Source organism: Zophobas morio, unplaced genomic scaffold, assembly GCF_036711695.1.
Source record: "Zophobas morio isolate AGI-343-1 ecotype UQ-CSIRO unplaced genomic scaffold, CSIRO_AGI_Zmor_V1 ptg000014l, whole genome shotgun sequence".
Classification (NCBI taxonomy): Eukaryota; Metazoa; Arthropoda; class Insecta; order Coleoptera; family Tenebrionidae; genus Zophobas; species Zophobas morio.
The window spans coordinates 19,298,517-19,416,429 of NW_026972119.1; the positions used below are offsets into that span (position 1 = coordinate 19,298,517).

The 117,913-nt window shown below is 32.3% G+C and overlaps 8 protein-coding genes across 11 annotated transcripts in view; 1 reads left to right on the forward strand and 7 right to left on the reverse strand.

Annotated features, from left to right (window-relative positions):
* Positions 1 to 15,284, reverse strand: part of LOC135128587 (mitogen-activated protein kinase kinase kinase 4) — a 26,903-nt gene extending 11,619 nt beyond the window's left edge. Inside the window, exons 1-5 of one of the 3 annotated variants that reach the window (XM_064055485.1) lie at positions 15,071 to 15,284; positions 14,780 to 14,893; positions 14,263 to 14,731; positions 4,878 to 6,286; positions 4,194 to 4,329 (exon numbers count right to left, since the gene is read on the reverse strand). In XM_064055485.1, the coding sequence (XP_063911555.1) occupies positions 4,194 to 4,329; positions 4,878 to 6,286; positions 14,263 to 14,724 (2,007 nt within the window). In that variant the 5' untranslated portion in view covers positions 14,725 to 14,731; positions 14,780 to 14,893; positions 15,071 to 15,284. Of the gene's footprint in view, positions 1 to 4,193; positions 4,330 to 4,877; positions 6,287 to 14,262; positions 14,732 to 14,779; positions 14,915 to 15,070 lie in introns of all 3 variants that reach the window. The other 2 variants (XM_064055484.1, XM_064055483.1) reach the window with 2 other exon arrangements.
* A 28,730-nt stretch (positions 15,285 to 44,014) lies between these two features.
* Positions 44,015 to 51,084, reverse strand: LOC135128829 (odorant receptor 33b-like). The gene is made up of 5 exons (XM_064055909.1): positions 50,595 to 51,084; positions 50,294 to 50,534; positions 50,147 to 50,246; positions 49,788 to 49,943; positions 44,015 to 44,212 (listed from the first exon to the last, which is right to left on the reverse strand). Exons 1-5 carry the CDS (start codon positions 51,082 to 51,084, stop codon positions 44,015 to 44,017), a joined length of 1,185 nt encoding a protein of 394 aa, XP_063911979.1.
* Positions 51,085 to 68,764: 17,680 nt separating this feature from the next.
* LOC135128830 (odorant receptor Or1-like) lies at positions 68,765 to 69,547 on the forward strand. Its single transcript, XM_064055910.1, has 2 exons — positions 68,765 to 69,254; positions 69,303 to 69,547. Exons 1-2 carry the CDS (start codon positions 68,765 to 68,767, stop codon positions 69,545 to 69,547), a joined length of 735 nt encoding a protein of 244 aa, XP_063911980.1.
* Positions 69,548 to 72,705: 3,158 nt separating this feature from the next.
* Positions 72,706 to 73,844, reverse strand: LOC135128831 (serine protease snake-like). Its single transcript, XM_064055911.1, has 4 exons — positions 73,778 to 73,844; positions 73,410 to 73,629; positions 72,937 to 73,348; positions 72,706 to 72,882 (listed from the first exon to the last, which is right to left on the reverse strand). Exons 1-4 carry the CDS (start codon positions 73,842 to 73,844, stop codon positions 72,706 to 72,708), a joined length of 876 nt encoding a protein of 291 aa, XP_063911981.1.
* A 6,833-nt stretch (positions 73,845 to 80,677) lies between these two features.
* LOC135128832 (serine protease snake-like) lies at positions 80,678 to 81,780 on the reverse strand. The gene is made up of 4 exons (XM_064055912.1): positions 81,669 to 81,780; positions 81,389 to 81,611; positions 80,916 to 81,330; positions 80,678 to 80,857 (listed from the first exon to the last, which is right to left on the reverse strand). The coding sequence occupies exons 1-4, from the start codon at positions 81,778 to 81,780 to the stop codon at positions 80,678 to 80,680; spliced, it is 930 nt and encodes a 309-aa protein (XP_063911982.1).
* A 3,761-nt stretch (positions 81,781 to 85,541) lies between these two features.
* On the reverse strand, positions 85,542 to 99,145 carry LOC135128833 (uncharacterized). The gene is made up of 11 exons (XM_064055913.1): positions 99,019 to 99,145; positions 97,470 to 97,652; positions 97,182 to 97,407; positions 96,723 to 97,128; positions 96,462 to 96,637; positions 95,415 to 95,575; positions 95,066 to 95,278; positions 87,497 to 87,679; positions 87,224 to 87,449; positions 86,792 to 86,942; positions 85,542 to 86,717 (listed from the first exon to the last, which is right to left on the reverse strand). Exons 1-11 carry the CDS (start codon positions 99,083 to 99,085, stop codon positions 86,538 to 86,540), a joined length of 2,172 nt encoding a protein of 723 aa, XP_063911983.1. The 5' UTR covers positions 99,086 to 99,145; the 3' UTR covers positions 85,542 to 86,537.
* A 5,855-nt stretch (positions 99,146 to 105,000) lies between these two features.
* Positions 105,001 to 107,698, reverse strand: LOC135128591 (venom protease-like). 2 transcript variants are annotated; one of them, XM_064055502.1, is made up of 5 exons: positions 107,563 to 107,698; positions 106,465 to 106,647; positions 106,177 to 106,402; positions 105,718 to 106,123; positions 105,001 to 105,632 (listed from the first exon to the last, which is right to left on the reverse strand). In XM_064055502.1, exons 1-5 carry the CDS (start codon positions 107,627 to 107,629, stop codon positions 105,453 to 105,455), a joined length of 1,062 nt encoding a protein of 353 aa, XP_063911572.1. In that variant the 5' UTR covers positions 107,630 to 107,698; the 3' UTR covers positions 105,001 to 105,452. The 2 variants fall into 2 exon arrangements, with proteins under 2 accessions (XP_063911572.1, XP_063911571.1); XM_064055501.1 differs by lacking the exon at positions 107,563 to 107,698 and adding an exon at positions 107,010 to 107,120.
* A 6,749-nt stretch (positions 107,699 to 114,447) lies between these two features.
* Positions 114,448 to 116,163, reverse strand: LOC135129002 (serine protease snake-like). The gene is made up of 5 exons (XM_064056083.1): positions 115,983 to 116,163; positions 115,684 to 115,857; positions 115,397 to 115,622; positions 114,884 to 115,283; positions 114,448 to 114,739 (listed from the first exon to the last, which is right to left on the reverse strand). Exons 1-5 carry the CDS (start codon positions 116,047 to 116,049, stop codon positions 114,563 to 114,565), a joined length of 1,044 nt encoding a protein of 347 aa, XP_063912153.1. The 5' UTR covers positions 116,050 to 116,163; the 3' UTR covers positions 114,448 to 114,562.
* Between the last annotated feature and the right edge of the window lie 1,750 nt (positions 116,164 to 117,913).

Consider the following 117,913-nt stretch of genomic DNA (forward strand, 5'->3'; position numbering starts at 1 on the left):
ATTTTTTGATGTTTCCATTTCTCTATTTTTCAATTTGTCAATATTTCAATTTTTCAGTTCTTGGATGTTTCGATTTCCCGATCTTTCGACTTCGCAGTTTTAGGTTTTTCAATATTTCGGTTGTTCGATTTTCATTTTTTTTTACTTTTTCGATTTTTGGATTTTAGGTTTTTCAATTTTTTTCAATTTCGCGACTAATTAATTTTTGATTTTTTTATTTCTCGACTTTTCAATGTTTGGTTTTCTGAGTTTTTCGACTTCGATTTCTTCATTTTTCGATATATCAATTTTTAGCTGTTTCAGTTTTATCATTTTTTAAGTTTCCGACTCTTCAGTGTTTGGATTTCTAAATCATTCAATTTAGGTTTTTCAATTTTTTTCAATTTCGCGACTAATTAATTTTTGATTTTTTGATTTCTCGACTTTTCAATGTTTGGTTTTCTGAATTTTTCGACTTCGATTTCTTCCTTTTTCGATATCTCAATTTTTAGCTGTTTCAGTTTTATCATTTTTTAAGTTTCCGACTCTTCAGTGTTTAGATTTCTAAATTATTCAATTTCTGATGTTTCTAAATTTGCATTTTTTCTTTTCTCAATTTTTTGATTAATTGATTTTTTATTTCCCGATTTGTTTTTCAGTGCTTCGATTGTAAAATTTTTCGATTTTTCGACTCTCCGATTTCTTGATTTTTCTATTTTTCGATTCTTCAATTTATTTTCCATTTTTCAATTTTCGATTTCAAAATTTTAGAATGTCCAATTTTTCAATTTTTTGATGTTTCCATTTCTCTACTTTTTAGTTTGTCAATATTTCAATGTTTTACATTTAAAATTATATTTTTCGTTTTTTCGATTTTTCAGTTCTTGGATGTTTCGATTTCTCGATCTTTCGACTTCTCAGTTTTAGGTTTTTTAGTTTTTCCATTTTCCAATTTTTCCGTAATTCAGCTTTGGGATTTTTCAATATTTCGGTTCTTCGATTTTCAATTTTTTTTACTTTTTCGATTTTTGAATTTTTGGGTTTTTCAATTTTTTTCAATTTCGCGACTAATTAATTTTTGTTTTTTTCGATTTCTCGACTTTTCAATGTTTCGTTTTTTCAGTTTTTTGACTTCCATTTTTTCATTTTTCGATATATCAATTTTCAGATGTTTCAGTTTTACAAACATTTTTCAAGTTTCCGACTCTTCGTGTTTGGATTTCTAAATTTTTCATTTTTTGATGCTTCTAAATATGCATTTTTTCCTTTTATCAATTTCTTAATTAGTTGATTTTTTAATTTCCCGATTTCTCTGTTTTTCAGTGCTTCGATTTTTAAATTTTTCGATTTTTTGACTCCCCGATTTCTCGATTTTCCAATTTTTCGATTCTTCAATTTATTTTCCATTTTTCAATTTTCGATTTCAAAATTTCGGAATTTCCAATTTTTCGATTTTTTGATGTTTCCATTTTTCTATTTTTCAATTTGTCAATATGTATTTCAATGTTTCACATTTAAAATTATATTTTCCGTTTTTTCGATTTTTCAGTTCTTGAATGTTTCGAGTTCTCGATCTTTCGACTTCTCAGTTTTAGGTTTTCAGTTTTTTCATTTTCGAATTTTTCGGTAATTCAGCTTGGGATTTTTCAATATTTCGGTTCTTCGATTTTCATTTTTTTACTTTTTCGATTTTGAATTTTAGGTTTTTCAATTTTTTTCAATTTCGCGACTAATTAATTTTCGATTTTTTCCATTTTTCGATTTCTCGACTTTTCAATGTTTGGTTTTTCCGGTTTTTTGGTTTTTTCATTTTCCAATTTATCGGTAATTCACCTTGGAGATTTTTCAATATTTCGGTTATTCGATTTTCAACTTTTTTTTACTTTTTTGATTTTTGAATTTTAGGTTTTTCAATTTTTTTTTCCAATTTCGCGACTTATTAATTTTTGATTTTTTCCATTTCGCGATTTCTCTACTTTTCAATGTTTCGTTTTCTCAGTTTTTCGACTTCGATTTCTTCATTTTTCGACATCTCAATTTTCAGATGTTTCAGTTTTACCATTTCCAAGTTTCCGACTCTTCAGTGTTTGGATTTCTAAATTTTTCAATTTCCGATGTTTCTAAATTTGCTTTTTTTCTTTTCTCAATTTCTTGATTAGTTGATTTTTTCATTTCCCGATTTCTGTTTTTCAGTGCTTCGATTTTAAAATTTTTCCATTTTTTATTCTCCGATTTCTCGATTTTTCAGTTTTTCGATTCTTCAATTAATTTTCCATTTTTCTATTTTCGATGTCAACATTTTAGATTTTCCAATTTTTGGATGTTTCCATTTCTCTATTTTTCAATTTGTCAATATTTCAATTTTTCAGTTCTTGGATGTTTCGATTTCTCGATCTTTCGACTTCTCAGTTTTTCCATTTTCCAATTTTTCCGTAATTCAGCTTTTGGATTTTTCACTATTTCGGTTCTTCGATTTTTGAATTTTAGGTTTTCAATTTTTTTCAATTTCGCAACTAATTAATTTTTGATTTTTTCCATTTCTCGACTTTTCAATGTATCGTTTTCTCAGTTTTTCGACTTCGATTTCTTCATTTTTCGATATCCCAATTTTCAGATGTTTCAGTTTTACCATTTTCAAGTTTCCGACTCTTCAGTGTTTGGATTTCTAAATTTTTCAATTTCTGATGTTTCTAAATTTGCATTTTTTCGATTTTTTGATGTTTCCAATTCTCTATTTTTAAATTTGTCAATATTTCAATTTTTCACATTTAAAATTATATTTTTTCTTTTTTTCAGTTGTTGGATCTTTCGATTTCTCGACTTCTCTCTCATTTTAAAATTTCGGATTTTTCGATTTTTCATTAATAATAATAATCTTTATTCACGTAGAACTCCTTTTATAGATTTGAAAATTTCATTCTACCCTATAAATTTTTACTGACAATAACGAGACGGATAGTAGTACAATGGTAAGAAATATTTATGGTGAACACCAGTTTACCCGAATTTGTCGGAGAACATTTAGCAGGTAGTGAGTGACGATGGGCCCTGTCCGGACCTGGATTGTTCTGCTTTCTAACATCTGGGGATTACCGGCACGCGCCAACTTTAAGTTGTAAATATCTCTTGCTATTGTACTACTGCCCGTCTCGTTATTGCCCATAAAATTTTATCGGGTAGAATGAAATTTCCAAAACTATAATACATTATTATTTTGTAACAGGATGAGCAATAAGAACACATGTTGTTTTACTTTTTAGAAGTCAAAAATTATAATTTATAGAAGAAACTGGATGTTTTTGACTGTACTTCAGAGGCGAGGAAAGTGTCTAAATAACTTTAGACCAATTTTCATGTATTCCGACTGACCTTTTCTTAGACTGTATCACCGTAGTTTATTTCGGAAATTCCGATGCGACGTTGCCAAGTGATTCCAACTTTCCCGAATTTTTTGACAAAAAAAAATCGCACTAGGGTTATTTTTCAAATCTCTAAGAGTGGATTAAAAATCCATCATATTTAAAAATCGTTTATGTATTTCCGTACAAAAATACAACTATATAATAATAATGTGTGTGACGGATAAGCAATTACTATTTAGCAACACACCATCAAATATATTAATAAAAATATAATATACAATATCTAATCCATTTCTAAGCCAACCATATAAACTCCATTTATAAGATTTAAAGACAACCGTACGCAATTTTTTTAACAGAACTATACAATGATACATAAATCATCCAGTTACTATCTTGTCAGAAACATAAAATAAATAAGTCCACACTATTTTTTGGTATTCTGTAAAAAAATAACGAAATGATTGATATTTTTTGGAGAAGACGACATAAATTTTTTGTTGAGTCATTCATTTTAATAAGTATGTACACATTTTGTCATTTCAATCAATAAATTTACTAAAATCTGGTTCTTGTTTTTGAATGTCTATTTTCCTTCAGGGACGCAATCCCAAACATTTGTTTTTTTATGTCACAAATAAAATATCACAGCCAGAGTGAAAGTCCCGCATCACCTTTTTAAATTAAGTATGTGCTAAAAACCCTGACGCAGAGAAAATTATCGCGACTTTGATCGCACAAAGCCGAAATTTGCTTTTCAAATGTAGGTGTGAAAAACATTAGTGTTATCAGTTAAATTCAACATCCTACTTTAACAGGGGATTATTGAACTCTTATACACACACGACTCACCGTCAGTTCTATCCTCGATTCCTTGGGAAGGTCGTGCTTGAAAACCGTCTTACAAAAAGCGATGGTTTTGATGCACATCTCCCTTTCTTCGTTGAATATAGATTGCATCTCGCGGCAAATCACGAACACGGTTTGTCTAAAAAATGGAGAGAAAATGAAAATGGAGGTCCTACTTCAGAGTACAGAAAAAAATCATTATGTCACGTGTTTTTTTTTTTGTATCAAATTATATGAATACGATCACAAACAATGAAATTAGAGTATGTACAAATAAATTTGTCACTGTTGCTACGGCAGATGATATATGGCTGAAATAATGATAATGTAAGCTTATTAGATGAGTCATAAATTACTGTCAATTGTTTCCTATTTGTCTATAATTGCGACGAGTATAAAAAGTATTTTACGGTATTTCCATATCATTATTATTATTATTATTATTAGGTGATGCGATTAGAATAAACATCAGATCACGCCCTTGAAAAAAGTGTTTTATCAACAAATTAATTAATTCGGCAACAATTTTCTCATCCCTGGGGTAATGTATATTGCATCAGTCAGACATACATGTACACAGGCGGCTAGATAACTAATCGTGTTACTTTATCAGACAATTAAATTATTCGATTTTTGTGTATGATGTAATTAATTTTGACACTAAATTGTCGTTTCTTCCATACTCACTTCATCACGCTTTTATCCTCTCCGGGTACATTCCCCAACACATCTTCGATTCTATCCCGTAACCTCTCGGCCACAGTTTTCAAAATCGTGCACAAAATATAACAGAACTTCCTCCCCAGAAGCTCCGACCCTCCCGGTACATGCTTGATCACATGACACGAAAAATGCCACTCCTCCTCCAACAAATTCTTCTGGAAAGTCTCATGATGCAGCAGCGCCCACTGCTCCAAATAATCCAAATAATCACTAAACACCCTCAACATACACTCATCAAAGTCCCTGATTTTATCCGCGTAAACCTCGTTGTTTTCTTTGGTATCCGACAACGCGCCGTCTATATACTTGAGAATCTTGTCCTTCTGCTGAGTGGCCACCTTAAGCCCCTCTTTGAGCTCCCGCATCAGTTGCCGCACGCTAAGCGGCGACGGTTTCTCGGGTTTTTGTTCCAAGCGCATCTTCAAAAACTCGTGGATCATCTTCAGGGGAATAGCGGCCAAAAAGAGAAAAATTGATCGGTAGGACGGGAGGTTCAGGGCTTTGGCTTCCGGGCTGCAACAGCCGAAACGTTGCAGCTCCTCTTCTTCGTTATCGCAGCACACTTTAGCGTAGATTTCGACGTCGTCGGGTTTGATCAGAGTGAGTTGCGCTTTGCGCAAAACGAACATTTGTAGGTGGTCCAAGAAACCTAAACTTTTGTGCAAGGATCGGGTTTTGAGGATGTTTTCGATGTATTTTCGGTAGGGGGAGAACGACGATTCGGATTTATGGACGCTGAAAAAGGGGAACTGGGCGAAATTGAACGACGTGATTTCCCAGGTGGTTCTGGCTTCATATAAAGACTCGTTCATCGAAGACGACGAACTGTTGTTGCTATCAGAGGGACTAGTCGAGTCTGTACTATTTCGATCGTCTTCTCTTTCCCGACCAACTTTGTTCTCTAACAGTTTTACCATGATCATCAGCTTCAGTCGCTGTTGTCGGGTCATATTGTACCATAAACTTATCGCTTTCACGCGACATATAAACTCTGGACTGCTATACAGGGGGTAAAGTTCGGCAAAAGCGTGTCCCGAAGGGAATAGGGCTTCGGCTGCGGATAGTCTTTGCATCAGGTCTTCAATATCTCTGAGTGCTTCGTTTTGGGCTTCTAAACACGACATGCAATAAATTGACAAACAACCGGAACAATCGTCCTCAACGCCACTGTCACTGTTTTGGGTGGAGTAACACCTAGAATGGCGTTTGAAGCGATAAGTCATAATGTCTTTGAGGAGGGGTTCCACTTTCTCACGTTCTGTACACAGGTATGAGTCTTCTTCGACGGGGGTGCGGTCGGCGTGGAAGGCTTGCAGCTCAAGCCAGATTAGATCTTTGATTTCGTTCTGCCATAAGTGCTCTTCCCTGCTGAGCTGTAAATTTACATGGTTAATAATATTAATTTAATTAATTTCTGGACAATTATAGTTCCGGATTTGAAATGAGGACTAAAGCAATAAATATTTTACGTGTGACGTGTTTGGAAATTTTGTGTCGGGAATTACGGGTCTGTGAATGCAATTGTAAATTATTAATAGCTTAATTCTACGACGTTTACGAGAAATTCCAAATCACTTAAGCAATTTAGCCAATTCACTATTGAACTAGGGGAACTATAAGCGACAAAATCAATATTTTTTGTTTGTAATGTTTTTATTTGTTCACATATTGAGCATCAGGCAACATGTGAATTACACATGTGGCTCGGTAATTAAAATATTGTGTAATTTGGAAGTGGCTGCAGTTATTTTAAAACGTGATAGACATGTATTCTATAAAATAATAATGTGTCGGCAAATATTACGCTACTTTTATCTCTAATGACTCATTACAATTTATTGAAGCAAACTTAGGAACTTACCGATAGTAAAAATGCATCTAAAGATAATTTTAGACATTGTTAAAAAATAATTAATTAACAAAAAAGCAACGAGAAAATTTATCTATTTCTGGAATTTAAAAAATATATAATTCGAGGCAGAAGTTCCAAGGTTGAGAAGGCGTTTTGTCCTAGAAATGACAACGAAGCTGCAAAAGTATAATATAATAATAAATCATGATAATAAAGTCTGTTAACACTATCTAAAATGATTGTGTGGTTTCCTCACTTGCGACAAAACTTACATTACACAATTTATACTACATTAACAATTTTCTTTATTCATTACCATAAAACCTTAAACATCTTTTTTTTGTGAAAATAAATTCTGTTATTGAAATACAAGTAAAAACTCGCGAATGACGAAACGAAAAAGTGCGTCAAAAAAGGCCCCAAAAATAGAGACAAAAAGGCTTCCAAAAAATATACAAAATGTAAAAATAGCGACCCAAAACAAAGTAGCAAAATCTATGACAAAAAAATGGGATAAAAAGGTCAAAACAGGCATAAAATAGATAAAAATGTGCTAAAAAAAGAACAAAAAATGCGACAAAAAACACAAAAGGACGTTAAAATAAAAACGACAAAAAAGGTGCCAAAAAAGATAAAAAAATGCTCTAAAAAGCTGACAAACAAAATTGTTACAAAAAAAAATGTCATAAACAAAGACATTAAAAAGGGAAAATAAAGCTACCACTGGAAAAAACAAGGAAGGAAAAAAGCATAAGATAATACTATAAAAAATGTGAAAAAAAAAGCGACAAAGAATGATTAAAATGACGTCATAGAAAACGTTACTGTAGAAGTGATAAAAAAATGTTACAAATTTTAAAAGAAATTTAACAGCAATTCTGCTGTAAAATTTATTTATATACTTATAATTAACCATTGTAAAGTGCCATGACTGTAAATAAACTTCATTCCATTTTAAAAAGGCAGTAAAATGTAGACAAAAAGCTAAAAAGTGGACCTAAATAAAGTGGGAAAAAAATATAAAATGACACAAACATGTGGACAAGAAGCAGAACAAAAAAAAATGACGAAAAAGGCTGCAAACACTTGACGATGAGAACGTTACAAAAAAAAAAATGCAAAAAGGGCATTAAAAAGTGAGACAAAATAAAGCAACAAAAAAATACGACTGAAAAAAAGTAAAAAAAAAGACATAGAATAATACAAAAAGACGACAAAAGATGTGTACAAAAAATGTGATAAAATAAAACGCAACGAAAAGAGGCGATAAATGGACAAAAAGTTTAAAATAAAAATCTCAAAAATAATGTAGAAAGGCTACGAAAAACAAAAAATAAAAAAGGTGATAAACTGAAGACAAAAAAAAACATTAAAATTGTGACAAAAAATGGGCCAAATTAAATTAAGCCGCATAAATGGAAACAAATATCAAAAAAGGCATCAAAAGGCAAAAAATGTGGATAACAATCAAGTTGAAAAATCAATAAAAAGCGATGAAAAACAGCAAAAAAATATAGGTTAAGAAAAATGTCAAAAAAGGCACAATAAGCGGAATAAAAACACGTTGAAATAAAAGCAGAAACGCAACGAAAAACTGGATAAAAAAGTTATAACAAATAAAAAAAGGCGATAAAATAAAGACAAAAGAAAAACAAATTAAAAATATGAGAAAAAAGTTCACAAAAAAGCCAGGAAAAAATGGGAAAAACGGCAAAAAAGACGTTAAAATAAAAACGACTAAAAAGATGTCAAAATGATAAAAAAGGCTGCAACACCTTGACAAACAAAATTGTTACAAAAAAAGTAATAAAAAAGACATTAAAAAGGGGACAAAATAAAGCAACGACTGAAAAAAAAGGAGAAAAAGAGGTCAAAAAGGCATAAAATTATATAACAAAAAAAGTAACAAGCAACATTTTCACATTTGCACAAGAATATTCAATAAAGACGTCAAAAACGATGATTAAAGAAGGCTACGAAAAACTCTACAAATGAAAACGTAAAAGCGACCAGAAATGTTACAAATTTTAAAAGAAATTTAAAAGTAATTTTGCTGTAAAATTTATTTATATACATATAATTAACAATTGTAAAATGCCATGAGCGAAAATATATTGCATTTCATTTCAAAAAAGGCGGTAAAATGTGACCAAAAAGCTAAAAAGAAGGCCTAAAAAAAATGTCGGTAACCAAAAATTTAATTAAAAAAAAGGTCAAAAAATATATAAAAAGACACACAAATGTGGACAAGAAGCAGAAAAAAAGACGTGAAAAAAGTAAAAAAAAGATATAAAAACACAAAAAATACTACAAAAAAAAAAAGTTAGAAAGAAAGTGACAAAAAAGGCATTAAATTAACAAAAAAAGGCGACAAAAGATGTGCACCAAAAAGGTGATAAAAAAACGCGTCGAAAAAAGCGAAAAATAGACAAAAAAAAGCGACATAAAAGACGATGTCAAAAAATGTAGAAAGGCTACGAAAAACGGGACAAAAAAATGGTACAAAAAATTTAAAAAATGATAAACTGGAGGCAAAAAAGCTAATTAAAATGGTTAGAAAAAAAAGCGAAACACATAAAAGCATAAAATGACGTTGAAATAAAGGCGTCAAATAAAAGCAGAAATGCAAGGAAAAATTGGACAAAAATAAAATTATAAAAAACAAAAAAGGCAATAAAATGGAGGGAAAAAGAGAATTAAAACGGTGATATGGGGGCCAAAATAAAGTGGTAAAGAAATGACTTAAAAAAAATGTAACTCAAAAACCTCAAAAAACAACAAAAAAGTGAACAAGAAACCGGACGAAAAAGGAGAGATAAAGGTCACAAAAACGCGACGAGAAAAAACGGTTTTTCGATTTTACGATTTCCCGATTTTTCCGTTTTAGTTTTCCGTTTTTTAAATTTTAGATTTTTCAATTTTTTTTATGTCTATTTCTGGACCTTTCGATTTATCAATGTTTCAGATTTTAAATTTTTCGTTCTTTTAACTTTTATTTTCTTCGATTTTTTGGCGTTTCGATTGCTCGATCTCTCGATTTTCGGGTTTTCAAGTTTTCGATTTTTAAAATCTTTAAATTTTTCGATTTTAAAAATCTTTCATTTTTCGATTTTTCGGTGTTTTGGCTTATAAAATTTCTTCTTTTTGTAATTTTTGATTGTTCAATTCCAGATTTTTCGATATTTTTTTCGATTTATATGTATAATTTTCCGTTTTTTAAATTTTAGATTTCTCGATTTTTTTTTGTTTCGATTGTTGGATCTTTCGATTTTTAAATTTTTTGACATTTCCATTAATCGATTTTTTCATTTTTAAAACTTCAATTTTTCGAATTCTTGACATCTCGGTTTTTGTATTTTTAACATTCTTCAATGTTTCGATTTCTCGATTTTTTAAGTTTCCGAATTCTCAATTTTGGCAACTTTTCAAAATCTGCTTTGTTCAATTTTTCACGATTTTAATTATACGTTTTTTTAAATTTTATATTTTTCGATTTTTTGGAGTTTCAATTGCTCGATCTCTCGATTTTCGATTTTTCAACTTTTCAATTTTTGGATTTCTGGAGATTTCGATGTTCCGATTTTTGATGGTTCAATTTCCAGACTTTTCTATTTTTCGATTTATTTTCATATATTTTGATTTCGAATTTTGCGATTTTTCGATTTCTCGACATCTCGGTTTTTCGATTTTATATAATTTTCCGTTTTCTAAATATCAGATTTCTCGATTTTTTATTATGTTCCGATTCTTGGATCTTCCGATTTTTAATTTTTTTAATATTCCCTTTAATCGATTTTTTTATTTTTAAAATTTCAATTTTACGAATTCTTGACATCTCGGTTTTTGTATTTTTAACATTCTTCAATTTTTCGATTTCTCGATTTTTCAAGTTTCCGAATTCTCAATTTTGTGAACTTTCAAAATCTGCTTTGTTCAATTTTTCACGATTTTCATTATTCGTTTTTTTAAATTTTATATTTTTCGATTTTTTGGAGTTTCAATTACTCGATCTCTCGATTTTCGATTTTTTCAATTTTTCGATCTGTTAAAATCTCTGATTTTTCATTTTCTCATTTAAAAGAAAATTTTTTACTTTTCAATTTTTCAACTTTTCAATTTTTCGATTTCTAGATTTATGGAGATTTCGATGTTCCGATTTTTGATTGATCAATTTCAAGATTTTTCGATTCTTTTACGATTTGTTGCTGTTTCGATTTCCCTATTTTTCAATTTTATATACTTTAATTCTTAGATTTTAATTTTCCGTTTTTTAAATTTTAGATTTTTCAATTTTTAATGTGTCTATTTCTAGACCCTTTCGATTTTTAAAATCTTTGAATTTTGGTTTTTTCAATTTTTCGATTTATCAATGGTTCGAATTTTAAATTTTTTGTTCTTTAAAGTTCTATTTTATTCCATTTTTTGGTGTTTCGATTGCCCAATCTCTCGATTTTCGGGTTTTCAATTTTTCAATTTTTAAAATCTTTGATTTTTCGATTTTAAAAATTTTTGATTTTTCGGTGTTTCGGCTTTTTTGTAATTTTCGATTTTTCAACTTTTCAATTTTTGGATTTCTGGAGATTTCGATGTTCCGATTTTTGATGGTTCAATTTCCAGATTTTTCGATTTTTCGATTTATTTTCACATATTTTGATTTCGAATTTTGCGATTTTTCGATTTCTCGACATCTCGGTTTTTCGATTTTATATAATTTTCCGTTTTCTAAACTTCAGATTTCTCGATTTTTTTTTATGCTTCGATTGTTGAATCTTCCGATTTTTAATTTTTTTAATATCCCCTTTAATCGATTTTTTTATTTTTAAAATTTCAATTTTACGAATTCTTGACATCTCGGTTTTTGTATTTTTAACATTCTTCAATTTTTCGATTTCTCGATTTTTCAAGTTTCCGAATTCTCAATTTTGTGAACTTTTCAAAATCTGCTTTGTTCAATTTTTCACGATTTCAATTATCCGTTTTTTTAAATTTTATATTTTTCGATTTTTTGGAGTTTCTATTACTCGATCTCTCGATTTTCGATTTTTTCAATTTTTCGATCTGTTAAAATCTCTGGTTTTTCATTTTCTCATTTAAAAGAAAATTTTTTACTTTTCGATTTTTCAACTTTTCAATTTTTCGATTTCTGGATTTATGGAGATTTCGATGTTCCGATTTTTGATTGATCAATTTCAAGATTTTTCGATTCTATTACGATTTGTTGCTGTTTCGATTTCCCTATTTTTCAATTTTATATACTTTAATTTCTAGATTTTAATTTTCCGTTTTTTAAATTTTAGATTTTTCAATTTTTAATGTGTCTATTTCTAGACCCTTTCGATTTTTAAAATCTCTGAATTTTGGTTTTTTCAATTTTTCGATTTATCAATGGTTCGAATTTTAAATTTTTTGTTCTTTTAAGTTCTATTTTATTCCATTTTTTGGTGTTTCGATTGCTCAATCTCTCGATTTTCGGGTTTACAATTTTTCAATTTTTAAAATCTTTGATTTTTCGATTTTAAAAATTTTTGATTTTTCGGTGTTTCGGCTTTTTTGTAATTTTCGATTTTTCAACTTTTCAATTTTTGGATTTCTGGAGATTTCGATGTTCCGATTTTTGATGGTTCAATTTCCAGATTTTTCGATTTATTTTCACATATTTTGATTTCGAATTTTGCGATTTTTCGATTTCTCGACATCTCGGTTTTTCGATTTTACATAATTTTCCGTTTTCTAAATTTCAGATTTCTCGATTTTTTTTATGTTTCGATTGTTGGATCTTCCGATTTTTAATTTTTTTAATATTCCCTTTAATCGATTTTTTTATTTTTAAAATTTCAATTTTACGAATTCTTGACATCTCGGTTTTTGTATTTTTAACATTCTTCAATTTTTCGATTTCTCGATTTTTCAAGTTTCCGAATTCTCAATTTTGTGAACTTTTCAAAATCTGCTTTGTTCAATTTTTCACGATTTCAATTATTCGTTTTTTTAAATTTTATATTTTTCGATTTTTTGGAGTTTCAATTACTCGATCTCTCGATTTTCGATTTTTTCAATTTTTCGATCTGTTAAAATCTCTGATTTTTCATTTTCTCATTTAAAAGAAAATTTTTTACTTTTCGATTTTTCAACTTTTCAATTTTTCGATTTCTGGATTTATGGAGATTTCGATGTTTCGATTTTTGATTGATCAATTTCGAGATTTTTTAACGATTTTTTGCTGTTTCGATTTCCTCGTTTTTCAATTTTATATACTTCAATTTTTCGATTTCAATTTTCCGTGTTTTAAATTTTAGATTTTACGATTTTTCAATTTTTTTTAAGGCGACAAAAATGTGATAAAAAAAAGGGCAAAAAACGCTACGAACAATTTGACAAACAAAACGTTACAAAATGATAAAAAAGCAATAAAAATCAGGGATGACAAAATAAAGCAACAAAAATACGACTAAAAAATGGATTCAAAAAGGGTCTAGAAATCCATAAAAAAAAACACAACAAAGACAAAAAATGTGGACCAAAAGCGGGACAAAAAAATCGAGAAAAAGTCCACAAATAAGACGTTAAAATTACGGTGACAGAAAATTTTGTTTAAAAAAATTTGGAAGAAGAGTAATTCCATTTAAACAATAAAAGTTATGATCGATTAAAAAAATTAAAAATTCAGATGAAATATTTGCAATATTCGATTTAAATCGACCTAAATCTGACAATATTAACTAATATATTAACTGTAAAAACTGAACTACGTCGCCAGCTACAAAAACACGATCAAAGGCAGCCATGGACTTTTGAAAGTTTGTCTTTGATCGTCGCATTTTCGACTCAAACTCAAATTGATGCCAATCTGACGAGACAAAAATTCTATCAAAGACAAATGTTCAAAAAACCATGGCTGTCTTCGATCGCGTTTTTATTGCTCTTTCGGTACAAGTATCAAAGATGGAAAGATTACGTAATCAATTTTCTGGTAGGGATGAATACATTAATTTTAGTTAATATTTTTAGGAAATAAAAGTATATTTCTCAAACCCAAGCAGTTCCTGTATCTTGGAACGTCAGTAATGACGTAGTCGGATTTCTTAACGTACGATTTAATTACATTTTCGTTAGAGTCATAATCCCCCAATCTAAGTTAATGTTTTAACAACGCTTCATGGAAGTTATTACGTATCTCTCAGATAAACAATAAAATGTGATAGTCAGAACTTACTTTTTTAGGTTAACACAGAGATAATTTAAAGACTTTACTAATAACAATTCTAGACGATAACTAAGTAATCGATTCGGTAGTTTCCGAGAATTAAAAAAAAAATTTCAAACGATAAAAACACGTAAATGGGAAAGCCACTTTTAAAACCCTGTACGTTATAAAACGTCAAATTCCATAGTCGCCATTATCTCAAATTTTAAGTCAATTATGAAACTTCAAACTCCCACCTTTTTGTCAAACTGTTGACTACAACTAGAAAGTGTCCATCACTGCCACGAACTTACCACTCTTCGATGGCTCCTCTCCTGCGTCTTATCCCCGCACCCCATTCGAATCAACATCGAGAAAGTATTATAAAAGTCCACCCGACTCTCCGCACATTCCTCCGTCGTCACCTCCCTGCTATTCACCTCATTTTCCTTCTTCGTTTTCACTTGTTTGGGGCACGGCACCGTCCGGCACGACAAACTCATGAACCTTTTGCAGCTCTCGATCTGATAGCTCGGTTGGGGGGTTTTCGGGGGCTTGTAGTCCTGCGTCCTCTCCGAGGCCGCCTGAGCGCTCGCGATATCCAACTTCAAATCGCGCTCCGACCCCCGTAGCATTTTCATCTGGCGCTTGCTCGTTCTCTTCGAGCCCTGATCAGAGTCGTTTTCGGCCTTGGCTACTAGCTCCTCGAACATGCTGCTGATGGTGTTGCGCCTGCTGATGGGCTGCTTGGCCTTGACTACCTTAGGGGATGACATGCTGCTGCTACGGAGGGTGTTAGTACAAGGGATGGGAAAAGTGAGTCAGACTTACCCGGTGGTTTTGTTTCTTTGTCTTCGTTCGCGGTTCTTTCGCAAGATTTTCGTCCGTGGGGGGGTTTTCCCGTACTGGTCGTAGTCGCTCAGGTCATAGTCTTGGTCTATGGGGCTGTAATCAGCCATAGTCCTTCTGAAGATGCGTTATAACAAACAATCAAAGTTGCGTAATGTAACAACCCTTACTGCCATTTGTTAAAGCATTCATAGCTTATATCACTCACTCATCGTAATTATAATCTCTTATGGTAAACAAATTAACTTGATAACACTAATGACAAATACTCACACATTTTTATCATAGTTTACATAACCTATCGATGTCAATGGGCACAGCTTATTTCATATCTCCATAAATCACCATAAAATCTGATTAATACCGTGGTTATTGTTTTAGTTCAGCGGCCAATTAATTTCACGATTTCGTTTTTTGGTGTGCTATTCACAATTCGACTTGACGATCGTAAACGCACGTCAACCCATGTTTCGGCGTAGTGTTGATAACGATGACAAGTGACGGATGACGTAATGGCGGTGAGCCAATCAGAGAGTGGGTTGCGTAGTGTTTGTGATTGGCGAATTTTCGGTTGCGAATTTTGAATTTGAATCTTTTTGAGAGGTTTTTAATAAGACTTTAAAAAATTAGAAATATGTATTTTATATGATTGGTTACAATCTCTGAATTTACACATTAACTTTTAAATATTGATATCGCATTATTTAAACAGTGAATTGTGTTAACATTTAATGTTTGTTATTATTTCAACAAACAAGTTATGTAATAACGATTATTAGGAATACTGTTGTAAATAAAATAAGCGTTCCATTAAAACTTTATATTTACTTTACATTTTAAATTGTAATTAGGTGAAGTTATGAGCAGCTAAAATATAAGTAGACGGAGTGTCCCAAATTTATGACGCTAAAAATTCAAGATTTTATTACGAGATTAACCTTTTGGACGCTAAGTAAATTGTCTGATCAACCCTACCAATAGTTTGATGACGTCATTTCAAATTATCGAAACGTTATAAAGTGCCCTATTTTGTACATATTGGTTTATTAATTTTATCTTCGCCGTTTTCAGAAAAAATATAAATTGTGAACATAACCCAACATCCTGCCAAAATTTAGCAACCTGAACATAATTTTACCCGTAAGAAATTGAAAATTTGGTCTTGAACTGTGATCATCAGTTTAAGTATAACTTTACGTTGTCTGTTTTTTTTATGGCGGAATCCGTTCAAATACAGGTCGAAAAAGCGCCCCTAAATCAAACACAAATTATGGAGGTCAAAAATTGTTTATTTCTCTATTCTGGAGAGGTAAAAACAATTCACAAATAAGTCGACTTCAAGTGTTTAAATGAACAATTTCGTGACTACTGTGAATTTCCAAAGGATAACCAAAAATTGACACCACGTATTGATGTTGGCGAAACTTCACATTTCAGATTAGAAAACTATTAATAATAATAATTAATTACGCTTATGGGAGAAACTGTGGCATCGTCGTCAGTACGATTAATTTTCGTCAAACAATTGCTATTTTATGAAACTATAAACTAAATTTAATTTTTAAAACATTATTTCATTAACAGCGCAAACCACCAAGTTTTTACACTAGCTCTACCCCAGAAGTGATCGTCAAATTTTCAACCTGCTATTTCGTTGCCTATGTTGCTGACAACACCCTTATTAATTTATTTTTCTTATGGCAAAATGTCAATTCAAATTGGGACACCACAACAAGTTACTACAATTTAAGTTAAAAATTATCCAACCGGCTGCTTTGAAATATTGCAGAGATTTTAAGATTACTATAAAAAAATGGTAAACAGTCAATAAAAATTTCTTCAAAAACTTGATGATGTCGTCTCGAAATTTCATGTGGCTATATTTGTTGTTATTTGTGGCTTTTTTGTCGTTTGTTTGTGTCGTTTTTTTGTGGCCCTTTTTTGTTTCTTTTTCAACTTCATTTTTTAGTACAGTTTTCATTACTTTATTTTGTGGCTTCGTTTCTCGTTTTCTCTGCTCATTTTCAGCGCTTTTTTGTAGCTTTTATTTATCTCCTTTTTGGCGCATTTTTTACCTTTTTTGAGACTTTCTTTTGTAGACTTTCCTCTCCCTTTTGCAACACTTTTTTATAATAATAATAGTAATAATACTTATTTTTACTTTCCGAGCGTAAACAAGGGAAGTATTGTAATTGAGTCCGTCGGCCGACTCTCTACTTTTTTCCAACAGATAATACAGAATCCAGTTGCAGGACAAAAAGTAGTAAAAATTAAAATAATTTCTAATTCTAATACTACTAACCTATAATTTGCCCCGCAATAAACATATTTTTAGGTAAAAATCTCTTCCGACATAATGGTAAATGACTTTAATTAATTACAGTTTGTCCTGCCGATTTGTATTTGTATGTATTTTTGTATCTAACTTTTTGGGTTCCCATTTTTTTGCACCTTTTTTGTCACTTTTTTGAATTTTCTTCGTTGTATTTTGTCGCTTTTCTTGTCCTTTACTAAAAAAAACTTGATATCTCAAAATTTTACGCCTTCTTTTTGTCGCCATTTTTTGAATTTCTTGTCCCATGTTTTATTGTTGTTTATTTGTCACTTTTTCATTGTCTCTTTTTTGTCGCCGTTTCTTCGTCGCTTCTTTGTGATTTTTTTGTCGTTCTTTTTTTAATTCCCCTTTTTTATGCCCATTTTTCAGCATTTTATTTTGTGGTTCTTTTTCCGCTTTCTTGTTAGCTTTTTTTGTCGTTTTGTTTGTTGCTTTTACTTCCCGAGCGTAGCCGAAGGAAATATTGCAATCAAGTTCGTCGGCCGAGACTCTACTTTTTCGTTTTTTCAACCTTTTATGACCCCTAAAGTACGAAGAAATAGGTCTCCTGTTTCCGTTCTGTCTGTCCGTCTCTCTGTGCGCCTGTCTGTCCGTCTGTCTGTCTGCCGTCCCGTTTTTTACTTCCCGAGCGTAAGCAAAGGAAGTATTGTAATCGAGTCCGTCGGCCGACTCTCTACTTTTACGTTTTCTCGATCTTTGATGACCCCTAGAAGACGAAGAAATAGGTCTCCCCCTGTCCGTCTGTCCGTCTGTCCGTCTGTCCGTCTGTCTGCCGTCCCGGATTTTTATTAAACAGATAATCTCCGCAAGTACTGGACCGATTGTTGTGAAATTTTGTACTTATATCAGGAATATCATGTAGATGGTAAAACGCTAACGAAAATTTGTCTAATCATCCCCACCACTAATGCGATGACGTCACTTCAAAATTGTACATAGTAAATGGGTTTTAAATTGTATAAAATAACATAGTCCTACACATGTAGTTTACGACTCCGAATTGAGTTTTTACCTGAAACGTCCAGATTTTTGGCAAAAAAATCAAAATTATAAAACAACATTTTGCAATTTAATTTTGAATCTGCTAATCCGTACAAAAAAATAAAATGTACAAAATATAATGAGTCTGTGCTTGTGATATATCACTCCATTCATATTTTTTGGATTTGCATATACAGGGTGACTCAAAAAAATTAATGAATGCGTAAATGTATTTTACTGATTTACTCAGGAACTACAAAACCGAATGCTTTGAAATCTTGAAGATGTTTTAAAGTTATCCTAAGCATGGTAAGTTTTTGATCAAAATGTATTTGCTCATCCCCCCTAAAAAATTTATGACGTCACCACAAAATTTTGCTGAATAAATCCTATCTAAAATGTACAAAATATGATGAGTCTCTTCTTGTGATTTATCATTCCATTCATATTTTTTTGAATTTGCATATACCGGGTGACTCAAAAAAACAATGAATGCGTAAATTTATTTTATTGATTTACTCAGGAACTACATAACCGAATGTTTTGATATCTTGCAAATGTTTTAAGGTTGTAAAGAGCATAATAAATTTTTAGTTAAAATATATTTGGTTATCTTCTCCAAAAAACTGATAACGTCAGCTCAAAAGTTTGCCGAATAAATCCTATCTAGAATATACAAAATATGATGAGTCTGTACTTGAAATTTATCATTCCATTCATATTTTTTTGAATTTGCATATACCGGGTGACCAAAAAAACAATGAATGCGTACATTTATTTTATTGATAGATATAATAGACATGCAGTCGTCACGTTTCCGACAGCGAGGGAAGTACTGTCTAAACTCTTTAGACCAATTTTTTAGATTTTGTATTGTTCTTTTTTATCCTCCTTTTTATCATTTCTTTTTTGTGTTTTTTTTCGCCTTTTTTAGCTTTTCCATTTTTTCAATTTTCTTTTTTCAGGTGGCTTCTTGGTCTCCTCTTTTTGTCTTTTTTTCTGCGCTTTCTGCGCTTTTTATTGTTGTTTGTAATGGAATCCTTCGGCCGACTCTCTACTTTTACGTTTTTTAGATCTTTTATGAGCCCTACAGTACGAAGAAATAGGTCTCCAGTTTCCGTCTGTCTGTCTGTCTGTCTGTCTCTACCGAACGTACTGAGCCGATTGTTGTTCAATTTTGTATTTATATTAGGTATATCATGTAGATCGTAAAACGCTAATCAAAATTTGCCTAATCATCAGCACCAATAATGTGATGATGTCACTACAAAATTGTACATAGTAAATGGGTTTTAATTTGTATAAAATAACATAGGTCTATATATATAGTTTATGACTCCGTGTTGAGTTTCTATCTGTAACGTCCTGATTTTTGGAAAAAAATCAAAATTATAAAATAACATTTTGCAATTTAAAAAACAACAATTTGCAATTTAATTTTTAATCAGCCAAACTGAATGCTTTGAAGTCTTGCAGTTGTGTAAAATTTATGTTAAGCATAATAATTTTTTAATCAAAATATATTCGCTTATCCCCTCCAAAAAATTGATGACGACATCTCAAGATTTTGCCGGATAAATACTACCTAAAATATGCAAAATATGATCAGTCTATACTTGTGATTTATCACTGCAATCATATTTTTTAGATTTGATTAAACATGGTGACTGAGTTGTTAAAAAATAAACATCCAATCACATTTGGGAATTTAACTCGTTACTATAGAAACTTATAATTTAACACCTTTTAAATTTAACAAGTTTTTACAAGTTTAATAGGGGCAAAATCAGTGTTATTTTAGCAAGTGCTCGCCTATCCGCCCTCTATTTTCTCAGAGGGTATGACGTTCGCCAAAATCAGTCTTATCTGAGCAAGTACTAGCCCCGCCCGCCCGCCCCTATTTTCTCAGAGGATATGTTATTTGCCAAAATAAGACTTATCTTAGTTAGTACTAGCAAGTACTACCCTCCGAGAACATAAAGGGCGGGTGGGCGGGGCTAGTACTTGCGAACATAAGTGTTATTTTGGTAAATGACACATCCTCTGAGAAAATAGGAGGTGGGTGGGTGGGGCTAGTACTTGGTAAGATAAGACTGATTTTGCCCCTATTAATCTTGCAAAGACTTGTGAAATTTAAAAGTGTTAAATTGTAAATTTCTATAGTAACGAGTTAAATTTCTAAATCTACCCCAAATGTGCAAAATATCATGAGTTTTTACTTGTGAGTTGCATTCATATTTTTTAGATTTGCTTATACAGGTGACTCAAAAATTAATAAATATAATGAATACAATACTGTTTTTTTAGCATTACAGTGCACCAATCCAAGCTGATATACATGTCCTTGCAAAAATGTTGATGACCTCATCACAAAATTGTGTAAAGTAAAAACTCAACTCAAAAATGCTGGATATGTTTCACTGTACTTTACGGGTGAGGGAAATTCTGTCGAAACAGGTTTCGACCAATTTTTTATACCCATTTTATTCTTCTTCTTATGGCTCTTTTTCGCGTTTTTTGAGTCTTTTATTGTTGTTTTATCCGCCATTTTTACAACAATTTTTGTAGCATTATTGACTCCTTTTTTGCTATTTTTTTTTTGTTTTTAATTTTTTTCGTTTTCTCTTGTCGTTTTCCTTGTCCTTTCTAAAAAATCTGATGACATCATCCCAAAATTTTACGCCTTTTTTGTCGCTATTTCTAGTTTGTTGTTCCAATTTTTTGTGTTTTTTCTTCGTTTTTTTTTGTGTCAATTTTTTTCGTTTATTTTAATTCCCTTTTCAGGCGTCTTTTTCGTTAGCTTTTTTGTATTGTATGTTGTTTCTCTGCGTTTTTGGCGCTTATTTTGTCTCTTTTTTTATCACATTTTATGTGACTGTTTTTTGTCGTTCTAAAAAAGTTTCAGTTTTTTTCTTTACAAAAAAGTGACTTGAAATTTTACATTTTTTTTGTTGCTACTTTTTAAGCCTTTTGATTCTATTGTTTTGTCGTTCATTTGTCGTTTTTCTGTCGTACTTTTTCCCACACTCTTTTTTAGGAGCCTTTTTCATTATCTTATTTTGTGCTTTCTTCTCACCTTTTTTGTCGATTTTTTTTGTCGCCTTGTTCGTCGTTTTTTCTGTTTTCCGATATTTTTTTGTTGCCTTTTTTATCCACCTTTTATAGCCTTTTTTTCCCATTGTTTTGCGCCCTTTGTTGTGGATTTTTTTGCTCCTTTTATGTCTCTTTCTTTGTTCTCCATTTTTGCGGCTTTTTGTTGTCGATTCTTTTAACTCTCATTTTTTTGGTGCCGTTTTTTGAAATTTTTTCTGACATTTTCGTCGTTTTTCTTGCTCTTGATAAAAAGTTGCTAACGTCATTATAAAATTTTATTAAGAAAAATTGACTTGAAATACCCAGTTATTTTGCAATATGTGATGAGTGATGAGTTCTATACCATGCTTATTATTATAATCTTTACTGTCTACAACTTTAGTAATCATTTAGTCCCTGTTCATTATTTCAGAACCAGAACTATAGCTATGGTGCAAACATTAAGAAAATTTATACCTTCCAGATTGTGGTCTTTTGTGATTTTAAAACTTTATTCAGTTTAATATTTCATGTTATTACATTTCGAGTGGGGTAATTTCAATTAATTGCCAGTTTCATTTTATTTTAAACTCTGCTGAATATGTAGTAGGTATATTTAAAAAAAAATCACTTCTAGAAATTCAAACTTAATCGACCAATATTTTTTGTTTCAAAATAATTAAAATTCACTATTAAACAATTTCTTCCTATAAACCCGAAAGCACGAAATGATAATTTTTCAACTACGTACGAAGCAAATTAAAAATGCATCACATTTAATCGCCTGTCTACGACTTTCATTTACTCATTTTTTCAAATTGAACTCTTCATGCATTAAATATCCTTCCTTGAAATTTAACCTAAGCCGAAGTACATTTTCTGATTAAAATTAATTACTATAAGACGTTGTTTTCTATCAATTGATAGCGTGTATAGTTTATTTTTGCTTTAAAGCGGCATCCATTTTTAATAAACAACTCCTTAAATTAGTGAAAGACTTGAATTTAATGAAACGTTACAAGCACTACCCTCACTTATTAAATAAATACTTCAATAACCAGTAATTATGTCTTTTGACTGCGAAAGCTTTGAACAAGGCAGTTAGACCAAAATAGTGCATGGCTCGAGATGGACGGTCCAGTGCAGAAAATCTTCAAGCTAAATTTAATCATAATGCGAATTTTAGGCTTCTATCCGACTCAGAAATTCAAGAAATTTTATAAATTGTACGCGTATGCCGTGTATGTGAGTTTTACAATTCCAGTTCCAACACTAGCAGCAGTGCATTTAATAGTTGGAGAAAATATAGATTTGGTTCAATTCGGTGACAGCTCTTTTATAATATTTCAAGTGGGATGTTTCATTTTTAAATTGGTACCGTTCATTTTTAACGCAGAAGAAGTCAGAAAGTCCATCTACATGCTAGAGTGGCCAATATTCAACAATTATTCTAAGAAACAAGAAGTCATAATTGAGAAATGTGTGAAAATTTGTAAGAGAAATACGTGGCTGTTTTTGGGGTTTTGTGTGTGTACCTTTCTCAGTTGGTCCGTGACGCCATTTTTTGGAAGTGTTCATAAATTTCCTATCGAAATTTGGCTACCTTTCAAGCCAACTTCAAACGAAAAGAGATACGTTTTCACGTTTATATTCATATTTTTGGGTATTCTTTTTCTCGTTTTTGTTTTATCTTTTTCATTACTTTTGTTTCATAGGTGTTGGTAATGGAGCTGTATCTAATGGTGTGATTGATCCTTTAGTTTCTGGAATGGCATGCTTTGCTGCCACTCAGCTTGAAGTGTTGAAAGATGATTTAGAAAATTTGGGGGCCGAAGCAGAACAGATATTTCGTTCTAAATGTGATGAAGAAAATCAAGAGTTGGAGGAAAAGTTCAAAAATAACATTATTTATGCAAAAATTGGAAAATGTATCAGTCATCACACCGCAATTATAAAGTGAAAAGTGGCCCAAATTTTTTTAAAAATTATAAATAATCGTATTTTTAGATTTATTCAACACTATGAAAAAATTTATTCTTCAGTGGTATTTACTCAATTTATGGCTGCAGCAGTTGTTATTTGTGTTTCCTGTTTACAGTTAAGTATGGTACGTACTCGTTTTGAATTTTCACTTTAATAATATTAATTGTTTCAATTTTAGGTTGAACCCTTCACTTTTACTTTTTTCGCCATGATTTCTTTTCTTCTTACGATGCTTTTGGAAATATTTCTTTATTGTTATTTCGGTTCCATTTTATACGAAGAGGTACGGACATATTTTTTCACGTTTTTGAAGTACAATTTCGAAATTTTTAGAGCAATAGTCTGACTTCTGCTATTTACATGGGTACTTGGTACGAATACGATTTAAAATCCAAAAAAGCGCTTATCATTTTAATGGAGCGTTCAAAAAAACCGATTACAGTGACTGCAGGAAAAATTTTAGATTTGTCACTTGTGACTTTTACTACGGTACGTATTTTGTTCAAAAAATTTGTATTTGTATTCTTTTTTAAACGAATTTTCAGATTTTAAGAAGAGCTTATTCGTTGTTGGCAGTGTTGCAAAACTACCAGATAGATATGTGAAAAAAAAAACTAGCATGGGGAACTAGTAGATTCAATTTTTTATCAGTTGACGTTAGCAAACTTATGTATATTACGAGTTAGATTCGCTTAATTTACTAATGATTTTTCTATTGTAGAAGGACTTATTAGTTAGTCATGACTTTTTCACGTTCTGTTCTAATTTTTTTTTTTTAGATTTACTAAAACATTTGTAATGTGAAAAGAATTCTTGTGCACCTAAATTTTTAAAACTTTTTCTGTGGAATTCAAACGTAATGTGAGAAATAAAAACTAGACCAATACTTTTCGTTAAGTCTTTGGTGAAAATAAATGAATAGTGTTGTGTATATTACTAACCAAAGCATTATTCCATCCTAAAATTTTAGGATTCTTAGGTAGCGTATGTATGTTAGAAATATCATATAGATGGTTCAATGCTAGCCAAAATTTGGCTAATCACCCCCACCAACAATTTTGTGACGTCACCTCAATAAACCGTATTTTCAAATGAGTTGAATGTTATACAAAAATACTCCTACACTTTTCGCAAAAACAATTGCACTGTATAATACCTTTATCTTTGTTCATTTTATTTAATATATAGAGTTTTCTTTCAACAACAGGAAAGTTAAACATGGTTTCAGTTTATTCTTGGGAAAAGAAGACTTCGTATATTAAGAAATAATGGACAAAATATAAGCCCTGCCCACCCCCCCCGTTCTCAATTGTGATGAATGCTTTATTCATCGTGAGCTAAAGGGCGGAGTTTAGTATGCTAAATTCTCATTTCTCTACAAGAAATTACCATATGAAATATGTTTTTAAAAGGGTAGAATTGTTTAGAGAAATATTGATGTATTACAGTCAAACTCAGCACTTCGGCTTCGGTCTGATTAGGAATGAAAAACTCATCTCAACTGAAATCGGGGCGGGTGGGTGGGGCTTAATCTTTGTTTTTTTTAATATATAGAGTTTTCTTTCAACAACAGGAAAGTTAAACATATTTTCAGTTTCTTGTTGGGAAAAGAAGACTTCGTATATTAAGAAATAATGGACAAAATATAAGCCCCGCCCACCCACCCGTTCTCAATTGTGATGAATGTTTTATTCATCATGAGCTAAAGGGCAGAGTTTAGTATGCTAAATCCTCATTTCTCTACAAGAAATTACCACATGAAATATGTTTTTAAAAGGGTAGAATTTTTTAGAGGAATATTGATGTATTACATTCAAACTCAGCTCTTCGATCTGATTACGAATGAAAAACTCATCACAATTGAGATGGGGGGCGGGGGGGGGGGCGGTAGGGGCTTAATCTGTTTTTTTTAATATATAGAGTATTCTTTTAAGAACAGAATAGTTAAACATATTTTCAGTTTCTTGTTGGAAAAAGAAGAATTCGTACATTAAGAAATAATGGACAAAATATAAGCCCCGCCCACCCACCCGTTCTCAATTGTGATGAATGTTTTATTCATCATGAGCTAAAGGGCGGAGTTTAGTATGCAAAATCCTCATTTCTCTACAAGAAATTACCATATGAAATATGTTTTTAAAAGGGTAGAATTGTTTAGAGAAATATTGATCTATTACAGTCAAACTTAGCCGTTCGGCTTCAGTCTGATTAGGAATGAAAAACTCATCTTAATTGAGATCGGGGCGGGTGGGTGGGGCTTAATCTTTGTTTTTTTTAATATATAGAGTTTTCTTTCATCAACAGGATAGTTAAACACATTTTCAGTTTCTTGTTGGGAAAAGAAAACTTCGTATATTAAGAAATAAAGGACACAATATAAGCCCCGCCCACCCACCCGTTCTCAATTGTGATGAATGTTTTATTCATCATGAGCTAAAGGGCGGAGTTTAGTATGCTAAATCCTCATTTCTCTAAAAGAAATTACCACATGGAATATGTTTTTAAAAGGGTAGAATTTTTTAGAGGAATATTGATGTATTACAATCAAACTCAGCTCTTCGATCTGATTAGGAATGAAAAACTCATCACAATTGAGATCGGGGAGGGTGGGTAGGGCTTAATCTGTTTTTTTTTAATATATAGAGTTTTCTTTCAACAACAGGAAAGTTAAACATATTTTCAGTTTCTTGTTGGGAAAAGAAGACTTCGTATATTAAGAAATAATGGACAAAATATAAGCCCCGCCCACCCACCCGTTCTCAATTGTGATGAATGTTTTATTCATCATGAGCTAAAGGGCGGAGTTTAGTATGCAAAATCCTCATTTCTCGACAAGAAATTACCATATGAAATATGTTTTTAAAAGGGTAGAATTGTTTAGAGAAATATTGATCTATTACAGTCAAACTTAGCCGTTCGGCTTCAGTCTGATTAGGAATGAAAAACTCATCTTAATTGAGATCGGGGCGGGTGGGTGGGGCTTAATCTTTGTTTTTTTTAATATATAGAGTTTTCTTTCATCAACAGGATAGTTAAACACATTTTCAGTTTCTTGTTGGGAAAAGAAAACTTCGTATATTAAGAAATAAAGGACACAATATAAGCCCCGCCCACCCACCCGTTCTCAATTGTGATGAATGTTTTATTCATCATGAGCTAAAGGGCGGAGTTTAGTATGCTAAATCCTCATTTCTCTAAAAGAAATTACCACATGGAATATGTTTTTAAAAGGGTAGAATTTTTTAGAGGAATATTGATGTATTACAATCAAACTCAGCTCTTCGATCTGATTAGGAATGAAAAACTCATCACAATTGAGATCGGGGAGGGTGGGTAAGGCTTAATCTGTTTTTTTTTTTAATATATAGAGTTTTCTTTCAACAACAGGAAAGTTAAACATATTTTCAGTTTCTTGTTGGGAAAAGAAGACTTCGTATATTAAGAAATAATGGACAAAATATAAGCCCCGCCCACCCACCCGTTCTCAATTGTGATGAATGTTTTATTCATCATGAGCTAAAGGGCGGAGTTTAGTATGCGAAATTCTCATTTCTCTACAAGAAATTACCACATGAAATATGTTTTTAAAAGGGTAGAAGTTTTTAGAGGAATATTGATGTATTACAATCAAACTCAGCTCTTCGATCTGATTAGGAATGAAAAACTCATCACAATTGAGATCGGGGAGGGTGGGTAGGGCTTAATCTGTTTTTTTTTAATATATAGAGTTTTCTTTCAACAACAGGAAAGTTAAACATATTTTCAGTTTCTTGTTGGGAAAAGAAGACTTCGTATATTAAGAAATAATGGACAAAATATAAGCCCCGCCCACCCACCCGTTCTCAATTGTGATGAATGTTTTATTCATCATGAGCTAAAGGGCGGAGTTTAGTAAGTAAAATCCTCATTTCTCTACAAGAAATTACCATATGAAATATGCTTTTAAAAAGGTAGAATTGTTTAGAGAAATATTGATCTATTACAGTCAAACTCAGCCCTTCGGCTTCAGTCTGATTAGGAATGAAAAACTCATCTTAATTGAGATCGGGGAGGGTGGGAGGGGCTTAATCTGTTTTTGCTTTTAATATATAGAGTTTTCTTTCAACAACAGGAAAGTTAAACATATTTTCAGTTTCTTGTTGGGAAAAGAAGACTTCGTATATTAAGAAATAATGGACAAAATATGAGCCCCGCCCACCCACCCGTTCTCAATTGTGATGAATGTTTTATTCATCATGAGCTAAAGGGCAGAGTTTAGTATGCTAAATCCTCATTTCTCTACAAGAAATTACCACATGAAATATGTTTTTAAAAGGGTAGAATTTTTTAGAGGAATATTGATGTATTACAATCAAACTCAGCTCTTCGATCTGATTAGGAATGAAAAACTCATCTTAATTGAGATCGGGGAGGGTGGGTAGGGCTTAATCTGTTTTTTTTAATATATAGAGTTTTCTTTCAATAACAGAATAGTTAAACATATTTTCAGTTTCTTGTTGGAAAAAGAAGAATTCGTATATTAAGAAATAATGGACAAAATATAAGCCCCGCCCACCCACCCGTTCTCAATTGTGATGAATGCTTTATTCATCGTGAGCTGAAGGGCGGAATTTGGTTGCAAAATCCTTATTTCTCTACAAGAAATTACCATGTGAAATATGTTTTTAGAAGGGTAGAATTTTCTAGAGAAATATTGATTGTACAATTAAACTCCGCCCCTCGTCTGATTACTCATCACAGTTGAAATCGGGGTGGGTGGGTGGGGCCAAATCCGTATTTTTTTTAATATATAGAGTTTTCTTTCAACAACAGGATATTTAAACATATTTTCAGTTTCTTGTTGGGAAAAGAAGACTTCGTATATTAAGAAATAATGGACAAAATATAAGCCCCGCCCACCCACCCGTTGTCAATTGTGACGAATGCTTTATTCATCGTGAGCTGAAGGGTGGAATTTGGTTACAAAATCCTTATTTCTCTACAAGAAATTACCATATGAAATATGTTTTTAGAAGGGTACAATTTTCTAGAGAAATATTGATCTTACAATTAAACTCCGCCCCTCGTCTGATTACTCATCACAATTGAAATCGGGGCGGGTGGGTGGGGCTTGATCTTTGTTTTTTTTAATAGATAGAGTTTTCTTTCAACAACAGGATAGTTAAACATATTTTCAGTTTCTTGTTGGGAAAAGAAGACTTCGTATATTAAGAAATAATGGACAAAATATAAGCCCCGCCCACCCACCCGTTCTCAATTGTGATGAATGCTTTATTCATCGTGAGCTGAAGGGCGGAATTTGGTTGCAAAATCCTTATTTCTCTACAAGAAATTACCATATGAAATATGTTTTTAGAAGGTTAGAATTTTCTAGAGAAATATTGATGTTACAATTAAACTCCGCCCCTCGTCTGATTACTCATCACTATTGAAATCGGGGCGGGTGGGTGGAGCTTAATCCTTATTTTTTTTTCTTTATGTACCTAGTTTTCTTTCAACCATTTTTTGGCGCAAAGATCAAGAAATATTATAATAAAAAACATAAAGTCAATCTATTATTCAGTAATTTTCGATTGTACTCCTAATGTTAGTCACGTAGAATAACTTGTACTTTCTCGATTTTCTCGAGAAACTGAAGAAAAATCTAAAAATTGAAAATTCGTGAAATTTTAAATCGAAAAACTCCAAAATATAAAAATTTAATGAGTTACATGTTACATATAAATTGAAGAAAGAAAAAAGAAAACTTGAAAAATTGCAAACCGAAAAATTAAAAAAAGTGAAATTGGAAAAACAAAAAATTATAAAATCGGAACATTCAACAATTGTAAAAATAAAGAAAATAAAAAACTGCAACGAAAAATTGAAATTGAAAACTGAATTGAAAAGATGAAGATCGAAAAATTTAAACTTGACAACTAGAAAAAATGCAAATCAAAAACATGAAGGAACAAAAAAAATGAAAAATTGCAGAAAAAATTCTCGTGAAATAAGCTGCGGGAGCGTTATTTACGCCACTGGTTTTTACTTTATAGAGGTTATCAGAAAGGAAAAATCGCAAAAAAAATAACATTCGACCGTTTTTTTTTTATCAAATTAAGAACGGGTGAGCCCATTTTGTCGAAAATTTGAGAATACAGACGTCTTTATATTATAATAATGATAAAATAAGGATTATAACATTCATAACATTTTGTTCGATTATGATTTACGATTTCTCCGTGACATTATTGTGACGTATAAACACAAATAAACATTTCAGATTATTACCTAGTGCTGAAAGACATTTTATTTTGTTAGTTAAGCGCTTTAAATATATTTTACATTGTCTGCAAATTTTATAATTTTTTTAAAGAGCTGGATTTATGGAATTACACTGCAAGAGCGAGGGAAGTTGTGTCGAAATAGCCTTTGACCAATTTTTTGTCGACTATTTTGTTAGAACCGGTAAAATTTCGGGATGCGTTTAGATACAAATGGTGGACCCCAAGGTTGGAAAAGTACCGCTAAATAAAACACAAAATTTATGGAAGACACAAAATTATTTGTTCCTCCACTGACAAAAAAAAAAATTGGTCTAAAGAGTTTAGACAGTACTTCCCTCGCTGTCGGAAACTTGATGACTGCATGCTTATTGTGTTTTTCTCTCATTACATTTTTGTAGTGGGAATTTAAAAAAAATTGCGATGACGTCATCAACATTTTTGCAAGGACACGTATATCAGTTGGGATAGATGTAGTGTAATACTAAGAATAAAATTATTGTATTCCCAAATTTTCGGGAAAATGAATTGGGTCGTTTTGAATATTGATTTTTTATAATCAATAAAATAACGAAACAATTTACTCAGGTATACGGCGCCGGTGTAATATCTAGAGAGCGGATTTCTGTCGGGCTAGGCAAGGCCAAACTCGGTACGGCTCGTACGGGATGCGAATTTATTGCAATTGCGGACTGCACTTCGTTTATTTGAGATTAGAATAAAGCTGTTTCGTTGCACTCTGCTGTTAATTCCCGTTCTCATTTACTTAGCCGTTTGATTAATAAATCGTTAATTATATTTATGGAATTAGCACCGATTAAACGTGACGTAGCCCGACAAAAATCCGCTGTCTGGTAATATGAAAGGCAACTGAAAATCGTTTATGTATAAACATTCTTAATTTAAGATGACAAGCGTAACAGCATACGTGCATGAGAGTCAAACAGAGAAACTGTAAACAAAACGACCATCGGTTTTATTGCTTCGACTTCCGCTTATTATATAAAACATTGGGTTTTATTTTAATTCTTGACGGTGAAATTCACAATTGGTTGATTATAAATATGTCTATTTCACATTCGCGGAACCAAGTGAACGAATAAAACAAATGCAGGTCTGTAATGTTAAAGTCGATGTAAATAAGCGTGCTACCCTTATGTTTCAACCGAGTTTTTCCTTTAACAAATTTTGTGTCTACCAAATTGGGTTGGTTGGGGTGTAATACTAATAATAAGTGTTGCCTTTAATTTAATCAATAAAATAAATTGACTTCATTAATTTTTTTGAACCACCTCTTAAGAAAATCTAAAAAATATGAATGGAATGATAAATCACAAGTACAAACTCATCATATTTTTTGCATTTTAGATAGGATTTATTCAGCAAAATTTAAGGGTGACGTCATCAATTTTTTTAGGAGGGCTGAACAAATACATTTTGAACAAAAGTTTACCATGCTTATAATAACTTTAAAATATTCCCAAGATTTCAAAGCATTCGGTTTTGTAATTCCTGATTAAATCGATAAAATAAATTCACGCTTTCATTAATTTTTTTGAGTCACCCTGCATATGCAAATCCAAAAATATGAATGGAATGATAAATCACAAGTACAGACTCATCATATTTTGTACATTTTAGATACGATTTATTCGGCAAACTTTTGAGCTGACGTCATCAGTTTTTTGTAGAAGATAACCAAATATATTTTGACTAAAAATTTATTATGCTCTTTATAACCTTAAAATCTGCAAGATTTCAAAGCATTCGGTTTTGTAGTTCCTGATTAAATCAATAAAATAAATTTACGCATTCATTAATTTTTTTGAGTCACCCTGTATATGCAAATCGAAAAAATTTGAATGGAATGATAAATCACAAGAAGAGACTCACCATATTTTGTACATTTTAGATAGGATTTATTCAGCAAAATTTTGTGGTGACGTCATAAATTCTTTAGGGGGGACGACCAAATACGTTTTGATCAAAAATTTACCATGCTTATGATAATTTTAAAATATCTTCAAGATTTCGAAGCATTCGGTTTTGTAGTTCCTGAGTAAATCAGTAAAATAAATTTACGCTTTCATTTATTTTCTTGAATCACTCTGTATATGCAAATCCAAAAAATATGAATGGAGTGATAAATGACAAGTACAGACTCATCATATTTTGTACATTTTAGATATGATTTATTCGGCAAACTTTCGAGCTGACGTCATCAAGTTTTTGGAGGGGATAAGCAAATATATTTTGACTAAACATTTATTATGCTCTTTATGACCTTAAAACATCAGCAAGATTTCAGAGCATTCGGTTTTGTAGTTCCTGATTAAATCAATAAAATATATTTACGCATTCATTAATTTTTTTGAGTCACCCTGTACATGCAAATCCAAAAAAATATGAATGGAGTGATAAATTACAAGTACAGACTCATCATATTTTTACAGTTTGGATAGGATTTATTCGGCCAACTTTTGAGCTGACGTCATCAATTTTTTGGAGGGGATAAGCAAATATATTTTGACTAAACATTTATTATGCTCTTTATAACCTTAAAACATCTGCAAGATTTCAAAGCATTCGGTTTTGCAGTTTCTGAGTAAATCAGTAAAATAAATTTACGCATTCATTAATTTTTTTGAGTCACACTGTATATGCAAATCCAAAAAATATGAATGGAGTGATAGATCACAAGTACAGACTCATCATATTTTGTACATTTTAGATATGATTTATTCCACAAACTTTTGAGCTGACGTCATCAAGTTTTTGGAGGGGATAAGCAAATATTTTTTGACTAAAGATTTATGATGCTCTTTATAGCCTTAAAACATTTGCAACATTTCAAAGCATTCTGGTTAGCAGATTAAAAATTAAATTTCAAAATGTTGTTTTATAATTTTGATTTTTTTTCCAAAAATCTGGACGTTTCGGGTGAAAAGTCGATTCAGAGTTGTAAACTACATGTGTAGGACTATGTTATTTTATACAATTGAAAACCCATTTACTATGTACAATTTTGAAGTGACGTCATCGCATTAGTGGTGGGGATGATTAGACAAATTTTGGTTAGCGTTTTACCATCTACATGATATTCTTAATATAAGTACAAAATTTCACAATAATCGGTCGAGTACTTTCGGAGATTATCTGTCTAATAAAAATCGGACAGACGGACAGACGGACAGACGGACAGACGGACAGACGGACAGACGGACAGACAGACGGAAATGGGAGACCTATTTCTTCGTCTTCTAGGGGTCATGAAAGATCGAGAAAACGTAAAAGTAGAGAGTCGACCGACGGACTCGATTACAATACTTCCTTTGCTTACGCTCGGGAAGTAAAAAGAAAAAAATCGCTTCTCAGCTCCAAAAAAAATGTATTGAACTTTGAATGAAGTTTAAATGAAATCAAATTAAACGTTCTGAATTAATGGAGATATTTGAAAATCACAAATTTAATAAAAATAAGAGCACAAAATTTTAATAAAAAACTATGCAGCGGCAGCGCCAGCAGAGAGTCATAAAAGTGTAGCGATCGACTATCTCAATTTCATTCTAGAGCACAACAAAAATACCCATAGGGGGCGTTATAGCACGAGCGGAGTTTGGGGCTCCTGGTCGTGGCTGTTCTCCTACCCCTTACGGTGATTCTATATATCGCAAGCACTCCGCACAGAAATTCTCTATTACAAAGAAGCCATATGAGCAAGCCGTTACTGTCGCAAACTCGCAGTTGAGTCTCGACTACTGGGCCAAGTCGACAGCGTTATGTCATTTCGACCGCCCCTGAATTCTATTCGAACCTGCATCTTTGTGCAGATGGCGCGATAAATTCCGCCAGCTCGACTAGGAACCGCGCACTCCATCACATGTTTATGTGTTTAAATGTTCAATTCTTATAACTATGATATTAAACTCCAACTGAACAAGTGTCAAAGTTTCAAAAAGAGCAATAAACAACACAACATTTAAATTCGCCATACTATCTTGTGAAATTTTAAACAACAAATAATTCTTATTTGAGATTAAGATTGGACATCAGATAATTTATATGATGGAAACATTCATCAATAGAATATTTACATAAAAAAACTAGCAAAGAATTATAAAAACAAAAGATCTGGTGTGGAAATAAAAATATTACGTTTCAAACTTATTCGTAACTTTGTTAAACAAAATACTGAATCCTGACTAAGTGAATTTCATCAAATCTCCTAGTGAGTGTTTATCTAAATAAATCTAATGTCTGTTAAATGCGTTAGCACCAGTTAACGATTAAAATCCTAACACGAACTGTGAATTTACAAACAATGAATTAAATTTACATGTGTTAACATTTTTCGTACCTTTCAATAACAGGCTGTATTATCCACACTTCATAAGTCACCCTCGAGATTTAGTTCATTTATGGCACTTAAACTAACTTTGAACGTTGATCCATTTTGAGAGAAAGGACCTTGGAAATTATCATCAGTTACATTATTATCATCATCGAATTATTTTCTTACAGTTTGAATTTGAACATTTATTCCTGAATTATAATTTTGATTTTGATTGTATTTAATATGTGTCTTCATGTGTGCATTCTTTGGGACTGTGAAGTAACCCTTGATGAGCTTGCTCTTGATTTAACCATTCACTTGAATGAAAACATAATCAACTTTCCGACATACCTATAATGTTATTAAATAAATTATAAATTAATTAAACATAAGTGACTTGACCTGACCTGACTTTATAGTTTTTGGAAGGTTAGCGTTCTGTCTTTAAATTAATTTTTAAGCGGTATGAATACTTACTATTGTAAATCTCTGCTTTTGATTATTTGATATCTTTTTCTTCTGTATTATGGACGATAATGGCACAATGACGAGTACATTGGTACTTATTTTGGTCCTTTATATGAGAATGTTGTTTAGTATTAATCACTTCTTTCGTTTAACCAATTTTTACTTCCCGAGCGTAAGCAAAGGAAGTATTGTAATCGAGTCCGTCGGCCGACTCTCTACTTTTACGTTTTCTCGATCTTTCATGACCCCTAGAAGACGAAGAAATAGGTCTCCCATTTCCGTCTGTCTGTCCGTCTGTCCGTCTGTCCGTCTGTCCGTCTGTCCGTCTGTCCGTCCGTCTGCCGTCCCGGATTTTTATTAGACAGATAATCTCCGAAAGTACTCGACCGATTGTTGTGAAATTTTGTACTTATATTAAGAATATCATGTAGATGGTAAAACGCTAACCAAAATTTGTCTAATCATCCCCACCACTAATGCGATGACGTCACTTCAAAATTGTACATAGTAAATGGGTTTTCAATTGTATAAAATAACATAGTCCTACACATGTAGTTTACAACTCTGAATCGACTTTTCACCCGAAACGTCCAGATTTTTGGAAAAAAAATCAAAATTATAAAACAACATTTTGAAATTTTATTTTTAATCTGCTAACCAGAATGCTTTGAAATGTTGCAGATGTTTTAAGGCTATAAAGAGCATCATAAATCTTTAGTCAAAAAATATTTGCTTATCCCCTCCAAAAACTTGATGACGTCAGCTCAAAAGTTTGTGGAATAAATCATATCTAAAATGTACAAAATATGATGAGTCTGTACTTGTGATCTATCACTCCATTCATATTTTTTGGATTTGCATATACAGGGTGACTCAAAAAAATTAATAAATGCGTAAATATATTTTATTGATTTAATCAGGAACTACAAAACCGAATGCTCTGACATCTTGCAGACGTTTTAAGGTTAAAAGAGTATAATAAATGTTTAGTCAAAATATATTTGCTTATCCCCTCCAAAAACTTGATGACGTCAGCTCGAAAATTTGCCGAATAAATCATATCTAAAACGCACAAAATATGATCAGTCTGTACTTGTGATCTATCACTCCATTCATATTTTTTGGATTTGCGTATACAGGGTGATTCAAGAAAATAAATGAAAGCGTAAATTTATTTTACTGATTTACTCAGGAACTACAAAACCGAATGCTTCGAAATCTTGAAGATATTTTAAAATTATCATAAGCATGGTAAATTTTTGATCAAAATGTATTTGGTCGTCCCCCCTAAAAAATTTATGACGTCACCCCAAAATTTTGCTGAAAAAATGCCATCTTCAATGTGTAAAGTATGATGAGTCCATACTTGTGATTTATCACTGCATTAAAATTTTTAATATTTGCTTATACAGGGTGTCTGAAAAAAATTAATGACGGAGTGAATTGATTTTGCAAAACTGAATACTTAGAAATCTTGACGTTTTGAAGTTATTGTAAGCATGGTAACTGTTTAATCAAAATGTATCTCTTTATCAACCCCAAAAAAAATTCATTACGTCTTCTCACAATTTTGCTGAATAAAGTATATGATCTGACTATACTTGTAACTAATCATTGCATTTCAAATTTTTTAACTTGCTTATACAGGGTGACTCAAAAAAAGAAATGAATCAGTCACTTTATTTTAGTGAATAAATCAAGAATTGCTAAACTGAATATTTTGAAATCTTGCAGATGGTTAAAATTGATTGTGAGCATGGTAAATTGTTAATGAAAATATATCTGTTTATTCCCCCGAAAAAATTCATGACGTCATCTACAATTTTTGCCAAAAAAGTTTAACTCAAAATGTCCAAAATATGATGAGTTTTAACATAAGCAACTGTGGCCGGTGGTTTAGTGGAGGTGGAGTGTGCAGTGCAATTAGAAGTTCCGGTAACAGATCCCGGTACTTCCAACTTTTTTCGCCCATCAAATAAAGAACAGCTCTTCCGATTTTCGCAACAATAATGTTATAATATTTATTTATTTGTTATTGTGTGTTCGTGAATAAGCATTATAAATAGCAAATGTTGAAATTTTTTTTTGTGATCGGAAGAATATCTCTTAATCATTTTATATATTATCAATACATGATTAACTTCGACTGTTTATGTTTATACATCGAGAGAAGCAGAGAAAAAGTACATATGCATTTGCTTCAGTTACGCCACTGACCGTGTCATTTCTTTATCGCACGTTGAGACATAGTTTATATAAACAAACTCCCAGCCATAGCAAAAAGCGGAAGTTGGAAACGACGAGCGGCGCGGGGGGAATCACTTGTTTGGGTGGCGAGACGAAACAGTTGCGATTGCGAAATGCGAAGCCAATTCGAAAAAAACTGTGGACGAGTGAGTGCTGAAAAATCATTGAGGATATATATCTCCAAATTTTAAAAATTGGACCAAGTTACAATAATTGTTGCCAGATAAGTGCAGATATTTTTTTCAATTCTTTCAATTAATTTGTTTGCCATTAGCACAATAATTTCATTTTCAATTTTTGTTGATTGGTTTCCACTTATAGATTTTGAAATTGGACATAAATGATTAATACACCCAACAATAGTTGGAAAATTTTAAATAAGAAGTGTTGCTCTTCCTCACAATTTAATTTTCACCGTCAAAACTTAAATGGTCACAAAAATTTCGGAAGTGGCCTCCATCTTTCAATACATATAACCAAATGTTTCAATCATTTCAAGACACTTCGTATAACCGCGATAGAAATATACGCCAGTGGACACTTTTTCATTTCTTTCATGTAAATTGCGCAATAATTTAATTTTCAGTGTCTTGCCACTGGTTTCTACTTATAAGTGGATTTCGAAATAACAGTGTTCATACATGATTTCATACATCCACCGCTCGTTGGAAAACTATAAATAAAGAACGATGTTCTTGCATTCGTACAAATTTATGTCCACAATCAAATTTTTTTATTCTTAGTATTACACTACATCTATCCCAACTGATATACGTGTCCTTGCAAAAATGTTGATGACGTCATCGCAATTTTTTTTTAAATTACCCAGTACAAAAATGTAATGAGAAAAAAAACACAATAGGCATGCAGTCGTCAAGTTTCCGACAGCGAGGGAAGTACTGTCTAAACTCTTTAGACCAATTTTTTACCTTATTGTCCTATGTTTCATCTGCCTTCTTGTTAAAAGAATCATAAAGATAGGTATACTTCCAGTTTTCAAACAGTGAATTTGGCTTCTATTGAAACTACTTAGATATTTTGATACAGTTTAGGATTTTGGTACCAATAGTTTACAACTCTGATCTATTCTTGGATAGTAAGTACGTCTGAAATTTTAAATCTCTGATGAATGTCCATGTTCATTATTTCACAACTAAAACTATATTTATGGCCTACTTATAGTGGTTATTTAAACTGTTTTAAAATAATACAAACAATAGTTTGGAACGTCTTAACTACACCACACGAGAAAATTTATGCGTCACCAATTCAGCTTTCTCATTTCATAAAAAAAACTTTAAGACCACCGTTGAATCTATAATTTGAATACATAATTTGATACTTCTTCAAATGCCTAAGAAACAAATTAAAAATGTATTACATCTGATCGTCTCTCAGCCCGTTTACTTATTTTTTTAAACGAATAATTCATGCATTAAATATTTTGTCTCGAAATTTAAGCCAGAAGTACATTGTCCTGACTAAAGTTAATTATAATAAGCCGTATTGTGTTTTTGTTTTAAATCCACATCAATTTTTAATAAACAACTCCTTAAATTCGTGGAATACTCGAATTTAATGAACCGTTACAACAACTACCCTCACTTATTAAGTAAATACTTCAACAACCAGTAATTATATCTTCTGAATTTAAGAGGTTTCAACGAGTCAGTTAGAGCAAAGTAGCGTAAGATGGAGGGTCCAGTGCAAAGAATTTTTAAGCTGAATTTAATCGTAATGCGATTGTTGGGGTTTTACCCGCCTCAAAAATTCAAGAAAATATACTTATTATATGCATGTGTCGTATACGTGACTTTGACCGTTCCGGTTCCAACTCTAGCAGCAGTGTATTTAATCGTTAGCGAGAACGTAGATCTAGCTCAAGTGGGAGAAGGATCATTCATGATGTTCCAAGTTGGATGCTTCATTTTTAAATTATTACCATTCATTTTTAACCCTTAACTTGGCAAAACCAGAAGAGGTCACAAAAAATTATCTTTCTACATTTTTGTACATATATGGAAGTTACAAAGTAAAAAAATCGTTCAGAATAATTTTCAACACAATCGTTCTTTGTTTACAACTATGTATCTCAGAAGATACACCGCCCGGTTTAGGGGGTACTGGAATGTATCTGTGTAGATACATTGCCAGATTTTAGGAACACAGCATAAATTCATCGAAAAGCTGGCAGTGTGAACTGTGGGATACAACCATGATTTTAAGCAATATTGGCAATGTATCTCCTAAGATACAACCAGATTTTTATGTTGGTCTGATATAAATGTACTAAAATTGTATCAAAATCTCAGTAAATATAGATAATTATTAATCAAACTCGGTCCATAACACCAGATTGAGACAACTCATGATTTTTTTACAAATATAATTATATTCATTATTTTACACAATTAAAACAGTATAAAATATAATATACTGAATTAATCCTTTTACATAATTATTGCGTACTATTTTGAAAATTAAAAACAACAACGTTAAAAATAAAACAAATCTTGCCGCCAGATTCGTTTGTGAACATTTGCTCAAAGAGAACGGTCCCATAATTTACAACACATTTTCCCGCGGAATTCAACTAACCAGATGGTCCGATTGTTAGTATAGGGACAGGGTCTTGTAAATTCTATTCTGACCATGGTAAAAAAACTTTAAAATGAAAGATGTAAAGAGCGAAAACGAATATTTGAGTTTGCACTTGTATTTTAACGTACAAATTGCGACTCATCAGTGGCTTGACGTATTCATACCTGCATATATTAATTGAAACATTGGCAAATTTTCTGTTAGCACTTGCATTAAATTAAACAGTGTAAATATCAAGAATATTATAAATTTAAATAGGTAACAGCAAAAAATAAACTTTTTCTGTTAAGAAAACTATCTACTGAAAATTAAAATATTAATTTACAGTTCATTCAAAATTTATACCACTATTATAGAAAACATAATTTAAAAAATATATACAAGTAACTCTATATATACATGATTTTTTTTTTTAGAAATTTGTTTTAAACTTTCTGTTTATTATTTTTATTATTTTTTTTTAACATAAGAAGCCTAAATTTATGTTTAAGAATAAATTGCAAAAGGCAAATCAGTTTGCTAAATATTGCAACCTTACAAAAATCTAATGTGGGAGGTAAAATTAAATAACTTTAGTTGCTCTTCAGTAGAAATAATTTATTGTAGTTTTGCTGTATGATTCATTACTTATTCAATAAATGTTTTAGTAAATTAATTAAAAAATGCTTGCACATGGGAATTTTGTTAGTATTACTAATGCTTTTGCATGAATATTTTGATAATAAATAATACAACCTATGTAACATTAGTGCACATTATAACACTAAACATATAAGAAAATTTATAATGTGCAAAGGTATGTTTTTTAATGGAAAATCTAAACATAGTTCACAAAAACATGCAGTTATAAAGAAGAATATAAATTTTGTCGACAGATTCGTTTATGAATAACATTTGCTCAAAGAAAACGGACCCATAATTTACAATACTCTTTCCCGCGTAAATCGTTCGACTACCTACCCAGATGGACGTTTAGATTGTTTGTATAGGGCTTTGTAAATCCCGTTCTGACCATGGTAATAAAAATTAAAGTGAAAGATGTAAACAGCGAAGGACACTTGAGTGTTGCAAGTGCATGTGCGAATTACGATGGGCACTCTGTGGCTTGGCCTGATCGAACGGAAATGAACGAAATTGTACTGTATTTATTCATTGAAATCTGATTAATTTTCCGCTGCCGTTTGCATTAAATTAAGTAGTGCAAAATAAAAGGAAATTCAAATGACAATAAAAAAAACTTTGCATTAAGGAAATTATCTAATGAAAATCAAAATACTAATTAACAGTTCATCCAAAATTTGTTCACTATTAGTACTAAAAATATAATTTACAAAAATACAAGTGTCGGTGTGTGTATAGTATTTAATTTATTCAAACAAATTTGCTTTGGATTTTCTGTTTTTTTTTTTTATTTTTTTAACACAATATGTTTAAATTTGTCTTATGAATTTAAAATTAGAACCAAAATTTCAAATTTGTTCAATATTTTCATTCAACACAACTTTCTGAAATATCTATACCTAAATAAACTGCAAAATTTATAACAATTTGTTAAATTATATTCCAACTATCTAGAAATTTAATGTGGAACGGTAAATTAATTTCATTTGCTCTTAACTGGAAATAATAACCAGAGTGCAAGGACAGAGCTGGATACACATTGCCGTAATTAGGTTATTTTGTATAGGTTATTTTGTATATGTTTCATCCAACAACAGAATAGAACCAAAATTTATGGTACGGTTTCCCGCTCAAATGTCAGGAAGTAAAGATACCTGACCAGATGTTGGGATTCTGAGAATTGCTTGGGTTACAACCTGTCCAGGGCTTTTAGTTAACGCAAAAACTAACAGTATTATCCTCGAAGTTTTTAAACTTAAAATTCAAGGAAGTAAGCAGACATTAATAAACAAGGTTTTGTGATCGACACGTTGATTACTTGCCTTCATTTTATAAATAAGCAGACTTGTGTACATATACATATTATAAAATTGTTGTTATATAAATATAATTTTGATATAGTCTTCTCAAATGAACGTTACATTAACTGATAAATGTATATACACGTTGCTTGTAACCTTGACTATAATCAATAAATTATGTTATTCACGTTTGAATAACTAGAAATTTTATTTTTCTATATATGGATATCAATTGGCAATGTATCCTAGAAGATACAACAATGATTTATTTACATCTTGGCGGTGTATCTCTACAGATACACCTATCGATGCTTGGAAACGAGGCAGTGTGTACCACAGGATACAACCATGATTCTGCCTAAACTTGGCAGTGTATCCCGTGAGATACACACAGTTTAAATCTTAATTAAATGCTATGTATAAAGTATTTTCAACAATGAGTTAACTATATGTTATTTATGATGCTTTTAGAAGGTTCCAAAATAAAAAACAAGCTTTGTTGGCCCAAAATACCAGTATAATTAACAATTTTGTAAGAGCATGTACTGAAAATTTCGGAAAGTTGAATAAGAACCATGCGCGCTGCAACAAAAACGTTGTTAATTTGCTTTAAACATTAAGTAAAATTCATAAAAAAAATACATGTTTTAAATGAAACATACAGCACAACATTGGTATGATTTTGAAAACGAAATGGTACAAATTACGAGCAAAAAAAATTTTCGATTTTATGTATCTCACAAGATACATTGCCAAGTTAAGGGTTAACGCAGAAGAAATCAGAAAATCGATCTACATGCTAGAATGGCCGGTGTTCAACAACTATTCTCAGAAACAAGAAGAAATAATCACGAAATGTGTGAAAACTTGTAAGAGAAACACTTGGCTATTTTTGGGTTTCTGTCTGATGGCTTTAGTGACCTGGGGCTCGACGCCATTTCTTGGAAGCGCTAACAAATTTCCTATAAAATTGTGGCTTCCTTACGACACAAGTTCGCATAAAATCTTATACATTTTTACGTATATTCTTATTGTTTCGGGTAAACGGATTTTTTAAATTTGTAATGTGTTAGTTAAAAAGTTAAGTTGAATTTGCAGGTGTTGGTAATGGCGCTGCTTCTAATGGTGTGATAGATCCTTTAATAGCTGGATTATCATGTTTTGCTGCCACTCAGCTCAAAGTGCTCAAAGACAATTTGGAAAATTTGGGGACTGACGCTGAAGAAATAGTGCGTTCTAACTATGATGAAAAAAATAAGGAGTTGAAGGAAAAATTAAAAAATGATATTATTTATAACAAAATTGGACAATGTATTACTCACCACACTGCAATTATAAAGTAAAAGTAACTACAATATTTTAACAACATTATAACAAGTACTTTTTTAGATTTATCGAGCACTATGAAAAAGTATACTCTCCTGTGCTATTTACTCAGTTTGTGGCAGCAGTTGTTGTTGTCTGTCTTTCCTGCTTGGAGATGAGTATGGTATCTATTTCACAATTTCACTTGAATCTTCAGTGACATTTTTTCATTTTTCACAAAATTTTCATTTTAATGGTTCCAATTTCAGGTTGAACCCACCAATTTTAAATTTGTCGTTATGGTTATATTCCTTCTTACTATGCTTTTGGAAATATTTCTGTACTGTTATTTCGGTTCTACTTTGTACGAGGAGGTGGGAATTCGTTTTTTTTTTTAATCGTTGTCATAAGAATTACAATTTTAGAGCAACACTTTGACGACTGCCATTTATATGGGTACGTGGTACGAATATGACTTAAAATCGAAAAAAGCACTTATTATTTTGATGGAACGTTCGAAGAGACCGATAATTGTTACTGCAGGAATAATATTAGAATCGTCGCTTGTGACTTTTACTACTGTACGTATTTTTTGACCAAAATACTGGTCTTAAATTCGTCTGATATTTGTTAACGAAGAGCTTTTAGATCTTGAGAAGAGCTTATTCGCTGTTGGCTGTGCTTCAGCATTACAAGATAGAAATGTAAAAAAAAAGTGGCAAATCTGGAGAACTAATTGATTTGGACTTTCATCAGTATCCTAGTTAACTTTAAAAACTTGTATTGTCTTCACCCACTAAAGAAAACACGTAGTATAATTTGTAAATAGGTTGAAACGCTTTTCATTATAGGTGATTTTGAACATTAATAACCCATTTCTGAAGAGCCACTTTGAACAATTTTCTTGGATACATCTTTTTGTGTTAACACAGTTTAAGAGTAAAGAAGTGGAGATTCAAGCTGTAGACATGTCAAAAAAAGTAATGTGTACAATTTTCGCAACAAACAATATTTGTTCGAAATAAGTCTGTTAAATTTCAAACAAAAAAGATTTCTTGATAAATTTATCTAGAGTGAATGGTTCCAGAGATAATGTAGACTAAAAAATGATGAATGTTTAGTCGTAAAAAATGTTTGATTATGCACTTCCCGAAAAAAGAAAGCCACATTCAGCAGTACTCAGAATTCAAAGATCAAGAAGGACATTTATCTGTTTTCCTCCTTTTTTTTAAAAAAAAGGGTAATAATTTTCAACAAAAGAAACTAAAATATATAAATGGAAAAGCGATACTTGGAATGTGTTTTTGTATTTAGATATTTAAGCAATAATACCTAATTAATAGTGATTTTTTGAAGGTAAAACAATGTTTTTAGATTTTATAAAAATTGTTATTTAGATGTGGTAGTTAGTTTTTTCCAACTTTCTTCGAGATAAGTAGTAATAAGCAAGCGTTCTTTAAGCACTCAGTATTTTAAATCAGTTTCCTTTTCTTTTGATCGGAAACTAGCTAACGTAAAGCCTATTTACAAAAAAGTGATCAACACTGCACAACTGATTATTATTGGCCTATAAGAATCACTTCTCTTGTCGTAAAAATGATGGGATCTATTACTTGTGACAGTTTTCGTGTGTTGTTCAAAAAATTCTACTAGTCTAACTTTATTTATTTTGACTTTGCAAAACAGTTTGACAGAGTTCTAGCTCTTTTAGTTTTGTTTAAATCCTTCCTTGCTGGGCGACTTTTTAGAGTAAAAGTTGGTGAGGCAGTGAGTGACTGTAGGCAGGTAATAAGGGAGTGTTCCGCAAGGGACTGTCTTAGGACCTCCACTGTTTCTTGTATATACAGCCGATTTAAGGGGGAACGCTAGACGAGAGACAGGTTTGAATTGGGCGCCATTTGTTGCCTTAAACGCAACCAGCAATTCTTCTTTAAATCTACCTGACCCGCAGGGATAGACTACCGGACGTGGGTCATAAAAACATCCTAAGCCGATAATGCCGAATAATGATAATTTATTCTTTTGACATATTAATTTTAATATTCCAGATAATTATTATATTATTCAAACACAATTTAGACACTGTAGAGCAAACAAGGCTTATCAAACCCGTCTATTAGTTTGTTCGCCTAACTGTATTATTAATACCGTTTTCAAATTACACCAAAATTGAAAAATCGAAAACTTAATAATTGAAAAATTGAAACATTTTAAATGAAAAAAATCCGTAAACCGAAAAATTGAAAAATCTATAAATCGAGAAATTGAACAATCTAAAAATTAAACAATTTAAAAATCGAAGAATTGAAAAACAAAAAATCTAAACCGAGAACTTGAAAGATCGAATAATCGAGAAATCAAAACATCAAGGAAAACAAAAAAATTAACGGAAAATCTAGAACTTAAAAATTGAAAAATTAAAATACCTATCAAAAATTTAAAAACCGAGAAATTCAAAAAAATGGAAAAATTGAAGAACCGAAACACTGCAAAATTTCAGAACTGAAATACTGAAAAACTGAAAAATGGAAGGAAAATTGAAAAATCGAAAAAGTGAAAAAATTCAAAACTGAAATCTTGAAAAACTGAAAAATGGAAAGAAAATTGAAGAATCGGAAAAGTGAAAAAATCCAACACTGAAACATTGAAAAATCCAGAAATCGAAAAATTGAAAAATCACGATTGAAGAAAGAATTGAAAAATCAAGAAATAGAGAAATGGGAAAATCAAAAAATCGGTTAATCGAAAAATTGAAAAATCAAAAAATTTAGAAACGTCAAAAGTTGAAAACTAAAAAATAAAAAAAATTTAAAACTCGTAAAACTGAAATATCGTAAAGTTAATAAATCGAAAAACTGAAAATTTAAAAAAAAAAATCTCATCAAAAACTAAAAATTCAAAAAATCGAGAAATTCAACAATCAAAAAATCAAAACATTGAAATCCCATTAAGTTGATAAATAGGAAAATTTAAAAAAGAAAAATTTTAAAAATCCAAGAATTGAAAAACAAAAAAAATCTAAGCCTGAAAACTCAGAAAATTGAATGATCGAGAACAAAGAATCTAAAATTTAAAAATTCGACAAATTGAAAAATCATGGAACTGAAAAATCGAAAAGTCGAGATAGTGAGAAATCTAAAAACCTAAAACTTTAAAAACTGAAAAATAAAAATATCGAAAAATTTAAAAACCGAGATAACACAATATCAAAAATTTGAAAAATTGAAGAAACGAAATATTGAAAAATTCCAAAGCTGAAATATTGAAAAACCTATAAATGGAAGGAAAATTAAAGAATCGAAACAGTGAAAAAATCCCAAACTGAAACATTGAAAAATTAAGAAATATAAAAATGGGAAAATAAAAAAAATTGGTCTAAAGAGTTTAGACAGTATTTTCCTCGCTATCGGAAACGTGACGACTGCATGCCTATTATGTTTTTTTTTTCACACTAGATTTCAAAGCATTCGGTTTTGTAGTTCCTGATTAAATCAATAAAATAAATTTGCGCATTCATTACATTTTTTGAGTCACCCTGTATATCCGAATACAAAAAATATGAACGGAATGATAAATTACAAGAAGAGACTCATCATATTTTATACAATTTAGATAGGATTTATTTAGCAAAATTTTGAGGTGAGTCACCAATTTTTTCGAGGGGATAAGTAAATATATTGTGATTTAAACGGTCCTGGTTTAATAACAAAAAAATATTGTTCGTCTATAAAACAAGCTCGTCTTAGACAAAGTATTCGTAAAAAAAATATGTCGTAAAAAAATGTACGTGTGCTGGTACCAACTGCGATTATGGTTTAAATATTTTTTAGAAAATCCTGTCATGAATGTAAAAACATTTGTGACAGCCAAAGAGGTTTTTTTGAGAAAATTATCTTTGAATTTAGACCAAATTGAAATAGACACTAGGCACATTTGGGCAAAAGAAAGAGAAATTAGGGTTACGGCTTCAAATTTTGGACGTATTTACAAACCTAGACTGACTACAGCAATAGCTAAAACTGTGGAGTCTCTGTTGTACAGTACATTTAGAGGTAATAGTCATACATACTATGGACAACAAAGTGAAGAAAAAGCTGTCGAGTGTTTTGAAATAAATAAAAATATAAAAACTGTGGCTTATTTATTTCAAAACAATTTGCTTACTTGGCTGCTAGTCCAGAGAGGGTTCTAAAGGATACGAGAGCATTAGTCGAAATTAAATGCCCTTCAAAATCGCAAGATTTGTCTCCCGAAGAAGCGGTTAGAAAAAAAATAATCAAATTTTGTACATTGACAGACAGAGAATTGAAACTAAAAAAAGAATCATGATTACTACTTTAAAGTCCAGGGACAAATGATTGTTACGGGTATTTCACAAGTTTATTTTGTTGTATGGACACCCAAAGGAATAAATATAGAAAAATAAAGTATAAAGACGAAGAAATATATGTAAAAAGATGGCAAATAAACTTGGCAGATTTTACTTTGGCGCATTATTGCCCGAAATAATTGATTCAAGAAGAAAGAGGAACCTGCCATTGCGAGAGATTTTTTTTTAATTAAATAAAATTTGTTTCTATTTTTTTATGTACTTTAATAATTTATTAGGAGTACATTTTTCCATCACCAAGACTTGCATATTTTTATTATAAATATATTTTGAAAATGAAAACATATACGAACACTTTTTTCGAGTAAACAATGAAGGGAGAAGTTACTGGGCGTAGGGCTTTTTTAAAACACCTCCTTTCTGGGATAAGTAGTAGATACACTTAGCTACTTATACGTGTTAAACAAAAGCTGTATTTTATATATTTTTTATTAAGACCCACCACTGACCCGGAAATGACCGGCATTCAGGCAAGACTTCTATCATTACGGGTACTAAGACCAAGTAATGATATGCATTGATTAGATTAACAGAACAACTTTCGAGATTCTAGAATTACAGAATACAAATTAGTCTGCTATTATTCTCTAATCTCACCCCATCCCCAAAAGTCCAGCGTAACTACCGACCATTTATCCGCGCATCACATGAAAAGTGACCTACACTACTCTGACCTACTGGTGCTAATCTAATCTGACTGACATGATCAGACTGTTCAAGAAACTTACGAACAATATGACATGTTCCTAACAAAACAGCTTTTTGAATTTTGACAATTATTGAATCATTCAAATGCAAAGACTTTAAATTCTCAACTAAGCTATTTGGAACTACACCTACATTAGAGATAACTAGGGGTAGAATTGAAATTTTTTTAAGATTCAACATGGATTTCATTTCTATTATTATATTTATAAATATGTTTATTAGTTTTATTAATTAACAAAGCAAAATATATATTAACAATAATATTACAATGAATTTTTAGTAATCATGTGTATTGGATTCAGGATCCTGAGTGGAGTAAAAATATTATAGTTCCCCAGTTTTAATTCGGTTTTATGATAGTACCTCATTGCGTAAAAGTTAATTTCCTTAACAATAGATTACTACGGCCCGTAGTCGCTTCCGTAAATTTTAGTGGCGCTCCTATCGGCAAAGTACTGAACTAACTGCTCAAATTCTGTCGAATTGATACCCATTTTTTTCAATAATTGTTAGTTTTTGTTAAAAACTCTGCTAACCAATAGATCATTAATTTTCCTCTGATATTCCTGTTAAAATTATTCGACGTATTTTGCATTAATTTGTGGTATATTTTGATTTTAATAAACACATTATTATTTAAACAAATTGTACCACTAACAAACATTTAATGACCCTCCGCCCTGTACAAAGTGATGTTTTATCCATGTGCGAATTTTCAAGCGATTCTATGATGGTTATGACTCAAAAAACTTGAAAAGAAAATATACAATGGTGCTTTTTTAACGATATTTCTCAGCCATATTTTTTTAGTTCATTGAACTGGTCTCTGTGCTCTAGAATATGAAAAAAGCTGCAGTTTGATGTATGATACATCTATATTAATATCATTTTTTCATTCAAAAACCCAAAAAAATGTTATACCTCGTCTAGCAAGTCCCCTTAACAAAGCATCTTCTGTCACCATGATGATTTTAATATTTAGAATTCGTCGTGCAAACAAAATATGTATAAATGTTATCAGAAAACAAAAATTCTTTATAATTTTTCAAAGAAGCGGACTGTACTTAAAGGGCGATGGAACTTCTGTCGAACTAACTTGGATCAATTTTTTAATACCACTTAACGAAAAATGTCTCAATTTTTAATTAGCGTAAGTTGGATTTTTGGAAAAATTTTTGAACGATGTGTGTTAGTTATTTCATAATAAATACTCTCCGGTAATATTATCAATATGTTTTCATCATTCATCATCATTATTATTGAAAGTATGAAATTTGTCAAAAGCCGTAGCTCATTTGGTGAAAAGAGGTTTCAATTGCCCTAAAGAAATCTCTAAATATCTCCAAATCTTACCACTAACATAATCAGTTCCAAATCAATGAGAAACCCTTATTTTTAGTAAACTCAGAGGTAAGTTTTTGATAGTTTTTCAAATCGGTTCAAATAATGACGTTTGTTTTAATCGTCATTATTTGAACCGATTATAGACATTCGATTGCTTTTTCTCCTTGATTCTCGCTGAGGTTTTATAAAAGCGTTGTAATATTTTCAGATTTTCGTGGTTTGTTGTTAAAATTGTTGTTAGTAAAATTTGATGAAGTTTTAAGCTAGTGATTACAGACTAGAAATAATATACATATAACAGAAATTTGGTGACATCATCTTAAAGTTGTGTTAAATAAATCCCACTTGATGTAATTAATTGTGTAATGTGGTGCTCTTCTATTTGTGAACTAGTCATCCATTTTTATTTTGCAACTTTAAGAAAATGGATTATTATTATAACCTGAAAAAATCAAAATTCTATTTATAAAAAAATAACCCGGCATGTCGTATAGATAAACTTGGATAAAGGTTTTTACTTAATTAGAAAAGACAGGAGTATACAGGGTAAGGAAAAGTACTGATTATGTCAAGTATTCCGAAAAAATTTATTGTACCTATTAAGTTTTGCTTAGACACTACATAATGTGTTCAACTTATTACGTTGAACACAAACTTTCAGTACGCTGGAAAATTGGCGTCGTTGGGAGACGTATTTTGTTCTAAATTCAGTATATGTCTATGTGTTTCTTACTTTTATTGAATAAAAAAATGTGTGCTGATCTTGCAATCTCGATGGTGTTGCTATGCGGCTAGATTGAATTTACAGTTCTGCAGTTGAATCACTTTTTTTTTTCATAAATCTATCCTATAATGCTGAAGCACTGCTAGCAACGAGTACGCTCTCCTCAAAATCTAAAATTATCTTTTTAACAAATTTTTGCAGCTGTAAGTCGATATAATACGATACAAATTTCATTAAAAATTTACACAAAAATACTGTAAGAGTTCTATCGTATCAAACGACTTTTCTTAGTCATAACAAGTAAAAATACGTACGGCAGTAAAAGTCACAAGAGACGATTCTAATATTTTTCCTGCAGTGATTATAATTGGTCTCTTCGAACGTTCCATTAAAATTATAAGTGCTTTTCTAGATTTTAAATCGAATTCATACCATGTACCCATATAAACAGCAGATGTTAAAGTGTTGCTCTGAAAATTGTAATTTGTATAACCAGAGTTTGAGAAAAAAATTATCAACACCTCTTCATATAAACTGGAACCGAAATAACAGTGTAGAAATATTTCCAAAAGCATAGTAAGAAGAAATAAAATCATAACGAAAAATGTGTAAGTGAATGGTTCAACCTGAAATCGAAACCTTTGAAAAGTTCAAAAAGTTCAAAAATACATACCATACTCAACTGCAAACAGGAAACGCAAATAACAAGTACTGCTGCCATAAACTGAGTAAATACCACGGCTGAATATATTCTTTCATAATGTTGAATAAATCTGAAAAGTATATGTTATGATGTTAAAAGTATTGCCTTTACATTTACGTTATAATTGTAATGTGATGATTAATGCATGCCCCAATTTTACTGTAAATAATATTATTTTTCAAAATTTGATACAGCGCCTTATTTTCTTCATCACAGTTAGAACCAATTGCTTGTTCTGCTTCTGTTCCTAAATTTTCTAAATCATCTTTTAATATTTCAAGTTGAGAGGCAGCAAAACACGCCAATCCAGAAACTAGAGGATCTATCACACCATTGGATATCGCACCATTACCAACACCTACAAATTAATTATAACTGTCTTTAACGGAAACTAAATACAACTTTTGGACATACGTACCCGAAATAATGAAAATATAAGTCAAAACATACATCTTGTCGTCCGAAGTTGGTTCGAAAGGGAGCCAAATTTTTATAGGAAATTTATGCACGCTCCCAAAAAATGGCATTACGGACCAAGCCACAAAAGATATCATACAAAAACCCAAAAATAACCAAGTGTTTCTCTTACAAATTTTCACACACTTCTCTATGATTTCTCCTTGTTTCTGAGAGTAGTTGTTGAACACCGGCCATTCTAGCATGTAGATGGACTTTCTAATATCTTCTGAGTTAAAAATAAATGGTATTAATTTAGATATGAAACATCCTCCTTGAAACATTATAAACGAGCTCTCTCCAACTTGAACTAGATCTATATTTTCGCCAACTATTAAATGAACTGCTGCTAGTATTGGAACAGGAATGGTGAAACTCACGTATACGGCATAGGCGTAAAATCTGTAAAATTTCTTGAATTTTTGAGGCGGATAGAAGCCTAGTAATCGCATTATGATCAAATTTAATTTGAAGATTCTATGCACTTGACCGTCCATCTCGAGCGATGCACTGTTTTAGTCTAATTACTAGCTCGTTGGAACCGTTCAAACTCAAAAGATATAATTACTGGTTATTAAAGTATTTATTTAATAAGTAAGGGTAGTATTTGTAACGTTTCATTAAATTCAACTCTCACTAATTTAAGGAGTTATTTATTATGGATGGACGCAGCTTTAAAACAAAAATACATACGGCTTATTATAATTAATTTTAATCAAGAAATTGTATTTCAGCTTAGACTAAATTTCAACGAATATATTTAATGCATGAAATACTCACTTTGAAAAGATAAGTAAAGGGAACTGGAACAAACCCGCGATCTAGTGTAATATACTTAAACATAAATTATTGATTTTTCTTTTAAGTTCTTGAACAATTAGTTAGAGAAAAATTATTAACAGTGACTTTTACATAAAGCGTCGCTAGAATGTATAGAAACCGCTAAATATCTAGAGAACCAATTATACAAATCAACTGAAATTAGATGTAGGAGTACAAGAATGCTTAATTTGTTTTCGCGATGCAAGATCAACTTGATTTTTTTTTAAATGAGATGACCATATAATTAATGCATTTTTGAACAGAGCCTTTTTTCTGAACTGATATAGCACAACCATACTTTCTTTCTAATTGAAATGGCAAAATAAATTATTTTAAACAAGAATACGTAAAAAAGAAAGACGACAATCATAGTTACCTTTGAAAATAATTTTAATTTGATATCTAATGGTGCATCTAATAAAGACAGTCCACATTTGATTGCTTAACTTCATTTCTAACAACAAGTTAAAATTGGCAACTATCTTTCCGATCCACTTAAAGTTACATCTGGTGTACCGCGGGGTTCCCACTGTGGCCCAATTTTATTTGTTTTGTATATAAATGACTTAAGTCATTGTGGGCATTTATTTGGCGGCACTGTAAAGATATGGGTTCCTATGCATTGAAGATGATATATTCTTCGTTGGTGTAGTACTACTAGAGTACTGCTCTCCTATTTGGTACCCAATATATATATAAGAACGATATTACCCTTCTGGAACGCGTTCAAAGGAAGTTTCCTTCCCATTAATGTCCGAATTGGGTTATATTTTTAATTTTGTAAAATGGAGATTTTCCGTAAAATAAATTATTAATAATAATAATTAAATAATTATTATTATCATTATAAAATACAAAATTATTAAATCTGAACAAACTTTTAAAATCACACGAATATAGGTACTCCTAGTAGTCCTAGTTGTAAAAAAGTGAACACTATTTTGAAGATTTCTGAGATATCAATGAAGATACTTAAAATGACATGAGTTGACGTGATTTTATCTTGGACTCTTCAAAACTCATCTAGTTAATGTTCACTGTTTCAAAATTGGAAGTAGATCTTTATTTGTAGTAAGAAGTTTCTCGCAAAAGTTGGACAAAGACAAAAATGATAGCATATTAAAATAAAAATGGGACTGATTATCCACTCTTGATTATCTGGAGAATATTAGCTAACAAACTAAAAAACTACGGAATTTAAAAGAAATTATTATAAGTTCATTCTAAGAACCAGCTCTTCTCCTAGTGATGTTTGTGCAACTTGGCAAAATGTGATTGATCAAGTTCCGGCTGTGCATTGGAATAATTACGTTAGACATTCTGATAAAATAATAAATTGTGCTTGGAAAAATAAAAAATTTTCAGATATTTCAGAACAGAATGAAATTATTATTAATTTGAAGTAGCCTTGAAGATTTAGATGTCGATATGTTATAATTTGAAACTTTTTCTTATTAAAACTTCCGTTTAATTATTCGCTTTATAAAAAAGAAAAGTCACAGTTTACCATTTTTTTAGTTGAGGGGAAATATAACAATTGGAACATATTCGTACGATATAAGAAATGATCTACGAAAAGTTACTAAAAAATGTCACATCTAAGTGTTTTAGACTAGGGGTATTTCCACGACTATGTTTAATGTACTACGAACAACAACGTTAACCAGGATACAACAGACTATGAAAATATGAATGTCAAAGATACAAATAGGAATATTACAACGCTTTTATACATAATACAATGGCTAGTATATTCTTACCTTTTTGTTTCTTTCTTTCTAAGCCTTTTTCTACCACTTGACGTTAAGAGTCACACAGGTATACTTCCAGTTTTCAAATTGTAAATATTGTTTCAATAACTTGTTGCGTTTACTTGGAGTTGATCAATTATACAGTTCAGGATTTTGTTACCAGTAGTTAAAAAAACCTCGCTTGAAAAAAATTTATCACAAGGTCGGTGTTCGTTATTTCACAACCGAATGTATGTAAATTATAGAAATAGAATCACAATTTAATCATCGGGAGAAAATTTACGCGACATCAGTGCAGCTTTTTTAAAAAATGTCTAAGACCACTGTTTGTCTATAATATGGAACGTTCGAAGAGACCGATAATGATTACTGCAGGAATCATTTTAGAATCGTCGCTTGTGACTTTTACTACCGTACGTATTTTTGCTTGCTATGACCAAGATCATACGCGTCAAAGTCGTCTGAATTTTGTTAAAGAAGAGCTTTCAGATTCTAAGAAGAGCTTATTCGTTGTTGGCAGTGCTTCAGAATTACAAGATCGATATGTAAAAAGAAAATGGCAAGAACTAATTGAACGAAAAAAAGTGGTTTGGAGTAGTCTATGGGAATCGTACAATCGTAATTGAGTGATGGCATTCTTTAGGGTTCTCAAAATGTTCAAGCAATGTTTCCATGTTCTAATCCAACTAATTTTTTTTTCGATAGAATGTATTATTGAAGAAAACACGTTGTCTAATTTGTACATATTTTTTTTTAAATTTGGTGGATGTCGTGTGATTTAGAATATGTCGCATTTTTGAATTCTTTAATTCATAAGGATCATATCATTCTAAAAGTTAAGAAGTGGATATTCAAGTCGTAGACACATCACCAAATTAAGGTTATGAAATTAATATATGTGACTGTATATAAATTGTTTTTATATGTATGTCTTTATTCATGTTAATACACAATAGTGTTTACACAAGTCAGTACCTAATAGGGAAAAAAAATAATATGTAACATTTATAACAATAAGACTAATATATTTGATAATAGAAATCAATAAGACTATATTTTATATTTCAAACAAATTGTTATGCAGATATTCCTCAAAGGAATAATATGCGTGGTCAAGGAGGTGCTGTTTAATTTTCATTAAGAAAAGTTTAGGAGTCATTTTTTTAAAGGAATTCGGTAATTTATTAAAAAACTTGATGGCATAATATGAAGTGCCAGACTTAGATTTGCTCAGTCTTAATAATTTAAAGGCGATTTCACCCGTTCTAGTTTCATATTGATGAAACGACTTTAGTGGAAAATAGTTCCCAAAATTTTTAATTAAATGCTCAAGGCAACGAAATATAAACAAACAGGGTAAGGTAACAATTTTTAGTTTAGTAAAATGTGGTTTGCATTCGTCTCGGTAACCAACACCAGCCACAATTCTAACAGCTCTTCTTTGGAGTTTAAAAAGTCTTTGTAATGAAGTTGAATGACCCCAATTTAGAATACCATGGTCAAAATGACAATGTAACAATGAGAAATAAGCGATTCTGATATATTTGGATGAAAGATTGTTACTTAAGTTACGAAGTAGATATATGCCTTTAGATATTTTGGTGGCTACGTAGTCACCATGTTTGGTCCAGCGTAACTCTGAGTCTATAAACAGGCCTAGATATTTTGTAGTTACAGGTGGACAATACTTATCACGTTTTAAGCTAAACTGCATGGTAACCGTTTTATCATTGTTCAAGCACAGACGATTAGCGCAGAACCAGTCTCCTGCCTGAACTTTTAGACTATTATTTACATGCAAGGAAAGATCAGCCGATGGCGCTGCATTACCCAAGGAGGTATCATCGGCATATAGCGTAATATCCGCAGACGGTATGAATTGAGGGAGATCATTAATGTATAGGAGAAATAAGATAGGGCCAAGAATGGATCCCTGAGGCACCCCATAAACAATTCGGCATTCATCCGACATTGACTCTTTAAAATAAACATTTTGCGTCCGATTACTTAAGTAACTCATAATAAGATTAATACTACTAGGATGGAAGTTATAAAAGTACAATTTGCGCATTAGTATATCAGGTGAAACGCAGTCAAACGCTTTGCTTAGATCTAAAAAAGCTGTAGTGTAAATTTCCTTCATTTCAAAACATTGTGTAATTTTGTCCAGTAAGGTAGAAATAGCAGAAGTAATAGAATGACCTTTTCGAAATCCAAATTGCTTAGATGATAACAATTTATCTTGCTCTACATAAAGAATTAACTGGTTTAGTAAAATTTTCTCAAAAATTTTCGAGATTATTGGCAGTATTGAAATCGGCCTATAATTATTAGGATCGTCTGGATCTCCTTTTTTTAAAATAGGAATTATTTTTGCTTTTTTTAATGCATTAGGAAATATATTTGATTCAATACAATGATTGATCAATTTTGTTAACGGTGCTATGATATTATTCTTTATACCTTTAATAAGACTGACGTTAAATCCATATATATCCCTCGTATTACTATTACGTAGACTTTCTAAAACTGCACGTACTTCTGTTTGAGACACTGGCTGGAATAAGAAGTATTGAGTACTGACTTTCAAGTGAGTCAATACCGACATAGGATCAAATTTTGGTTTAGGTAGAGATGTTATTATGGTATTGGGAATTGTACTAAAGAAGTGATTAAAATGGTCAGGGGTTATCCTACAATTCTTTATTATTTTTGTTTCTTTAGAATTATTAATAATTTTCCACAAAGCCTTGGGATTATTTTTATTACGTATTATGTACCTTTCATTGTATTGAACTTTTGCTCGTTTTATAGCTAAATTATATTTCTTTTTAAAATTTATTAATAGCTTTTTTGATTCAGATGAACAATTCAACTTGTAACACTCAGCTAATAAACCTAAAGTTTCTCTCATGGATTTTAATTCTGTAGTAAACCAGCCATTGTGAGGACTATTTGATTTAAGATTGTATGCAATTTTTTTTTCAGGAAAAGCAATATAGTACATATAAAGCATGTTGTTTAAAAACATTGAGAATTTGTTGTCAACATCTATGTCTCCATCAATAAAATCCCAGTTGATGGTGCTAATGAATTCAAAAAACATTAGCTTTCCATAAGCAGTTAAAGGTCTACATAGTTTAAGTTTCGTTACCTTGTCTGTTTCATCACAAATTATGGATAAATCTACTAGTATACTTACATGATCAGAAAGATTCAAATCTAAGCGTGAGACTTCAATGTTTGTGCATAGGTTGTTTGCAAATACATTATCTAAGCGATTGTTGTTGCGGGTTGGAAAGTCGACAAAGGGACGAAATCCATAACTTAGGAGTAGTTCACAAAAGGAAGTTGCTTTTACGTCATATTCTCGATTAAAGAGTAAATTGAAGTCGCCTCCTATTATCACACGCTTTTGTCTATAATATCAATGATATTCATTAGAGCTGTAGTTTTATCGAGAAATATCTGCATGTCACCAGTAGGGGCTCTATATATTAATACCAGTATCAAATTTAGATGTGGGATGAAGATGCCTGTCATTTCACAGTGTATTTCAATAGATATTTTTTTTAAGTAAGGAAGATTTTTATAGGGAATATTGGAGTTAATGAGTTGGACGACTCCTCCGTGAATATGTTGTACTCTGGCAAAATAGTCAGCAGGTTTAAGATCACCGATGCGAACAAGTTCCACCTCAGGAGCATCTAGCCAGTGTTCACTGAGGCACAGAACACTAACACCAGATGCTACTAGTTGAGCATCTATTAAATTAATCTTATTACGTAAGCACTGAACATTGGCGTATAGTATTTTTAGGTTCATTTTTTGGGACTCTACTTTTCCTCTATTGTCTTGGATCTTCTGTGAAAAAAACGCGATATGTAGGTACCCTGAGACCACCTATTCGCGTCCATGGCTTTCTCGTTGTTGAGTAAATCCACGATTATTTTAAACGAACTGTAGTATTCCGGATACTTGGCGACAAGAGGCTGAACTTTCACTTCCGGAAAATCATTTTTTAAGAAATTTACAATTTGGTCCTCAGTGGTTCCTGGACGAAGTCTTGATACGTATAAAAAAGCTTTTTTAGGGGCAGCTTTCAGCATATTACTTTGGTCTGACTGGCTCGTACCAATTACATACATTTTTTTCTTGTTGCGAGTCATCTTCTTGTGAAGGTTTTTTGATTTAATCTGTACAAAACCGTCATCTTTAAGAATTGAGAGGGAGTGGGCATCATCCATCTTTATTTGTGACTTTTTATAAGTTTCAAATTGGGATTCCTCATCGGATTGAGATGATTCCTCCGGTTGCTCCACGATTTGTACTTCGGGAAATAAATGCAAATCCGAACGTCGGCAGGGATTACCTTGGCGATGACTCTTCATATTTAACAAATCAGCTGGCTGAACAGTAAAAACATTATCTTTTATTGTCGATAATGAATTCCTATCATTATTTTTTACATTATACGGCTGTTGAGGTGCCGATATTCTGCGATTTTCGATGGTATGGTTAGGTTCATTAGAGATCCTTGTTGCAGCTGACTTTAACTGTAGAATTTCGGATTGTAGAGTACTTACGACGCTTTGGAGTTGTTGAATTAGGGCCGTTTGGGCCACAATAAGTGTCTTGCAGCTGCCAATTTCTTCGTGCAAAACCGCATAATCAGCAGCACAACCACAGTCCACTGTAGATTGATTAAAAAAATCAACTAAACATTGGTTAATGATACTTTGGATGTTACTTTGAGCATTTGGCACTGCTTTTTTAGGCTTTGGGCCCATTTTGGGCCAATTCAAACGGTAATAGTTAATAAAATCACGGTCAATAAATGTGCGTCTATACTGTGTCACAATAGATTTTGAAAAAAATCTAGCAATCGGTATTTATTAAATGAGCACTGTCCAAAATAATTTGTATGTCTGTTACATTCCAAACAAAGAAGGTTCCCTGATAAACTTATTTGGAGTATGTGGTTCCAGATACCTTTATATCTTCCCCGTATGAGCTAGTAATTATATTTATAATATAATTTAGAATCGAAGAGTTTTTACTCAAGAAATACTCTTCTGGAATTTCTTGTAGTTTAGTTTTTCCGTTTCATTCTCACGTGCACAGCTCGACAAGCGTTATCGCTATTTGCCTTAAATTACGAGTACTAATAAATGTTTTTAATAAATTGTTTCCTTATTTTATTGATTAAATCGAGATTCAAGAACGACCCACTATATTTTTCCAACAATTTGACAATACAGTAAGACTGTTATTATTCTGTTTTCAGAAATGAGCTACGGTTTTTGACAAATTTCGTATTTTCAATAATAATAGTGAATAATAATAATGAATGATGAACACATATTGATAATATTACTGGAGAGTATATTATTACGAAATAATAATCAACTAATACACACCGTTCAAAATTTTTTCCAAAAATCCAACTTACGCTATTCAAAAATTCAAACATTTTTCGTTAAATGGTAATAAAAAATTGGTGCAAAGTTACTTCGACAGAACTTCCTTCGCTGTTGAAGGATAGTCCAACAATTTCCGCTTCTTTCAAAAATTGAAAAAAAAAAATGTTTTACTAATGTTTTCTGATAATGGCGGATTAACTCTTGAGTACGTTATGTTACGGGGGTTTCGGAAGTACCAAAACAATAATAAAAACATTCTTTGTGATGTAGATTACGAAAAAAAACCGTAATTTTATAAAAGTAAAACGGTGACTGAAATCCACCTTTTATGTTTTTTAGGACAGTAACCCTAACAACCATCATTAATCATTAATCGTCGTTTGTAAAAGTTAGTCATCAATACTTGCTAAGATAAAACTGATTTCGGTAAATGACTCTCTAAGAAAAAAGAGGGTGGGTGGGCGGGGCTAGCAGTTGCTAAGATAAGACTGATTTTGGCAAATGACATACCCGCTAAGAAAATAGAGGGTGGGTGGGCGGGGCTAGTACTTGCTAAGATAAGATTGATTTTAGCAAAAGACGCGTCATCTAAGAAATTTAATTAAATTATTATAAGTAAAGACACTAGAAGCTCCAAAGCCCTTTCAAATTCTTTTCTAACAGCAATAAATACCTAAAACCTCAAGATTGTTGTAAATTTTCCAAAAATAGAACACCAAAAAATCTCCATGAGCTTCCAAAATAATACGCCATAGGTACCCAAGGGTCTCCCGAATTAAAAAAAAACACTGCGGCACTCAAGACCTTTTCAGATTCATAGAAAATAAAACACTGAAAAAATTTTTATCAAATTAAGTATTACAAGAACAACACAACCATATCTTTGTACATTATTACTGAGATGGTAATTAAAGATGGTCATGGGTGAGAGAAAAATTAACTAAAAGTTTTATTACTAGTTATTGTCATAATGAATTTGTTTACTTGTTAAACGAAGCAAAAGAACCAATTTTAAAATCCTTATAACTCCACCAAAATGTGAAAAAGATTTTTTTTACTATTTTTCCCAGACTCACCAGATGATTGTTAAGAGCGTAGCGGAAAGTTAATTCGCCATTTTCCAGACACCCGGTATAGTAGAAACGCGGGGTACAAATTCCAAGGAGGTACCGTCCGCAGACATACGGACATTATGAAAAGATTGTATCATTATCACTGTACACGCTTAACTTCGATTTTTATATTTATACATCGAAAGAATGTCACGTAGAAAGTTGTTTAATTTGGATGAGTTGTCTCCTCAAAACAGAAGACTAAAATTATTAATTAAGCCACAATGAAACAAAATGTTTTGAAAATGATTAATATTATTCTTATTTGGTCATAATTAAATAAAGACGTGGGTATTCTCATATTTTCTAGAAAATGAGGTTCTTAATTTGATTAATAAAAAATTGGTCGATGGCTATAACTGAAATCCGACAAATCTAGCTCTTTAAAAAATTACAAAATTTGATTTGACTATTTTGGTTTTTGATAACCACTGTACGGACAATCTTTATATATAAAAGGCAATGTCTCGACTGACCTATCAACGCCCAGCTCAAACCGCTAACGCTAGAAAGTTGAAATTTGGGGCCAACGTTTATTTTATACTGGAGGCATCGTTTAAGAAGGGATTTCTCGAAATTCATCCCCTAAGGGAGTTAAAATGGGGTGATAAAATTTGAACAGAACCGATATATCTACTACTATATATCTACTACTATATCTATTTACATCCTTACGTGAAACCTGGTACATTTTAAATCTCTTCAGTACAAATAAGGAAATACGTATTTAAGCATTTTCGGGGATTCGACCCCAAAGGGGGTGAAAAGTGGTATCTAAATTTGGGCGGCTAAGGTTGTATAGGAACAATATTTCTACTATAAATAGAAATTTTTACGTGAAACTTGGTATTAATGTTCTTCAACACAAATAATGAAACCGTTGTTTAAGCATTTTCTAAAATTCAACCCCTAAGGGGGTAAAAAGTGGTGGCTAATTTTGTATGCGAAAAATATTTCTATTGTAAATTTTGAGGTGATGTTAATTTAAAACTTGGTATTAATGCTCTTCAACGAAAATAACAAAACCTGTATTTAAGCATTTTCGGAAATTCGACCCCAAAGGGGGTGAAAAGTGTTGTTTAAGTTTGGGCGGCTAAGTTTGTATAGGAACAATATTTCTAATATACATTGAAATTTTTACGTGAAACTTGGTATTAATGTTTTTCAACACAAATAATGTAACCCGTGTTTAAGCATTTTCTAAAATTCAACACCTAAGGGGGTGAAATGTGGTGGCAAAGTTTGTATGGGAAAATATTTCTATTGTATATTTACATTTTTACGTGAAACTTGGTACTAATGCTTTTCAACCCAAGTAATGAAACACGTATTTGAACATTTTTCTAGATTCAACCCCTAAGGGGGTGAAAAGTGGTGGCTAACTTTATATAGGAAAATTATTTCTTTTGTAAATTTTAACATGGAATTTAGTATTAATGCATAGTGAAATAGGTATTTAAGCATTTTCCGAGATTCAACCCCTAAGGGGTGAAAAATACTGGTTAAATTTGTATGGGAAAAGTACTTTCGTTGTAAATTTAAATTTTTGCGGGAAACTTGATATTAAATTAATGCTCTTCAATACACAGAATGAAACCCGAATTTAAGCATTTTCCAAGATTCAACTCCTAAGGGAGTGAAATGTGGAGGCTAAATTTGTATGGCAAAATATTTCTATTGTATATTTACATTTTTACGTGAAACTTGGTAGTAATGCTCTTCAGCACAAGTAATGAAACACGTATTTAAACATTTTCCGAGATTCAACCCCTAAGGGGGTGAAAAGTACTGGTGAAGTTTGTATAGGAAAAGTATTTCTATTGTAAATTTAAATTTTTGCTTGAAACTTGATTTTAAATTAATGCTCTTCAGCACAAATAATAAAACACGTATTTAAGCATTTTTCCAGATTCCATCCCTAAAGGGGTGAAATATGGTGGCTAGATTTGTGTGGGAATATTTCTATTGTAAATTTAAATTTCTACCTGAAACTTGGCATTAATTGTCTCCAACGCAAATAATGAAACACGTAGTCAAGCATTTTCCGAAATTCAACCCCTAAGGCGGTGAAAAGTGGTGGCTAAAATTGAATGGGAAAAATATTTGTAAATTTAAATTTCTACGTGAAACTTGGTATGAATGGTTTTCAATACAAATAATGAAGCACGTATTTAATTATTTTCCGAGATTCAACCTCTAAGGGGGTAAAAAGTGGTGGCTAATTTTGTATGCGAAATATATTTCTATTGTAAATTTTGAGGTGATGTTAATTTAAAACTTGGTATTAATGCTCTTCAACGAAAATAACAAAACCCGTATTTAAGCATTTTCGGAGATTGGACCCCAAAGGGGGTGAAAAGTGGTGTTTAAGTTTGGGCGGCTAAGTTTGTATAGGAACAATATTTCTACTATACATTGAAATTTTTACGTGAAACTTGGTATGAATGTTTTTCAACACAAATAATGTAACCCGTGTTTAAGCATTTTCTAAAATTCAACACCTAAGGGGGTGAAATGTGGAGGCAAAGTTTGTATGAGAAAATATTTCTATTGTATATTTACATTTTTACGTGAAACTTGGACTAATACTTTTCAACCCAAGTAATGAAACTCGTATTTGAACATTTTTCTAGATTCAACGCCTAAGGGGGTGAAAAGTGGTGGCTAACTTTATATAGGAAAATTATTTCTTTTGTAAATTTTTAACATGGAATTTAGTATTAATGCATAGTGAAATACGTATTTAAGCATTTTCCGAGATTCAACCCCTAAGGGGTGGAAAATACTGGTTAAATTTGTATGGGAAAAGTACTTTTATTGTAAATTTAAGTTTTTGCGGGAAACTTGATATTAAATTAATGCTCTTCAATACACAGAATGAAACCCGAATTTAAGCATTTTCCAAGATTCAACTCCTAAGGGAGTGAAATGTGGAGGCTAAATTTGTATGGCAAAATATTTCTATTGCATATTTAAATTTTTACGTGAAACTTGATATTAATGTTTTTCAGATACAAATTATGAAACACGTATTTAAACATTTTTCGAGATTCAACCTCTAAGGGGGTAAAAAGTGGTGGCGAAGTTTGTATGGGAAAAATATTTCTCCTTTAAATTTTTACGGGGAACTTGGTAGGGTATTATTACTCTTCAACCCCAATAATGAAACACGTGTTTCAGATTTGTTTCGAGATTCCACCCTTAAGAAGATGAAAGGGGGTGACAAAGTTTTTATGAGCAAACGTTTTTTATGTCGATTTTTACTGGAAATTATATTAATGTCCTTCAACACATTTTTTACTTGAAGGTTGATAATAATGCTCTTCAACACAACGAATCGTCTACGCGAGCGAAGCCGCGGGCGAAAAGCTAGTGTAAAATATATTTAAAGCACATAACTAACGGGATAAAATGTCCTTCAGCATTAGGTAATGAATGACAATCTGAAGCTCAAGTGTTTATTTATCTTTATACATCGAAAGAATATCACCTAGAAATTAGTTTGATTTGGATGAGTTTGTTTTCTCAAAACAGAGGACTAACATTATTAATTAAACCACAATCGAACAAAAGGTTCTCAATGCTACAAATGCTATGATATCAAAAGCATCAAAGTAAAAGTTTTGGAATTACCCCAAGTCAAACTTTTCCTCTTTCTATCTTATGCACTTTGTGTGAGACAAAAAAATCACCAAATTTTGACTAGATCGTAGGATTTTATGTCAAATTTTGAAATTTGTCATTTGTCCCAGTCAAAAATCAAGCGATTTAACGACCAAGCAAAGCAAATAATTTTAAATGTGTTTTGACTATCTTGATAGAAACCAAGATGTTTCGGAATTTAAGAAAAAAAGGAAGACAGAACTGGCCGCAGAAATCTTGAAAATTTCTGAAAGAACTGTCTGCAACTTACAAAAAAGTCCAGGTTTAAGTGACTTTGAATACAAGAAAAATATGTCTTCTAGAATTAGTCACATAAAGACAAAAATGAATCCTGTAGATTCAATGTCAATCCTGGATATTATCTATAAAATGGGTGTTTCTAAAGAATACATTACTATTAAGTTGCGGCAGTTGGTCCTAGATCGTTAACCAACTGGATAAGGAAAATTGGTTTCAAATTTAAGAAAAATAGTAACAGATTATTTTTGATGAAACAGCCTTCAATTAAATTACGAGTAAAATGAACAAAAATTGTTAGGTGAATATCACCAACACAAAGGAAAAAATAATATGAACCTCTTTTTCTTGCCCAAACGTGGGTATTTAATAAGGGTGGATACATTATGGTTCACGCTGGAAATAAAAACGGTTTTATTGAAGGAGCCTCTTTAATTTTTAAAGCTAATAGCAAAGCTGGAGATTTTCATGATGACATGAACCAGAAAAATTTTGAAAAATGGTTCAAGGAACAGTTGATACCAAGTTTGCGGGAACCTTTTCTTATTTATTATGATGGATAGCGCAAGTTACCATAGCAGATTTGAGGTGTCAATTTAGTCTTCATAGGTATTCATATATTGTAATAAAACTTTACTTAATTTGTAGGAAGAAAATCCTCGAAAAAGTTGGGCAAAGACAAAAATGGTAGCATATTTAAATAAAAATGGAATTTATTGTCCATCCAACGCCATGAAAAACCAAATCTGAGGAATATTGGCTAACAAATAACTCCAAAAACGTTGTCATTTAGATTTAAATGCCCAACATCGTGGGCATTGGGTATTGAGCCTGCCACCTTACCACTGTTATTTCAACGCAATTGAAATGGCATGGTCGGAAGTTAAAAGGAATTATGATAAGATAATTCCAAAAACCAGCTCTTCCTTTAATAATATTTGCGCAACTTGGCAAAATATAATTGTAGTCCAGTCATTTTAGGATAAATAAGGGTTCAACCTCGGAATGAGAGATAATAAGCTGAATTTTTGTATATACCTTAATTTTGGCGTTTTAAAGGTTGTCTCAAAAGTCTCATAAAATCTCGCGTCTGCGTCGTCAGTTATTCAAGGTCAAAGGTCAAAAAAAAACAGTTTTTTGCGATTATCTCGGTTTCTATTGCTCCAATGATGTTAACATTTATTATCATAATTGTAGAACACAAAATTTGGGACAAATTTTATTTGAAATATTTTTTCATGCGCTCAATCGGTTTTGAGATAGAGGGCAGTGAGCGCGCTCATCCATACGTACTGTAATGCAATCAACCGTGAATATTTGTGAATACTACCTTGAATTTTGAATAATTCGTATTATTTATCAATTGATACATTGTATTTAAACATTTTACTTATTTTCAATATATTCATTGAATAACACTTCCCTACATTGTGTAATTAAAAACTTAATGAAATACTTATTGTATTTCTCAATTTATTTATATCGTTAAAATGTGTAAGGTTTTAAATACTTAGTTTTTTATCATGATTATAACTGGAAGGTCTGGAAACAACGATTTCGGGCACCAAAGATGATGACGATGAATAAGAAGAAAATTAACAATTTTGTTTTTTGAATTATTAAAGATTTATAGATTTTCACTGCAATTCAATTTCAATCGTAAGAAATGTACAACTGCTGAACAAAGATAAAATTAAAATATATTAACTCGTTTTACTTCCTTAAAATTTACTTTGAAGAAATTAATATAACTTTAAGATATATAATAATATAACAAGTATAATATATTATCTAATATCTAAAAACTTTCACATTTGAAAGATAAAGTACTTAATTATTTTTCTACTTAAAATCTACTTTCAATAAATTAAGAAATACCTACAATAAGTATTTCATTTAAAGAGTTTTTAATTCCACAAAGTAGGTAAGTATCATTAAATGAATGTATTGAAAGTATGTAAAATGTTATTAAATGCAATGTATTAACTGATAAATAATACAAACTATTCAAAATTCAAGGTAGTATTCGCAGATATTCATTACAGTACTTATGGATGAGCGCTGCGCGCTCACTGCCCTCTATCTCAAAAACGATTGAGTGCATGAGAAAATGTTTCAAATAAAATTTGTCCCAAATTTTGTGCTCTACAATTACGGTAATAAATGTTAACCTCATTGGAGCAATAGAAACCGAGATAATCGCAAAAAACTGTTTTTCTTGACCTTTGACCTTGAATAACTTCCGACGCAGACACGAGATTTTATGAGACTTTTGAGACAACTTTTAGAACGCTAAGATGAAGGTATATACAAAAATTCAGCTTATTATCTCTCATTCCGAGGTTGATCGCTAATTTGACTGGACTATTGATCAAGTTCCGGCTTTGCATGGGAACAATTACTTTAAACATACTGATAAAATAATAAATTGTGCGTGAGAAAATGAAAGTTTTTAGATATTTCAGAACAGAATGAAATTATCATTAATGTTAATAATTTGGGTGATAGTGAGAGTGATAGTGAGGATGATAAGTCAGTGTTGGGCAGTATCTAGATACTTGTATCTAAGTAAAAGTATCTAGATACATTTTTGGGTATGTAGTATCTGTATCTAGATAAAATCGACTTTAAGCGCAAAATATCTGTATCTAGATACAAAATTAATGGCACAGATACAGATCCTTTTTTTTATTTCACTTTTTTTTCAGTAGTTATTAGTTGAGTTATACTAGTAGTAATTTTTGATACTTCATGTTGGTGATTTTGGTGACAAAAATAGAGGTAAGAGGTCCACTAATAGTGTTCTGTCACGGAAATTTTCATATTTTAAATACCATCATTTCCTACATTGTAGCCTTCAGTACTTATACATCTGTATATACAATCCTGAGGGGTAATAAATCTAAGCCATGGTAAGATGGTATTTTAAAAACAATAAACCACAATTTCCCATTCACTGCGTTTTACGCTTATAGGGGCAATGCATTTTATCTGTGTACCTGAGCAACCCGGGTCCGGTAGGCTCGCTGGTTGTATTTGTGTTATTACATAAGAGTAATTTTAATAGTAAAAATATTTGTTTAAGGTATGCTATTATTTTTAGAAAATAATAATTGCGTGTTACATAATGATTAATTTTTTCAATTAGCACAAATTAGTTCTGTAATCGACTAATCGAATGTTCAATACATACATGTCTCTCGCATAAATGGCATATTTGTTACTGTTTTATACATTTATTTTTCAGACAAACGTAGCATCTTTTCCTGTTGCCACATGTGTCATTTCTTCACTTTTTCATTGTTGGACCTAACGCGAGGGCTTGGCAGGTCCGTTTTGCCCTAGAATGTGCCGACTATGTTTAAGTGTAAATCTTGGGTAATAAAATTAATATTTTTACAACCCTCGGTAAAATAATTTATCGTGATATATTCTCAGAAATCGTGAAACGAGATTATAATAAAATGAGTTTCAACAAAAATCTGAAAATTTAAAGTTGCACTCTGGTGATTCCGGTCTGCCAGGCAGCCTTTGATCCTATAAGGGGTTTAAATACCTTTCTAAGAAATTGTACTTATTTTGCCTTAAACGGAGCCAGCAATTCTTCCTAAAATGTATATACCTGCCGCACCGGGATAGACGATTACCGGACATGGTCATAAAAACATCATAAGCCGACATTGAAGAATAATAATTTATGACAGGTTGCCGACACCAGATCTTCAGCACAGAATAATCATTTCCCGTATTCTTTTGAAATATTAATTTTAATGCTGGAGATAATTATTAGATATACTCAAACACAATTTGGACACTGTAGTATGGGAATAAAAACAAAAAAACATTCTTTTTAAGCGTACGTAATAAATATTGCATAATTTGCGACACATCAAACAGCGACGCGATGGCCTATTTGCAGGGAAAAAGAAAAAAAAATTCAGTCTTGAATAACTGTACTACAGTAAAATGTTTATTTTTTAAATTTAATACCACAATCCCTTCTTCTGCACCTGTGGAACGGGTGTTTAGTAGCGGAAACCAAATTCTGACACCAAGAAGAAATAATTTAGGTGACAATACGTTCGAAATGTTGTTAATTTAAAAAAAATCATTAAACAATACATAAAAAATACATAAACATGTTTTCAGTTATTTTATTCGCCAAAGCTTCAAAAAGTATCTGTTTTCTTGTATCTGTATCTAGATACATTTTGAAAAAATCGAAAACAATCTGTATCTAGATACTTTTGTCTTCCATATATCTATATCTGTATTTAGATACTTTTAAAAGTATCTGTCCCCAACACTGCAAACAGGAATATTATAACGCTTGTATAATATAAAGGCTAGTATATTCTTACCTTTTTGTTTCTTTTTCTACCACTTGACTTTAAAAGTCACACAGGTATATTTCCAGTTTTCAAATAGTAAATATTGTTTAAATAACTTGTTGCATTTACTTGGAGTTCATCAATTATACAGTTCAAGATTTTGTTATCAGTAGTTCAAAAAAGCTCGCTTGAGAAAAATCTATCACAAGGTCGGTGTTCGTTATTTCACAACATATATAAATTGTAGAAATAGAATTGGTAATATACAACGTGTTCTAAAGCCGCCCTTGATTCCACAATTTAATCATCGTGAGAAAATGTATGCGTCATCAGCGCAGCTTTAAAAAAATAAGTTTAAGACCACTGTTTGTCTATAATTTGAATACACGATTTGATACTTTTTCAAATACCTAAGAAATATATTAAAAATGTATTATATCGTATCTGATCGACTATCAGCCCCAATCCCATTTATTTTTTTTTTTATAAATATTTTATTCATTTATCCTCGAAATTTAAGTTAGACCGAAGAACATTTTCCTAATTAATGTTAATTATAATAAGTCGTATTGTATTTTTGTCTTAACGCCACATCAATTTTTAATAAATAAAAGTTGGTAGAATACTTGAATTTAATGAAACGTTACAAATACTACCCCTACTTATTATGTAGATAACCAGTAATTATATCTTTCGAATTTAAAAGCTTTCAACGAGCCAGTGATACCACAGTAGCGCACCGCCCAAGATGGAGGGTCCAGTGCAAAGAATCTTTAAACTGAATTTAATCGTAATGCGACTGTTGGGCTTTTACCCGCCTCAAAAATTCAAAAAAATCTACCAATTATACGCATATGCGGTATACGTTACTTTTACCATTCCAGTTCCAACACTAGCAGCAGTGCATTTATTAGTTAGCGACAACGTAGATCTAGCCCAAGTGGGCGATGGCTCATTCATGATGTTTCAAGTTGGATGCTTCATCGCTAAATTAGTACCATTCATTTTTCACTCAGAGGTAATCAGAAAATCCATCTACATGCTAGAATGGCCGGTATTCAACAACTACTCTCGGAAACAAGAAGTCATAATCGAGAAAGGTGTGAAAACTTGCAAGAGAATCACTTGGTTGTTTTTGGGGTTCTGTGTGACGGCTGCAACGAGCTGGGCCGTAACGCCACTATTTGGAAGCGGGCACACATTTCCTATCGAAATTTGGCTACCTTTTGACGCAACTTCAAACAAAAAGATTTACGTTTTCACGTATATTTTCATTGCGTCGGGTAATTTTTTTTTATTTTGTTGTATTTTAGTTTAAATTTAATTTGTAGGTGTTTTTAATGGAGGTACATCTAACGGTGTGATAGATCCTCTAGTTGCTGGGATGGCATGTTTTGCTGCCACTCAGCTTAGAGTGCTAAAAGATAATTTACAAAATTTGGGGGCCGATGCAGAGGAAATAGTTCGTGCTAGCTATGACGAAGAAAATAAGCAGTTGAAGGAAAAATTAAGAAATGATATTATTTACAACAAAATCGGAGAATGTATTACGCATCACGCTGCAATTATAAAGTAAAAATAACTGCAACATTTTTAACTTTATCACATACAATTTTTTAGATTTATTAAACACTATGAAAAAGTATATTCACCTGTGCTCTTCACTCAGTTAATGGCAGCAGTAGTTGTTGTCTGTCTTTGCTGTTTGGAGCTAAGTTTGGTACGTATTTCTGAATCATTTAAAATTATTTTGTTACTTAAACAATTTCAGCTTGAACCCACATCTTTTAAATTTCACGTTATGATTATATTCCTTCTTACCATGCTTTTGGAAATATTTCTTCACTGTTATTTCGGTTCTAGCTTATATGATGAGGTGCGGTTATATTTTTCTAAAATTTTTGTCATTTGGATTACAATTTTTAGAGCAACAGTTTGACGACTGCCATTTACATGGGCACGTGGTACGAATACGATTTAAAATGTAAAAAATCACTCATTATTTTAATGGAACGTTCGAAGAAACCGATAATGATTACTGCAGGGATAATTTTAGAATCGTCGCTTGTGACTTTTACTACCGTACGTATTTTTTATTTTTTAGAATTATTTGTGACCAAACTTTTTACGAAATTTATGTCGTATTAGGCGACTTAGAGCTTCAAATTTTGTTAAATAAGAGCTTTTAGATTTTGAGAAGAGCTTACTCGTTGCTAGCGGTGCTTCAGAACTACAAGATCGATATGTAAAAAGAAAATGGCAAATTTGGATAATTGATTGGTTTGGAGTTTTATTAGTGTGTTAATTAACGCTGAATACCTGTAGTATCTAAGTATAATATAGTGCAAACAAAAAAAAAAGTGAATTGGAATAACTATTTTCTTTTCCATCGAAGGGTATTATTGTTCACTCAAGTGAAGAAAACACGTAGTCAAATTTGTAAATAGGTTGAAACGCATTCCATCATAGGTTTTAAGTTTTTTTAAATTTGGAGGATGTTTTTACAGCAATCAGTATTTATTAAATGAGCACTGTTCAAAATAGGTTCCTTGATAAATTTATTTGGAGTGTGTGGGTCCACAGATACCTTTATACCTTCTCCGTATGTTCATTAATTATTTAGATCATAGTATGTTGTGCGATTTTAGATGACCGAACCAGCAGTAATCCGGAGGGGTTAAATCTGGTAACCTTGGGGGCTATTCAGGAACTGAATGTCAACTTATCACTCTATGATCAAAGAATTCACGTAAAAATTCAAATTGTCTACTGTTGTATGTGCCGTGGCACCGTCATGTTGAAAAAAATCCGTCTTAGAGTTCATTATCCTGTAATTAGGCGAGACTTACATTTTGACCTTCGTTCTTAATATGTGTAGTCTTCTTTTCATAACATGTAAGGTAAAACATATTTGAAAAGATAAATTTTTGTAGGAAAGTATCGATTTTGCTATTAATCTCCGCCCTTCGGTCCGACAACGAATGAAAAATTCATTACGATTGAGATCGAGATGAATGGGTGGGGCTTCTCTTTTGGTTTTCTTTTTTAATTAATACATTTACTTCTCTTTGTATAACACAATTATTTAGAAACATACATAATTCACATGGTAATTTTTCGTAGAAAGATAAGGATTTTACAATTAAACTCCGCCCCTCGGCTTACGACGAATAAAAAAATCATCAGAATTGAGATAGGGCGGCTGGGCGGGGCTTATATTTCGCCTTTTTTTTTCTTAATATATATAGCCATTTTTTCACAACAAGAAACTAAAAACATCGTTGAAATGGCACATTTTTGCAGGGAAATATGGATTTTGCAATTATGCATGCATTTTAAACATGGCTGTTGGCCTTTGTTTTTATTTCATGTTGTGAAAAGAAGTCTACACATATTAAAACAATAAGGCAAAATGTAACCCCGCCCACCCGCCCTATCTCAATTGTGATGAATTTTTTTTATTCGCCGTGAACCTTGGGGGCGGAGCTTAACTGCAAAATACTTATTTGTTTACAAGAAATTGAAAACATATTTTTGAATATCGTGTTCTTCACAGAACACTATGTACCTACATTAAGAATAAAAGGCAAAATATTAACCCCACCCACCCAGCCCAATTCAATTGTGATGATTTTCTTATTCTTAGAAAGTTGAAACACGTTTAAAATGGTAAATTTTTGTAAAGAAATATGGATTTTGCAATTAGGCTCCCCCCCTAAGTCTGCCAACGAATGAAAACTTTATTTGTATTTAGATCAGGGCAGGTATGGGTGGGGCTTAATCTTTGGCTTTAATTTTTTCTTAATATACTGTGGTGACGGAATTTGAATCAAAGTTTTCGCTCTGAAATTAATTAACAGCGGCACGAAATCACACTTCAATAAATTGAATTCGAAAAAAAAAGTCAATCACAAGAAAAAAAAAACGTTAAACATAGGCAACCTGGTGCACGGAAACGCTTGCTTGGTAGTCGGATAATTAATAGCGCTTAGGGGTAGTTTTGCATGATGATTGAGTTAGATGGCGGCTTGGTATCGCTAGGAAGTTTTTAGTTAGAGGGTTGATTAGTTGGTAGAGACGGAAGCAGCATGGCGTAGCGTTACACGATACTCAAAAACGTGTCTTACATGGTAATTTCGTGTAGAGAAATTAGGATTTTGCAGTTAAATTCCGCCTCTTGTCTTTCGACGATTAAAAAAAAATCGTCACCATTGAGATAGGCCGGATGGGCGGTGCTTGTATTTTGCCTTTTTCTTAATACACGTAGTCGAAGTTTCAGAGCAAGAAACTTAAAACATGTTTAAAATGGTTAATTCTTCTAGTCAAATATGGATCTTGTAATTACCTTAGCCTCGCCCCTCGATTTGGCAACGAATGAAAAATTGGTCACAATTCAGAATTGAGATCGGGGTGGGCTTAATCTTTGGCTTTATTTTTCTTAATATACTTAGTATTCTTTGACCAATACGACACTCAAAAACATGTATTTAATTTCTCGTAGAGAAGTGAGGATTTTACTGTTACTGGTATCACCAACTAAAACCTTCACCAACTAAAAAAAATTGAGGAAAATATATCTATAACACTTGTTAACGTAATGCATTAAAATTTTTATTTGTAGTTAAGTAAATAGAATTACATTGATTGAACAGCCTACCCCAGAAATCCATTTTTATTTATTCTAAATATTGTTGAATTAAAAGAATTGCTTGAAATACAAATTTTAAACATCAATTAAGAGCTCTCCGGCCAAACGATATCCTCAATCCACTTAAGGTAATACGACACTCGTGTATACACTGATGCCTCACCAAAACATCCGTTTAAAAACGACGCCACCCCTATGACATCATACATGCACAAAATATCGTCCTCTGAATGATATATCTGCAATGGACCACCAGTATCACCCTAAAAATAAACGATTGTTAAACTAATGCAACAACTACAATTTTTTTTTATTACCACACAGATATCCCTGCCCCTTGTGTCCCTTCCCGTACAAATTTGTGTATCATTTCTAATACCATTTGGTATTTTTAGGCGCCGAAATGATTTATTACATAAATTGTTATCGATAATGTCTAGTGTGACTTTGAGCAAACCGTCGCTTAATCCATCTGCAAAAATGTCTGTTTTGCCCCATCCTGTCGCAATAGCTTTTTCCACCTTGATCTGGGAGTTTGAATACAGACAAGCGGGGCGAATGTGAGAATCTAATTCTACAGGCCTCTCCAATTTTATAAGCGCGATGTCGTGATATTGAAAACGCTTTTGGTATTCAGGGTGAATTATTTTCTCAGCGATTTTAATTTCTTGCTTGTGGTTAGTGTCGTTAAGATTTGTCACTCCTAAAGCCACAACTTCTGCATCGTTACTAAAACAATGTACAATTGTTTTAATATAATAAACTATAATAAAAAATGCTTTTTACTTACTTCAGGACGGATAAACAGTGTGCTGCTGTCAAAACATACTGTTCGCTAATGAGCGATCCCCCACATAACCACCTTGTGTTTACGATTTTTGAAGCATAACCTATTCTTACCATGTGTGGGAATTCTATTCTTGCAGCACGTTCTCCTCCGGCAATGCGTTTTACTATCTTATGACCACAGTCATTATTTTCCTGAACATATGAAGAATATTCTCTGCATTCTGAAAAGTGTTGTTAAGTAAATTGTATCGTATTTTGCTACTTTTGGTATACTTTTTTGGCTTATGTCCCCTGGTTGTCGAAACTGGTCATCTACAGTAGAAACGAGTAAAAATTAGAGTAGATGTGGTTTTAAGTGGAATAACTCACCAGTTACTCGTTGACTGTACACATTATCTGCCAAAATTACGCCGACAATAAGTAGCAGTTTTAACATTGTGTAACACACGACTCTAAACAAATACGGAAAGATTTTTTTTTTCGAAGATTTAAATACAAATTCAGTATCGTCATCATTAAAGACCAATTAGGAGCTTGATAATTTCGAGTTTGACTAATTTGGTTCTATAAATAATTCATATATCTTAAAAACATACACTATTTAATGGTTTATTTATGATATACCTAAGTGTCAAAAATAATGCATTTTTAACACGTACGCCATGCAACATATTTTCTACGAGTCCGTACCTGAAAAAGAAAAAATCATTTGTGATAACCTAAACATCCCGGCTTAAAATGACATGTGAAAAAAAAATTGAAAGCCCCCGAAAATAAACAAAAAATTAAAAAATTTGCCCTTGGGTGCGAGCGTCTAGCAAACTGGAACCCTAAATTGTGTTTGTTAAAAAAAAATAATTGGTTTGGTAGTTAATAAAAGGGAGGAAGCCTTGACGCAATGCCGTCACAGTTTTCCCCAATACGTACAGCTAATTCTTGTGTTTTTTTTAATCGGAAAAAGTGCTAATTTTCGACCGACGCTATACGTGCTGTAGATTTGTTTTATTGTTTGTCAAATCACAGTTCATGTTAGGATCTTTAATCGTTAACTGGTTGTAACACAATTTAACAGACATTAGATTTGCTTAGACATACACTTACTAGGAGATTTCATGAAATTCACTTAGTCAGGATAACAACTTTTGTTTACAAGTTACATTATAACACTTTTTAATTCAGTTCATTAACGGCAATTAATTCAACAAAATTCATAATTTCGTGAACTGGAGGGTGTTAAATTAATTTCTTCCATTAGACAGTTATCATCGTTATTGTCATCATTACATCACCGAGGCATTTCCTCACAACGTTAAAGATTGATTACATCACCGCGGCATTTCCTCGCAACGTTAAAAATTACATCACCGAGACCATTGTCTCGCAACGCTAAAATTTACATTACCAAGACGTTCTTTCCTCGCAACCATGACCGCATATTTTTGTGTTTATTTATTATGTGTTTTGTTGGGGTAACCAGTTCACGATAAACTCTCAAAATTAATTATTTTAAGTAACCAATCACTTGAATCATGGCATAATGTAACGTAAAATAAATTCTTTGTTTGAATTTTTGGTAAAGTGTGGCAAATATTAATTTCATGTAAATTTGTTAGCTTTGCAAATTTTCACCTCATACGATATTTCTCTATCTCACAATTTTAACTTCAGTAATTTTCTTGGTTGTGTAATTTAAATTGAACGTAAACTTTCATGCTCTACAGTTTCTTGTTTATTGTCTTTCGGACGAAAATTACAGTAAGATCATGGGGAAAAAACGCAGCAGAGAAAGAGATGAGGAGAGCAATTGCGAGAAGCGGATTAAGAGGTTAGAAAGAGTGGTGCAGTGTCTGACGGACACATTTATAAAATCACTCGATAAAGGATGAGACCTTGACGGGCGTCTAGGCTGGTGAATTTTGCACGTAGGAGGCAATAACAACCAGTGCATAAAATTTTCATCTGGCATTAGGGGAAAAATTAAGTAATTATTTTTCCTTGCAGATGGAAATCAGGTTGACCCTGGTAAAGAAAATGAATCCGTCAATCCTCTAGTTGGGGATCCCGGGTTCAAAGAGTCAGTCAGGTGTACCTCGGACTCAGACAAGATCCTCGAGGAGATCGCGCAGATGCAGGCTGAGGAAGAGGGCCTAGTAGTAAAGGATGATGCCCAGTCTACTGAGGCAGCTGAGTCTAAAAAGCTAGATAACGAGGTGGAACTGCTTCTAGGAGATGATCCAGGGGCTAAGAAAAAAGATCAAGTAGAGCTGCATGAGAGCTTGGCGTCGCGTTGGGCATCTTAGCTGTCTGACGGATTGCCGAAAGAGATTAAAGTCCAAGTAGTGGACAAATATCCTCGAAAGGGGAATATTTCTCTCGAGGCCCCAGAATTAAATGAAGAAATAGCAGCTACTCTGAACGAAACGGGTGTCAAGAGGGATCAGCTATTTACCCAATAACAGAACTTAGCTGGTTCAGCCTTATCAGCATTAGGACAAGGCATCACGATGATTTTAAAAGATGAGGAAGAACCCCTAGATCGTCTGGAGTTACTAGAAAAATTAGCGGATGCAGGAAAACTAATTACGCAGCTACATTTCCAGGTCTCTTCAGCTAGAATAGCGTTTATCTCTCCAATGTTGGCCAAGTCAATGAAAAATCTGTTACAGACGACCAAGCCTGGGACTCTGTTGTTTGGAGAGAAGCTAACGGAAAAGATAAAAACTGCAAAGTCAATGGAGAAGATCGGCAAAGAGATTAAAGCCTCTCCTCTTCCATCGACCTCTGGTACTAGCAAGAAACCAAGCAGGCCAGCCCCTAGACGCACTTTAAACTGGCGGGGCCCGTATGCGAGACAGGGGAACTCGTATCAGGGCCCAAAACAGTATCACACGAAATTCCCCCCATCTCAGCCGGTCAGCAAGAGTACATACAGCAATGTCTCGAAGTCAACCAGCAAGCCGCGGCCACTGAGGGATGCAAAGAAATAAATAATAAGGTGAGATTAGTAGCAGGATGACTCAGTCAGTTCCTTTCGCAATGGGAAAAAATCACCAGGGATCCCTTTGTCCTGAATTGTGTGAAGGGGTATGAAATTCCCCTTCTTGAAGGACCACCACGGTCCCTGAGCTTTAATAATACTTTTATAAAGAATTGCATTTTTCGGCAGAAGACGAAAAACTGTTAGAATACGAAATAACAAAACTGGTAGCTATGGGGGCAATAATCAGATGCGAAGCTGTAGAAGACCAATTTTTATCACCGTTTTTTCTAGTGCCAAAGCCAGATGGCTCTAAGAGATTCATACTAAACCTTAAATGTTTAAATCAATTTATAAAGACCAGTCATTTTAAGATCGAGGATATGAGAGTAGCCTTGAAATTAATTCATAAAAATTATTTTCTATGTAGTTTAGACTTGAAAGATGCATATTTCTTGGTTAAAATTGGTCCGGGTAGTCGAAAATTTTTAAGATTTAAATTCAGGGGTCAAATATTTGAATTTCAATGCTTGCCCTTTGGACTTTGTACAAGTCCGTATGTATTTACAAAGTTACTAAAGCCAGTCCTGAACTTTCTTAGAGAAAGGGGATGGTTATCGACAGCGTACATAGATGATACGCTTTGCATCGGCAAATCTCGGGCCGTGTGCAAGAAAACTGAGCTTGGGTTCATTATAAATGAAGAGAAAAGTAAAGACGAGCCAGATTACAAATGTAAGTATTTGGGTTTTATTGTAAACTCTAAGGACATGACTCTGTCCTTACCCGAGGAGAAAAAGTATAGGTTAATTAAAACAATTCAAGAAATTTTAAGCAGAGACTCTTGTCTTATTCGCGAAATGGCGGGTCTAATTGGTGGATTGGTTGCAGCATGCCCAGGCGTACCGTATGGGATGCTGTATACAAAAATGTTGGAAAGAGAAAAAATGAAGGCGCTAATCCTAAACGATCAAAATTTTGATCGAAGGATGATCATTCATTCATATGTAAAGAAAGATCTGGAGTGGTGGCTGAAGAATATTCCAGTAGCAAAGAATCCGATTAGGTCATTAAATTATAGGTTAGAGATTTTCTCGGATGCATCGCTCACAGGATGGGGTGCGCACTGCAACGGAGAAAATACTCACGGATTTTGGTCTCAGGAGGAGAAGAAGTTACATATAAACCAGCTGGAGATTATAGCAGCGTTTTTGGCGCTTAAGTGCTTTGCTAGGGAAGTCCAAAATTGCGAAATCTCACTAGAATTGACAATACCACGGCGATTTCGTATATCAATCGTATGGGGGGTGTACAATACGTAGAACTTAATCAAAGGGCTAAAGATATTTGGACTTGGTGTGAGAAAAGAAGAATCTGGATCTTTGCTTCCTACATTCCCTAGCGGGAAAACACAGACGCAGACAGGGAATCTAGAAGAGTCAATGTAGATACTGAATGGGAGTTAGGAGCCCCCTTCTTTCAGACCATAGTAGAAAGGTGGGGGTTTCCAGAAATAGACTTGTTCGTATCAAGGAGTAATGCTAAGACCGAGGTGTTCTGCTCCTGGAAACGAGACCCAGAAGCTCGTTACATTGACGCTTTTACAGTTAATTGGAGTAAATACCTTTTTTATGCATTCCCTCCCTTCGCGATGGTTGCTAAGGTGCTACAAAAAATCAATTCAGATAAGGCTCAGGGAATAGTGGTGGTCCCTCACTGGCCTACCCAGCCTTGGTTTCCCTTATTTAAATCAATGCTATTAGAAGAATCGTTGTATTTTTCGCCCTCACCTAAGCTTCTGTTATCTCCTTGCAGGTCTCTAATTCACCCGTTAGCGGATCATCTTTCCCTGGTTGCAGGGAGGCTCTTCGGCGATCGTATCAACAGAAACTAGTGCCAGCAGAAGCAGTAGAGATTCTAATCTCTTCACTAACGGATTCTACTCTGAAACAATACAACACAGCCCTTAAAAACTGGTGGAGTTACTGCCAGAGTGAAAAGAGAGACCCCCTACAACCAGATATTTACCTAGTTTTAAAATACTTAACATTTCGATTCAATCAGGAGGCACCATACGGCACACTTAATTCAGAGAGATCAGCGATTAATCTGATAAGCACGATAGACTTGGGTAGTGATCCTGCAATTAGTCGTTTTTTTAAAGGAGTCTTTAAAAACAGACCACCGAAGCCTAAATATGACACCACCTGGAACACAGAGGCAGTTCTAAACTGGGCAGAAGCACTGGGACCGTTGAAAGTCCTGGACCTAAAATCTCTCACCTTTAAGTTGGTATCTTTATTAGCCTTAGCTACAGCCCATAGGGTTCAGACATTGTCCCTAATCAAAATAAGTGACATGACAATTTCGAAGAGCAATGTTATCATAAAGATATCGGAGCAAATTAAAACATTGAGGGCCAGTTTATAGAACAGCGAGTTAAATATTTAATCCTCGATTAGGTTAACAGAGAATTAAAATGTGGAATATGAGCCCGTGATTGGTTAAAATATGCGCGTTGCCTCGCAACGGACCTCGGTTAAAAGTTAATCGCGAATTAACTTTAACTTCGCTTTCTATAAATCGGGTCCTAGAGTCGGAGTTGCACAACCCTCGTTCAGTCTACCATTTTTTAAAAAGCGAAGGGGCGCTTGCATCGCCACGGTGTTGGTGAAATACATAAAAAACCAAAGTTCTAAGAGGGAATGAAGACTACCTGTTTATTACATTTAAGAGGCCCTACCATAGGGCAACTGCGCAATCAATAAGCCGCTGGATAAGGTGCTGTCTCGTGGAAGCCGGAATAGATCCCAAATACACTGCTCACAGCACGAGACACGCAGCCACGTCTGCTGCAGAAGCGAGAGGTTTAGATGTAATCATCGTAAAGAGTACAGCTGGATGGTCAGCCAGCTCACAGGTGTTCGCAAAGTTCTACAAACGCCTGATAGAACCAAGAAAAGAATCGTTTGTAGAGGTGTTATTCAATCAACAGGGTGAATAAGTCTAAAATAAGTTTAAGTAAATCTTAAATTAAGTTTAGCTTGAATAATGTTATTATGGCATTAAGCTCTGTAACAGGTATTAAGGAATAAAGACTAAGTTGGTTTGCTCTAAACATCTACGATGTAATCTCGAAGAACGAGACTCGTAATATAATTAAAAATCAAATGAACTTACCTTAAGTGATGTTCGATTATAATTATATAAGAGTCTCGTTCAAGATGATTACATCCCTTCCAAAATTTTTATCCTAAAAAATTTTTTTCCCACCCCTAAAGTTGAGAGTTTGGTTACAGCTTCATTCCATAATTTTGGAATGAGCTTTAAACTGTATGACGATTAGCCGCTAGGGTGCGGCGTAGGAGCAGGCGGCGGGAAGCCGAAATTTTAAATTTATTCTCTAAAGCTTGTGGTTGGATCTAGTCAAAGTAGCGGTACTACGATGTAATCATCTCGAACGAGACTCTTATATAATTATAATCGAACATCACTTAAGGTAAGTTCGTTTGATTTTTAATTGAACGTAAACTTTCATGTTCTACAGTTTCTAACTTCACGTAATATTTTATCTTTGCAAGTTTATTTCACACCAGATCTTAGGTTTTTATAAATCTTTGTTAGTTTTTGTTTTGTAAATATTTTGTTGATGAATGGCACGATCATATAAATTAGCTGATGTCCAATCTTAATCTCAAATAAGAATTATTTGTTGTTTAAAATTTCACAAGATTGTATGGCGAATTTAAGTGTTGTTTATTACTCTTTTTAAACTTTAACACTTGATCAGCTGTCGTTAATATCAGAGTTATAAAAATTGAACACATAAATGGAATTGAGGTTAAACAACACCGAAACACGTGGCAGGAGCGGAGTGTGCGGTTCCTAGTCGAGCTGGTGAGATTTATACCGCCACCTGCACAAAAGATGCAGTTAAGAATAGAATTCAGGGGCGGTCGACATAACGTAACACTGAGTGAGATGCTGTACGGTAGGGTTGCGATAGATAAAATCACCGTCGTGGAGGAGAACAGCGACGACCGGAGCCCCAATCTCCGTTTGTGCCAGTAATAACTTGTGTATTTGCATCCAGTTACTTTAATTCAGATTTTTATGTGTTTATTGATTCAGAACGTTTAATTTGTTTTCATTTAAATTTCATCCAAAGTTCAATAAGTTTTTTTTTGGAGCTAAAAAGCGATTGCATTTTTATTTATCACCATAACCTTAAAACAATTTCTAAACATTGTTGAATTAAAACAATTGCTTGAAATACAAGTTTTGAGCATCAATTAAGAGCTTTCGGGCCAAACGATATCTTCAATCCACTTAAGGTAATACGACACCCGTGTATACACTGATGCTTCACCACGACATGTTGTTCTTCCAAAAGACGTCACCCCTATGACATCATACACGCACAAAATGTCTCCCTCTGAATGGTATATCTGCAATGGACCACCAGCGTCACCCTAAAAATAAATCCTTGTTAAACTAATGCAACAACTACAAGTTTTTTTTATTTATTACCGTGCAGGTATCCCTGCCCTCTGTGTCCCCTCCGGTACAAACTTGTGTATCATTTCTAATACCATCTGGTAGGTTCTTGTTCATTAGTGATTTAGTACAAAAATCGTTATCGATGATGTCTAGTGTGACTTTATGCAAATCGTCGCTTAATACATGTGTAAGATTATCATCTGTTTTGCCCCATCCAGTCGCAATAGCTTTTTCCACTCTGATTTGGGAGTTTGAATAAAGACAAGCTGGACGAATGTAAGAATCAATTTCTATGGGTCTCTCCAGTTTTATTAGGCCGATGTCGTCATAAAATGAACGTCTTTTAAATTTAGGGTGAATTATTTTCTCAGCGATTTTAATTTCTTGTTTGTGGTCAGTGTCATTAAGATTTGTCACTCCTAAAACCACAACTTCTGCGTCCTTACTAAAACAATGTAGAACTCTTAATTGTAAGTACGTAATAAGAAAAACATTTCACTTACTTAACTGTGGATAAACAGCTTGCTGTTGTTAGAATGTATTGTTCGCTAATGAGCGATCCTCCACATAACCACACCCTAGTGTTCGCGCGTTTTGAAGAATAACCTATTCGTACCATGTGTGGGAATTCTGTTCTTCCAGCACGTTCACCTCCGACAATGCGTTTTACTATTTTATGACCACAGTCATTCTTTTCCTGGACATATGAAGAATATTCTCTGCATTCTGAAAATAAGCTTGTTAAGTAAAAAATTGTGGCGGATTTTACGATGTTTGGCATACTTTTTTGGCTTATCTCCCCTGGTTGTCGAAACTGCTCATCTGCACTAGAAACTCGCTGACTGTAAACATTATCTGCCAAAATTACGCCGAAAATAAGTAGTAGTTTTAACATTGTGTAATACGCGACTCTAAACAAACACGGAAAGATTTTTTTTTTCGAAGATTTAAATACAAATTCAGTATCGTCATCATTAAAAACCAATCACGAGCTTGATAATTTGAGTTTGACTAATTTGGTTCTATAAATAGTTCATCTATCTTAAAAACATACACTATTTAATAGTTATTTATGATTAAGTGTCAAAAACATAAAATTATTTTTCGAGTAAGAAATTTTCCGGAACGAGGGCGCCATTCTGATACAACATTTTTTGTACGACTCCGCCTCTGAAAAAGAAAAAAATCATTTGTGATAACCCAAACATCCTGCCTTAAAATGACATGTAAAAAAATTTGGCCTTGGCTGTGACCGTCTGACAAAATAGAATCCTAAATTGTGTTTGTTTCTTTTTGTGGCAGAATGCGTTCATATGCCAGTGGTGGACCCCAAAGTTGGAAAAGTACCGCTAAATAAAACACAAAATATATGGAGGTCAAAGAAAGTTTATTCTTTCACTGACAAAAAAAAAAAAAGAAAAAAAAAGCTGTGACCAAGTTGTGCAGACTGAAGACCTTTTAGTGCTCAGCTACAAAAAAAACTTACCTAACTTGATGAAATCAAATTATAATAAACATTATGAATCAATGCAAATATTTGAAAATAACAAATTTAATAAAAACAAAGAAAAATCTGAAAATAAAGTAACTGGATGAAAATACACAAGTTATTACGGAATTTTAATAAAACTCTATAGAGCACAGCAAAATTACCTATAGAGAGCGTCGTAGCACGAGCGAAGTTTGGGGCTCCTGGTTGTGGCTGTTCTCCCGCCACGACGGTGATTCTACTCTATCGGCAAACACATCCGTCCAACACCCCTCTATGTAACTAAGACACGTACAGCGCTAAGACGCCGTTACGGTCGCAAAATCGTGGTTGCAAATCCCGGCTAGTGGTAAACCGTGAGCGTCAGGACGCCTCGACCGCTCCCTTGACTTCTATCCAAGATCTGCGTCTTTTGTGCAAATGGCGCGACAAGGAACCGCGCACTCCGCTTCCGCTACGTGTTTTCGTGTTATTTACCTCAATTCCATTTAAATGTTCAATTTCTATGACACTTACATTAAACTACAACCAGATAAGTGTTATAGTTTCAAGAAGTACAATAAACAACATCTAAGTTCGTCAAACACTCTGTGAAATTTTAAACAGCAAAGAATTCTTATTTGAGATTAAGATCGGATATCAAACAATTTATAGGATGGAAACATCAATCAACAAAATATTTACTGGTCAAAAAAAACTTGCAAAGATTTATAAAAACAAAAAAAGATCTGGTGCTGAAATAAACCTTGTGCAGACAAAAAAATTACGTGAGGTTGGGAACTACAGAGCATGAAAATTTACGTTTAATTTAAATTATGCAGCAAAGAAAATTACTGAGGCTAAAATTGTGAGGAAAGGTGAAAAATTGCAAAGCTAACAAAATTACATGAGGTTAATATTTGCCACACTTTATCAATGATCCAAACAAAGAATTTACATGATGTTAAATTATGCCACACTTTATCAAAGATCAAACAAAGAATTTACATGATGTTAAATTATGCCTTGATCCAAGTGACTGGTTACTTAAAACAGTTAGCTTTGGGAGTTTATAGCGTGAACTGTCCCAAACAAACACATGATAAATACTTAACCACAAAATGTATCCCTCGTTGCGAGAATTATGTCTCGATGATGTAATTTCCTACGTTGCGAGAAAGCGTCTCGGTGATGTAATTTCCCACCTCGATATTATGAATTCTACCACACTTTCCTCGGTCATTTTCCCAGAGTGGGACAACGTTAGGTTAATTAAACTGCCGTAAATGAACTATTAGCAATCTTGTGTGAGGAATTAAGAAGTATAAGCATCCAGAAACCTTATTTATGACTTGATAAATAAAGGATGATGATCTGAATTTGGTTAGTAAACTTTGACTACATGTTAGAAAATATTGTATTAAATCGGACTGACAAAACAAAAGATCTAGGGGTTGTGTTTGAAGGCAAAGCGTCTTTTAGTTATGATTATGACCACACTAAGTCTCAGGGTTTCATAATTTGTAATTCCAAACATTTTAACAATTCTGATATTTGAATTTCAAGAAAAATGGGTTTTATTCAGAAAGAGGTTTTCTTCAAGAACAACTATTGAAGATTTTTGAGTTAATTAAATTACTCTTTGGTATACTTTTTTGGCTTATCTCCTCTGGTGGTCGAAAATACTCATGTAAAAATAATTAAAAATCAGACTGGATGTGTTCAAGTACAGTAGCTCACCAGTTATTCGTTGACTGTAAACATTATCTACCAAAATTACGCTGACAATAACCAGTAGTTTTAACATTGTATAATACCTAAGACTAAATACGGAAAGATTTTTTTTTCGAAGATTTAAATACGACTTTAGTATCGTTATCATTAAGGAGGAATTACGAGTTTCATAATGTCACAATTCTTAATGTGGTTCTATGTATAATTCAAGTATATTAAAATCAGTATTTATTCATATTTAATTTGTTTTTAATATAGATCACTGAGGTTGTCTGCTTTGTATGCTCCCTCAGCGACACATTGTCTAAGTAAAAATTTTATATATGTATATGTATATCGAGTATACAGGGTTGCTAAAAAGTATGGAGGCAGTTGAATATCTGGGGAACGATTGGTTGGATCTTTTAGAAATTTGGACTACACTTAAAAATACTTAAGCACTATTTCTGTATTTTTTTTTAAACTTTCAACTTCATTATGGCAGACAGACTAGATCAGGATGTAGGATTCATTTGTTGTAAAATTATTGTTTTTTAAATATTAATTTGATTTTTTTTTCAATAATGTACTTTTTTATTTAAATTTTTCAAAAAGCTTTCATAACAATGTATTCACTATTTATAATCGTTAAATTGAAGTATTGTGATTTCAAGAATATTTTGTAAATTATATTCAATTTGCATTTAAATCAAACTGTTACGCTGGTACTTTTAGTTCAGTTTATGTACCCTATATTCTATAAATTTTACAATGATTGCGCACTAATATATGTTTGGAATAAAGTGTCTTACGCTAGGACTAAGATAAGCGATATTATTGTCAACTCTTGCTAGGATTTTCTGATTTTGGGAATTCTTATTTTGACAATTTGTTTTACTATGAATTTAGAAAAACTGCAGAAAATAGAACTTGAGTATTCTTAGGGGCAGCCCAAATTTCAAAAAGATTCAATAAACCGTTCTCGGGATATTCAACTGCTTTCATAGTTTTCAGCGACCCTGTATACATTTTTGCAATAAAAGAAAGTTACTGTAAGATTTATTTATTTATTGTTTCCTGGCAGAGTACTGGTAGTAGTAATTTTACTGAGTGGTCTCTGGCCATATTATCCACTTAATGTAGTGGGAAACTCGAGTGTTTATAGAGGGATTTTTAGCACATCCCATTCCAAACGAAATCACCCCCACTATATCATACACACACAACTTAGGATTATTATTATGATGTATTTGCACCGGACCACCAGAATCGCCCTAAAACATCAGTAATATAGAAGAGTTCTATAAACCACACAAAAATAATCCATTAACTCACACTACAAGTATCCCTCTCTTTAGTTTCGCTTCCTGTGCAAATATGTTTGTCATGTGTCGGGGTTGCTCTCAAGCCGGAGACACGTATTTCAGGTGGTGAGCGCCCGCGAAAACAAGATAATCAAATAAAACGGCAAGGAATATTTTAAATAATAACAGGGGTTTATTCCCTGCCACCAGCTACACGGCTAAGATAATAAAACTTACGGCTAGGATTAATTAAAATACAACAAATTAAATACACAGAAGAATTACACGTTCAGCATGGTCGTTCCTCCTGGGCGGCGACTTTCTCCAGGACGGGCTCCTCCTGGACCTGGAGGAGGTGACCTTGTATCTGGAAATCGCGCGAAAACGGCAAAATGCCAAAAGGTCCAATGGTGGTTCGGAGGCCACCAACTGTAGGGCCGCTGTCATTTTTAATAATGACTTCCTCTGCACACTTAAAAGCTTATCTCTCTATTTCCTGACCCTACATACATTGAACCACACAGGAGATGCGTTCCTAGCCCTTATTTCTAGGCCTCTTATCCGGGGCATAAGTTTCCCAAATACAAATGTATGGAATAGTCTAAGTTTTACATATTTCAGTTTACAAAATCATTATCTAATTAACTGAGTAATTAAATGTGAAGTGTTCTTGATATTATTCTAACGCGGTTTTCTTATTTTTATAAATTTTCTGTGTTGTGCCCATTTCTTCTTACTTATTACGACTTTGTAATATCAGACATACTTGGTGAGAGTTTTAATGAATTAATTAAAGAAAAAGGAGAAAAACAAGAAAATTTCTCAAACAATTACGGTATTAAAAACCGATTTAAATTTTTCTTCACCAAGGATCAAAATTAACGGTTTGGTCAAGTTTTAGGCCTCGACTTTAAGTTAAATCAAGCAGTTTGTACGGTGCTGCCTGGAAGTAACAATTTTTTGCTAGGAGGGAAAGACCAATTTTTGTTCCGGGTCTGTAATAACTGTTTCTTATTTTATCAGAAGTTAACTACGTCACTGATTTCTCTTATGAAACTTTCGTATTTAATAAAGATGACTGAAAATTACAATCAAGGAGCGTTACTATAAGACTATTATTTATTGATTGATGCTTGTTGTCAAAGTAGTGTAGTAGTAGTAGTACTTTTACTGGGTGTTCTCTGGCCATACTATGTCTTCAATCCATTTAATGTAATATGAAACTCTAGTATTTACAGAAGGACCTTGAGCACATCCTTTTCCAAACGAAATCACCCCCACTATATCATACATACACAACTTAGGGTCGTTATTATGATGTATTTGCACCGGACCACCAGAATCGCCCTAAAACATCAATAATATTTCATCATTAATCTAGAAAATTGCTAGAAATAACACTAAAATAATCTATTACTGACCTGACAAGTATCACTATCTTCACTTTCGCTTCCTGTGCAAATATGTTTGTCATTTGAAATTCCTTTGTTTAGTGGCCTTATGTTTCTGTAATTGCTATTACACATTTGATGGTCTGTAATATCTAGTGTTACTTTCTGTAAATCTTCACTTCTGCTTCCAGAAAATTACATACGAATTAATTTCTACTGGTTTGTCCAGTTTTAGGAGTGCTATGTCGTTATAAAAAGCGTCTGCGCGGTATTCTGGATGTACCACTTTTTCTATAATTTTTCTTTCTTGTCTGTGGTTTGTGTCCTTCAGATTGGTGACCCCTAACAGGACTAAATCTGGTTCACTACTAAAATAATTAAAGATAGCTATAAAAAGTGTTTACTTTGGTTTTTAGTCAGTTCAAAAATTAAAGCAATCAAATTATTCCTTTGGGAACTCACACTGTCAATGGAGTAGTACATGTAGCTGCTGTTAAAACGTATTGTTTGCTGATAAGCGATCCTCCACATATCCACAGTCTATTCTCAGAATCTCTCTGCTTATATCCTAGTATCGCCATGTGCGGGAACTCGGTTCTTCCAGCCGGTTTTCCCCCAACGATGCGTTTTGCAATATTGTGTCCACATAGTTGTTTCTCTTTTGTAAACGAAGAATATTCGCTACATTCTAAAACGCAATTTGATGATGATGGCAAATTTTGCTTTTGGACTTACTTTTTTTGCTAATATCTCCTGGTTGGCGAGATTTCGGGCAACAAACTACGGTTTGTGTCCCTTCGAAATCACAAGTTTGAGGTGGTTTGTGACCTAGTACTGCTTCATCTCGAATTTCTTTACATTCGGTTAAGAGTTTGCATTGTCCTGGGGTGTTAGATGACTGGAGAGTGCAAGGGCTTCCTGTAAAAAAAATGAATAACTGAAGAAGAAACATTAAATTGAGTTTTTTAATAAAAGTGTGCTCACAGAAGCGTATCATATGAAAGTACTTTATGGTGTCGGATGACGTAACCTACATAGTTAAAGCTGGACAACAACTTAGTTTGATTTATCCTAATTTAGTGCATAACTTGTTTTGCACAGAGATTTAATTCATATATATGAGAAAATTGCTTAAATAACACCTTGGCCGCCTGAACACAGCTGGAAATATCAATAAATTGTATTAACCATAAAAAATCTGAAGAAATAGATTTCACCCACTCGAGGAAACATTTCCAAAAATGAATGCAAATTTTGCATTACTGAATTTCTTCGAGAGATTTTATTATTAATTAATAGTTTTCGTAAAAGAAAACAATGTAATAGGAATAAAAAAAGAAAACTTACCAATAATGTCTTTTGTGTAAACACTTTGAAGCCAGATTCCAGTAACAATAAAAACAAATTTAAACATTTTAGAAGCACGCTCGAGCACTCTTTCTCTCGACTAGTGTCACTTTTATTATACAAAATGGGTATTTACAACTGATATTTAAAGTTTTCCTTGGCCTTGTGGGTCAACTTAAGATAATTATTCGTGAGCAATGATAAAAATGAGACGAGCAAACCACCTGTGACGTTTCACTCAGTTACTTATTATTAGAGAGCGGAAAATATGCAGCAAAATTTTGGGAAATATGATCATAAGATATGCATCAAATTTATGCAAATATGCAGTAAATTTCTTAATATATGCAGAGATATGCAGTTGCATATGCTCAAAAAATTTAAAAAAAGCGTAATAACCGAACTAAATTTATTTACAAATTACAAAAACAAATACATAATTCAAATTTTTAAAGATAATATTCTTATATTAAAAAATAAATATAAACAGAACAAATAAAAAAATGGCAGTGCGGGGGCTGGCAAGTCCCACAAAATTGTATAGCATTTGTATATTTGTATCCAATCTGTATTTAATTACTTCCCAGTATCACCCCGAAACTTTCTCTTCGTCCACCTGCATGACGTAAAACCTATCTTTTGTTCATCCTTCTCAGAATACTTATCATTTCCCAGATTTCGAATACCTTCCAAGAACCCTTTAGACACAACTGTTTCCACCGCTTTCTACCGACCTTTCTTTTCATTTCAATTTCACAAACTCTTTCTTCATCTGCCGTACCGACAACATCAAAATAAATACCCCAAAACGCAAGTACTGTTTCAATCATCTGATCACCCCACAGTAGTAATCATTTAATTACTGTTTTGGTAACAACTTTATTTTTTTTATATTTTTCGAAATACTCTAACAAAAAGTTTTTCCGGTGATTCTAAGGTACTTATGTATTTTTGTAAATAGAATAACTGCGTACTACGTCCACAGAATACTTGGTTTAGAGCAAGCGCAAAACACAGTGCCTTCTTGAAGAATGAGTTCAAGAAAAGGTTTAATCCATAAATTAATTTGAGCTATCTTCGACATATTGACACACCTATATCGCTTTAAATGCTTTCAATGCAAACTCACGCTGAAAAATAACAGGATAACGTCCCTTCGTCCACCATAAAACATGTAGTATTAATACACTTAAGTAACGAACGAAAATATTGGGAATGAACGGTATTTCCAAAAGTAATTAGGGTCGGAATTTACCTGGAGGAATGGCTTAACACCCAGTGGTTTCTCCAAACTACCATAACACCCAAACCTCTCTTAGTTATTTGAACCTCAGGACAATATTTGCAACACGATTCATGAAATTTCGTCTTTCTAGATAAACGCCGATAGAATGACAATTATTTTTTTTAATTATCACAAAAATTGATAAAAATGCAAAATATGCACCCGTTACGTGAAATATGCAGCAGAAGGCAAATATATGCAAATATGAAATTTTTTTATTGTTATATTCATTTCTAATTAGCATGATTCGTGCACATATTAAATATCAAGACTTATATGCAAAAAATAACGGATATGCAAGTTTCATAAAATCCGCTCTCTACTTATTATTACAAGAGTTAAAAGTGTGTTGTGACAATTTTAATAAAACTTCACACTAGTTTGTAAACTACTGAAACGTAATGTTTTTTGTAATATTTTTGTGTTTTTCTTTTCTCGCTTTTTTCAACTCTCTTTTCTAGGCGTCTTTTTCATCACCTTATTTTATGACCTTTTTATGTGCTGTTTGTTGTTTTCTCTCATTTTATCGTACTCTTGTGGTCTTTTTTGATCTTTTTAAAATACCTTCTCTTCAGCTTCTTTGTTCCTTCTTTGTTACAAATTTTTACTTCCCGAGCGTAAACAAAGGAAGTATTGTAATCGAGTCCGTCGGCCAACTCTCTACTTTTGCATTTTTTCGACCTATCATGACTAGGGAGCGGATTTCTGTCGGGCTAGACAAGGCCAAACTCGGTACGGCTCGTACGGGATGGGAATTCATTGCAGTTACCGGCTGCACTTCGTTTATTTGAGATTAGAATAACGCTGCTTCGTTGCACTCTGCTGTTAATTCCAGTTCTCATTTACTTAGCCGTTTGATTAATAAATCGTTAATTGTATTTATGGAATCAAGTGACAATTAAATTCAGTGATTACCTATCACCCGCTACTGAGTACCGGCGATGCAGCGCGTCCCCACCTATATTGTGACGTAGCCCGACAGAAATCCGCTGTCTAATCATGACCCCTAGAGGACGAAGAAATAGGTCTCCCGTTTCCGTCTGTCTGTCCGTCTGTCTGTCTGTCTGTCTGTCCGTCTATCTGTCCGTCTGCCGTCCCGATTTTTTTATGCATACCAAACTATTGAGAGAAATAAAACGAAAACCAGAGCGAGATACAGTAAAAAATACAGGGTGTTCTGTTTGGGAATTTGGAGATTTGAATATCCGAAGATTACACACATAGATTAATAGATCCTTTTTTCCTTTTCGAGTGAAAACTAAGGAAGTATTGTAATCCGAGGAATGGCTAAACTACGAAAAACTAGGTCTCGCGTTTCCGTCTGTCTTTCGTCTGTCCGTCTGTTTGAAATTTGTGTCGATTTAAGGGTCCAATTATAGAATCAAAAGGTTAACTTTCAACTAATAACCGTTTTCAAATTACACCAAAATTGAAAAATCGAAAACTTAATAATTGAAAAATTGAAACATTTTAAATGAAAAAAATCGGTAAACCGAAAAATTGAAAAATCTATAAATTGAGAAATTGAACAATCTAAAAATTAAACAATTTAAAAATTGAAGAATTGGAAAACCAAAAAATCTAAACCGAGAACTTGAAAAATCGAATAATCGAGAAATCAAAACATCAAGGAAAACAATAAAATTAACGGAAAATCTAGAACTTACAAATTGAAAAATTAAAATACCTATCGAAAGATTGAAAAACCGAGAAATCGAAACATCAAAAAATGGAAAAATTGAAGAACCGAAACATTGCAAAATCTCAGAACTGAAACAATGAAATACTGAAAAATGGAAGGAAAATTGAAAAATCGAAAAATTGAAAAAATTCAAAACTGAAAAATGGAAAGAAAATTGAAGAATCGAAAAAGTGAAAAAATCCAAAACTGAAATATTGAAAAATCCAGAAATCGAAAAATTGAAAAATCACAATTGAAGAAAGAATTGAAAAATCAAGAAATAGAGAAATGGGAAAATCAAAAAATCAGTTAATCGAAAAATTGAAAAATCGCAAAAATTTAGAAACGTCAAAAATTGAAAACTGAAAAATAAAAAAATTTTAAAATCGTAAAACTGAGATATCGTAAAGTTGATAAATTGAAAAACTGAAAATTTTTGAAAAAAAAATCGTATCAAAAACTAAAAATTCAAAAAATCGAGAAATTGAACAATTAAAAAATCAAAACATTGAAATCCCATTAAGTTGATAAATAGGAACATTTAAAAGACAAAAATTTTAAAAATCCAAGAATTGAACAACAAACAAATCTAAGCCTGAAAACTCAGAAAATTGAATGATCGAGAACAAAGAATCTAAAATTGAAAAATTCGACAAATTGAAAAATCATAGAACTGAAAAATGGAAAAGTCGAGATAGTGAGAAATCTAAAAACCTAAAACTTTAAAAACTGAAAAATTAAAATATCGAAAAATTTAAAAACTGAGAAAACACAATATCAAAAATTTGAAAAATTGAAGAAACGAAATATTGCAAAATTCCAAAGCTGAAATATTGAAAAACCTATAAATGGAAGGAAAATTAAAGAATCGAAACAGTAAAAAAATCCCAAACTGAAACATTGAAAAATTGAGAAATGGAAAAATGGGAAAATCAAAAAAATTGATCTAAAGAGTTTTTTTCACATTAGATTTCAAAGCATTCGGTTTTGTAGTTGCTGATTAAATCAATAAAATAAATTTGCGCATTCATTAAATTTTTTGAGTCACCCGGTATATGCAAATTCAAAAAATATGAATGGGATGATAAATTACAAGAAGAGACTCATCATATTTTGTAAACTTTAAATAGGATTATACGGCAAACTTTTGAGCTGACGTCATCAATTTTTTGGAGGGGATAAGCAAATATATTTTGACTAAAAATTTATTATGCTCTTTATAACCTTAAAACATTTGCAAGACTTCAAAGCATTGGGTTCTGTAGTTCCTGATTAAATCAATAAAATAAATTTACGCATTCATTAATTTTTGGGGTCATCCTGTATATGTAAATCCAAAAAACATGAATGGAATGATAAATCACAAGAAGAGACTCATCATATTTTGTACATTTTAGATAGGATTTATTCAGCAAAATTTTGAGGTGACGTCATCAATATTTTAGAGGGAATAAGTAAATATATTGTGATTAAAACGGTCTTGGTTTAATAACAAAAAAATATTGTTCGTCTATAAAACAAGCTCGTCTCAGACAAAGTATTCGTAAAAAAGTATGTCGTAAAAAAATTTACGTATGCTGGTTCCGACTGCGATAATGGTTTAAATATTTTTTAGAAAATCCTGTCATGGATGTAGAAACATTTGTGACAGCCAAAGAGGTTTTTTTTGAGAAAATTATCTTTGAATTTAGACCAAATTGAAATAGACACTAGGCAACAGGCACATTTGGGCAAAAGAAAGAGAAATTAGGGTTACGGCTTCAAATTTTGGACGTATTTACAAACTTAGACCGACTACAGCAATAGCTAAAACTGTGGAGTCTCTGTTGTACAGTACATTTAGAGGTAACAGTCATACATACTATGGACAGCAAAGTGAGAAAAAAGCTGTCAAGTGTTTTGAAATAAATAAAAATATAAAAACTGAACGGCGTGGCTCGTTTGTTTCAAAACAATTTCCTTACTTGGCTGCTAGTCCAGACAGGGTTCTAGAGGATAGGAGTGCATTAGTCGAAATTAAATGCCCTTCAAAATCGCAAGATTTGTCTCCCGAAGAAACGGTTAAAAAAATAATCAAATTTTGTACATTGACAGACAGAGAATTGAAACTAAAAAAAGAATCATGATTACTACTTTCAAGTCCAGGGACAAATGCTTGTTACGGGTATTTCACAAGTTTATTTTGTTGTATGGACACCCAAAGGAATAAATATAGAAAAAATTTATAAAGACGAAGAAATATATGTAAAAAGATGGCAGATAAACTTGGCAGATTTTGCTTGGGCGCTTTATTGCCCGAAATAATTGATTCAAGAAGAAAGAGGAACCTGCCTTTGCGAGAGATTTTTTTATGTAAATGTAAAAAATTTGTTTCTATTTTTTCATGTACTTTAATAATTTATTAGGAGTACATTTTTCATCACCAAGACTTGCATATTTTTATTATAAATAAATTTTGAAAATGATCTCTCGGCAAATGAAAACATATACGAGCACTTTTTTCGAGTAAACAATGAAGGGAGAAGTTACTGGGCGTAGGGCTTTTTTAAAACACCTCCTTTCTGGGATAAGTAGTAGACACACTTAGCTACTTATATGTGTTAAACAAAAGCTGTATTTTATATACTTTTTATTATTATTATAAATATGTTTATTAGTTTTATTAATTAAGAAAGCAAAATATATATTAACAATAATATTACAATGAATATTTAGTAATCATGTGTATTGAATTCAGGATCCTGAGTGGAGTAAAAATATTATAGTTACCCAGTTTTAATTCGGTTTTATGATAGTACCTCATTGCGTAAAAGTTAATTTCCTTAACAATAGATTACTACGGCCGGTCCTGGTGGCTTGTTATAAAACTGAGTTTCTTGTCATAAATTAGAAAAATCAGCCGAGAACCCTAACAATCAGCTTATGGTAGAGCAGGCGATAAGGGTTTTACCTGGAAAGTCGCTTCCGTAAATTTTAGTGGCGCTCCTATCGGCAAAGTACTGAACTAACTGCTGAAATTCTGTAGAATTGATACCCATTTTTTTCAATAATTGTTAGTTTTTTTAAAAACTCTGCTAACCAATAGATTATTATTAATTTTCCTCTGACATTCCTGTTAAAATTATTCGACGTATTTTGCATTAATTTGTGGTATATTTTGATTTTAATAAACACATTATTATTTAAACAAATTGTACCACTAACAAACATTTAATGACTCTGGGCCCTGTAAAAAGTGATGTTTTATCCATGTGCGAATTTTCAAGCGATTCTATGATGGTTATGACTCAAAAAACTTGAAAAGAAAACAGTTTGATGTATGATACATCTATATTAGTATCATTTTTTCATACAAAAAACCAAAAAAATGTTATACCTCGTCTAGCGAGTCCCCTTAAGTTCTATCATTCCTGGTAGTGAGAGGACTTTTACCGGCTAAAACCTTTTTCTATAACAGCTGTTTTGACCTGATCTGACCTTTTTTTATATTTTTGAGAAGGTCGGAAATTTTCTAAGGACACTTGGGCCACTGGTCAATCAACTAAAACCTTTCCTCCTATTCTATTTTACCTCGGTACCGTTTGCACATAACTTCAGGGTAAGTCCTGTCCTTTTGATATGCTTGATCATTTTCTTCGCCTTCTCTCGTCCTCCTGTTTTCTACTGATCACTTCTCTCATGGAACTTTCCATACATTCCCAATTTTCTTTAGTCTCTAGCATTTTAGCACTAGGTTTTCCATCCCGATCGTCATTTCATATTTTCCCATGACGCTGTATTGAACGCATTCTTGACATCAACCAGTATAATTCCACAATATTTTCCTCTGTTTTTGGTTGTAGTCATAATTTTTTGTATGGCGTCTATTGTCATTTTCCCTTTTCTGAAGCCATATTAATACGGATTTAAGCTTTCTCCATCAGCCCCTTTGATATTAGATATTCATATATTTTTCCTAATATATTCAGCAGGCACATTGGTATCTACTTGCTTTCTTCCTTCTCATCCTTCCTAGGTTTTTCTATTAGTACTAATTTGGCGGTTTTCCATTCTTCGGGGAAATTGTTTTGTCTCAGGAGCCGGTTATATAACTCTCGGAAGAAAGATGTATTTGCTTCTACCAGGGCTTTTACAGCGTCGGGCGCGATGTCGTCAGGGCCAAGTGCTTTCTCTAGTTTTAATTTGCAGCAAGCAACGTCATGACCTCCTCAGGGATTATCCTACTCATCGTCTCACTTTGTTCCTTAAACATCTCTATTCGTTTCTCCAGTTCCTTCCATTTGTCTCCTGCATTGTTCCTGCATTTCTCAGATTCTTCTTTGCAAGTATATATTCTTTGCATGTAGCTTCTCTTCGTACTAGTTCGGTCTGTCTTTGATAGTCCTTTTTCTTGACGTCTTTGACTTGTGGTTCTATTTCTAGGCTCCACCAATAGGCCGTTAGCACCCGAACAACTTCCTGTATTATTTCGGTTTCCTCCTCAGTGGTCTTCCTTTTCCTCCTGTAGTATTATTTCAGAGGAGCTATCTATATCAGTCGCCTTGTTTTTCCTTTGACAGGGGTACACGGTACAGTCCATAGAATTTGCCCTAGGCCTCCCCATACTTAGAAATCTGAATAGAACTGGTATTTTTTGTTCTACTTCTTTATCATCGATCACTATCACATCATTGGTGCCTTTTCCCTCATGTTTTTCTAAGGAACGTCATGCATGACTTTCTCCTCCACTCACAATTTCTGGGTTGCGAGAAACAGGTGGACCATAGAAAATTGATCTTCCTTTCTGCTGCTCCTGAAATTGTATAGTACTGTAGGGATCGGAAGGAATAAGTGCTGTCCAAGGGAAAACAACAGATACAGTGTAGAGAGAACTAAGGCAAGGGATAGGCAAACAGAAAGAATAGAACAATTATTATTATTACATAAAATTCGAATATTTATTTTATTTATTTTATGGATTTATTTGTATTATGTAGATTAAGTTAATTTGTACCCCTACTGGAAATCTTATTAAGCCTGTAAGGCGAATAATAAGTCAATGCTACTACAAAATATGTACGTAGAAAATCTCACTTCTATTGATTAAACAATCAGCATTAAAAAGCGATTTAAATTTAACTTCATTGGGAATCAAAAACTTGATTCGCCAAAAATAAATGGTTTGGTCAAATTTTAAACCTCGACTTTAAGTTAAATCCAGCAGTTTGTATAGTCCTATCTGGTAGTAATAAGTTTTTGCTAGGAGGGAAAGAACAATTTTTGTTCCGGGTGTATAGAGTACGTCAATAGACAATAACTATTTCTCATTTTATCAGAAGTTAACCACCGTATCAGACTATTATTTATTGTTCATTGTTGTCAAATTAGTGTAGTAGTATTAATTTTACTGAGTCTTTTCTGGCCATACTACGTCTTCAATCCACTTAATATAATGGGAGACTCGTGTATTTACAGAAGGACCTTGAGAACATCCTATTCCAAACGAAATTACCCCCACTACGTCATACATGCACAGTGTAGGGTCGGTTTTGTGATGTATTTGCAGCGGACCACCAGCATCACCCTAAAACGTCAAAACGTATTTTTGTTAAACTAGAGATAAAAGTTCGTGGAAAATACGAGCACATGAAAATATTCTATGAACTGACCTGACAAGTATCATTCTCTTCATTATCGTTTCCTGTGCAAATTTGTACATCATTTATAATTCCTTGACTTAACACCTTGTTGTAAGTGTTGTTACACAGTTGATGGTCCGTGATATCTAATGTTACTTTCTGTAAATCTTCACTTGTCTTCCATAAAGGCTGTGTATAACCCCATCCAGTAGCAATAACTTGTGAGACAGAAAAGTCAAAATTTGTGTTAAGACACGCCGGACGCACATACGAATTTATTTCGACTGGTTTCTCCAATTTTACTAGCGCTATGTCGTTGTAGTAGGTTCTCTTTCTGAATTCTGGATGTACCACGTTATTTATTATTTTTATTTCCTGCCTGTGATTGGTGTCGTTAAGATTGGTGACTCCTAACAACACTAATTGCGGTTTACCACTAAAACAAAGAGATTGGGTACAATTTATATGAAAATTAGTTGTAAAACTTACACTGCCCGTGAAGACAAGCAATTTGCTGCTGTCAAAATATATTGTTCACTGATAAGTGATCCTGCACATAACCACTGAATATTCTCAGAACCTCTCTTCTCATATCCTAATATCGCCATGTGGGGAAATTCTGTTCTACCAGCCGGTTTTCCCCCAACGATGCGTTTTGCAATATTGTGTCCACATAATTGTTTCTCCTTTGTATACGAAACATATTCGCTACATTCTAAAACGCAATTTGAATTTAGTTTTATTTTGTATGAAGAGGAAGCTTGCTTGTAGACGTACTTTTTTGGCTGATATCTCCTGGTCGACGAGATTTCGGACAGCAAACTACGGTTTGTGTCCCTTCGAAGCCACAACTTTGAGGTGTTTTGTAACCAAGTACTGCTTCGTCTTGAAGTTCCTTACATTCGGTTAAGAGTTTGCATTCTCCTGGAGAATTAGAAGACTGAAGGGTGCAAGGGCTTCCTATAAAAGAAATGAAAAACTGAAAAAAAACATTAGAATCGAGTCTTTCAAGCTTTTGTGTGCTCAGAGAACCTTATTAGTTTAATTTATCCTAATTTAGTATACAATCATATATAACTTGTTTCGTACCCCGATTAAATTAATACAAACGGGATTAGATATTAGATATTAGTTTTCTGACGCAAACAGCCTCATTAGTGATGCAAAAAAATGTTACAGTGTGCTGGAAATTTAAATTCTAGCGAAAAAATTGCCAAAACCCGTTCTAGCGAGATGAGGTACATATGGCTGGAAGCATCAAAAATAATTTGTTTTAGCCATAAAAGTTCTGAAGAAAAACATTTTGAGGGTCAAATTTAATTCCTTCGATAGTTTTTAATAATTGATGCAAACGTTGCTACTTTAGAAAACAACAGTGTTACAGGAAAAATAAAGAAAACTCACCAATAATATCTTTTGTGTAAACAGTTTGAAATGAGATTACAATAACAATACTAAAAAATTGAAACGTTGTTTGCTGTTTAAGAGCACGCTCGAAAAAGCAACTCCTGTATTCTAGTGCTACTTTTATTGTACAAAGTGGGTATTTACGTCCGAGAGGTAACGTTTTCCTTGGCCTTGTGGGTCAAGTCAATTAATGATTTGTTGGGAGGAGTAATGGTGAAATATTTATGTGAAACGAGAAAACCACCTGAGATTTTTTATTTTTTATTATTATGATAAGTGTTAAAACATGTTGTAGTAGCTTGAATAAAACTTCAAGCTAGTTTGTAAATTACTGATACATTTTTGTGTATGTTTGATATGGTGAGATTATGATACTTTTATTACAATCGAGTTGAGTCTTTACGAACGAATGTTTGAGTTGTTAGTTTACTGGCCTTACACTATTCATACCTGTGTAGGACTGTGGCGTCGAATGTGACTCATTTTTATTTAAACCATTGTCCTTTAATGAAATAACAAAATTGAGTTTTTTCTATAAAAGTGTGCGGACAGAAGCGTATCATATGAAAGTGTTTTATGGTGTTAGATCACGCAACCTACATAGTTAAAGCTGGACAACAACTTAGTTTGATTTATCCTAATTTAGTACATAACTTGTTTTGCACAGGGATTTAATTCATATATATGAGAAAATTGCTTAAATAACACCTTGGCCGCCTGAATACAGCTGGAAATATCAATAAATTGCATTAACCATACAAAATCTGAAGAAATAGATTTCACCCACTCGAGGAAACATTTTCAAAAAATGAATGCAAATTTTGCATTACTGAATTTCTTCGATAGTTTTTATTAATTAATGCAAACATTGCTTTTCGTAAAAGAAAACAATGATAAAGGAACAAGAAAGAAAACTTACCAATAATGTCTTTGGTGTAAACACTTTGAAGCCAGATTCCAGTAACAACAAGAAAAAATTTAAACATTTTGTTTACTGTTTAGAAGCACACTCGACTAAGTAACTCTTTCTCTCGACTATTGTGACTTTTATTATACAAAATGGGTTTTTACGTCTGATATAGAAAGTTTTCCTTAGCCTTGTGAGTCAACTTAAGATAATTATTCCACGAGCAATGATAAATATGAGACAACACCTGTGATGTTTCATTTACTTATTTTTAGAAGAGTTAAAAGTATGTTGTGACAATTTTAATAAGACTTTACACTAGTTTGTAAACTACTGAAACATTGTGTTTTAAGTCGTGAAATTTTGATACTTTTACTAAGACTGAGATGATTCTATAGGAACGAAAGTTTGACTTGTCCCTTTTTTGTGGTTTATTTATCGATTTTTTGTTGCCTCTTTTTTTGGTCGCGTTTTTTTTTTGTAACATTTTTGTGTTTTTCTTTTCTCGCTTTATTCAACTCTCTTCTCTAGGCGTCTTTTTCATCACCTTCTTTTATGGCATTTTTATGTGCTGTTTGTTGTTTTCTCTCATTTTATCGTCCTCTTGTTGTCCTTTTTGACCTTTTTAAAATATCTTCTCTTCAGCTTTTTTATTTTCCATTTTTTTGGCGCTTTTTTGTCGTTTTTTGTCCAAAAAGTACTAGAAGACGTATCTCAAAACTTTATTCCTTCTTTGTTGCAAATTTTTACTTCCCGAGCGTAAGCAAAGGAAGTATTGTAATCGAGTCCGTCGGCCGACTCTCTACTTTTGCATTTTTTCGACCTATCATGACCCCTACAGGACGAAGAAATAGCTCTCCCGTTTCCGCCTGTCTGTCTGTCCGTCTGTCCGTCTGTCTGTCCGTCTGTCGTCCCGATTTTTTTATGCGTACCAAACTATTGAGAGAAATAAAACGAAAACCAGAGCGAGATACAGTAAAAATTACAGGGTGTTCTGTTTGGGGATTTGGAGATTTGAATAGTTAATTAACGGAAAATCTAGAACTTACAAATTGAAAAATTAAAATACCTATCGAAAAATTGAAAAACCGAGAAATCGAAACATCAAAAAATGGAAAAATTGAAGAACCGAAACATTGCAAAATCTCAGAACTGAAACACTGAAAAACTGAAAAATGGAAGGAAAATTGAAAAATCGAAAAAGTGAAAAAATTCAAAACTGAAATCTTGAAAAACTGAAAAATGGAAAGAAAATTGAACAATCGGAAAAGTGAAAAAATCCAAAATTGAAACATTGAAAAATCCAGAAATCGAAAAATTGAAAAATCACAATTGAAGAAAGAATTGAAAAATCAAGAAATAGAGAAATGAGAAAATCAAAAAATCAGTTAATCGAAAAATTGAAAAATCGAAAAATTTAGAAACGTCAAAAATTGAAAACTGAAAAATAAAAAAATTTAAAAATCGTAAAACTGAAATATCGTAAAGTTAATAAATTGAAAAACTGAAAATTTTTGAAAAAAAAAATCCTATCAAAAACTAGAAATTCAATAAATCGAGAAATTGAACAATCAAAAAATCAAAACATTGAAATCCCATTAAATTGAGAAATAGGAAAATTTAAAAAACAAAAATTTTAAAATCCAAGAATTCAACAACAAAAAATCTAAGCCTGAAAACTCAAAACAACAAAGAATCTAAAATTTAAAAATTCGACAAATTGAAAAATCATGCAACTGAAAAATCGAAAAGTTGAGATAGTGAGAAAACTAAAAACCTAAAACTTTAAAAACTGAAAAATTAAAATATCAAAAAATTTAAAAACTGAGAAAACACAATATCAAAAATTTGAAAAATTGAAGAAACGAAATATTGCAAAATTCCAAAGCTGAAATATTGAAAAACCTATAAATGGAAGGAAAATTAGAGAATCGAAACAGTGAAAAAATCCCAAACTGAAACATTGAAAAATTGAGAAATGGAAAAATAGGAAAATCAAAAAAAGTTTAGACAGTACTTCCCTCGCTATCGGAAACGCGACGACTGCATGCCTATTATGTTTTTTTTCACATTAGATTCGCATTCGGTTTTGTAGTTCCTGATTAAATCAATAAAATAAATTTGCGCATTCATTAAATTTTTTGAGTCACCCTGTATATCCGAATCCAAAAAATATGAATGGAATGATAAATTACAAGAAGAAACTCATCATATTTTGTAAATTTTAAATAGGATTATACGGCAAACTTTTGAGCTGACGTCATCAATTTTTTGGAGGGGATAAGCAAATATATTTTGACTAAAAATTTATTATGCTCTTTATAACCTTAAAACATTTGCAAGATTTCAAAGCATTGGGTTCTGTAGTTCCTGATTAAATCAATAAAATAAATTTACGCATTCATTAATTTCTGGGGTCATCATGTAAAAATCCAAATCCAAAAAACATGAATGGAATGATAAATCACAAGAAGAGACTCATCATATTTTATACAATTTAGATAGGATTTATTCAGCAAAATTTTGAGGTGACGTCATCAATTTTTTAGAGGGGATAAGTAAATATATTGTGATTAAAACGGTCCTGGTTTAATAACAAAAAAATATTGTTCGTCTATAAAACAAGCTCGTCTTAGACAAAGTATTCGTAAAAAAGTATGTCGTTAAAAAATTTGCGTATGCTGGTTCCGACTGCGATTATGGTTTAAATATTTTTTAGAATATCCTGTCATGGATGTAGAAATATTTGTGACAGCCAAAGAGGTTTTTTTGAGAAAATTATCTTTGAATTTAGCCCAAATTGAAATAGACACTAGGCAACAGGCACATTTGGGCAAAAGAAAGAGAAATTAGGGTTATGGCTTCAAATTTTGGACGTATTTACAAACTTAGACCGACTACAGCAATAGCTAAAACTGTGGAGTCTCTGTTGTACAGTACATTTAGAGGTAATAGTCATACATACTATGGACAGCAAATTGAGGAAAAAGCTGTCAAGTGTTTTAAAATAAATAAAAATATAAAAATCGAACGGTGTAGCTTGTTTATTTCAAAATAGTTTCCTTACTTGGCTGCTAGTCCAGACAGGGTTATAGATGATAGGAGTGCATTAGTCGAAATTAAATGCCTTTCAAAATCGCAAGATTTGTCTCCCGAAGAAGCGGTTAGAAAAAAAATAATCAAATTTTGTACATTGACAGACAGAGAATTGAAACTAAAAAAAGAATCATGATTACTACTTTCAAGTCCAGGGACAAATGCTTGTTACGGGTATTTCACAAGTTTATTTGGTGGTATGGACACCCAAAGGAATAAATATAGAACAAATTTATAAAGACGAAAAAATATATGTAAAAAGATGGCAGATAAACTTGGCAGATTTTGTTTTGGCGCTATATTGCCCGAATTAATTGATTCAAGAAGAAAGAGGAACCTGCCTTTGCGAGATTTTTTTAAAATAAATAAAATTTGTTTCTATTTTTTTATGTACTTTAATAATTTATTAGGAGTACATTTTTCATCACCAAGACTTGCATATTTTTATTATAAATATATTTTGAAAATGATCTCTCGGCAAATGAAAACATATACGAGCACTTTTTTCGAGTAAACAATGAAGGGAGAAGTTACTGGGCGTAGGGCTTTTTTAAAACACCTCCTTTCTGGGATAAGTAGTAGATAGACTTAGCTACTTATACGTGTTAAACAAAAGCTGTATTTTATATATTTTTTATTATTATTATAAATATGTTTATTAGTTTTATTAATTAAGAAAGCAAAATATATATTAACAATAATATTACAATGAATTTTTAGTAATCATGTGTATTGAATTTAGGATCCTGTGTGGAGTAAAAATATTATAGTTCTCCAGTTTTAATTCGGTTTTATGATAGTACCTCATTGCGTAAAAGTTAATTTCTTTAACAATAGATTACTATGGCCGGTCCTGGCTGCTTGTTATAAAACTGAGTTCCTTGCCATAAATTAGAAAAATCAGCCGAGAACTCTAACAATCAGCTTATGGTAAAGCAGGCGATAAGGGTTTTACCTGGAAAGTCGCTTCCGTAAATTTTAGTGGCGCTCCTATCAGCAAAGTACTGAACTAACTGCTCAAATTCTGTCGAATTGATACCCATTTTTTTCAATAATTGTTAGTTTTTGTTAAAAACTCTGCTAACCAATAGATTATTAATTTTCCTCTGACATTCCTGTTAAAATTATTCGACGTATTTTGCATTAATTTGTGGTATATTTTGATTTTAATAAACACATTATTATTTAAACAAATTGTACCACTAACAAACATTTAATGACTCTGCGCCCTGTAAAAAGTGATGTTTTATCCATATGCGAATTTTCAAGCGATTCTATGATGGTTATGACTCAAAAAACTTGAAAAGAAAACAGTTTGATGTATGATACATCTATTTTAGTATTATTTTTTCATACAAAAAACCAAAAAAAATATTATACCTCGTCTAGCGAGTCCCCTTAAGTTCGATCATTCTTGGTAGTGAGTCGACTTTTACCGGCTAAAACCCTTTTCTATAACAGCTGTTCTGACCTGATCTGACCTTTTTTTATATTTTTGAGAAGGTCGGAAATTTTCTAAAGACACTCGGGCCACTGGTCTATCAACTAAAACCTTTACTCCTATTCTATTTTACCTCGGTACCGTTTGCACATAACTTCAGGGTAAGTCCTGTCCTTTTGATATGCTTGATCATATTCTTCGTCTTCTCTCGTCCTCCTGTTTTCTACTGATCACTTCTCTCATGGAACTTTCCACATATTCCCAATTTTCTTTAGTCTCTAGCATTTTACCACTAGGTTTTCCATCCCGATCGTCATTTCATACCTTCCCATGACGCTGTATTGAACGCATTCTTGACATCAACCAGTATAATTCCACACTATTTTCCTCTGTTTTTGGCTGTAGTCACAAGTTTTTGTATGGCGTCTATTGTCAATTCCTCTTTTCTGAAGCCACGTTCATATATTTTTCCTAATATATTCAGCAGGTACATTGGTCTCTACTTGCTTTCTTCCTTCTCATCCTTCTTAGGTTTTTCTATTATTACTAATTTGGCGGTTTTCCATTCTTCGGGGTAAATTGTTTTGTCTCAGGAGCCGGTTATATAACTCTCGGAAGAAAGATGTATTTGCTTCTACCAGGGCTTTTGCAGCGTCGGGCGCGATGTCGTCAGGGCCAAGTGCTTTCCCTAGTTTTAATTTGCAGCAAGCAAAGTTATGACCTCCTCAGGGATTATCTTACTCATCGTCTCACTTTGTTCCTTAAACATTTCTATTCGTTTCTCCAGTTCCTTCCATTTGTCTTCTTTAGCTTTTTTATGCATTTCTCAACTTCTTCTTTGCAAGTATATATTCTTTGCATGTAGTTTCTCTTCGTACTAGGTCGGTCTGTCTTTGATAGTCCTTTTTTTTGACGTCTTTGACTTGTGGTTTTATTTCTAGGCTCCACCACAAGGGCGTTAGCACCCGAACAACTTCCTGTATTATTTCGGTTTCCTCCTCAGTGGTCTTCCTTTTCCTCCTGTAGTATTATTTCAGGGGAGCTATCTATATCAGTCGCCTTTTTTCTCCTTTGACAGGGCTACACCCCATAGAATTTGCCCTAGGCCTCCCCATACTTAGAAATCTGAATAGAACTGATATTTTTTGTTCTACTTCTTTATCGTCGATCACTATCACATCATTGGTGCCTTTACCCTCATGTTTTTCTAAGGAGTGTCATGCATGACTTTCTCCTCCACTCACAATTTCTGGGTTGCGAGAAACAGGTGGAACATAGAAAATTGATCTTCCTTTCTGCTGCTCCTAAAATTGCTCCAAAAATTTTTCCTGGGCTTTCCTAATAACAATAGTGTCGGGATCGGAAGGAATAAGTGCTGTCCAAGGGAAAACGACAGATACAGTGTAGAGAGAACTAAGACTAGGGATAGGCAAGCAGAAAGAACAGAACAATTATGATTACATAAAACTCGAATTTATTTTATTTATTTTATAGATTTATTTGTATTATGTAGATTTAGTTAATTTGTACCCCTACTGGAAATCTTATTAAGCCTGTAAGTCAAATAATAAGTCTATGGTACTACAAAATATGTACGTAGAAAATCTCAGTTCTATTGATTAAACAATCAGCATTTAAATTTAACTTCATCGGGAATCAAAAACTTGATTCGCCAAAAATAAATGGTTTGGTCAAATTTTAATCCTAGACTTTAAGTTAAATCCAGCAGTTTGTATAATCCTACCTGGTAGTAATAAGTTTTTGCTAGGAGGGAAAGAACAATTTTTGTTCCGGGTGTATAGAGTACGTCAATAGACAATAACTATTTCTCATTTTATCAGAAGTTAACCACCGTATCAGACTATTATTTATTGTTCATTGTTGTCAAATTAGTGTAGTAGTAATAATTTTACTGAGTCTTTTCTGGCCATACTATGTCTTCAATCCACTTAATATAATGGGAGACTCGTGTATTTACAGAAGGACCTTGAGAACATATTATTCCAGACGAAATTACCCCCACTACGTCATACATGCACAGTGTAGGGTCGTTTTTGTGATGTATTTGCAGCGGACCACCAACATCACCCTAAAACGTCAAAACGTATTTTTGTTAAACTAGAGATAAAAGTTCGTGGAAACTACGAGTACATGAAAATATTATATGAACTGACCCGACAAGTACCCTTCTTTTCATTATCGCTTCCTGTGCAAATATGTACATCATTTATAATTCCTTGACATAACACCTTGTTGTAAGTGTTGTTACACAGTTGATGGTCCGTGATATCTAAGGTTACTTTCTGTAAATCTTCACTTCTCTTCCCTGAAGGCTGTGTAAAACCCCATCCAGTAGCAATAGCTTGTGAGACAGAAAAGTCAAAATTTGTGTTAAGACACGCCGGACGCACATACGAATTTATTTCGACTGGTTTCTCCAATTTTACTAGCGCTATGTCGTGGTAGTAGGTGATATTTCTGTATTCTGGATGTACCACGTTATTTATTATTTTTATTTCCCGTCTGTGATTGGTGTCGTTAAGATTGGTGACTCCTAACAACACTAATTTCGGTTCACCACTAAAACAAAGAGATTGGGTACAATTTATATGAAAATTAGTTGTAAAACTTACACTAAGCGTGAAGACAAGCAAAGTGCTGCTGTCAAAATATATTGTTCACTGATAAGTGATCCTCCACATAACCACTGAATATTCTCAGAACCTCTCTTCTCATATCCAAATATCGCCATGTGGGGAAATTCTGTTCTACCAGCCGGTTTTCCCCCAACGATGCGCTTCACAATATTGTGTCCACATAATTGTTTCTCCTTTGTATACGAAGCATATTCGCTACATTCTACAACGCAATTTGAATTTAGTTTTATTTTGTATGAAGAGGAAGCTTGCTTGTAGACGTACTTTTTTCGCTGATATCTCCTGGTCGACGAGATTTCGGGCAGCAAACTACGGTTTGTGTCCCTTCGAAGCCACAACTTTGAGGTGTTTTGTAACCAAGTACTGCTTCGTCTTGAATTTCCTTACATTCGGTTAAGAGTTTGCATTCTCCTGGAGAGTTAGACGACTGAAGGGTGCATGGGCTTCCTGTAAAAGAAATGAAAAACTGAAAAAAAGTCGGAATGTAACTTGTTTCGTACACCGATTTAATTTATACAAACGGAATTAGATATTAGATTTCTGACGCAAACAGCCTCATTAGTGATGGAAAAAAATGTTACAGTGTGCTGAAAATTTAAATTCTAGCGAAAAAAATTGCCAAAACCCGTTCTAGCGAGATGAGGTATACATGGCTGGAAGCCATCAATAATAATTTGTGTTAGGCATAAAAGTTCTGAAGACAAACATTTTAAAGTCAAATTTAATTCCTTCGATAGTTTTTAATAATTGATGCAAACGTTGCTACTTTAGAAAATAACAGTGTTACAGGAAAAATGAAGAAAACTCACTAATAATGTCTTTTGTGTAAACACTTTGAACTGAGATTACAATAACAATACTAAAAAATTTAAACATTGTTTACTGTTTAAGAGCACACTTCTTATGTCTTCTAGTGCTACTGTTAATGTACAAAGTGGGTATTTACGTACGAGAGGTAACGTTTTCCTTGGCCTTGTGGGTCAAGTCAAATAATAATTCGTTGGGAGGAGTAATGGTGAAATATTTATGTGAGACAAGAAAACCACCTGAGATTTTTTATTTTTTGTTATTATGATAAGTGATAAAAATATGTTGTAGTTTGTAAATTACTGATACATTGTGTTTGATCTGGTGAAATTTTGATTCTTTTATTACAATCGAGTTGATTCTTCACGAACGAATGTTTGAGTTGCTCCTTAGTTCACTATTACACACTATTACATTACTTATTTTTCTTCGTCTTTAACCGTCTTACATTCTGTTAATGGTGTGCATACTCCTGATGAGTTAGATGACCTGAGGGACCACAATGTCTATACATTGTAAATGATGGCATAGGTAGTTTGATTAAATTTAACTTACCAATTAAGTTTTCTGTATAAATATTGTTTATGGAGATTGCAAAGACTATAATTAGATGTTTAAACATTTTTGCAACTTAGACGAACTCGTGCAGTGCACACTCTCTACCAGAGTTCGGTTTATAAATTATAATTTATAAGAGGCAGAGGATTTCCGTCGAGCCGATGAGGGTCAAAGTCGGTACCGCTCGTGGGGGACGGCAATTCCGTTCAGTTACGGGCTGCACTTCGTTTATTTTAGAATAGGATAACGTTGCTTCATTGCATTCTGTTGTTATTCCCGTTCCCATTTACTAACTACCTAATTAGTTTTCGTTAATTTAATTTATTCCATTTTGATAATTTAAAGTGACTTTATTAACTTCATAATAACCTTAATAAGGAGTTCTTGATTCATTAGTGAAATCAAATCGTTTAGGAATTAAAAAAAAAACGAACAGATTTTTACTTTTTTATATAAAAATATTAATATTGATATATTGAAGTTCTTATTATCCTTCGGGAACATTTTTCTCGAGATGGAAATTCTGCTTCTATGCCAAAACACACCTGGATAGATTGGTTCAAATAAAGATGTAGCCTTAAGAGGACTCACTAGACGAGGTACAAAATTTTTTTGGTTTTTTGTATGAAAAAATGATATTAATATAGATGTATCATACATCAAACTGCAGATTTTTTCATATTCTAGAGCGGAGAGACCAGTTCAATCAACTAAAAAAATATGGCTGGGAAATATCGTAAAAAAGCACCATTGTATGTTTTCTTTTCAAGTTTTTTGAGTCATAACCATCATAGAATCGCTTGAAAATTCGCACATGGTTAAAACATCACTTTTTACAGGGCGCAGAGTCATTAATGTTTGTTAGTGGTACAATTTGTTTAAATAATAATGTGTTTATTAAAATCAAAATATACCACAAATTAATGCAAAATACGTGGAATAATTTTAACAGTAATATCAGAGGAAAATTAATGATCTAGGTTAGCAGAATTTTTGACAAAAACTAACAATTATTGAAAAAAATGGGAATCAACTCGACAGAATTTGAGCAGTTAGTTCACTACTTTGCCGATAGGAGCGCCACTAAATTTACGGAAGCGACTTTCCAGGTAAAACCGTTATCGCCTGCTCTACCAAAAGCTGATTGTTAGAGTTCTCGGCTGATTTTTCTAATTTATGGCAAGGAACTCAGTTTTATAACAAGCAGCCAGGACCGGCCGTAGTAATCTATTGTTAAGGAAATAAACTTTTACGGAATGAGGTACTATCATAAAACCGAATTAAAACTGGGGAACTATAATATTTTTACTAAACTCAGGATCCTGAATTCAATACACATGATTACTAAAAATTCATTGTAATATTATTGTTAATATATATTTTGCTTTGTTTAACACGTATAAATAGCTAAGTGTATCTACTACTTATCCCAGAAAGGAGGTGTTTTAAAAAAGCCCTACGCCCAGTAACTTCTCCCTTCATTGTTTACTCGAAAAAAGTGCTCGTATGTCTTCATTTGCCGGGAGATCATTTTCAAAATATATTTATAATAAAAATATGCCAGTCTTGGTGATGAAAAATGTACTCCTAATAAATTAATAAAGTACATGAAAAAATAGAAACAAATTTTATTTACTTTAAAAAAATCTCTCGCAAAGGCAGGTTCCTCTTTCTTCTTGAATCAATTATTTCGGGCAATAATGCGCTAAAGTAAAATCTGCCAAATTTATCTGCCATCTTTTTACATATATTTCTTCGTCTTTATAAATTTTTTCTATATTTATTCCTTTGGGTGTCCGTAGAACAAAATAAACTTGTGAAATAGCCGTAACAAGCATTTGTCCCTGGACTTGAAAGTCAAAGTAGTAATCATGATTTTTTTTTAGTTTCAATTCTCTGTCTGTCAATGTACAAAATTTGATTATTTTTTTTCTAACCGCTTCTTCGGGAGACAAATCTTGCGATTTTGAAGGGAATTTAATTTCGACTAATGCACTCCTATCCTCTGTCTGGACTAGCAGCCAAGTAAGGAAATTGTTTTGAAATAAACAAGCCACACCGTTCAGTTTTTATATTTTTATTTATTTCAAAACACTGGACAGCATTTTACTCACTTTGCTGTCCATAGTATGTATGACTATTACCTCTAAATGTACAGTACAACAGAGACTTTACAGTTTTAGCTGTTGCTGTAGTCGGTCTAAGTTTGTAAATACGTCCAAAATTTGAAGCCGTAACCCTAATTTTTCTTTCTTTTGCCCAAATGTGCATGTTGCCTAGTGTTTATTTCAATTTGGTCTAAATTCAAAGATAATTTTCTCAAAAAAACCTCTTTGGCTGTCACAAATGTTTCTACATCCATGACAGGATTTTCTAAAAAATATTTAAACCATAATCGCAGTCGGGACCAGCATACGTAAATTTTTTTACGACATATTTTTTTTACGAATACTTTGTCTAAGACGAGCTTGTTTTATAGACGAACAATATTTTTTGTTATTAAACCAGGACCATTTTAATCACAATATATTTACTTATCCCCTCTAAAAAATTGATGACGTCACCTCCAATTTTGCTGAATAATTCCTATCTAAATTGTATAAAATATGATGAGTCTCTTCTTGTGATTTATCATTCCATTCATGTTTTTTGGATTTGCATATACAGGATGACCCCAAAAATTAATGAATGCGTAAATTTATTTTATTGATTTAATCAGGAACTACAGAACTCGATGCTTTGAAATCTTGCAAATGTTTTAAGGTTATAAAGAGCATAATAAATTTTTAGTCAAAACATATTTGCTTATCCCCTCAAAAAAATTGATGACGTCAGCTTAAAAGTTTGCCGTATAATCCTATTTAAAATTTACAAAATATGATGAGTCTCTTGTTGTAATTTATCATCCCATTCATATTTTTTGCATTTGCATATACCGGGTGACTCAAAAAATTTAATGAATGCGCAAATTTATTTTATTGATTTAATCAGCAACTACAAAACCGAATGCTTTGAAATCTAATGTGAAAAAAAAACATAATAGGCATGCAGTCGTCACGTTTCCGATAGCGAGGAAAGTACTGTCGAAACTCTTTAGACCAATTTCCATTTCTCAATTTTTCAATGTTTCAGTTTGGGATTTTTTCACTGTTTCGATTCTTTAACTTTCCTTCCATTTTTAGGTTTTTCAATATTTCAGCTTTGGAATTTTACAATATTCGTTTCTTCAATTTTTCAAATTTTTGATATTGTGTTTTCTCGGTTTTTAAATTTTTCGATATTTTAATTTTTCAGTTTTTAAAGTTTTAAGTTTTTAGAGTTCTCACCATCTCGACTTTTCGATTTTTCAGTTCCATGATTTTTCAATTTGTCGAATTTTTAAATTTTAGATTTTTTGTTCTCGATTATTCAATTTTCTGAGTAACAGTCTTAGATTTTTTTGTTGTTCAATTCTTGGATTTTTAAAATTTTTATTTTTTAAATTTTCCTATTTATCAACTTACTGGGATTTCAATGTTTTGATTTTTTGATTGTTCAATTTCTCGATTTTTTTAATTTTTAGTTTTTGATACAATTTTTTTTTTCAAAAATTTGCAGTTTTTCAATTTATTAACTTTACGATATTTCAGTTTTACAATTTTAAATTTTTTTTTATTTTTCAGTTTTCAAATTTTGACGTTTCTAAATTTTTCGATTTTTCAATTTTTCGATTAACTGATTTTTTGATTTTCCCATTTCTCTATTTCTTGATTTTTCAATTCTTTCTTCAATTGTGATTTTTCAATTTTTCGATTTCTGGATTTTTCAGTGTTTAATATTGTAAGATCGAAATACTGAACATTAAAAAAATCGGAAAATCGGTCGATTGAGAAATGCAAAAATTGCAAATTTGAAAAATGGAATAAATGAATAATTATAAAATCCAAAGAAAAATTGAAAAAATAAATGAAATGAAAAAACGAAAAAGGAAACTTGTGATATATCGAAAAACTAAAAATAGGAAAACCGGGACTATGAAAAGTTTTCAAACTTTTTCATTTATTCGAGCTTTCAATTTGTTTATTTTTAATCTTTCATTTGTTCAAATTATCCATTTCTTCAATTTTTGATTTGCAATTATTCTATTTTTCATTTTAAATATGCAACAACAACAATTTTTAAAAATGTTCACTTTTTAAATTTTACGATTTTTCAATTTTTCGATTTTTAATTTTTCTGTTTTCAATGTTACAGTTTTGCGACTTTATAATTTTGACGATTCCATTTTTTTCCGATTTTACAGGTTTGGGTTTTCCAATTCTTCGATTCCATTCGCTTTTTCTTTTTTCCAACTCTTCGATTCATTAATTTTTTTCTATTATTAAGAGTTTTTCAATTTTTAGCCTTTGAACATTTCGATTCAAAAAAATTCATAATAGAAAAATCAAAAATTGGAAATCAAGAACTTGAAAAATTTAAAAATCCAAAGATTAAAAATTGAGAACCCTAAATATCGAAAAAACGAAATATTGTCGATTGAGAAATGCAAAAATTGCAAAATTGAAAAATTTGAAACTTGGAAAATAGGGAAATCGAAAATCGAAGATTGAAAATTTGAAAAACGGAATAAATGAATAATTAAAAAATCCCAGAAAAATTGAAAAAATAAATGAAATGAAAAAATGGAAAAGGAAAAAGTGTGATATAATATCGTAAAAATAAAAATATAAAAATCGGGACTATGAAAAGTTTTCAAACTTTTTCATTTATTGCAGTTTTCAATTTTTCGATGTTTAGTTTTTCAATCTTTCGATTCTTCAATTTTTCATTTCTTCAAATTTTCGATTTGCAATTTTTCGTTTCAATTTGTTATATTCTATATTTTTTTCAATTTTTCGCTTTTGCAATATTCTGATTGTCTAATTTTTCTTTTTTCAGTGTGAAAGATTTCAGTTTTTGGATTTTTCAGTTTCCCAGTTGTTACATGTTTTAATTTTCCGTTAAGATTTGAGATGCTTAATTTTTTCAATTTTTCAACTTTTCGAATCAAAACAATAGAAACATTGCTAAACTGTAAAATAACAATATTAAGAATGAAAAAACGAGAAAGTAAAAATGAAAATTTTGAATAATCTAAAAATTAGAGATCAAGAACTTGAAAAATTAAAAAATTCAAAGAATAAAAGATTTTTGTTTTTGCAACCTTCCGATTCTTCAATTTTTCATTTCTTCAAATTTTTGATTTGCAACTTTTCGTTTTCTTTATTTGTTTTAAATTTTTCGGTCTTGCAATGTTCTAATTTTATAACTTTTCTTTTTTCAATGTGAAATTTTTCAATTTTTGGATTTTCAATCTTTCGATTTGCATTTCTTCGTTTTTCAATTTTTCAATTTTTAGACATTTTAATTATCCGTTTTTCGTTTTAATTTTACCAATTTTAAGTTTTGAGATTCTTAATTTTTCAATTTTTTGAATTTTCCGTTTTTACAATTTTTTGAATCATAAAAATAAAAAAATTGCTAAACTGTAAAATAGAAAAATCAAAAATGAAAAAACGAGAAAGTATAAAATGAAAAGTTTCAAAAATCTAAAAATTGGAAATCAAGAACCGTAAAAATCGAAAAAATGCAAAATCGAAAAACTTAGTAGGTACTTCGAAAATAGGGAAATCGAAAAATCAAAGATTAAAAATTTGAAAACTTGAATAAACGAAAAATTATAAACTAAAAAAATATAAGAAAAATTAAAGAAATTGAAAAGCAGAAACCGAAAAATTGTAATATAAAATCGAGAAAATGAAACCTAAAAAATCGGGTAAATGAAAAATTTCTAAACTTTTTCAATTCTTTGAGCTTTCAATTTTTTATTTTTAATCTTTCATTTGTTCAAATTATCCATTGAAGACAACAACAATTTTTAAAAATGTTCACTTTTTAAATTTTACGATTTTTCAATTTTTCGATTTTTAATTTTTCAGTTTTCAATGTTACAGTTTTTCGACTTTATAATTTTGACGATTCCATTTTTTTTCGATTTTACAGTTTCTTCGATTCATTAATTTTTTTCTGTTATTAAGAGTTTTTCAATTTTTAGCCTTGGAACATTTAGATTCAAAAAAATTCTTAATAGAGAAATCAAAAATGAAAAAACGAGAAGGTATAAAATGAAAACTTTGAAAAATTAAAAAATTGGAAATCAAGAACTTGAAAAATTGAAAAATCCAAAGATTAAAAATTGAGAACCCTAAAAATCGAAAAAACGAAATATTGTCGATTGAGAAATGCAAAAATTGCAAAATTGAAAAATTTGAAAAACGGAATAAATGAATAATTATAAAATCCAAGGAAAATTGAAAAAATAAATGAAATGAAAAAATGAAAAAGGACAAATTGTGATATAATACCTCTTCGCATCATATCGTGGCCAAACCACAGATTTTACGCTTAAAGCTGAAGGTATTGTGGTAGTATAACCTTGGTACCAACTTTACGGAATTAATGGAAGGAGAACCTGTAATACTCCTCTCTTACTGATTACTCTCAGGCAATACCCTTAAACAATATAACACAGGTAGGGATCAACGAGGTTCTGCAATTTCTAAATCATTTATTCCATAACACAACGAATGCGTTTGATACATTTAATTTACACCGGTCGACTCGACTAGCTCTAATTCTACAGGGTGATATCGGTACCGACCATAGTATTAAATGGTTCCTAAGAGGTACTTGTCGTTTGCGGCCTTCCCGACCAAAATATGAGCTCTTAACTTTGAGTTTGGAAAATCGTGTACAATAAGAAATTTTTTTGGAGCAAGCGGTGAAAATGCAATTGTTTAAATTGTTGTCTACTCGGACAATAGTTACCCTGTCATAAACAAATGGCAAATAATAATTCCAATGCCTGCTCCACATATATTTATTAGTGTACATCTGTTACATACATATGATAAACTAGATCGTGTTACGAACAAATACTATTATTGGTCTATCGTCACAGTCAAAATCACTAATTTTATTATGCATCTTCTGGCCAAACTATATCTTCAATCCACTTAATGTAGTGCGAAATTCGAGCACTTACAGTGGGAGTCGAAGAACATTCCAATCCAAACGACGTTAAGCCCACTATATCATACATGCAAGATGTAGTGTCGTCACTCCGATATATTTGCACTATACCAAGAGCATCTCTCTGAAAAGTCAGACATATTTTTGTCAAACTAGAGATAACAAAGTACAAAGTTTTAATTCCCTTCGTCCTTCTTTCATACATCACTAGCGTTACTCTCTCATTCCCCACAGACGCACTGATTATAATTATTCATTTTTAACTGACCTGACAAGCGGCCAAATTTCCAATCGCGTCGTTTGTGCAAAGTTGTATATCATTTACAACTCCTTCAGGTAGACTTTTCCGGCTTGTGACATTATTACACGTTTGAAAGTCTTCAATATATTGTGTTATTTTAAACACACCTTCGTCGTCGGTTGCTCGAAACCGTGTCCATCCAGTAGTAATAACTTGCGACAAATAAATGCTAAAGTGTTTTTGGAGACAAGCCGGACGAACATAAGAATTTATCTCTACTGGTCTCTCCAGTTTCAAAAGTGCTATGTCGTTGTAACGGGAATCATTTCTGAATTCTGGATGTTTCACTATACGTGCTATGTTTATTTCTTTTGCGTGGGTAGTGTCCTTGAGATCTACGACCCCTAACAACACTGACTTTACTACACTGAAATAGAAAGACACAAATTAAATAGTCAAAATACCACTTGGATTTTGTAAATTTTTTATAGAAATTAAAAATTAATACTTCATTTATTAATTAATTATTTTCAAACTTACTGGAAAGGTGTAAACAAACAATGTGCAGCTGTCAAAATATAATCTTCACTGATAAGTATTCCTCCACACTTCCACTCAAGTTTCTCCAAAAATCCGTACGCATATCCCAACACCGCCACGTGCGGAAACTCCTTTCCCTCAGCTCGTTGTTCTCCAACAATGAGCGGGACAACTGTGTGTCCACACAATTGTTTCTCTTGTGTATACGAAGAGTATTCTCTACATTCTAAAACGAAATTTGATTTTGGTTTGTTTTGCACGTACACAAAATTAGCTTTTTTACATACTTCGTGCGCTGATATCTCCCGGTCGACGAGATTTTGGACAACAAACTACGGATTGGGTTCTGCCGCACTGGGGTGCACTGTGATCAGACATTTCTTCGTCTAGAATCGTCTTACATTCTGTCAATAGTTTGCATACTCCTGGAGAGTGGGACGACTTGATGGTGCAGGGTTTTCCTGCAATGAAACTAATTTCAAGAAAACAAAAAAGGAACACTGTCTGTATTGTCTTTGCTTTTCAACTTAGAAAAAGAAAACCAAGTGAATGAAGGCATAGTTTGATTTAATTTAAGTTAACTTACCACTCGTGTTTCCTGTGTAAACATTGTTTATAGAGATTGCAAAGACTATAACTAGTAGTTTAAACATTTTTGTAACGCTCGTGCAGCACACTCTCTACCAGTGTTCGGTTCTATTAATTGTAATTTGGAAGAGGCAGAGGATATCCGTCGGCTCGAGGAAGACTAAACTCGGTACGGCTCGTGGGGGATGGCAATTCGGTTGAGTTACGGGCTGCACTTCGTTTATTTTAGAGTAGGATAACCAGTGGCGGCTCGTGACCTAAAATTTTGGTGAGGCCACACCTTATGACGTAAAAATAGTTAAATACATATAATTTTTTTTATATCTGTAAATTACTCTACTCTGTCAGTTGAAAGTGATACCTGAACATTTTACAAATCACGATTCAAAAAATTTCCACTTCCATTTTGCCCACACTTGGCGACTTACTTAAGAAATTTGGAATTGTAAGTAGGTTTTATACATCAATACTAGATGAAAATTTATTGAATCACGAATTCGACGTTTTTCGATCACAGGAAATTTGAACATAAAAAAATATTAACAAAAATGCACCACATAATCAAGGGAAGCTCTTGTGTGCATAAAAATATAGCAACATCAATTAACCTTTTAATAATTTCCCTATTTTCGCAAACTTTGGCATTAAAATTTTCTATTTCAATTTTGCGAGCAGAATTTAGAGTACTGGCAATATTCTGTTCGCTGAGAAGAACAAACTTGCAAATATGTAGATGATATGTGATCTTTACTTTTGGAATGTTGTTCCAAGGAACGCGACAAATTTTTTAAAAATCCATATCCAGTTTTCCACCAAACCGATTCTCCACTATTCGAGAATAAACAACAAAAACAACAGAAAAGTTTATTCACAGTTGTACTCTCACCAAGCCACTGCGAAATTCAAAACGCACGTGCATGTTGACCTATGCTATGGACTGAGCTAAGAAAGAGAACCAATCAGATAAGAGCTGCGCCCGGCCTCAACACTATCTGTCCTAAAGCATTTGATTCCCATAGTAAGTGGCAATAAGCGGTAGCGGTAATATTACGAGCCTCCTAGTCCCACATTTTAATCAAACCGTGAGGCCGGCCTAAACGCATGATAATACATGATTGGTTAGAATAACGCTGAGCCTTTATTTTGTGGTTGGCATAGAAAGTTCAATTGTCGCGCTAATTTTAAATTACCCCGTACATACAAAAAAATAGTGTGAAAGAAAAACATTTTTTATGATTATGTATGGTGAGGCCCTGCCTCACCTGCCTCACCTGACAAGCCGCCACTGAGGATTCATTGGCACTCTGCTTTTATTCCCGTGCTCATGTACTTAGCCGTTGTACTAACTAACTAATCAGATTTCGTTAATTTTTTTTATTCCATTTTGATAATTTAAAATGACTTTCTTAACTCCATAATAACCTACATAACTTATATGTCGTCACATCTCTGCGAAAAATCATTAACTAACTTTCACGTACTATTGAGCAAAGGAGCTTTTAAATTTCTAATGTAATTATTATTAATCAGTCTAAAAAATTCTGACCTTTTTAAAACACTAATTTCTATAGAAACTAGCAGTTAATGATTCTTGGAACTAAGCATTTAAAGACAGATGAGGTGGTTGCTATAGTTGTCTTCATTTTTGCAAAAATGTTATTTTCGAAAATTAGTTGAAGACATTTTCTTGTAGATTCACAGAAAGGTTTATAATTTGTTTATTTGAGACAATAGAAAAGCCAGAACAAGTCAGGTCACGTTAGGTAAAGTCAGGTCAGATGCATGAAATAAATTTTATAGCAAATAGTATAACAAAAAAAGTTACGATTGGCGCTTTTTTTACTTTTTTCACATCCTTTTTCGACTCCCACTCAACAGAAGAACATAATTAGCCCCGCCCACCCACCCTGTCTCTATTTTAGTGATTGT

Excerpts from the sequence above, each read along its gene's own strand:
- LOC135128829 (XM_064055909.1), bottom strand. The coding sequence starts at position 51,084 with ATGCGATTACTAGGCTTCTATCCGCCTCAAAAATTCAAGAAATTTTAC. Across the intron at positions 49,944-50,146 it reads CCTGTTTGCAGTTGAGTATG|AGCAACACTTTAACATCTGC; the intron begins GTATGTATTTTT and ends TACAATTTTCAG. Across the intron at positions 44,213-49,787 it reads CTCTTGTGACTTTTACTGCC|GCAACAAATGGCGCCCAATT; the intron begins GTACGTATTTTT and ends GTTGCGTTTAAG.
- LOC135128830 (XM_064055910.1), top strand. The coding sequence starts at position 68,765 with ATGCGACTGTTGGGCTTTTACCCGCCTCAAAAATTCAAAAAAATCTAC. Across the intron at positions 69,255-69,302 it reads GTATATTTTCATTGCGTCGG|GTGTTTTTAATGGAGGTACA; the intron begins GTAATTTTTTTT and ends TTTAATTTGTAG.
- LOC135128831 (XM_064055911.1), bottom strand. The coding sequence starts at position 73,844 with ATGTTAAAACTGCTACTTATTGTCGGCGTAATTTTGGCAGATAATGTG. Across the intron at positions 73,349-73,409 it reads CACTGTTTATCCGTCCTGAA|TAACGATGCAGAAGTTGTGG; the intron begins GTAAGTAAAAAG and ends ACATTGTTTTAG. Across the intron at positions 72,883-72,936 it reads GGGGCAGGGATATCTGTGTG|GGTGATACTGGTGGTCCATT; the intron begins GTAATAAAAAAA and ends GTTTATTTTTAG.
- LOC135128832 (XM_064055912.1), bottom strand. The coding sequence starts at position 81,780 with ATGTTAAAACTACTACTTATTTTCGGCGTAATTTTGGCAGATAATGTT. Across the intron at positions 81,612-81,668 it reads AGGGGAGATAAGCCAAAAAA|AATGCAGAGAATATTCTTCA; the intron begins GTATGCCAAACA and ends GCTTATTTTCAG. Across the intron at positions 80,858-80,915 it reads AGGGCAGGGATACCTGCACG|GGTGACGCTGGTGGTCCATT; the intron begins GTAATAAATAAA and ends ATTTATTTTTAG.
- LOC135128833 (XM_064055913.1), bottom strand. The coding sequence starts at position 99,085 with ATGTTTAAATTTTTTCTTGTTGTTACTGGAATCTGGCTTCAAAGTGTT. Across the intron at positions 97,653-99,018 it reads TTACACCAAAGACATTATTG|GAAGCCCTTGCACCCTTCAG; the intron begins GTAAGTTTTCTT and ends TTTCTTTTATAG. Across the intron at positions 95,279-95,414 it reads AGTACGAAGAGAAGCTACAT|GTCATGACGTTGCTTGCTGC; the intron begins GCAAAGAATATA and ends ATCCCTGAGGAG.
- LOC135128591 (XM_064055502.1), bottom strand. The coding sequence starts at position 107,629 with ATGTTTAAACATCTAATTATAGTCTTTGCAATCTCCATAAACAATATT. Across the intron at positions 106,403-106,464 it reads AGGAGATATCAGCGAAAAAA|AATGTAGCGAATATGCTTCG; the intron begins GTACGTCTACAA and ends ATTGCGTTGTAG. Across the intron at positions 105,633-105,717 it reads AAAAGAAGGGTACTTGTCGG|GGTGATGTTGGTGGTCCGCT; the intron begins GTCAGTTCATAT and ends TTGACGTTTTAG.
- LOC135129002 (XM_064056083.1), bottom strand. The coding sequence starts at position 116,049 with ATGTTTAAACTACTAGTTATAGTCTTTGCAATCTCTATAAACAATGTT. Across the intron at positions 115,623-115,683 it reads GGGAGATATCAGCGCACGAA|AATGTAGAGAATACTCTTCG; the intron begins GTATGTAAAAAA and ends ATTTCGTTTTAG. Across the intron at positions 115,284-115,396 it reads TGTTTGTTTACACCTTTCCA|TGTAGTAAAGTCAGTGTTGT; the intron begins GTAAGTTTGAAA and ends TTTCTATTTCAG.